The 144,179-nt window shown below is 34.9% G+C and overlaps 5 protein-coding genes across 5 annotated transcripts; 1 reads left to right on the top strand and 4 right to left on the bottom strand.

Annotated features, from left to right (window-relative positions):
* Nucleotides 1–1,806: 1,806 nt before the first annotated feature.
* Nucleotides 1,807–5,558, bottom strand: LOC124363972 (dachshund homolog 1-like). The gene is made up of 3 exons (XM_046819242.1): nt 5,382–5,558; nt 3,253–3,601; nt 1,807–2,038 (listed from the first exon to the last, which is right to left on the bottom strand). The coding sequence occupies exons 1-3, from the start codon at nt 5,449–5,451 to the stop codon at nt 2,023–2,025; spliced, it is 435 nt and encodes a 144-aa protein (XP_046675198.1). The 5' UTR covers nt 5,452–5,558; the 3' UTR covers nt 1,807–2,022.
* A 12,683-nt stretch (nt 5,559–18,241) lies between these two features.
* On the bottom strand, nt 18,242–23,685 carry LOC124363763 (fibroin heavy chain-like). Its single transcript, XM_046819026.1, has 3 exons — nt 23,631–23,685; nt 23,333–23,378; nt 18,242–19,631 (listed from the first exon to the last, which is right to left on the bottom strand). The coding sequence occupies exons 1-3, from the start codon at nt 23,683–23,685 to the stop codon at nt 18,242–18,244; spliced, it is 1,491 nt and encodes a 496-aa protein (XP_046674982.1).
* Nucleotides 23,686–38,769: 15,084 nt separating this feature from the next.
* LOC124363296 (fibroin heavy chain-like) lies at nt 38,770–48,594 on the bottom strand. Its single transcript, XM_046818521.1, has 2 exons — nt 48,439–48,594; nt 38,770–41,574 (listed from the first exon to the last, which is right to left on the bottom strand). Exons 1-2 carry the CDS (start codon nt 48,506–48,508, stop codon nt 38,849–38,851), a joined length of 2,796 nt encoding a protein of 931 aa, XP_046674477.1. The 5' UTR covers nt 48,509–48,594; the 3' UTR covers nt 38,770–38,848.
* Nucleotides 48,595–60,388: 11,794 nt separating this feature from the next.
* Nucleotides 60,389–71,857, top strand: LOC124363764 (fibroin heavy chain-like). Its single transcript, XM_046819027.1, has 4 exons — nt 60,389–60,522; nt 64,532–67,533; nt 68,321–68,463; nt 71,708–71,857. The coding sequence occupies exons 1-4, from the start codon at nt 60,389–60,391 to the stop codon at nt 71,855–71,857; spliced, it is 3,429 nt and encodes a 1,142-aa protein (XP_046674983.1).
* A 1,312-nt stretch (nt 71,858–73,169) lies between these two features.
* Nucleotides 73,170–77,586, bottom strand: LOC124363973. The gene is made up of 3 exons (XM_046819243.1): nt 77,415–77,586; nt 74,775–75,002; nt 73,170–73,468 (listed from the first exon to the last, which is right to left on the bottom strand). The coding sequence occupies exons 1-3, from the start codon at nt 77,502–77,504 to the stop codon at nt 73,358–73,360; spliced, it is 429 nt and encodes a 142-aa protein (XP_046675199.1). The 5' UTR covers nt 77,505–77,586; the 3' UTR covers nt 73,170–73,357.
* Nucleotides 77,587–144,179: the final 66,593 nt, after the last annotated feature.

The raw sequence follows: 144,179 nt of genomic DNA on the forward strand, positions 1-144,179 counted from the left end.
AAGAAGTAAGAACAATATAAAAATACGTACTAGTCTATGCATAAGAATCCTGTTCCAGACCTCTCCTCCCTCAACTATAAGGATAAAGCCCATTCTAGACTAGATATCGTGTCAAGAGCGCTAGCATTAAAATATTGTCCACTGACCTAAATTAAACCACATTATTCACAGTTGAAATTCAATTTTATGTGTCGAAAAGAAACTTACTTGACGCAATAAAAAAATATGAACCACACAGGAACGTACAACAATATATCTCTTTCATAGACTAATTAAAAATTATGTACTAAAATATGTTAACTGCTTCCACAATAACAAAAATATAGGCTACCTATAAAATCTTCAACAAATGACAATTTAAAGAAATTCTAACTTGAAGTAGTACAATTCTTAAATAATTTAATAAAATACTATAACTATAACTATAACCAAGGAACAAAAAAGGAAAATATAATTTTAATTTGACATCATAAAAGTTACTCAAAGCCAATACCACACTAATTTTGTAGGTGGAGCCAAATTTCCGAGGATACATATATTAGATAATTAATTCTTGTAGTTGTACATTACAAACATTTTCTCCTTATCCCAGTTCCTCTAAATATAGTGAGTAATCATTCATAAACAACGATGGAAACTTTCAGATTTTGAACTTGACATTGTAGTGATGATACATCCGATAGTTGAATATTGATAGGCACGCTGCATTGGCCGTTATGTTCAATGAATGTGCAATACATATTATTATACTATATACGTTTATAAGAAATTGCACCCTTTATGAAAATACGAATCATAAGTACAGGTATTTAACCTGCCTTGTCAGCAAAGTAATTCAACTACATATTTTAGTTCGTAATTAATTTAATTCTATCTTAAAGTTGCATCTTTTTGTATCACTTTTTAGTATATTTTTAGTTTATTTTTCTGGTACCACCTTACAAAATTGTGTGATATTTATTGACTTTTGAGTAACTTTCATTTTGTAAAATTAAAATTGTGTTTTACTTTTTAGTTCATCGATTTGAGTAAAATATTGGAGTCGGTTTATTTTTATTTTTAAAATTGAATTTTTTTATAATTTTTAGTTACTAATGTTGTGTATTTTCTAATGTAATTAGGAATACAGATGAAGATGTTCAGGGATGATAAACACAACATTTGATAGCTTCATTTAGTGATATGTTATTTTGTAGGAGAACATGCCCATTCTCAACGGGGCGTTAATTTAATCAAGGTTAAGAACCTTGACTGCGCATAACGTAGCTATGGGTTGATTCAACGTGAATATTGAGTTTAGCTCCAGTTCACCTTCCTCTTAGTGCAGCGTCTGGAATCTGAAGCTGTCACAGACTTGACTCCTGGAATCTGGAGTCATGTTCAAAAATTCAAAAGATCCAAAAAAAGTCAGCAACGTAGAAGCTCAAAAAGAACTCTTACAAGTATATAATGTATTAATTCTTGTTTTCAAAATACTTTTTTCTTTTTGTAAATTATAATTTACAAATACTATTTAAATATAAATTGTACAGAATTAGTTTTAGAAATCTATGTTACATTACTACTTTATTTTATTTATTTCAATTGCCCTAAATATTTGTTTAGGCCATTAATTTAAACATAGTTTCCGAATTATCATGTGTATTATAGTGATTTAAGATAAACTTTAAGATACTCTTCAGCATTGAAAGTAATTAATTCTGGCGTTCTTTATTACTGTTTAATTATTTCCTTCAAACGTAGAAGTGATTAAATAATACAAACATGCAAGGTGTATAGTGGAATTTGTAAATAAAGTAAACATAAATTATTTCATAGTGGCATTTATTTTACAGGCTAAATTGTATTAGCCTTATCACTTTATTATTAAGTAGTATTTATATTATTAGTTAATAAATTATATAATAAATAATTATTAAATAATAAATTACTTATTTATACATAGATATTTGTACTCATGCGAACACAACAATAACTTATGAATGAGTTGATAAATAAGGTGCTGGAGAGATGAAATCATGTTTAGTAGTCGTAGAACCTAGAACAATTAACAATAATATTATTAACATTAACAATATTTACATTTAGATTAACGTTATTAATTAACATTTGAATTAAGAGTAAACTATGGTATTAATAGTTATTAAGAGTAAAAATAAGAGAATTAGAGAGTAAACAAACAATTACACCCCTGTTTAATAACAAATATCTAATGAGTATTTAGTATTTTTGTAAAACGAATATTTACTTTGTTGAAAATGAGTATTTATTCTTATAAACGGTCGGCCATAAAAATGTACAATATCAAATTAACCTAATTAGATATAAAATTATTCTTGATTAAGTTATTAAAGTATTATTTCAGATATGTTTTAATTTAACTATATTTATTTGCCATCTGCGTTTGAAATAATACATTGCTTGGCGCTACAACATTTTGAAGAGGAGCGGCAAAACTGAACGAATGTTTTTATGTGCAAATGGTATTAAATAATGGATGATAATAGATTTTTTATTCAGGTGGCCGATAAGGAAGTAGAACATAATTTGCAAAAATATGTTCGGAACACAAAGAACGCCAAAAACTCAATGGGATAATATATATAACAAAAGAGTCCTTACGACTCTCAAAGGGTTGCAACACGATTTCTTAAACGATTGCAACGATTTTTATCTTTCAATTGGATGGTTGATCGGAATAAAGGCTACCAGCTCTAGAGCAGAAGTTGTTGCTCGGAGATGGAAAAGTAAAATTTAACCGGAAAACAAGCGTGCTAGAGACACTTAGTACCCAGAGTATTTTTACGAAATTCATCCAAGCCTTACTTTAGAATTTGTTGTTAAGAGCTGCAGTGGCGGCCATGTTGATTTTAGCACCACAAGAACAATGATGGCTCATGAAGCTTAACTGCCTTATTGATACTCGTGCAAGTATGGGGAATTTCATTTTAAAGATATGATAAATACGCGACCACCCGCTTTTGTACTTTCACATTTTTAATAGTTATTCAAAAACATTCTCAAACATATTTGTTTTTCATGATTTAAATATTAAAAAAGTATACAAAAATTTTGGATATGTATTAATAAGATCAACTTCCATGACTTTCCGATCAAAAAAACGCCGCAAAAGTGCATGAAGTGTAAAATTGTTCTTATGGGGGAAAAGTCGTTTTACTACAGCCTTTACATTTATTTTCAAAAATTCATGCAGCCTTCTTTCTCTGACTAAAATGTACTTGGTACACTCACGCTCCATTGCCGGGTTTGGCGAAGGCCCCGCTGTTGGATTGGGCCTGACTTTGGCTGTTGCTGATACTGGCGGAGAAGGGCCCCAAGCCGAGGTTTGAAGAGTGACTTTGCGACTGCGACTGGGCCTGCGCCTGCGCCTGGGCCTGGCTGAGGCCTCCGCCCCCGTGGCTACCCGTGTTGGCGTTGGTGTTGGCGGAGGATGATGCTGAGCTGCCTGCTCCGCTGCCACCCCTGTTGGGTCGGTACCCATCGTACCCTCCATACCCTCCTCCGTACCTCTGGTTCTTCCCCTTGCGCTGAGCTACGTTTAGGCCCCCTAGCTCACCTAGCGATGCTGACCGTTCCTCCCCTGGTTGACAGAAATATCATATTATAGAAACAAGAATTTTCAGACACCAAAAAAGTCCAATCCTTAAAATTAACGCTCAATAAACTTAGCAAAGGTCAAACAACTTCCCATGTAAAGGTTGATGAAAAGTAAAGTAATTTATACCTTGTAAACAGTGGAAGAAAAATGAATTTAAACAATCATAACACAGTAGGTTGGGAGTGCCGATGGCCGAGCGGTCTAAGGCGTTGGACTTTGAGTCTGAGTTAAAGATAACGTAGGTACGAATCGTGTCTGTGACCCTTGCGCTTTTTATCAGTACCATCGACCTTGTACTGTATCGACTCTCCCCCTTATTCTGTTTGATAAGATCCTAGCACAGGCCAGTGGCTCATGAGGACGGACAGAGTAAGGCTTAAAAGGGGATCGGCTTCTCCTTTTTAATAATGAAAAAGGTGTATTTTATTTAGTAATAGTTAAGTTAATTCCTGAAATTCAAATAAAGTTCATGAATGAAAAACAAATTACATGTTATCACGAAATAGATATGTGAATAACTATTTTACCAGAAATGGCGTGGTCATAGTATGGAACTTGATGTCGAGGATTTTACAGTGAATCTTCAAGGACCTCTAACAAGACGAAGGATATATAGTCAAATTAGATAATAAGTATCTGTGTCTTAGTGTGAAACTAGAACAATGTCCCTCAGCTATTGAACAACACAAACATTGTATATGGCAGTCGAAAATACTTATGTTAATGAAATGATTTTGAGTCTTCGGAAACTATGATTTTATGAGACATTGCCCTCAACTTCACAACGATATTCAAAATACACGATTTTGCGGCTGATATTTTACAACGGTACTTTCAAATAAAATGCCCTTTAAACTCAAAGTTCCGGCTAAGATTTTGAAAGGGTCACGTCTACGAATAAGCACGTAATAAATTTAAAAAAGAAATTGAGGAGGTCAAAATGAGAGGGTATCAGAAGGGTTAAAAATCTGAAACGTTAATTAATGATTTTCTAAAACGTTTCTTAGCTTGATACATTTAAAATGAACCGTCATTCTCGTAAATAACTGTTAAATATGTGTTAGGTAACCATATACAGACCCTAAAATTTACAACTTTCTGTCTATATAATAGTGATACAACTAATATTTATTTACATGACGGTCAATTATAAGTGTGTTGAGCTAAAAATATTTAATTTTTAAATAATTATTGTTTTATATTCTTTAACCCTATCGATGCTTTACTTTTTTGACCTTCGCCAAAACTAGCGATTATCAATTTCGAGCATAATTTTGTGTGCTTATTACACGTGCAGTATTACACGTATCATAGAAAATCTGAACACATAATACATTTACAAAATAATAAAGTATGTTAACTACTACGTCCACATAAACATCTAAAATTTTAGAATAAATTATTGATTTAAAGAATAAAACTGTCAAACGGTAAAAGTGGATTTATAAATGTAGTTTTGAAAAAATATTTTAATTTGATACTTTATTTAAAGTTGTGTTGCTAGTGGTGGTTTATTTTAAAAGGTAATTGAATAACGATAGCAAGTGTACACAATTATGTATTTTTTAGATAATTACCAGAATCATATGAATCAAAATAAATTTTAAAGTAACTATATTTGGTTGGCACTTTATAAATTGCATGTAATTTTTGCTACTAAGATAAAAGTTGCTATAGAAAATGTATGATTTATAAAAATTTCAATAAACATCAACGGTCCTAAAACGAATCCCTGTGGTGGCACTAAGTTCAGGTTACTTACTCTGTGGCAGAGGGGTGGCTAATACCGCTGCGACCGCCCCCAGAACGAGAAGACCTACACAAGTACACATCTTGTTGTGTTATCCTCTCCTTGCCGCCCCCACCTTATATATCCTGCTCCTCCAGGAAACCCAGGACAAGGTTGAGTGCAAGGAGAAACAGTACTGAGACCGATCTGCCATCTTCCTTGGCTAATTGGTCCCGATACCGTGGAGCGGAGGTCGCAAAAAGCGTTAACAATCGGATACTACTCACTTCCCGAGTGGAAGAGGAAACGTCTGGGCTTTGTTTGGGTTGGGAGTCACTCATGCCGCAAGTCTGGGACATTATCAATGGTCAGTTTTTGATGGTGTCATTGGATTTATTCAAATTACGGTTTTGCAGCAATACAATCTGAGTGGAAGAAAGACAAGTTCTTGATTCAACACTAAAACACGTTTTTTTTCGACTAGTCTTATGCGAGCAAATGTGATCTAAGTACTATATAATTAGATTTTGTGCCTGTAAAATAATGCATACTATTCAAAAGGTGAATAATAAAAGTACTGTTGCATTTTTGTATCCTACCAAAAACAATGACTTAAATCCAGAAAATCTACACTTAACTAAAAAGTGAAAGAGGCGTTGTTAAATATATTACATTTAAAACAGTTAGTGTAATACCAAACATGTCACAGTTGAGAGGTATCAGTTGTTTGTTGCTCTTGGCTTGTGCAAGACTATCTTTAGAGTGGTCGTGTTCGCTTATGCGTTGACGGATTTTGTTGAAATAAGTACCATGGGAATTTTTATAAAAAATTTTAAAATAGTTGGTATCTTTTGAAATTGTTACAACATATGTAAAACAGCTGATGTAAGTAATAAGACAAAAAGTTTGTTGGTCCCGGCTTGTGCAAGCGTACCTTTAAAATGGTCTTGTTCGTTTATACGTTGACGGATTTCGTTGAAATAAGTACCATTGGAATCTGTATAAAAAGTTTTAAAATAGTTGGTATCTTGTGAAATTGTTACAACGTATGTAAAACAGCTGATGTAAGTAAAAAGACAAAAAGTTTGTTGCTCCCGGCTTGTGCAAGCGTACTTTTAAAGTGGTCTTGTTTGTTTATACTTTGACGGATTTCGTTGAAACAAGTACAGTTGGAATTGTAATGAAATCGGTCAATTGGTAATAACTGGTGTACATTTTTTACAACAATAAGGGTTTTTTATTTTATTTTTTTTAATTTTAATAGACGCTACTCCTCTTCAAATTTATGTGCCAAATTTAATTTTCTTAGCTTAAATAGTTCTATAGAATAGATTGTAGTTTTATTAATTTTGTTATAAAAAATACAAAATGGCGGCCTGCGGCTAAACGAAACTTTTTTCGATCTATATTTATAGGAAATGTTTTGCTTGAAATGAAGAATAATATCACCCACAGAAGTTTGTGATACCCTTTTGAGAACACTCTGTACAACATATATAATTTGATTGAATTTCAATAATAATGACAAAAATACTTGCTCTAATGGTACTCAACCCCGGATCTCTCATTTGCCGGGTGAGCATGCTACCAATAGTGGTATAGTTGACACCCCTACGTTTTGTCGTTCTATTATTTTGAACTTTGCCGTACACACATACAGTTTTAGATCTAAAGTTACATACAATCAGAAGATCGAATATGACAGAACAACTTTTACCATGCACTTTTAATGATTTTATACCTGAAGACTAGATAGTTCAAAGTACTAGGTGCCAAAACACAAACTTTATAGGAGCAATAAAAACCACACCAATTCTTAAAATCTGCAAATATATTTTACAGTATGCAACTCCTGTTTTAAGTATGCAATCAGTTAGATAGTTATATAAACCTATTTTATTTCATAGCTTAACAAAAAACATTATGCATTGGGCCGAAAGATATAAGTCCAACATGTTAGTCAAAGTTAACAGAACTTAGTGCTATGAAACATTTTACTTATCAAACAACTTAGTTGCTGGGACAATTTAGTAGGAAAGGTCACGTAGGTCTCTTATCACTGCTAGACCTCTTGGACTTACATCGTATATAAACTAAACAATTTGGTTCCCCCCTACGAAGGTTCTGCAAGTTCATGGAACGTCTTAGACTCCATAAGTACTCTGTGAAATCGTCCCTTTTCTGTCTGGAATATTTCTTAATTTTTAACAGTTGAATTTTGAGCCGGCTTGAATAAACGTTTGATATTGTGTTTTTTCACACTCTGCCTATTTTATCAGTATTTTCTTGGATTTGAAAAAGATATCAGGTATAAAATATAGAATAAAGAAAGTAAAATTTAATTTTAAAAATATGTCAGCATGTAATAAAGAGAACGTAACTGGCTGTACTTCGGCCAACTTTGATACAGCTTTGCCAAACTTCATTCACTTTTAAAACCTGATATGTATTACTGAATCTGCCAGTTTTGGTTTAATATCAATTGCCGGGATGAAGACGGCTCTCCACAGGGATATTTTTATGTGCACTTTTGTACAAATAGGTCGTACTAAGGTTTTATCCAGGTGTATTAAGCACAAATTTTAAATAAAAAGGAGGAAAATAAATTAAACAAAGAATACAGCTTTATAATATCAAAAAGCAGTAATAAAGAAACTACATTTATCGCTGATTGGTTAAGCCAATCACCGCACAGGTTTCATTTACCTTTACAGGTAGATGTGCATTACCGTGTTTGCCAGTTTCGATTTAAAGTCCATTGGCTGATATTGGATACTCCCCAAAAATACATAAAGATTTCAATTCTGTTAGGAATGTTTTGGAACAATATGATACGGAAAACCTATATAATAGTCCATCAACTTACTAAGTCTAAGAAAAAAGATCCTGTATTTAATTTTGTTAAATAGAAAAGAATACTGTTTACTAAAATATAAGAAATTTACGGCTTGAAAAGCAATTAATTTTGCATAAAATAATTTAGTTATCAGACGTATCATTGAATTGGAATTATTATAGTCGAATAAAACTTAATTTGAATACTATTTATAATATAAAGGTTTTGAGTATTTTATATTGAGAGAGGCGCACAATTAACCAAACTACTAACTTGACTTCTATTTAAAGTTAAATAAAAATACAAAATAATCCTCCAATGCACAATTTGGTTATGTATGTTCAATAATACTTAATATGTTGAAAAATACAAATTATAAGATATATAGCACAAAATGAAAAAAGAAAATTGTAAACAATTAATTTTAATACTGATTGTTAAATGATGTAGTGATTAAGTTGTATCAATTCTATCTCTGCATTAAAAATAAAGTTAAATATATTTTTGGTCAATGTTCTCAGTTAATGATAAGATATCTTTGTTTTATAACTTTTTATCTATATATATAAAAATGAATGTTTGTATGTTTGTCCTTTATGGAATCGTGAACTATTGGACCGATCATGATGAAAATTTGTACGTATATGTTATTTTTCCTCGGAGAAGGTTTATAAGCTATGCCCATCCCTTTCCCGATTCAGGATTCCGTCCCCACAGAAATACCCATAAGAGAAATGCATTGCAGCAAACATATGTTAACGTCTTTTCAAATTTTTAATCAGCTGTTCTTTGTAAACATATAATTACACTTATAGTTTTTAAAGCATAGAGTAAGCTTAAGAGAAACGACAAATTTTGTTGTTAAACTGTTTCTGCAATCACTGTTTAAACATAGGACTTTACTATCCAGATAATACAATTCAAATTTGACGTAAAAATTCACCTTTAACTGCAATATTTATTTAATATAAAACCATGCTCATACTTGATCAGAAGAGCAATGCAGATATCATAATTACTATCTTACGTTGGCTACAAATATAAAGAATGTTATAAAATCAACCTTAGTTGTTTTTTTTGACAGAAGTATGGTTCTCAAAACTCCGTGTGTACATATTCTCTCGATCGAGACAACAAAGCAAGCTCAATCGTGGCATCGGAGATATAACTAATTTAATCTAAAATTTATTATAGTAAAAAAAAAATTTACTAAGTAATATAAGGACTTCGGTTCTTAAGATTTTGCGTGCGAAGCCCGTGGGTAACAGCTAGATAGAGGCAGGAATATGGTAAGTATACCTTCATAATACGCCCAAGAGGCTCACGATGGAACGACTATCAATTATCTCAGCAATGTTTAGAATGTGATAGAAAAAGAATAAGTGAATATAGTGTACTGTTTTCAACGGGAAATTGCGTGCGAAGCCGCGGGCAACTTTTTGCAAAAAATTATTGAAATGCGCAGCAAAGCGCGCCGGGCCCGCTAGTTGTTTATATAAATAAAGTTCATTACAATTGAAGCTACGAAATTGAAAAAAGTGGACACAGTGACGCGGGTTGGCTAGAGGCGAGAGCAGGTTATTACCCCACCCCTCCTGTACTTTAATTATTTAAAAATTGACATTTGCTAGGCGATAGCGAAGGCTATCATTTACCGGAATGAATAAATTCCATTTCTGTCAGTCTGCCTGTCTGGACGAGATCTCGAGAAGTAACTAACACAAGGATTTAAATGTACCACGAAGTTTCCCGTCTATTTAGTAAATATATCACTTTATTTCTCCATACGCGTTCTATTATGATGCAAGCCCATCCTGAGATTTGGCTGAGAATCACTGAAGCCTCGGTAGTCAGAAAAAACTGTCAGACGGGAGGATATACATCTTTTTCTCTATAACTTTCTGTATCTCTGTCCGTGGGACATCTCAAGAATGACATGAGCTACAGACCTCAGAGAGAATGAAATTTTGTACACAACCTCAGCGGAGCCTGTACACTTTGCTTGCTATACTATTACCTTGTATGTATAGTAAGTTTGTCAAATTAATTTATACAATTACGTATTTTTTTACGAAAAGTATTTTTTTCACAAGCTTCAGACTAGAGGTTTGTCTCAGCCAACTCTTACTGTCATAATATTTACCTTTTTATTATTTATTATATAATATATATTAATAACGATTGAAAAAATTTAAAAAAGTATTTATTACAATAAGGACTTATTGATTTTTTTTTAATTCAAAAGAAGATAGTATGTGTAATATATTTTGACAATAAATATTTTTGTAACCCTTAAGTAATGAAGGACGTACAATTAGATTTGTAACAGTCCAGAAGATTTCTGATTGTAATATATCAAGTGCCTGGCATGACACTATCTCCAACTCAAGTGCTGTGCCTGCAGCAGCCTGTACATGACGGGCTGTGGGTTTGTGGAAGTGATACACATCATACTTTGGAGTTTCCCAACTCAAGTCTGCGGTAAACAATTGTTTCATAGTACTTTTTAGTTTTTCATAATTAGGATGAAAGTGGTTGCTTGATGTACTCTATCTAGTTTTTACAAGCTATACGAAGCCAATCGAGTTTGAAAATACGATATTAAACACCAAAAGACAGTTTTACTCTGTGTGGCGAAGAACTGATTTTGTCACAGGAAACAAAACTAGAACTTTGTAGGCTTTATTTTATTTATATTACATCATAACAACTTAATACAGTCATAATGTCAAGTTTACGTATAAAAAGCAGATAATGTTTGGCCTACTTGAACTGAAATAATTACAAAATTTGATGTATAGTATACAAAAAACTTACATTGTGCATCAGATGATTTTGTATATCCTTTTTTTTAACAAACAAGAACGTAGCCAGGAAAACATTTAGGGGGTCAAAATTTGTAAAAAAAACAACGATTTATATTGTATATCAAAAAAATAATGCAGACGTACAAGGAATCTGCAATCACGTGCTGGAGTTATATAGATGGGACTACAATACATGTGGAACTTTCTAAAATGTTTTATTGCACAAGTATGACCAAAATATGTGCCTTAAGAGGCACATAAATTTAGGTCTGAGGACCTTCTACACCGTGCACACACATCAAAAGCAAATCCAAAGTAATCGCACCCTTACTATATCACATAAATTTTGGATTTCGCTCTCCAGTAAGAGTTAAAAAGGTAATCCCTGAGAATTTATTTTTCAAATAATAACATGAGTTTATTTTTTAATTAGGGAGAATTTTCCCTAAGTAATCTAATTTTGTCTGCATTTCGAGTGTTTATGGATCTACTTCAGTCACGATCCATTGAAGCCTCCAAGTTTGTACTCTTTTTAAAATTAGAGTTTAGAGTTTACAAATAGAAGTTAGTAAATTTATCAAAGTACTTGTCTTAAAAAATATAGATCAAGAAGAAATATTAATAAGTGTCTTTAATAGATTTAATACGATAACGCTATTAAATTATTTTAATCAAATACGGGCAAATCCAAATATTTTTATACAAGAGCTTCGTACAAAACTTATATAAGGAAGCAAGCATTTTGACATTAAAAATAATGAATTTTTTATAGATTTGTTCAATATAAATTTTTGCAAAGTGAAAAATATAGGATTTTTCTCCATGCATAATTTTTTACAACTTGAACCATAGGGGTAACATCCTTATATCGTCTCAATTATCATTTTCCCCCAAGTGTAATGTGAGGGATTGTTGACCACATCTCTATAAAAATGTAAACTTTAAAATTAATTGAATTCGGAAAAAAAAATATTTCATTTATGTATAATTTGACTTGTAAGCTTTTAAGGCAGATAATTTAAATACACATTTAATTTTATGTACTGTTTAATTTGTATTGAACTGATATTATTTTATACATTTCTATAATCCTTAGATTTTTTAAACCCTTTAAACTGTGACAAAAAACTGGTATTTTCAAATATAACTCTTGCAATAAACTGAAATATTACAATTTAAATCGAACGTCCTTCCCTTCAGTACCATGGTAAATGCCATCAACTTAATTTTCAGAATATGAAAAGACTAAAATTTTTATTTTAGGTTATAGCTCATATGTTGTAAAATGTATGTATGCTGGAACTCGACAGCTTACGTATTCATTTTACAGCTCAGGACAAAACATTTTATTGTGACCATAAATAAGTATAAGTAAAAAAAATGTTCTACTTATGCTCAGAGTAAGTTATAGTTAATTAAAAAATATAACACAGCAATAACATGTAAGAGACTTTACAAAAATTATACATTTCCTGTTACCCCTCTGGATATTAAGTACTGGATTTTTTAAGGGTCATTTTTATACATATCTGTAATCTATAAATATAATATTTTTACTTTAAAACGATTTAAAAATATGATTTTTTGTATGTTTTAGAAAGTGTTGTTTACAGTCTTATTAGTACGTTTTTATTTGCTAGATGTTACATTCCTAGTGTTTTATACATGAGGTATGTGAGGTAGGAATCTCTTCAGTAGCACATGCTAAACTAAGATATAATTTCAATTCATATGATCCTTATAATGAACCCATACAATTACTATAAAAAATTAAAGATGTCTTTATTATATAGGTGAAGTAGGATTTAAATTTCTCTATTCTATTTAACCTCTGTCAATGATTTGTTAAGTAATCTTCACTAACAAAGTTCCTAGATGGTCATTAAATTCAGGCCATTGTCCCTTGGATCCAAACTTGTTTGTTATGTATGAATCCTAGGTTAACACATAAGCAATCAAATATCCAAGTTAAATTTTGGACAGAATCCATGAATACGATATATTCGCTTGACATTGACTTCAAACCTAAGGCGTCGCCACAGTTATCATAGTGTTGTAGAATCAAGTCTTGATTTTGGAAGGTCAAGATGCAAGGTTTTGTAGCATACTTCAGTGTAACTACAATAAAAATGTCATAAGTTCTAAATAGAAACATTTTGTTTGGCCATAAATCAGTAAAGGAAAATAAAATTATGAAGATGTTTCATTTACAGAATTGTAAATCTTGAGGCAGTGTTGTGGATTTTAAATTTTCTATCTAGCGTCTAATGACGATTTCCCACCACATTTAACATTCGTATAGAAGAAGCTTTATAACGGAAGGTATAAAGTATTTCCCCCAAAACACATAATCTTCTAATGTTTATGTATGTTTATGGTCGTTTGCACTATAAAGTAAAGTAAAAATGTTTTATTTTACCAAAACGCGGTGTTAGGGCTAAGAAGCCCTCTCTAAAACGTAATGTGGGGACAAAGATGACTTCCGAACCACCACCAACGCCCGAGCCGGCGGGCTGCTTGCAAGAATATGATTGCTAGCGGTCACCCATCCAAGCAGCAGCCAAGCTCGACATTGCTGATGATCCGGTTATCTTGCGATATATATACCCTTTCTCACTCCAGGATAGGTAAATAAGCCATTGATGAAAAATATTTTGTTTAACTTAGATTGAGGGTCTCATTATTAACTTGTAAACAGTGAAAATTATTAAATTTCATTTTCCATGGGTTAAATTTCTTGGCGTCAAGCTTACATAAATATTAAAAGTCTAAAATGTGACATTTCATTGAAAATTATAGACAAAGTATGACTAGGAATTTACACCACACTAGGGTTTCACTAGTCTCGTAGCAGGCTTTGCTAAGGCAAAATTGTAAAATTTGAAATCTTTAGATCATTTCATTCTCGAGATGTCCTGCGGACAACCGTCCGTAATACAGATGCATACGGACAATCATACAGTGAATAAAACTTTACATTCCCCCCATAGACAAAAGAATTGTGACAGCCTACTCAGTGATTTCCTTCAATGACGCTCAGCCAGGTTCCATAGTTGGACATGCACTATAAAACTCATTCTTGCCAATATAATTTCATGTTTTTCTTCTCATTTGGTTTTATGCAAAGTTTAAAGTCTACAGGCGAAACCTTTTTTGATATATCTTGCCACATAATACATTTACATTGTTGTCCATTAGGTTAGGCTTCAGAGAAGTTTTCAAATAATAATTATGAATCATTTGACCAACAACAGTGTCACATTCTGGTGAGCTAGGAGGGTACTATAACGCAAGAATGCACTTAAATAAAATCTTATCACCTAATTTTATCATTGACTATCCACTCTAATATTTCCTTTTTACAGCATAAAAACATCACATGTTAAAATCTCAAATGATTGTACTCTTTTCGTTTTCCTGCTATTTTCACATTACCGCAACCCATAAGAACAATGTAAAGATATTCGGTAACGCTCAGCCAAATCCCATATAGTGCCCCATCCTAGAACTCAGTATTGCCTGCATAGGAATGAATCTTTATGTAAAATGTCCAAGTCCATGCATAAGTTTTTTTCTTTGCATGCAGTAATTTATTTATAACGTTATGTAGTAGTCAATTTTGCCAATTATTGTAACTCTTTCATATATATTTATTTATATGCCTTTTTGGACTTGTTATTCATTTATTTATTATTATGTATTTGTCTTTTTTTATTTATGTATATTATGTTTTATCTTTTTGGCTTTTTTGGTAATTATAGATCTTTTTCATTTGTTATTCATTCTTAGATTTTTGCATCGTTACTTTATTAGCATTGTTATTCATTTAAAAATTTATGTATTTCTTTTTTTACACTTGTTATTCATTTATAGTTATACTGCACTGTTATTTATATATGGATAGTTTATTTGCATTGATATTTATTTCTAGATTGTTTGTTTTATTTTTTATGTATGTGTGTTTTCATTCTTATTTTAACCATAGAACGTGTCACATCATACTGTGTACATGTCAAGTAACTTTCCCATTTATTATATATTATTATCGTTATATTCATTATAATTTACACATATTTTATATATTGCTAATTATGTCTAGGAATATAAAGTCCAGTTGCATGTTTGGCTTGGCCCTATGAAGTTAAGCACTGTAGTAATTAGCTACCTTGTAGTATGTTTATAATAACAAATTGGTCTTTGACCGTTGGAAGGAAATAAAATAAGTTAGTTTTCCAAATATCGTGCGATTATAGAGACAGATAGTCAAAAATAGGACCAGCCCCACGAATTTAGTAAAGTAGTAAAAATATTTAACTACTTTTTGGGTTTTTTGTCTGTAACGTAATGAGAAACAAACAGTGCTCGTGGCGACAGAAGACGAAACGACAACCTGTGTAAAGTTCAAGGTCAGGGAAGAAGCAATTCAATTACTGCCCAAGTACATGGGAGCTGTGTGTGGAGAGCAAAAAACGATGGCGTCAGTCATCATTACAGGACGAGAGCTGTCATTAATAGACAGGACCACTAATGACAACAGCGCTGCTCGTCTAGAGACTAGTGGCCATTGTGTTTTCCTGAACTTGAGGTAAAGAAGAAATTGAAAGAGTTCTCAGAAAATAAAAATTTAAGGGGAGTAAAGCTCGATGGGTTGTACTTGTGTAGCTAAAAACAAATCTAGACGCTTAACCAAGCGTTGCTGTTTAAACACTAGTAATGGTCTTCATTTGCAAATTTAGTAGTATACAGAGATTTTACAAAGAAAAACACTGAACAGGCCAGCTAGTAAAACCTTTACTGCTCGGTTATTATTTGTTGCATCAAAACATATTTAGAATTAAAATCTCCCTCTAAAGGCAACGCACTTTTCACTACTCACACTTTTTTCATAAAATCTCCCCTCTTTTGAGTAATTATTGTTTGAAAATTTTATATGCCCGCCATTTTTTAAGCCTGTCATGATATTTTTCTGAAAATATTTTTCAAACGAGACTAAACTAGAGGATTTTCCCTTGTCTCAATTGTGTACCTGATGAGAAAATGAGAATTTCTCTTCATCTACATCTACACTATATTTGTGTATTTTGAAGTGTAGGTGTATCTGATGTCGAAACGATATAAAGGTTCGTTTTGAGCTTCTTCGTCGCGGGATTTATTTGGGTCTCTTCAGACGAACATGACTCCAGATTCCAGGAGTCAAGTCTTTGACAGCGTCAGATTCCAGACGCTGCACTAAGAGGAAGGTGAACTGGAGTTAAACTCAACATTCACATTGAATATAAATTAGATACTTGCTATGTAAGGGTTAACAAATTATTGTGCTAGCTACCTTCACTCTTTACTTTAACTCTTGGCAGTATTTATTGAGTGTCACACACGATTGATGAGTATAGAAAAGTCAGGAGGGCGTATATAGATAAATAGTATGTAAAGTTGGTTTTGATCCTAATAAGTTATTCAACTTACTGTATGTACACACTCGTCGATATATTTCTAAATCTAAACTGAAAAGCCAGTAAGTAATTGAATTGATATGCAAACTGTCAGATTATGACTGTTTGGTTACTCATAATATTGAAACTGTTATTGAAAACAGTGTTACTCATTAGTAATAACATACTTATTATTTCATTAAATAATACAGTTACTAGAATAAAAGAAACGAAATATAAACAAGAAACTAAAAAATAATTTTATTCCATAAAACGAATTAATTGAAAGTCGATATTGAGCAATGTTGAAAGATGCCGCCAAATATAAAGAAACAGTCTATTGTACAATTAATTCCAAGTTTAACCTCATCGCTAATCTTTTAAATATCAAGTGTAGTTTTTAGAAACTTTTCATCAAAGCAGTAACTATTTAAATGCTACTATTTGTAAATAATACAATAATTTTCCAAATTTCTTTGGACGAGGCCCCTCGAAACCAAAGGTTTCAGGTTTCATCATCAGGCACCTCCATTCGTCGAGTTGCCTGATGATAAAACCTTTTTTTCAAAGGGCCTCGTCCAAAAAAATTGGAAAAGTATTGTATTATTTACATTTAGTACTATTTATAACTTTTTTCCAATTGCTCCAAGAGTCTTCAGTAACGATTTTTATAGTTGAATATTGATTGGTACACCGCTTTAGCCATCATATACTGAATGGAATGCACACATTCTCTTTTATCCTAATTGTTTATGTAAATGTATAAGTATCGTCTGCAAAAGTATTGATCATAAATATAGGTATTTAATCTACATTGCCAGTGAAATAATTCAATAACTTTTTTGAAATAATTACGTCTGCCTTTAAATTTAATCCAATTTATTTTGTATCACCTCACTATTTTTTAGTATATTTTAAGTTTGGCACCAATTTTAAAGAAGGTTTGGTATAGGCTTTGAGTTGCTTTCTTTTTCCCAAGTGATTTTATTTTTTAGTTAGGTACTTCATTATATTAGTGGTTTTTGAATTCGGTATATTTTTACTTTAAAAAATGTAATATTTTTTATCTTAAATAAAAATTCATTCTAAGTGCTATTTTTTTGTATTTTCGTATGTAATTCACATTACAAAATCCTAAAGCAGCGTTATCTGAGGACCTGTTGTAGACTGGGAAATTTGAGACGGCAGCTCTGAGGTTCCTTAGACCGATTCCACGAATTCCAATATCAGTTCCAGGATGGGTTCCTCGCTGGCATTGCGTGGTATTTCTGAGGATAAATTTTAGTAGGTACAAGAAAACCACATGGCGATCATTTGTTTTGTTTTATTTCTCCATATAATTGTATATGTAGAGTGTCAAAAGAGATTTTCTGGACAGATACTTATTCGATCTTTGACAAAATAATGTAGGACCAATCTGGGACAGACCTCTATTTTTTTAAAAAAAGATTCATCATCGGTCCAGTAGTTTCAGAAACTTTTTACACATGCACAATAAACAAACATCATCCAGCTGCTTACGAAGCTAAATAGGCTATGACATTAATTAGGCAGACAAAATAAAGTAGATGTACTTAATAATTTTTGTTATTCAGGTAAAAATGTGAACAATTTATATTCATAATAAAAAAATTCAAAACATATATAAATCTTTATATCTTAAAAATAAAAAACAGCTCTATCATCTATTCCATCAAACTGCATCCTAATCTTTTAAAAAAAGAGCAACAGAATTTTAAAATTCCCAAATGTGCCACCCAATATTTGTCCACATCTCCAAAAATGAATATTTGTCCTGTGTTGTCCAAATCTGATGCCACATTACTTGTAAAGGTCCCAGAAGTTTGGTCTGTTAAAACTACCTATATTCCCAAATGATCCTGCATTAGCCCCGGCCACTGAGCCAGCACCTAAACCTCCTGCGCTTCCAAATGATCCTGCATTAGCCCCGGCCAGTGAGCCAGCACCAAAACCTCCTGCACTTCCAAATGATCCTGCATTAGCCCCGGCCACTGAGCCAGCACCAAAACCTCCTGCGCTTCCAAATGATCCTGCATTAGCCCCGGCCACTGAGCCAGCACCAAAACCTCCTGCGCTTCCAAATGATCCTGCATTAGCCCCGGCCAATGAGCCAGCACCTAAACCTCCTGCAATTCCAAAAGACCCTGCATTGGCCCCGGCCACTGAGCCAGCACCTAAACCTCCTGCAATTCCAAAAGACCCTGCATTAGCGCCGGCCACTGAGCCAGCACCTAAACCTCCTGCACTTCCAAATGATCCTGCATTAGCCCCGGCCACTGAGCCAGCACCAAAACCTCCTGCATTTCCAAATGATCCTGCATTTGCCCCGGCCACTGAGCCAGCACCAAAACCTCCTGCATTTCCAAATGATCCTGCATTTGCCCCGGCCACTGAGCCAGCACCTAAACCTCCTGCATTTCCAAATGATCCTGCATTAGCCCCGGCCACTGAGCCAGCACCTAAACCTCCTGCACTTCCAAATGATCCTGCATTAGCACCGGCTACTGAGCCAGCTCCGGAACCTCCTGCATTTCCAAATGATCCTGCATTAGCACCGGCTACTGAACCTGCTCCGGAACCTCCTGCACTTCCAAATGATCCTGCATTAGCACCGGCTACTGAGCCAGCTCCGGAACCTCCTGCATTTCCATATGATCCTGCATTAGCACCGGCTACTGAACCTGCTCCGGCACCTCCTGCACTTCCATATGATCCTGCATTAGCACCGGCTACTGAACCAGCTCCGGAACCTCCTGCATTTCCATATGATCCTGCATTAGCACCGGCTACTGAACCAGCTCCGGAACCTCCTGCACTTCCATATGATCCTGCATTAGCACCGGCTACTGAACCAGCTCCGGAACCTCCTGCACTTCCATATGATCCTGCATTAGCACCGGCCACTGAGCCAGCTCCGGAACCTCCTGCACTTCCATATGATCCTGCATTAGCACCGGCTACTGAACCAGCTCCGGAACCTCCTGCACTTCCATATGATCCTGCATTAGCACCGGCTACTGAACCAGCTCCTGAACCTCCTGCACTTCCATATGATCCTGCATTAGCACTGGCCACTGAATCAGCTCCTGAACCTCCTGCACTTCCATATGATCCTGCATTAGCCCCGGCCACTGAATCAATTGCTTTTTCTGGTCCTGTAAAATGTTGGGGGAATGCTTCTTGAATTATTCTGAAAAATAGAAAACAAAGTTGCTTTGTTATATATCAAACTAAAACTGCAGGTTGCAATAATTAGTTTACATTTACAAAGTTGTACATGGGTGATTTACTTATACAAATAAATTTCAAGAGCCACACAATTAGAGTAAAGAAAAATGGATGTATTTTATGTATTTAAAATTTTAGACTTTATATGTCATTGGCATTACAAACGTTAAAAATTAACAATTTTGCATGCCATACGCTTTTTATTTAATAACAGTTATTTGCCATATCAAACGCAATTAAATTTAATGTTTCACTTTATCTGTCGCATTTGTTTTCGCAACTATATCAACTAACAAGTAAATATGGAATTACGTTTTAACTTAAATTTTATTTTTATGTATCTTATAATTATAATTAATTTAAGTAATATTTCATTATTTGTGAAAATAAATTTTGAAACTATTTTCTAACATTTGGAAAAACGTTCCGATAAAAACCTTTTTCATAATTATCAAAACATTCATTTCATTCATTATGTCATTCCTATTTTTGTGTTTTCAAAAATACAACTTTATGTGTTTATATTTTGCATATAAATTTTAAAAAGTATTATAAATTTTTATTACATCCTTTTTTCTTTTATTCCGGGTTAAAAATGAATAGCAGATCGCTGCTCACAGTATTTCACAATCCACCTCTAATTTAAAACGATTTGAGAAAGATTAAGATTGAAACGATTAAGAAAGTCTTATCAATTGCGTACCTTTAAGTAATACGTCTAATAAGTTATTAAATACTATTTCCAGCTTACTCGGAAGAAAGTTAGATTTCACATTTAGCTGTAATCTTCACTGTCAAACCGAAGATAACGCATTAGTTTTGACGTTTAATATACACCTTTAATACCAATGGTACGACGATGCTCATTGTTGGCAATATACTTACTGGTAACACATTTAAATATTTAGAAACATCTATGGGTAAAAATTGTTGTAGATATACAAATTTGTTTATAAAATCATATACTTTATCTAGTTTCAGTCTGGAATTATGATTAAAATATTCACTTACATATTTTTAAGGTTAGGTTAGATTAGTTAGGTTATTCGACGTTTTCGCGTCTCTGTCGAATTGAACGGCCGACATAATGAACACTTAATAGTGATCAAAAAACGAGTTAGAAAAGTTGTTTTAATTGCTCAAAATTTTTTTTACTTCTATTTATATGTTTCTAGGAAGAATCCAAGATAAACATTTTTCACGAATGTTTAATGAATGGCCGCCATCTTGAAATCTTGTTTCGGTTGGGACTATCTAACGAACTTATTCACGCAACGTTTAAGTACCGTCTTATTAACAAGTTTAGTTTTAATCTGCTATAAATCACGGCAATTTATATTGTTTATCATTATTTCCACGAAGTGCTGTACAGCCTACTATTTAAAACTTTATATGGCCGTTATTTGCTGGACATGGGGACATGGAACTCAATATTTGGATTTTTTTAGGTTTTTATTTTTTTGCAAATTATTATAGTTTGATTTGTTACAAAAAAAATGATACCACTCCCAAATTTCTATGACAACTATAACCCTTATAGAAAAATTAAACAAAATATCTTGTCACACTAAGCTTATCACGCTTAGGCCTAACGAGCTACTTGGTGAAGGTAAACTCACCAGCTCATTCTTTACACCAAAGTTTTGTAGACTTTTTATACATACAAAGACTCAACTTATGTTGTGTATTTAGTTTTGTGTGTTGGCTACATTGCCAGAGTTAGTATTTTGACATCTGCTGTTGATTATTGTGCTTTCTGCAAATACAGTTAGACTCAACAGTTTGTTTGTTTCGGTGATTAGTATTTGTGAGCATATTGTATTTTTCATCTTTATTGTTTAAATTTCTTAGTGAATTTACAATGGGGAGGTCTAATAGGATATTTAAGAAGAGAAAGTTTACTGGTAATCGGTTTACAAACAGAAAGGCTGCTTCTACAAGTGAGCCTAACCTTAGTTCTAGTCCTAGGCCTAGCACAGTACAAAGTGATTCTGAGCCTTGTGCTCACTCAGATTCTTTTGTAAAATAAATATAGAACCTGAAATGCCTCAAGATAAGCCTAGCCCTTCCATCAATGTAATAGTTGATTTGGAAATCCTGAATGAGAATTTGAAATCCTCTGTTTTGTGTAAAAGTTGTGGTGAAGGAAGTGTTTCATTGAAAGAGGTGCCGAACAGAAGAATGGGATGTGCTTCAATGCTCTCATTTTACTGTGACAGATGTGACTGTAAAAATAGTTTTATGACAAGTCCCAAAAGTGAATCAGGTCAGTATGAAATAAACATTAAACTTGTATATGCATTTAGGTCAATTGGAAAAGGTCATGATGACGCACTTATGTTTTGCACTCTGATGGACATTCCAGGACCACCTACTAAGTTTTTAAAGTATAGTAATATAATTGCACCAGCAGTAAAGAAAGCTGCTGAGGACTGTAAGATAACTGCTGTAGAGGAGGTAAAGGAAAAAACAGAAAGCTCTGATCTAAGTGTAGCTGTTGACGGGACATGGCACAAAAGAGGGTTTACGTCATTGAATGAAATCGTAACCTGTACTTCAATTTGAAACAGGCAAGGTCATTGATGTTCATGTCTTATCTAAATATTGCCAAGGCTGTAAGGCAGCTAAAACTGATGTGTTGAAGGAAAAACATGAGCTTTGCTGTGAGCTGAACTATGAAGGTACTAGTGGAGGCATGGAGGTTGACGGTGCCCGTGCAATATTCAACCGATCCGTGATGACAAGAGGTGTAAGATATCTGACTTACTTAGGGGACGGTGACTCTAAGGGTCATGCAGCTGTCAATGAATCAAAGCCTTATGGAGATATAAATATAGAAAAGACTGAGTGTATAGGACATGTTTCCAAAAGGATGGGGTCGCGACTTCGAAAGCTGTGTAAGACAACGGGAACATTGAGTGATGGTAAAGCAGGTGGAAAAGGTAGGCTTACTGGCCCTGAAATAGATACCATTCAGTCCCTACTATGGTAATGCCATAAAAAACAACAGGGATGACTTACTTGAAATGAAAAAGGCCATATGGGCAATTTTCTACCATAAAATGTCAACAGATGCTAACCCTAAGCATACTTTATGCCCCGAAGGAGAACTTTCATAGCTGACTTAAAAATTTTGGAAAAATGCTAATGGCTGCTGAGGTCTTTTTAGTAACAAAATCATTCCAGTGATGTGCAAATATCTCTGTATCAAGTTAACCCTGGATTTTTAAAACTTACGTTTTACCTAATCACGTACATGTACATGAATTTTCATATTTTAATAATTTTGGGTTGTGTGTGCTATGATAGAGAAAATTCCCTGAAAAACGCCGGAAATTTCGTCACGAGTGATTGAAACATACAAATTTCTATGCCTTACTTTTAACTTTATGATTGTTTACTTTGCTTTTTGTTTTTTTTTTTTCTTTGAAGCAATGTCTCTCAATGTTTCCTGTTGCAAGTAAATTCATAGATTTCTAAAATTTTTATACATATTTCAAGAATATGTTAAAAATATTTCTCAACTCAGCGATTTAAATTAACCTAAACAATAACATATTTTTAAGGTAACTTATAAGTTTTGTTTTTTAATTGGGACAGGGGACGGAATCATTTTGGTTTTATAAAGATGTATTAGGTTTGCATTTAAAGCAATCAACTTACGTTGAAAGGTCGTCTTCCTCTAGTGGTCTAGCATCAATGCTACAGTCTGAAAAATTCAATTCACAGATTAATTAAATAATCAACACCCTACTCTACTGTCCTTATAACTTAATATTTTAGTTGAGTAAAACTGATGAATTATTGGTCAATATTTTGGACTGGACCATTTTCCACAGTAAGACTGTTATCATCAACACATAAAAGGCCTGCAATGCGAAAAATTCTGAGGCCACCATAAAAGAAACTTGAAATAGAAATATTGAATAACGGAAAATGACGATAGTTAGAAACCACTTACCTTTCAAGATGAAGAGACCGAGCAGACTCAACAGAAGGTGTAGATGGAATCTCATGATGGAGGGCTCCTGAAACTGACTCGGCCCAGAGTCTAGTCTGGAGTCCACTAATATACAAGTAGGCCTACGCTATCTGTTCCATATCAACCACATTAGTGGCGAGTTAATGAGCTCGTTTTTCTCAAAAAGCCGTACTATTTTTAAGTGTTTCGGTAATTTTATTTTTATCATAAAATTAGCTAATGTAACCTAATCTTGTGTTCATGGAATAAAAGAATCTGAAATTAATATTGTTGACAATAGATTTAATTTACCATGTAAGCATTCAGTTGTAGTTTATATTTTATAGATTAATTGATTGCTAACTGTAGAAATTTAATAGTTGTTAATTGTGAATTTTCATTGAATACAGCTTTGGAACTTTGATAAACAATATCATTCGTAGAAAATTTTTATATTTTTAACTGATATTTTTGCGAACACTCACACAGTATTACGCGGCGTAAATAGCAACAGGTTTAATGGCGCGCACTACAGTATAATCTTTAACCTAGATTTTAGTTATGTAATTAGTTTAGTCATTTACCGGAAGAAGAGATCAGATTGCCGACCTCGAAACGTAGTGTTACTGATTAAATTGTATCCCAGAACAATAGCAACATGTGTTCAATAATTAACAACCAAATCATTGCTTTTGTGTTTGTTCTTATTGACTTGATTGTAATTATTAAAATTAAAACTTGTGTTGGGTTTTTATTCTTAGTTTGTAGTTCCATTTCCTAAGACGTACAAATTAACCACAAAAGGAAACACCAATAATATTGAAGTCATGAAAAAAGGAATATGGGCAGAGAATTTTCATTCATCTTCAAATGATAAATCCAATTGCAAATTATCGTGTTCTATGGACAACGATAATTGTTGCAAGTACAATAATACAAAAACGTTTCCATAAAATGTTAGTATTGCACTTTACAATGGATGTAGAATACATCATGAATTCACACGCGCGGGCGGCGCGCGCTCGCGCGCGCACACACACACACACACACACACACACACACACACACACACACACACACACACACACACACACACACACACACACACACACACACACCACACACACCACACACACACACACACACATAAATTAATTCCTTAGTGAATAACATATTAATTCATCTAAGGAACAGTAATATATTTTCGCAATTAATAGTAGTTTAAATGTCTCACTTAAATTAAACACTTAAAAGCTTACGGATTTTAAATAGAAGCAATAAGTTTTACATTATGGTATTTAAATAGTTTGGGGTTTAAAAAATTGCGTTGTAATAGATAGAAAAAACGATGTCTATTTTGATGTGTGGTAAATTTAATAAAAATTGTATAGATTATATTTTAAAATGTGTTTAAAGGTTTTATCTATCTCCCAGTTCTTCAAAAAATACTATACTGTTTTACGGACTGTTTTAGATTGTTCATGAATGAAAGACAGAACTTTCTTAAAAGTCGAAACCAGGAATGGATTTCAAGATAGTGAAGGTCCACAAATTTTACAAGAAGTATGTTGTTTATAAAAATGTTGGAATTTGAATCCAGTTTAGGCTGCTTGGCCTGTGCACTGAAAGGAAGACAAGTTTCAATCTCTTTTGAACTATCAACAATAGGTTTATGGAGATTTTGTTTCAAAATAGTCTGACATTAAAAGGTAACACATTTAGATGAAATTCCAATACTATGATAGTTGTCCCACATCTCAAAATTATGCAAAAGAATTTATGATTATTATTTCAAGCAGACCCTCGAAAGAAAAACCATTGCTAAGCAAAATGTTGAAGACACTCAATTGATCAATTTAACAGCTCTTGTTTGTAAAAAATAAAACGATGACAAGCCCTTGTAGGTCGGTAAGTGGGTGGTTATTGTAGCTCGTAAAAGTGGAAGTCACGGTCGATAAACTGACGAGAACGAGTTGGGAATTTGCTTTGAGCGGCTGAAGAAGGCATAGAAGGCATTTGGTAATAGATCTTGGCAATGCCATTTGCTTCTAAAAGGAATCTGAGTCATTTGTTGATGGAACAATTTTCTTGATGATTATTAAAAACCCTAAAGGCCTTCTAGGAGTCGTGCCGTTGTCCATCTGTCTGTCTGTCCTCCGTCTACGCGATAACTCTTGATAAAGAAATCTTAAGATGCATGAATCTTGGTACAGAGCTCTTTGAGCTATGGATGAGTTTTACTGTCTCAAGGTTAGAAATAAAATGTCAAACAGTCCATCTTGTATGTGGACTACCTCTTTCGGTATGCTCTGTCGGATCCTTTGGTACTCTAGATCCTTCGATGATAAATCGGTCTTTTGTTATCTAACAGTAGGAGGCGTTTAGTTGTGCTCGCGACCTTGACCTGTGAGGGTGGTGGCGAGGGGAAGAATTACGTGCGTTTCTGCAAAGGACTTGCTTATCTTTCCCGGTCGCTGGAGATTACTGACCGATGTTTTTATGCATGACTGTACAACTTTAGCCTACTCCTGTCGCTCGCACAAATATGGAGCCTCTCACTGTAGTGCAGTGATCCTTCCTTATCTTGGAGATATTATTGTAAACAAGACGATAAATAATCCGATTAGCTGTTGATATGAGAACTTCCAAGAGAAGATAACATCAACTTCTTTCTATCTTTCTTGATTTTACGGGTATTATTTGGAATTATTCATTTTGTTATGAAAACATACTGAGTACTGACAGATGCTGAGTAACCTTAATCTTCCAGTACGCACTAGGGCGTCTGTCGCAGTCAACTTGTTAATTTGCTGATTACTCTATATTAGTTTAGATTACTACTTATTGATAACAACATTAGTATAAAAAGTATAAATGTCCCATCCAATTCCGCGGAGATGAAAGCCGGTAAAAATGGTAAGAGGTTGAAAACATGACATGGCTTTGGAATATGAAATGAAGCAATTATGCAGGAAAGATATACAAACAAATCTTAAGATTTTTGACCTCGTTTTTGTAGAGTGATCTTCAGCCAAAAGAAGTTTAAGTTGAATCTGGCAAAGCCAATAATACTATCCAAGGAGGCCGAGCTCTGACGTGATTGGCTGACGCTCAGCAAGGCAGCGGACCAATCGGGGTATAATAACGATTTGTATATCTATATCTGTTACCGGTACTGGTTTAAAAAATATGGTATTTTGAAAGTTTTGTATGTTTGAAGAATTTGCATCTGTCAACATTCTATTACATAACTTCTGTATTGGAGCCTATTACTCACTAGGTTGGAAATGTTCTCTTCTGGCGTACTGTTGCTTGGAATTTATCAGCAACATCCAGTGCTCTATATAATACTCCACCAACTTAATTCTGCCTTATCAGTTTAGAAATTTTAGATTTAAACTTGAATTTTGAGTTTAGCTTCAGTTAACCTTCCTTTTAATGCAGCTTCTTGTATCTGACGCTGTCTCAGACTTGACTCCTGGAATCTGGAGTCATGTCGTCTGAAGAGATCTAAAGAAAGTCGACGACGAAGGAGCTCAAAAGGAAACGTTTACATCGTTTCAACATCAGAGACACCTATAAGTAGGTGATGTGGTAGTCCCATTGTCTCATCAGTTACAGTCTTGTGTACCTGATGAGACAATGAGACTTCCACTGGAAGGTAAACTGAAGCTAAACTCAAAATTCAATATAATCAACCCTTTCCCACCATAGCATCGTTAATTCAAAGTCAAGTCAAAGTCAAAGTCAAGTCTTTTATTGCCGTTGATAATAATACAATTATGTGGCAAAGGTCATACCGAATAAATCTAAAATTTTTACATTCGTTCACAATACCACAATCAGACATACAATCGTTACATTCATCCATACCACTTACTCGCCAATTCTCTCCACCGACAACGCCAGTGTCAGTCTTCTAGATTGGAGGTCTCCCAATTATAATTCAAAAACTCGTCGACGCTATAGAATGCTTTAGATGCTGAAAAGTGCTTCAGACGAGTTTTTAACGCCTTGGGCGTTTGTACGTTTTTTCATGGAATCAGGCAAACTGTTGATGAAACGGACACCTGCCTGCGAGGGCAGGTGTTCATAAACCACCGTTCTGTGTCGCCCAGTACGGTAGTTGTCTCTGCCTCTCGTTTCATATTCATGCACGTCACGGCCCCTAGTCATGGCACATTTTGACTTACAGAATAAAACTGCCTCCAAGATATAGAGACATGGCAGAGTCAACAGCTGCAATTTTTTGAAAGCAGGTCTGCACGACTCTCTGAAGTTCATGTTGGCGATTGTTCTGATCGCTTTCTTTTGAAGCCTGAAAACTCTCAAAATTTGATTGTTTGAACAAGCTCCCCACAAAATCACTCCGTAGGAAAGATGTGGGTAAATCAGGCCGTTAATACGCCGCCATCAGCACCTGACTTGGGCAGTATTTGGCTAAAGATCTTAAAACATAAACGCCAGATGCTAATTTTGAACAAACTGAATCAATGTGAACATTCCATGTCAAACCTCGATCAAGGTATATACCAAGGAATTTGGAGGAGTAAACTTCTTCTAATGTGGAGTCTCTCCCAGCATGACGGAAGGTCCACACCCAACGTCCATTGACCGCAGGGCGAAATTCAGAAAATTAGATTTTGTGGAATTTGTTGTCAGGTTGAGGCTATGAAAGTGTTGGACGCAGTTGTTAAGGTCAAACAAAAGCTTTTTGTTCCAAAACTTCTTTTGTGATTTTTCGTTAAAACAGAGAGCCGTGTCATCAGCATACTGCACGAGATTCCCGTACAGAAGTGATGACTCGATGTCATTGACATAGACCAGAAAAAAGGATTGGACTGAGGATGGAGCCTTGGGGAACTCCATATCTCAAATCCAATGGACTTGAAAGGTGATTTGTAATTTGGACAGTCTGTGTTCTACGACTTAGAAATGATTTAATCCATAGCAGGGGCACACCTCGAATGCCATGAGATTCAAGTTTGTCAGGAAGTGTATTATGGTCAACACAGTCGAATGCTTTGGATAAGTCGAGAAACACACTTATGGTGGGATTCCGACACTCTAACCCCTCAACAACCATTTCGACCAGACTCACCACAGCGTCTACCGTCGATTTTCCCGTTCTGAAGCCAAATTGGTCTTCAGAGAGCTGGTTGTGTTTGCTAAGAAAACAAAGCATTCTTGTCAAAAATAGTTTTTTTCGAAAATCTTGCTCACAGTTGGCAAAATAGAGACAGGCCGATAATTGTTAAGGGAGCATGGGTCATCTTTTTTGAAATGGGGTGTACTTTAGCATTTTTCAGGAGGGAGGGGAAAACTCCTTTTTGAAAAGACAGATTTACCAATTGAGTCAGAGGGCTCACAATATGCTTGGCACATTTTTTCAAAATCCACATGGACAATAAATTTAGATCGGTTGATTATTTGGCCGGGAGCTGCTGAATAATTTTTTTCCAACTCTTCCTCAAGTACAGGTGCCAGTATCATTGATTCTACTGGACTCCGTCTTCGAGTGTGAGTAACCTTGGGCTCTGACGGTCGGAGGACCTCCGCCTACAAGCAACAGACGCAAACAAATCTATTAAACTCGTGGGCGATTCTCAGCTTCATCCTGCACCAAAGGTAATCTCCAATTTTAAATATTTGATCTGTTTGTGAGCTTTATATTTTATTGTTAATTAATGTCCCCAAATACAATTTTAGAAACCATTTTTAGAAGAAAGAATTTTTTTTTTATAAACATGCATCATGATTTCGCGGCTTGGATCACTTTTTCGAGAGTAAATTCTTTTTGTAGTTTTCAGGGAAAAATAAATTTTTAGAAAATTTTTCATTTGAATCTGGATTCTATAAATTTCGGAAAGGAATTTTAGTTTTATGCTCATGAAAACCAATATTCCCTTTCGATGATCCAAGTATTTACTTGTCTTTTTTTTGGAACAACTTTATATTTTAATTGTTTTTTGTAGGACAGCAAAGGATTTAGATGGAAATTTAGGCAATTATTGAATGTCCTGGAACTGTCTGATTCTACCAGTTTAGGCTTTGAACTTTAGAAAATGCCATTGGTTCTTTAAAAAGAGAGGCGTTATAGGAGAGCAATGTTTGCTAGGTCCTTATGTCCCTCTTATTGTTTTTAGTTATTTTGGGCTCCCTCATCGATTTGTTTGTCCTGTAGATTAATCAGGCATTACCTCTTGGCCATAAATGATCCGCGATTTGCTGTGTGTTTGAAATCACGGACACTTCCGAACATTTGGGAGATTTGAAATTTACATTGTCGATAAGCATATTGTGTTGTTGGCGGTCACTGTCTCGTTTGGAGTTTTTGACCAGCAATCTCCAAGCCCAAAAGCATTGTAAGCAATATCGACAAAGCGGTTTTAGGCTCGAAGGATGAGTTTGGTTCATCGCACCGATCTATAAAATCACCCCATCAGAACGAAGTGTCAGCTTGACTGGGATAGTCCAATTCTGTCAGCAATGCTTCAAATTTTGACATGAAAACATCTTTCTCTTCCTTTGTAACCCGTTGGGAGACCTATAAACGCCAACGACGATTAATTTTTTATTGACTTATTTTTGTGTAAATTTTGACTCCAACTGCTTCAAAATCTCTTTTTTCCACTGCTTTCCCTATGTACTGGAAAAAGGTTGAACGTGTAAAATTTGCCTTCATAAAAATGGCGACAAGGCCCCCTACCTTTGGAGAGTTTGTCCATGCAGAATGCGTTGGTCAAAGTGAAATTTGGAATTTTGCAGGAGGGGCAATGTTTTCTGTCGGTGAAACCGTTTTCGGGTCAAAACACACCAAACGGAGGGATATCTGTTATTTATTCGTCCTCACAAATGAGTTGCAAGTTTCCTCCAGTTTTGTTTCTCCGCTGATTTGGTGTCGTTTTTGGTGAAGTCAGTCGGAACTGAATTGTTTTTGATTAAGAAATTTTTGAAGATGGTATGTTTGGTTTATGATGGAGAGGTGTCTGTCAATTTAGATAGTCTGTTGTAGGCAAGTGGAGGTCCCTAAAAAAAACAGTTTGGTGTGCAAATACTACTAATGTTTGGCATTCATGGCAGTTGGTGTTTTGTGGAGGCGCAGCTTGTCCCGGACCTCCCGGTGTAGAAGGTACTTCTGACCACACGCCTCCGCGTACGCAGTGAGTAGCTGGAGACCATATGACCGCCGATGGGCAAAAACAGAGAATTTCTATGTGGGTAGCAGCAGGCGTCGGCAAGATGGGGGGAAGAGACGGTCCACTGCTGGGGCAGATCCACTAGAGTGGGTGGTGGTTGAACACGTCTCCAAGTCCTTGTACCGGCGAGAACAAACCCGAGAGTAACGAAAAGGCCGCCCACGATCATCCTATCGCCAGTTAGTTTTTTCTTCTTGCCCCGCAATTGAAAGGATGATGAACCGTGTCCTCGTGAAATACCTACGTGCCGATGTCAATTGAAGGTATTATGAACACGGATTGTTGTGTCGGATTGCCAGTTCCTTCCAATTGGTAGGCATTCACGAGAGCCCTTAATTGGATGAAACTGGTTTTATTATGCTTGATATAAATATATGACTCATCCATTTTGCACATTGTATATCATTCATATTAAATGAGAGTGAGTAACTAATTTTGAACTACTCAACTTAGTTTAGTTTACTATTAGTTGATAAGGGCTGCAACTTAGTGTTTGTTATTTAATTAGTTGTTTTAAAATTTACAAACCTTTGATTACAGTGGTTTGTCATTCAGTGATTTGTGGTAAAGAAACAATAACCCCCCCCCCCACCCCCCCCCCCCCCCACCCCCCCCCCCCCCCACCCCCCCCCCCCCCCACCCCCCCCCCCCCCCACCCCCCCCCCCCCCCACCCCCCCCATTGACAAAGAGTAAATTATTTTGAGACTCCAGTTCTGAGTTTCTTAGAGAGGTTTCTAGCTCAAAATGATAATACCTACAACATGAACAAAAATAATACATTACTATTGATCGTTTCACTATATTTAGAACGTTTAAATAATTTAACTGGCTATTTTAAATTCAAAGGGATTATTAAGGGGGCTGGCCCAGTAAAAAAAAATTTTCTTTGCAATTTTTTTTATATTTTTTTAATTTTTTCCTTGTTTATTTACAATTAATTTAATGTAAATATCATGGGCATACGATTTTTTTTTGCTGAGTTACAGGTAAAATTGTAAATGTATGTCAGACAAGACTTTGTTTTGATTCTATTTTCCAGTCATTCATATGTAGGCACATTTACCCGTTACCAACAAGCAGTTGCTTCAAACAGTCTTGGGACTTTTAAACATAAAAACACTATCCCCAAAGCCATCATGCTGGATATAAAACCAATATTTGTAGACCTAACAATGCCAAACCTCCTCCAAGATGTCTTATGGGAAAAACACAGAACTCCAACGAAAGTTTCAGCAGTATTTTGTGGTCACTGTGTCCTAAAAAAGGATTTGCAGGAAGGGATATTGTGGAAATAGCTGCTCATTAAGCTTCCCTGATATTTAATGAAGGGAATAATGCAAAGTCAAAAGTGCTAGACCACTTGAAAATCAAACCCGGAAAACACTTCAACAGCTGCATGGAGACTTTTGACGTTCGACGAGTGCGCGACGCAAATAAAAGAACTATGTTTGGCAAGTCTGGAAGAAAGGAGAGCAAGGAGAAGGCTTAGAATAGAAAAAGGAAAGTCAAGACAAGGAAAAGGAAGGTGTTTCTTATGCTGCTGGAGCATTTTTAGAGTACCATTTTAGTAAATTTATCAATAAAATATGTTTGTTTGCGATTTCCCGAAACATTGTTTTTTTCCTATTATTTACATCATAACTCCAAAAGTATTGGAGCAATCTTCACCACATTTTCACCAGATCTTCATTTTAGCTGTGTAAATGGCTTGAACTAAAATTAAAATGGTGAGTAAAGTATTTTCTTATATTCCAAGCCTATTACCTTCTAAAAACTCAAGTTTTTTGGTAAAACTACTTTAAAATTCAGTAATTTTGTTTTATTTGTACATTTTTTGATATATTTTTAGTTCAGGCCAAGAAACTATTGCCTAGGAACAAGATACATTTTATTTTGTGAAATTATCTTATAAGGTAGATTATTTATCATGTTAAAACCATTAGACTAAAAGACTTTTTTTGCAAAAAAAAACAAAAATTAAAAAAAATAACAAATTTTATATTTAAAAATTTTGTTTTTTCTTAAGTGTGTATAAAAAGTCTATTTTGACTTAACCTGAAAGTTTCAAACAAATTGGGCAATATTTGACTGAGTACAAAATTGTTTTCCAAAACCATGCAAAAGTGATTGCGATACTGGGCCAGCCCCCTTAGCATTGCAATTCTTCGAACCAGTTTACCTACTAGCAAACTGGGCACATGGGAATTTCCATTTTAATGGTGTGAATTGCGTGCAAACGGTTGTGTTTTAAAATAAATAATTAAAATTGCTGTTTAAATATAAAGGGCTGTATAGACATGGACAGTATTTGTACGACATTTGAAACCCTTATTATTGTGATTTATGAAATTATGGAAGTTGTATTTTGTATTTTAATTCTACTCATAATCTACCTTTATCTCACATAATATATTCATGCAAAATTAAATGTTATTAACGATAAGTTTTTATGACCATGCTGATGATACCAAATTTATATCGATTTATACAGAGTGTCCCGTAACTCTCTGGACACAGGTATACCACGTTAATGCTTATTTCAAGACAAAAATATTTCACCATATGAAACATGGGTCTCTGATAAGCTGCCATTTATTTAGTTTTTGTATTGTTGGCTAATCGCTGAGAACACTAATGGAGGCTACAGTAAATTTGGTCTAAATCAGTTATTTATTCATTATTCGATTTAAAAAATATTGGTGTTATTATATTTGTGATAATATCCTCTTAAAACTGTTATTCATGTAATTCTAGAAAAAAACTGCTTGGTTTTTAAGATATTCAAGTTTAAAGGTATTAATGGCAGCCATTTTGAAAGTAATAAAGGTAATGCCATGATAATGTTTTAGGTAATTGGCCTTGTTATCAAAAATATTTGAACCAAATTTGGTATAATTTGACTTATTCGCTTTTAAAATATTAAAATTATTTTATAAAAACCATACAGACAGACAGATGGGAAACTAAGCATCAGAGACCCATGTTCATATGGGGAAATATGTCTGTCTTGACCTGAGAAAAACGTGGTATACCTTTGTCCAGAGAGTTACGGGACACCCTATATATTGCGAAAAATTAATCAAGGTTATATAATAATTTTTCAAACCATTTTAAACCCGTTGTTTGTACACTGGGAGTCCAAACAGAATTTTTAACAAAAACTTTAAATTAAAAATTAAGCGATAAGAACGATTAATTGTTTCATTTCCAACCATCTCGTTCTTTTACCTTCTTAGTCTTTAACCTTTCCGTCATTAAACTTATTATTAAACCAATTTATCACTTCTATACTATTTAATACGAGTATTAGTGTATTTAACAAATAATAAAACCAAAATAAATTATTTACATAAATTGAAAAATTATAAATCACATACCTGGCAGCAGAGAGACACGTTTATCACTGATAAGGTGAGTGGCTTGATAATAGTCTGGTCCATTCGAAAAACAGCTGTGCCTAATACAGCTCCTTGGCCTTGAACAGATCTTATCTGTCCTTTGTTTCTGGGTTTGTTTATAATTTCGCGTGTCTAGCAACAGGCCTCGGGTCTCAATTGAAACATTGTTAGGAGCAAGTCTTCACAATAATTGACCAGTTTAGTAAATTTATTTTGAGTTCAACATAACTATCAGTTGAAATGCTGTAGATGGAGTATATATTGGTCACTGTTAAATTACATGAAAAACATAAAACCAATATTTAATACTTTTTTTATTGTTTCGTGAGGCCTTTCGATATCAAGGATATCTTCTTCAGACACATCACAAAAATTATGTTTTATGTTTTTCATGTAATATAACTATCAGTTGTTTATCAGAGATAAAAATTTTCAAATCTACTGTAATATCTTGAAAGAATAATACGAGTAGTAGTATTATTTTTTCTCAATGGTAATACAGAAAACACATTCAAAATACATTTACATCATTGCAGTAATGAATGATACAACATTTTGGGTTTAATAACAATTATTGGTATTAATATTCGATCCATCCCCTTTTCGAAAACGTGTTTTAGACAATTCTGTACATTTATGAGAACTCTTCCAGCTACAATTATTTTTGCAAGACCTTGAAAGTTAGTGACATCATAAGTCAGTTGACAGATGTCAATCAGTCAACCACCGCCGAGGCTACGGTAGGCAGAGCTGCTTGTGGTAGGAAATTCCAACATCATCAACAGAATGAAGAGTTTACTCTTTATTAAAAAGGGAGTCTAACTCGATATTTTTTCAAAAAATATAATTTTTATTTCTTTTTGTTTATTATGCATTGGAATCTTTTCTTTTACATGGTGATTATGTTGGTTATGTGTGGCGTGAGTGTATAAGTGTATGAGAGGTTCCAAGCCTCCAATATAATGTTTTTTGTTTTGGATAAATTAAGTTTATATTGTTGTTATTGTTTATTACTCATCCATTATTACATTATAATATCTACTGTTGTTATCTGGTTGTCATCTTATTGTCAAATACTTGCTTTGTTGTAGCTATGATGTATTTGTTTTTTCTTATATTACGAATATACATAAGTTGCATTTAATGTTGTAATTACGTTGTTTTTCCATACGAAGATTTTACATTACTTATTATGTTGGTGAGTACATATTCATGCTGCTCGCGACTCGATCTCCACACACAGGCTATGCCCATGTGGAGATCATTTCCTGTTTTTGCATATATGTTGAGATCTTTGTATCTATGAGGAAATAAATAAATATTCATATTCATATTACTTTTTGTTTTATGTCAATTGAAAGTTATAAAAATGGGTATGTCATAGTATTTTTTTGGTTCTGGACAATGGCACCTGGTGCAAACGTAACCAATCTGTATTAGACCAAACACAGTATGACCATAAAAATAATTTCAACAACTCAAAAAAGATTATGACTGAAATTAAGCCTGTACTTCTGGACTTGACATACAACCAGCTTTTGGAAAAGTGTCTAAAGGCAAAACACAGAATCTGAAGAGTTGATGAATAATTTATATGGTCTGTGAACCCTAAAAAGGGCCTTTATGACATTACCTTCTCTGAATATTATGGTGTTTTTACTACAGTTTGTTCATTTAAAGATAAGTAGAGTAAATTGATGAAACACATAGGTTTGAGTGTAGAAAACATCTGGAGAATTTGATAAAAAATCTGGAGCGAATTAAAACTGAAAAAGTTGAAAAGGCATCTGATGGCCTCGAAAAGAAAATCAGACAGACCAGGACGCTTTAAAAAAGGAAGCTTGAGGATCTATTTTATAAACATGAGGATCCAGATTACTATGAATACTGTCCTAGAAATTACTAAACAGTTACGTAGCTTTACTTTTGTTTCTTTTGTGATTTCCGAAACTTTTGTTTTAAATATTTTGATGCCACTTATTCTCAGCTCTGGAAAATCCTACAGTAGTGAAATTTTTACTACAAATCTTTTGTAATGTAAGCTAGTCATAGACATAGGGTTTTACAAAACACTTTAATTGTAAGTGTTTTAAAATAATTTTTGGACAATTTATTTACACAATATAAAATTATAATGATTAAAATTACAATATAATGTCTTTGTTTATAAAAATGTCTGTTTGATTTTGTTTATCTTGTGTGTGTGTGTGTGTGTGTGTGTGTGTGTGTGTGTGTGTGTGTGTGTGTGTGTGTGTGTGTGTGTGTGTGTGTGTGTGCGCGCGCGCGTGTGTGTGTAAATAATAGTCGAAAGAATTAATAGAAACTATCAGAGTCCTAGGTTGATTAGTTATAGAGATAAATGGCATAAAGTTAACATTACGGAAGATAAGGTGTCAGACTCCTCTTAAAATGGCGACCCAGTGATGAAATTGCTGTCAGACGGGCAAGGTAGGGGCAGCGTGTTGATTGATGAAGACCTTGACAGTCGGTGACATCATCATGTCATCTGATAGATGTAACCATCATTCAACCACGGCAGGCAGGGTCGCTTGTGGCAGGAACACCAACATCATTAACAAAGAGTGGACTTAATTGTTATGATAAAATGTATATAGGTCAAATCATATTATTACAGTAATAATTCATAATATATACAATAAAACATTTATATTTGTTAGTCCGTGAATCTAATTTTAAGGCACCCCAAATTTTTACTTTAAATCTCTAAAATTATTCATGGAATTATCAAGTATATTTTTAAATGCTTTTTGTCTTCAGAAGAGGACTGTGGCTCAAAACGTGTAAATTACACGAATTAGCTCAACGTGAAGTCGGATGTCTAGGATGTGCTTCAGGACTAGAAACGTATTAAAATCAGTCTGAGGAAATCAGTACTGTTGAAGCCGTTGCAGCCTATTATATATTATTTTGAGTCTATGAACTAAACTTCATTTTGATCAGTAAATTGTTAATTATTGCAGTTCATAATAGTTTAGGTAAACAATCATCACCAAACACACGGTATATTGATGTGTAATCTGTTTTGACGAGAATTGTATCTATTGATTTTAACGAAGTTGTTCTAAATTATTATTGCCTTGGATTAAACATACAGTCATTTAACCATTATTTTTTTCATTATTCGTTTCAGTTTGGAAATTCTCGATAAAAATAAATTACAAAAATAATATTTCTAACCAATGAATGAACCAGAAACACCCCTCAAATTTAATAACATAGCCTAGACTGCTTGCTAATGAAGTGGTATTGCTGTAATATTAATAACATACATAATAAAGTTGCACCAACCTAATAAATCAAATGTAAGTAGATAGAAGATTGGTTTAATATTATATTTTTATATCTGAGGCTTAATGTTTCTCAGCCGTATTTAGAGTTTCAATAATTTGCATATTATAATAGTTTACAACCTACGAAATAATCTAAAGGTTAGAATTATAATATTAAAAATATGATTACTATTGATATTATGTAAAGTGGGTTCTTGAGTTAAAAAGTCATTATAGGGTTGGTTACAAACCTCATTACTACCAAGAGAACGTATAAAATAAACTATTTAAAATTGCGTTGTAGATTTACAATATCAACAAACACACTGCGCGAGAGGACTGTCAGAGATAAGAGTTATCGATTATTTATCTCGATGGACGCAGCGATAATACGTAACTTGAGATATCCGTCCTCCCTAACACATTGTATTCTGCCCCCTGAATATCGATAATGTGGGCGTTCCTTGCCAAATACTCCACAGAAGCTAGTTGTGTCCCCTGTCACGTCTGACTCACTGACTCATCATACACTCTCATCAGTGAGTCAACCTCCGCGAGCAGATCTGCTTGTACATGAGTAACAACGACTCAGGACTTTTCAGAGGGCGAATTGCTTCAGAAATACAAAACATTATACTATAATACAGTTAAAAATAATTCAGTGAACGATTAAAACAATTTATCAAAGAATGATTTGTCTCAAATTTGAAAAAAATGAATAATCTACTTGTAAAAGTAAAAAAATAATATTTTTTTATTATGATTGTAAATATCTGTAACGATTTTAGTACATTATACGTAATTTGCTGAGTTAACTGTTCTGTTGACAAACAAATTTACTTTCTTCACTTTATATGAGGAACTAAATGTTTGTTTGAACATTAATGCTATTCAGTTCGAATACTGAAGCTATTAACATACCACAGTGACCAGACACAGTAAGCCATGGTAAATAATGATTTTTCGAAGTTATTAAACATAATAAGTGGCAGTGTTATATTCGTGTTAAATGGCACTTTAATAGTATCAATTGTTTTAATAGTTTGGATGTACGAGTAAATATTCTGGCTTAGCAAGATAAGATGTCGAAACAACAGAGGAGTTCAATTAAGTAGTGTATTATCTCTTGCTGTGGCCGTTTTTATTGTCATTACTTTTCATATCCTTAGCAAACAAATTCTTACTTCAAGATCAAATTTTTTATAATTAAAATATAAAGAAAACATTAGGCAGATAATCAATGTAAACAACTTTTAAGAAAACTATTACTGTAATAAATAACATTTAGTCAAATTTACAATGTGAGCAAGGCAGTCGAAAGGAATCATCATCAGTCATCAGGAAAAATCAGGACGTCATCTCCAGAACTTGAGGAGGAGGCTTGACTGGAGCTTGATGCTCCAGACCCTCCGCCAGCACGATTGCCACTTCCAGAGCTTGCAGAAGATGTGGCGGAGGACTGACTACCAGAGTAGCTACCTGCTTTATTTCCTGAGTATGAATTAGAAGAAGAACTACTCTGTGATGAACTGTGGCTTCCAGCACCTCCTCCTCCGTAAGCACCAGATCCCGAAGAAGCATTGGATGAACTTTGAGATCCCGAATAAGATCCTGATCCTCCGTGTGATCCAGAACCAGCTGAGGAAGCACTTTGAGCAGAACTTCCTGAGTATCCAGAGCCTCCTTTGGAGCCAGCACCAGAAGAAGCTCCTGAATTACTCGAAGATCCACTTCCCCCATACGATGATCCTTTACTTCCTGATCCAAATACATCGTCAACTGCGGCTGCGTAGCCCCCACTTCCAGCACTACTTCCAGCTTGAGATAAAGCCCCAGATCCACCACTGGAATAGCCTGCACTAGGCCTTGGACTATATGATCCTCCGCCACTGACTCCACTTCCAGCACTACTTCCAGCCTGTGAAGAAGCTCCTGATATGGCACCGGAATTACCAGAACTAGGCTTGGGACTGTATGATCCTCCATTACCACCAGTATACCCACCACTTCCAGCACCACTTCCAGCGCTACTTCCAGCACTACTTCCAGCTTGAGAAGCTGCTCCGGAACCTGAGCCTCCACTCGAATAACCTGTGCTTGGTCTTGGGCTGTATGATCCTGAACTTCCTCCACCATATCCACCACTTCCAGCACTACTTCCAGCACTGCTTCCAGCTTGAGAAGCTGCTCCGGATCCTCCACTCGAATAACCTGTGCTTGGTCTTGGGCTGTATGATCCTGAATTACCTCCACCATATCCACCACTTCCAGCACTACTTCCAGCTTGAGAGGCTGCTCCGGAACCTGATCCTACACTCGAATAACCTGTGCTTGGTCTTGGGCTGTATGATCCTGAATTTCCTCCACCGTTTCCACCACTTCCAGCACTACTTCCAGCTTGAGAAGAAGCTCCAGATCCTGATCCAGCTCCAGCTCCTGAGTATCCTGAGCTGGGTCTAGTGCTGTAAGAACCTCCATAACCGGCTCCTTGTCCTGCACCAGAGTAACCTGTACTTGGCCTTGGATTGTATGTTCCTTTATTACCACCACTATATCCTCCAGCTCCAGAACTACTTCCAGCACTGCTTCCAGCTTGGGAAGCTGCTCCGGATCCTGATCCTCCACCTGAATACCCTGTGCTTGGCCTTGGACTATATGATCCTGCGTTCCCTCCACTATAACCTCCACTTCCAGCCTGAGATGAAGCTCCAGATCCTGCCCCTGCTCCTGGGTATCCTGAAACAGGCCTAGGCGCGTATGATCCTGGATATCCTGCACTTCCTGCTCCTGCAGAAGAACCACTGTTAGCTGAAGATGAGGACCCAGATCCGCTATTTCCACGAAGAGGTTCTACTGTTTGAACTGCAGGACCGACAGGATAATTTGGTCTACTACTGTATCCTCCACCACCACTATTTGATTGTGCATTAGAACCTGAACCTGCAGCTGAAGAAGATCCAGGGTAACTTCCTCCACTTACAGGATACCTTGAGCTGCCTTTACTACCATAGCTTCCGCCTCCTCCACCATAATAATTTCCACCAGGATATCCACTTGTTGCAGCCCCACCCCCTGCTTGGGCAGCTGCATTAGATCCTGCACCAGAATTTGCCCCAGGATATGCTGAGCCACCTTTACCTCCATAATTTCCACCTCCTGCACCTGCACTTGATCCACTGCCCGCTTGGGAGGCAGATCCCGCTCCTGCTCCAGGAGCATATCCTGGATACCTTCCTCCTCCATACGTATTGCCTTGGTTAGGGTAACCACTATAACCTCCTCCGCCTCCAGCACTTCCTGCATTTGCACTACTTGCAGCATTTGATTGTGAAGCTGACCCAGCTGACGCCCCCGAGTTTCCCCCACTCAGGTATCCTCCTCCAACTCCAGCGTTACTAGCAGCGTTACTATTTGATCCAGACGAGGCCCCAGACAGTCCGACACCTCCACTTGTCCCCGTTCCTCCATATCCCCCACTTCCTCCATAGCCTCCTGAATTTCCTTTACTACCCCCATAGCTATTTTGATAGTAATTTCCTTCTCCCAGGCCTCCAAACTGAGGTCTGGCAGGAACTTCTTTTATGATCACTATAACATCAGGTTTCTTTGGTGGACCATAATAACCTCCTCCAGGAGGGCCCTCGTAGCCTACGCTGTTGGGGGAACATCCTCCAGGACATCCTCCTAAACTTCCGGCTCCGGCAGAACTTTGTGCCTGAGATGAGCTTCCCGCTCCACTGTATCCTCCCGAGCTAGCCCCGGAGTTGGAGCCGGCGTAGCTCCCAGAACCGCCCCCGTAGGATCCACTTCCTGCGGAACTCTGGGACTGAGAAATACTGTTGCTGCCATCCCCTGAGGCCTTTGCAGAGCTGCTGGAAGACGCTTGAGAGTAGCTGCCAGACAATCCAAACAGATTGCCGAGGTTAGCACCGAGACTCCCGCTGGAACTCTGCGACTGTGAATTCGAGTAAGAAGAAGCTGGAGCTAGATGACGCAAGGGATCCACAGCAGCGTGAAGCAATCCCTTTATCAAACCTCCGACTTTCCGAGGATGTTCTGAAACAAAAGTATCGCCCACATTAGAAGTTACAACGCAACAGTTGGAGTATAACTAGTTTATTTTATGAGCATTTGCTGCTGAAAGCTGGAAGTAGGAAATTCCAAAGTTGCGGATCATGAAGAGGTGCGCGCGCAGAAGACTGCAAGGTCAAGGTCTACCTTCTACCTGAGGTCGCCGGAGTCGTGCCGGAACTGGGACTTCGAGATCCTAATACCTGTCATCTCCAACCGCCTGCGGCGATCGCCTCATACCTTTTACCCACTCATTATTATTGTTTCGGAGAAATTCAGTGTTTATACTACCACTGTGTGCGTAGAGAAATCCATAATCCATAATAGCAGGTTTAGTAACCTATATACAGACCTACTAAACCTATATAACTTAGATCCTAAAAGTGCAATATACTCGTGAATTAAATTACATCGTCATCTAGTCAGCACGAGAAATGTGATGAAGAGCTCGACAGTAAATTTGATTGTCGTTAATATTTTATAGTACTATCAATATTAATAAAAGGTGTTGTTAGTATATCATGTTGTAACTGATCTCAAGGCACTTTATTATAATGGGTTCAATTTATACGATGTCGGGATACTATAACATGCTTTACAGAATAATATTAAGAAACAAATATTAAAAAAAAAAATGTTCCATTGCTTATACTTCTGTCTGTATGTAGAGAGAATCTCGTAAATTATATAAATAGTGTTATTTTGACTCAATGGAATTTATCTTGTGCTAAACCTTATGAATGGTATACATAAAAAAAAACATTAAAAGACTTTGGTGTCAAATCCACTAAAATTTTAAAAGAAGAACTCAAGATACACAAACAATAATCTTAAACAGACACACAAAACTTGGATTCTGATTCACAATTAATACAAAAATAACTAAAAATTAACTCTTATTGTTAAATTACTAAAAATGTACAATACTCGACTAGCAGTAGAAGAATTTCAAAAATTAGTTTTCTCAATTATTTGGCATTGGAAGATAAAAAGTAAAGTTAAAACTTGTCACTTTGGAGTTACTTTTTTGTGTTCTTAGAATGTTTCACTTCTATTTAGACGCTTTTGGCGTAGTTAGAAAAAAAATGTAGTAGTACAGAATAATTTTGTTTTGTCTCAAAAGATTTCTATTATTCGTGTCTACAGAGTTATGGTGTGCCATTTATAATAAATAGCTTTATTGTTATTTACCTTTAATTTTATAGTTGCCGTCATATGACCAAGAAATAAATTTTCAAGTGGGATAGCCTATTAAAGTTAAAGTTGTTTTTGGCGTATTCGGGATTTACGTAGTCTTTAAAGAGACTTCAACGCACTGTTAAAATGTGTCTCTTAACCTCAAATTTGAACAGTTCAACATCAAATCCTGTGTCTGTGGAAACTATTGCCGCAGTACCTGGTTTTGGGTGGTTTGTAAAGAGACTTCAACGCACTGTTAAAATGTGTCTCTTAACCTCAAATTTGAACAGTTCAACATCAAATCCTATGTCTGTGGAAACTATTGCCGCAGTACCTGGTTTTGGGTGGTTTGTAAAGAGACTTCAACGCACTGTTAAAATGTGTCTCTTAACCTCAAATTTGAACAGTTCAACATCAAATCCTGTGTCTGTGGAAACTATTGCCGCAGTACCTGGTTTTGGGTGGTTTGTAAAGAGACTTCAACGCACTGTTAAAATGTGTCTCTTAACCTCAAATTTGAACAGTTCAACATCAAATCCTGTGTCTGTGGAAACTATTGCCGCAGTACCTGGTTTTGGGTGGTTTGTAAAGAGACTTCAACGCACTGTTAAAATGTGTCTCTTAACCTCAAATTTGAACAGTTCAACATAAAATCCAGTATCTGTGGGTATCTGTGGAAGCTATTGCCAAAGTACCTGGTTGTGGGAGTTTGTAAAAAGACTTCCACGCAAAGTTAAAATGTGTCTCTATAGGTTTTGTGTCTTGTAAAATTATAGATAGGTTAAATCTAAGGTAACTAACGCGTTAGTCAGATCCAAATTTAAAATTGAGGAAGGGACATTTATTATCAGTACTTAGGCAGTGACCCAGGACAGTGTAAGAATTATGTCAGTGTGATCGTGATAGAGTGTGACATGCCACGACAAGATCGCCAGCTGATTGGCTACCCGGTATTCTGTAGAGTTCCTAGGCCGAGCCAACACGTATCCTGGGCCTGCTGTTCCAGGAACTCTGGCCCTCGCACACCCGTCACGATCCACCAGAGTCGTGGACTCGAGGCAAGGATGGAATCGCCAACATATTAGGCGTCTTACGGCGGAATTAGACATCGATTGTCCACCAGAATTTGAACTTAAATGTCCTACATAAATTGTATCAATTATAGAATCTCTTACAGTAATTTGACCGGCTGTAGTAAAATGGCCTTGGGTTTTCCCCCATAAGAACAATGTTAAACCTCATGAGGTTTTACGCTCTTTTTTTAGTCGTAGACGTATGGGAGGTGTCTCAATTTTAAATGTGTTTTAGTTTTTGTCGATATTTCTGTGTGATATTAAAAAAATCCAAAACTTCACTGTAAAAAAAAAACACTCAAGGTCACTTTACAAAAGCAGTATTTTAACATACGATTATTACATCCGAGAACGTTTGTCTTGCTATCCAGTAATGTGGAAAAAGAGTGAGATACTAAATTGATAAAATTGGAAAAATATTTGTAATTTAAGATATTTCTGGGCGTAAATATGGATTGTTGTCCTAACCCTTAAACGGCAAGAATTTAAAATGTAGCCTAGGATATGTCGAGTAGACCTCAACATTATCTCTGCTACGGATCTTCAACTATTTAATAAATGACAAGAGAAACGCATAGTATTCTAAGGTATCATTCTCACATTACTGTCGACTCCCCCCCTCCACCCCCTTCACATTAATAACCTTTCTACTATAGTACACAAATACCTAATACAAACTATGGACTCATGGACAGAGGGAAAGAAGCTATAGTATATTATGTACATTTTTGATAAAATTCGTTCAAAACTAACCCATCCTTTCCGATTTCAATTTAAAAAAAAATCATAAATAAATAAAGAAAATTTAAATGCAGGGATGCACAATTTTTATTGACATTGATATTGGCACATTTCGAGTTGATAAAAGGGAGGAGGTTTACGTCTTTAATTATATTTATTTTTCAAGAAATATGTTTTTCAATTTGCTAATTTTCTCATTCACTTAATAGTAGTTTTCATCACTAAGAGAAAAAGACGTTTTCAGTGTGCAATCGTGTTTTACGAACGAGATAAAGCCGAGGTCCCTCCATGTGGAGAATTATGAGTTTTATCACATGGGAAGAATAGAAAATGTTTGAATTTAACCATATAATAACTCAACATAGTAATACTATCAAGTTGATGTATAAAAATCTGCATTTTTTGCATTTACTTCTACTAAAACAATAACAAATTTTGAGGTTGCTACACTGAAAAACTTAATTTTGCGCCAGCTAATGTTACAAATCTTTGTTGTAAGGGAACGAAAAACACATTATGGGTAAGTTTAAATATAAAAAAGCTGTTATTTGTGCAGAATGATAAAAAATAAATAAGGCACATATATAAAACCTTCGACAATTTCATAGCGAAATAATTCTCAAAATCAATTTTTAACAACCAATATTGAAGTAATTCTAAAATTTTAGGTTAAACACATTTAGTTGAGTTATTCTAAGAGTTTAGTTGTTTAGATCCCAAAACTACAGAACTAAATTCGATGAACACTGCAACAACTCATGTACAACATAACGACCAAGAACAAGCCAAAAAGGATTGCTTGGTTTGGCTAGGGTCAAAAAACGACCCCATCTCGCTATTGGGAACGAGGTGTGTCACGTCTATCATCAATATCAAACAACTTCTTCCGCTTTACAGTTCATGCTGCTTCAGATACAGCTGGAGACACTGGCTTGCAACACACAATACTTTATAGTGACAGTTTCTTCTTAATCGTCTAACAAAAATTAAAATATTTTTAATGTGTTATGAATGCCTAACAAAAGGGAAAAGAAACTGTAACAAAATTCGGAACGTTTCGAAATCTAAAATCTCATCTCTTCTTCAGGTGGCTAAAAACCTCACACGTAAAAAGAAGGATCAACCGTCCCTATACTTATTTCTGTAACAATTTGTGTTAGTTAAATGTATTTAAATAACAATTAAATGATAAAATTAGTGTTTATGCCGAATAATGATAAAAAGTACGTTTTAAATGCCATAATTAATGTAATATACTCTTTATAAAGCTTACTAATGGAAGGTAGTTGGACGATGTATAGCTTTCATCATTTAGAATAATTCACTGTGATTAATGCTTTTTAATTAATTACATGTAGCCTACATTGTCGACATTTAATTAAAGAAAGATACGGCTTTGGATGATGCCTAACTTCATACAAATACCAAAACCATTTCATACACTACTTTGGTTACAGTGTTATTAATGAAAGATATGTTTGTGAATAATATATAACATCCTTTAGTTCAGAATTCATTATGAAACATGCTTAATGTTTGTAATTAATGAACTTCCATTCAGACATCTTATTAATGGAAGATACGGGGTTATATTATGTTTAACTTCACACACGTCAGATTTTATTATGTATGGCCTGTAGCGTTTGTTTTTGACGAAGTGGACGTCAAAACTTATTTCCTAGCACAGGACCTTAACTACTTACATTACACCAAGTCTTAGTTTATGGCAAACTCTCAGACGACTCTTTTATCACAGTCTTATTACACCATATGATGGCCAAGAAAATAATCATTTGCATGTAACCTCGCTAGATACGTTCTCGTGGACAATGCCATCAACGACGGTCTAGTGCTTGAATTAATTGGAACGGAAGCAATTCAGAGAAATGAGTCTATTTTAACTTCATAAATTTGCCTAATTTTTATGTTTTAATTCTAAAGTTCAGCATAAAAGTGTACACATAAACTTTTTATAAATATTGTAATTCACTGTGGGATTTTGTGTATATATCAACACGGTATGAGCCAGCTCCTGAATAGCATTTTATTTTTTTTAAATAAAACATCTTACCTGTTAAAAAGGGAAATAATATTAGCCTATGAGAGCTTTGAAACCACCAAAGACGATGGTAGCTATTTCGCAGAATCAAAGTTACTTTTTCTTGGCTGCGAAAGTGGACAATGGAAAAACTCTACTTCTTTAAACTTTTTTATAATAATAGAGCATGTTTCTATACTAAAAGTACTTCTCTATTTGCAAACATATTGTTGAATTGTTTATGTTTCATCAACCCCATCAGCGTTCCCTAACCTCAGAGGTTCTTGCTAACCTCAACAAGGGTGTGCCGCCCCCTGTCTGCTTTGACTGGAGAGGCTGGTTCAGAGCTGGCCTCCCATTCTTCCGGGGAGACACGACTTTGAGATGTAGTGCCCTAATTCTTCCTCATGGATCTCGATAGGAGGCGGCCCCTAACTCCTACCTTTACCATCCTGAATATCCTGTCACTCCGGAAGCAGCACAAAGGTTCTTACAGGACTAAATGTAATTTATAAGCTTCTTGTCCTAAGAGAGAAAAAACCCATCAGCGATTTATGAATGAATCAGGAATCAACGAATTTTGTTTTGAATAATTGTATATTTATGGTGAAAATATAATGAATGTTTAAATAAATGCATTACGTATTAACCATTCCTAACACTATTTTTTGGGTTTTAACATACTGTAGACTCGGTGTTTAGCGGGTTTGGCTTAAGGGTCAGTCGCAGTAACATGACTTTCAGTGTTCCCCATAGAAACAATGGTCTCCAGATTTTAAGTCCTTATTTTTTAGACGTAGCATTATGGGAGGTGTTTAATTATAAAGATATATCATTAATTCCCATCCAAAGGCTTTTTGTTTTGTCTATGGGTTATTCAGAAATAACTCAAATTGTTGGAGTACTTCAATGTTTTAATTATTCAAAAAGTGTACAGCGAAAAATAAAAAATCGTTTGGATGCATATTAATTATATCATTTAAATGAGATATTTACATAAGGCTACGATTAAAAATAACTGAATGAAGTTAAACACTGCTCTTATGCTGGAAACTCAAGGTCATTTTACTACAAGACGCTAAGCGTGCTGCTTTTAAATGCAAACCCAATTTGCATGATTACCCAGTTATATAAATAAGTTAATTAAAGTACAGATAACAAATTACCTACGTTTTATTATGCACTTATTCTATATTAAAACTAAAAAAATTAAAAACTATGTTTTTGCATTTACATACGGCAAAACATTGACTATTCATAGGATACTTACCCTAAAATTAGTTATTTACCTAAAACAATGTAAACATTCTGCTTATGGAGTTTTAAAGGACAATAGATTTTCAATTATGGCTGTAAAGTTTTAAATATAGTTGAAAAACAATGAAAAATAGTTTATGAAATCTTACAACAGTCAGACATTTTTACAGGCTAAAAATGTTAAGTGCACACTAATGTACACAATTTGCATAGCCTTTACTAACACTTAACACAAACTCACGTTACCGGAACTTGTAAAATGACACGAATAATTTTCAACTGTCCACCAATTGGAGTCGACCATGATCAGAAATTTGCGCGTGTAACAATTTTAATTTTGTTCAACACGAGTCTCCGGGTATCGGATGCATAATACCTATCAAAACTATACAATTTTTAAGAAACGCAAGATTTCTGGAGTATTTTTTTGAAATCAAAGTACTTGGCCCAAACCCCTAACACCTCATCCCTATTGGGGCGACTACGATAATGCCTATAATAATTATAAGCTTATATTCCACTGAAACCTTATTTAGCATGAAAGGACTCTCTCCTACTGACCATGAGAGTGAGCGTGAGAAGCGACGACCAGCGAAGCCACCAGCCACAGTCTTACGTTGAGAGTCCGCATCTCACAGCACGAGTACTTGCGCACCAGTCGGCACTGTCTGAGGTACCGCCACGGCGCGCAGCAAGACCACACGCTTGTAATTACCTTTACCTGTCCGTGACGTCACGGCGTGACAAGTGACGTAGCGGCTCCACGGGGATCCCGGAGTCTTCTCTGAATAGTTCATTAATTTTATGTACAAATTGCGACCTGAAAGTCCCGACTTGTCTATTTTGAACGGCTCCGCTCCCCACAAGTCGTGTTCGTCCCGGCCGTCCTCCACGCGGGATTGCCGGGTCGTTAATTTTACACCTCGGTGATGATTTCAATCGGAAAACACGTGAATTCCGTTAGAGATAAATCACGTGATTAAATGCAAGTAGTGTTTCTATTCTACTTACTCAACTGACATCTTGGTGAGTAATGGTCGATTGACACTGTTACAATTGGTTATCTTCTTACTGTTTTCATACAATATTCGAACGATTTTTGTTTTAGGGGATGGATGTAAAATAATGGTTTGTAATCATCATCCATTAGTTTGAGTAAAATGTAAGTAGGTCTCATTTTACCAGTCAAAGTTAGGGCTTCAGCCCTCTGTAACACTTAACCTGGGGACCAACGACTTAAAGGTGACTTCCGAACCACCACCTGGGCGGGCTGCTTGCAAGGACAGGATCGCTCAGCGTTCACCCATCCAAGCAGCAGCCACGCTCGACGTTGCTAGATTCGGTTATCTTGCGATAACCGCTGTATTCGTTACACTTTGCTCGTGGCAAGGTTCATATTCAACTCAAAAATCAGTAATAGAAAGAAACCAAAACCTAACACACGAGAGTATAGTACTAACACATTCTGTCTGACAATATTTTGAAACTAGATTTACTTGCATACTATATTTACAAGAATTGAAAAAGGAGATTTAGGGCCTCTTAGGTATTTCTGTCTTAGGTTCCCACTCTGATGAAAGTCCACAAAATAACTCAGCGAGAAGAGAAAAATTACCACTAATATAAACGGTCTTTTTTACTATAAACAGTAAAAATGTTGGTTTAAGCCACAAATTATTGTTAAAAAAACATATTCAAATTAAATTTACTTATTTAATACCTTTGAGCTTTTGCCGCTGGTGCGAAGTAGACTTTATAACTCAGTAGAGGACTATATTTACTTTAGACTATTAGCCTCAGTGAGATCCATCCATCTTGAAACTGGTTCGGAACAGAAACTGCCAAAAATACACAACCGCTTTCACAGGTGGTGAAGAGGGAAGCGGGCGGTATTGTTATTGGCTGATGTATAACCAATCACTGACCGGTATGACCAATCAGGCATCTTTATGATAGGCTGCCATCACAATGGTAATTTAATGCTGCCTTCTTTGTTTCCCCACAGCAAGGCCAACGTATCTCAAGATGTTAATTGATTTTGCAATGTTTTGACACGTTAATGGCCGAACAACTTATAGTCAATATAGTCAATAGTCAATTTTTTATTGCGGAGACAAAATACATTTGTATAGCAAACGTCAAATAGGTTAAAATTTGGACATACATACCACATCGAGCTCTCATTCAGACATACATTTGATCACTCATTCCACGTTCATCCATCGCCAATAATTCCCACTTCGTTCTAGAGTCAGTCTTGTTATTGTGTGGTCTCCCAGTCATACTCCAGAAACTCTTTTATATTGTAAAATGCATTTGACGCTAAACAGCGTTTTAAACGAGTTTTTAACGCCTTGAGCGTCGAGGCTTTTCTTAATTCATTAGGCAATCTGTTAATAAAATGAACCCCTGCCTGTGAAGGCAAGCGTTCATAAACCACCGTCCTGTGTCTCCCAGTTCGGTAGTTGTCTCTGCCTCTAGTCCCGTACGAGTGAATGTCTCGGCCCGTAATCAAGGCACATTTAGACATACAATACAACGTTGTTTGTAAAATGTAGAGGCTAGGCAGAGTTAACTACCGAACTGGGAGACACAGGACGGTGGTTTATGAACGCTTGCCTTCACAGGCAGGGGTTCATTTTCACTTATGATAGTCCCGACACATGCCGCGTAAAATCTAAGCACTAAGATTAGTTTACTTTTAGTTTAAACAATATTATTTCATATATAAAACTGTAATAAATGCGTTAGTACGAAATACGTAATAAATTATTGATTAGTAATTAATACATGATTGATCGATAATACAATTAATAGAGATCGTGTCTAAAACATCGTAGTGCACTCATTTTTTGCACCTAATGAGACAATGAGAATACATCTTACCTAGATTACAAAATAGTTTGTAGACTCTGATTCGAAATGATGTAATTCTTTCATTTTCAGCTTCTTCGTCACCGTTTTTATCTCTTCAGACGAGTTTCCACTCACTGTACTAAGAAAAAAATGAACTGGAGCTAAACTCAATATTCACAGTTCCCCAGAACACAGTAGAGAGTTTCAGACCTATATCACTTTTCTTAATTGTATTTAAATTTTATTTATGGAGTTTAATCCTTTATCCTGCCGCAGCATGGGTTGGCAAATGCCCAATACATTTTTTTAGTGAAATGACTGTAAATGGTAATTTTTTCTGCAAACATAATTTTGTTAACTTTCTATTGGCAGCGAGTCTATCGCTTTCGTATTTTAATGTGGTGGGAGGGAAGAGTAAATGGCTTATTGCAAAGGATAAAAATGTCAGTTTGACAAATCACTATGCTGTTGTCTAAGAACTCTATTTAGATAGACTTCGGCCGACAAATAATTTATTTACTGAATTCCTTAATGTTTACTACGTAGAAGCCCAAACGTGGAATTTAATCTGTTAAAAACGTGCAGAAAAGTCGTTGAATGTTTACCAAATTAGTGTGGAAGGTTATACTTTGAAATTATTTTATGGCTGGTTAATAAAATTTAAATATAATTTATTTAACTTCTACTCCAATCTTTATTTTTCTAAGTCCTTTTCATAATTGGTACTATGACTAAAGAAAACTCACTTTTTCGTTTTTTTTTGCGTTTTTAGTTTGAATTTTCTGCACAACTGAAGTTATTAATTTTTTGCGGAATATACTTACTTATTAAATCTATGATATTCCTTGTAGGAATCCATAAATTATAACCTCTCCAAGATTAGATTACTTTTTAAATTCTAGTGTTTATCATGTTTATATAATGTATTCGAGCAACCAGATCGAATGTATACTGCCTTCTAAATCAACAGTAGATCTGGAAATTCTCAACCTTGTATATCAGTGAATGACCACGTCCAGCTTAATTAATTGCTATAGATTAAATCTAATTAAAAAACACAATTTGCATAACACGACTGATTTGCACAAGAAGCGGAATGGGGTTTTCAAATTGATTATATTAGCAAAGCAACCATGGGAATGTGGCTTTCTGTATAGTCGTTATTGTTTTCTAGTGAATTAAATATTCGTCCATAACACTAAAACTCATTCTTATCTATTCCATTCAATACTATCTTTTCATTCTTGGGTAGTATATGTATTTTTGTCGATTTATAATTCATCGGATCTATTATTGTTGGCTGAATGTTAGCGAAGGCTACCATTTGTGGGGCTGGAAAAATTTCATTTCTGTCTGTACATCTTTTTGCATGTAGAGTTTGCATGAAGCTTCATTATTATAGACAACGCTGAGTTCGTTAAATGTATAATAAATTTATGAGTATAAAGCGTATTATACACTTTGAAAAATATAATTTTTTGAGTCATAAATCATCAAAAACACGTTACTAATACAATCAAAACTTTAACTCACATACATACTGCAAAACATTTACATTGTTATCTTCAGTAGTTTTTATTTCAAACTTTTTTTTTCTTTTTGACGTGACAACGTCTTAAATTAGGTTGCGGCTCGGAGTCACTCATGAAAAAGTGTAACGCCCGGTAACGTTACGATGCCCGTCCAGTGGGTCCGCCGCACGGGATCCGCATGGGATAAAGCAGATAACTGTGGGTCCGCCGCACGGGATAAAGCAGATAACTATGTTTATTCGTGAAAATGTGGAGTGCTTAGATTCGTCATTTACAACAACTACAACAATAAAGGTAAATAATTGTACACTGATATTTCATTATCGTAAACTATGATTGATTGATTAATTGTTAGATTGACACAAAAGTTGAGAAACTGAGTTTATAGGTTATGTCATACTATTGACAAATGTTGATAGTGTTAAGTAAATTATTAGTTTAAATCACTCTGCAATCAATCGTAATTCAGTCGATTGAGAAGAAACAGCGCGTATTGCTAGTCAAACATTTAAAATAACAAATTATAACCTCTAACCTGTCATAACAGTGCGACTAAACAAACGAACTAAACCGACCAATCACCACGCGCGGAGTTAGAATTTAACTGTGTTTAGCAAGAATTTCAAATTCCAATTTTAGTAAATGTTTTATTCAACTTTACCATTTACAATAACAAATTTTAATTAATTTCAAATTATGTACAATGTTTTAGTAAACAAAATATATTTCTATAGTTAAAATTTGTGCAATTCTTATTTTCATTCAATTCCTTGTTCCTATTGTGCAATTTAATAATATTCATATAAATAAATATTCTACCGAGAAAAAGACGTTGTCACGTAAAATCTTCGCCCGTAAAACCGACTTTACAGGCAACCATAATTTTTTTTTAATAAAAAGGAGAGACCGATCTCCTTCCAAGCCTTATTCTGTCCGTCCTCATGGGCCACTGGCCTGTGCGAGGATCTTATCAAACAGAATAAGGGGGAGAGTCGATACAGTACAAGGTTGATGGTACTGATAAAAAGTACAACGGTCACAGACAGGATCTGAACCTGCTCTATCTCTAACTCAGACCTAAAGTCCAACGACTTAGACCGCTCGGCCATCGGCACTCCCACAACTGGTTACACAACTGCTTAAATTTCTTACTGTCAATGTCTATAATTTCAGTAAAGTGATAATCAAATGTGTTTTACTAAATCATTTCCCGAAGAGAATTGTTGGATGAGCCGAATCCTATCCTCGAGGGACTGTCGTCATTAATACTTACACGATACGTGTCGTCTGTCTATTCACACGATACCTGGAATACGAACTGAATTATTGACTTGACATTTTGTACAAACTTAATTTCCATTCAAGGGACATCGATCGAGTTGGTTGATGTCATTCCGTGGAATTTGTCTTACCGCTAGCAAACATTTTTACATTCATCTTATGGCTAATCGTTAGGGTAATGAAAAACAGAAGAATAAATAAACCTGTAAACTAAACTCTTGTAATCATATAATATTTTAACATAGGACATAGTAACACAGGTTGCCCAACTAGGTTTTCTAAAAACGTACAACACAATCTTAATGTCTACACTGTTTCTATTTAAACACTGCAATGAAACCCAACTTAATAAGCAAAAATGTGAATGTATCATGAAGCAGGGTATCTCGAGAAAGAATACATCTGTAGATTTTTGACTTTGTATGAAACTTTTAGATAGTCAAAATTGAGTTCCATGGTGGTACATGTCCACCCACGTGATTTGGCTGAGCGTAATTGAAACCTATCATTCAGCAGGGCGGTACAAATTCTTTTACGAAGGATGTAAAAGTTTCTCTTCTGTATAATGTCTGTCTGTCGGGTATTAAAAAAATATTATTCTAATTTCATTCCCACTAGTAGGTATTATATTTACAAAACAAGCACATAAAAAACAATTGCAAGAAGGAACACATTAAAAAGAAAATTATGTAATCAACAGATTATTTTCAAACGTTTCTTATGCAAGATCTGGGACGATAAAAAAGATAAAGCCGCAGGACCAAGTACCAGGAAGTGGATACTGTAAATGGTGTATCTTCGTTGAGAAATTTGTGACAGCTTCCAATCTACTAGAGATTATTAATGGGAAAACAGATAAGCCTGCAAGAGGACAAAATAAAACCTGAACAACATTGTTCCTACTTCCTTTTGGATGTGGGGATATCAAGTGATGGAGATCTAGACAACCTGATAAGATTAGATACGTAGACTGTGTATAAACCATACTGATTTGTTCAATTTGAGTACATCTTGTATCTTATGGTATTTTATAACTATGGAAAATAATTTACTTTTAAAATATGAAATTGGGACATTTCTGGTCACTGTTTTTTTTCTACTTCTATGGTACTGTGACATTTTAATCGCACCTTATTTTTTCAGTTCTTTGTAAAAGGTTTGTTACTGACGATGGCTTATTTGAAAAGATAATAGGATACCGGACAGTTGTCATCGTTATATATTACATAATGTATAATGTTTTGAGGATTGAAATCCATTCTCTTCGACAGGTAAGAAGGCAATTAGTGTACATACATGGACTTCTACTAAAAGAGAAAGAAAATGAATCAAACATACCCGAAGACTGCTTGGAGTCTAAACGAGAGAAAAGGAGAAAATATATTTCAATCCTCGAAACGTTGTGTTGTAGATTTTGTAACATATAACGATGGTAAATGTTCGAATGTCTATTATTTTTTAGGACTGATTTTGAATTAACTAACAGACTAAGTTAAAGTTGCATTAGCTTCAAATTACGAAATTTTTCTGATATTGGCCTGTCTTCAGGATCGATAGTTAATTATGATAGTCATGAACTTGTACTCGTATATCTTATTACTAATTTTACAAAGAAAACTTAATTTTTTACTTTACTTTAAACGCTTTATCAAGTGTAAAACCATTGGGTTTTCTCTGTACTATGTAAAATGTATTTTAGATTCCAAAAATTGTTTTCTAAAGTTGCAAAATATGAATATTTTATGGTAAAAATTAAGTTTTACTAAATCAAACCACGATTTTCTTGAAATCGATAGTGGTGTCTATCAACCAAAGATGAAGTGGCGATGGTAGGAAGGGTTGATTCAGTTGAATATTGAGTTTAGCTCCAGTTTACCTCCCTTTTATGGCAGCGTCTGGTATCTGACGCTGTCTCAGACTTGACCCCCGGAATCTGGACAAGTCTGAGACAGCGTCAGATACCAGACGCTGCTATAAAAGGGAGGTGAACTGGAGCTAAACTCAAAATTCAACTGAATCAACCCTTCCTACCATAGCAACGTTATGTGTAGAAAATTCGGATGATCCACTGTGCTTAGAGATCATGTCTATCACATCGTAGTGCACTCAATTGTGTACCTGATGAGACAATGAGACTACCACTTCACCTATACAAAGGTGTCTCTGATGTCAAAACGATGTAAATGTTACGTTTTGAACTTTTTCGTCGTCAACTTTCTTTGGAACTCTTCAGACGAACATTCCAAGAGTCAAGTTTAAGACAGCGTCAGATACCAGACGCTGCCATTAAAGGAAAAACGGGAGCTAAACACAAAATTCAACTAAAGATGGTTGGCAAGAAAAATAAAATTTCATTTTTTTTCACCCTCATGTTCACCATGTATAGTACCTGTACCACTTTTACAGGATTACCAAAATTTAATTCTGATGGAATTGTTTCCAATATCACCAAAGGTATACACTTTACACATGCCTACATTTAATTCCAATGACTCAAGTCTCCCTAAGGAAATGAAGGACTGTCAATGGTCAAATTCAAAGTCAAAAGTGTTTTATTTTACCAGGTGAAGTCAGGCATAAGAAGCCCTCTCTGACACTACTGGGGACCAACGGCTTAAAGGTGACTTCCGAACCACCACCAATGACCGGGCAGGCGGGCTGCTTGCAAGGACAGGATCGCTCAGCGGTCACCCATCCAAGCAGCAGCCACGCTCGACGTTGCTTTATTCGGTTATCTCTCGATAACCGCTGTACCCGCTACACTGCGCCAATGGTGTAGTACATTGGGATTAGATCCTAAATTATTACTAAGGTGCAAAATTGATTCGTATTAGAATCCCTGAGGGTACCCAACCAACACGTAATGTTCCTATGATTTCTTGTGGTCAAGTATTCCTGGGAGGATCCCACGTCAAAGTTTTCGGAGGCGATTCTTGTTCGGTGAACCATCCTCACTCTTCGCAGTCGCAGGTCACAACTCCTCACCGGTCGACCTTCAATGATCGGTATTGTTGAGCAAGAGGAGGAGGAAAACTGCATATAATCTACCACGAGCCGGGCTCTGTTTTAATTATCTGTTAAAAATATGATTGAGTATTGTGGCGCGGTAACCTCCCAAGGTCATTGCAAAGTTGTCTTACTGACGTCTCCCAAACACAGACAACCTTAATCTTTTGTTATACGATCTTGTGTCAGACAACTTGCATCTTATAATAGTGTTAGCTTGACTTTAGACGCGATAAAAATGTAAACAAGGACATTCAAATACTTACATAATTCATAACATAACAGTTTGTTCAGAACAATAATAAATATTAATGAACTAATAATAATTATAACGGTAACTTTGATGAAACCGTAACAGTAAAATAGGATGCTTTACACTTTTATGTTTTCACTATGAAATACTTAAACTCGTGACCTGTGCTTACTTAAGTTACAAGCTAAGTATACATTTATACTATAAGCCCCTACTTTACTATTTAGAATGAGCAGTTACTACTAAATAACTAGTAAAGATATAAAGTAGTAAGCCCAAGAAATAGAAAGTCACAAGATATAAATAACAATTTTACTATAGAAGCAAAATTGCAACGAATAAACGTAAAAGATGGAGAAAACTAACTAACATGGCCATATGCATTAGTTTACGCATTCGTTCATGTTGATATTAACCAAGATTAGACTAGTGCCCTTGATCATGATTTGCGAGATATTTTAACAGTGTTTAGCTAAATTGATCGTTCTATTTCTGTGGAAGAAAAATTGGAAAAATAGTTTAATAAAAACCCAGAAACCCTCAAGTTTCATAGGATGAACCTACTGTTCACTATACCTTGATTTCTTATTTTTCTAAAATGTGTCAAAGTAAAGACTACAGAAGAGCAATAAAAACTAGAAGTTTGGACTTGTACCAAAGGAACCTTTTAGAGATTTCTATAATTGCAAATCATATAACTGTTTGGGTCTTTTTCGTTTAAGGGCCAGCACCTTACAAACATACTATACCTGTCTGACAGTGCATTTAATCCTTTTTTTGTGTGTTATTAGTTCGTAGGGCAGTAGTCCAGGTACTACTTCTAGTATAAACTCGTCTTATCTTATCAGTGATAAACGCGCGACGCTTATCTTTTGCCTGTAATGAAACCTGCGTTAGTTATGTCTGAGTTTTGTGTGAGTAAGCAGTCATTGCGTTGTTGATCTGGGCTTGGACTTTGCAAGCTCGAGTTATTTTTTTTTTCTAAAAGAGCAAGCAGCGCAAAGCGCTGCGCAGCGGGCAGGCACCGCGTGATTTGAGTTTTGAATAGGCAAGCTAAGGTCTTTTGTGCTGGCCCTTAAACGAAAAAGACCCAAACAGTTATATGATTTGCAATTATAGAAATCTCTAAAAGGTTCCTTTGGTACAAGTCCAAACTTCTAGTTTTTATTGCTCTTCTGTAGTCTTTACTTTGACACATTTTAGAAAAATAAGAAATCAAGGTATAGTGAACAGTAGGTTCATCCTATGAAACTTGAGGGTTTCTGGGTTTTTTTAACAACTGTTTATTTAACATACCCCAAGGGAAAGAATACAAAAGCCCAACAACTACAAGTTTGGAATCAACGTATCATATACAGGGTGTAAATTAAGTTCTGATACGCCTGGATATGTTCCAAACGGATTGCAATATCGATGTAAAACCTTCACCGTACCCATTAAAATACTTTTATGAACTATTTAAAAGACAAAATATTTCCCCCACTTTTTCAAAGGGTGTGGTTGAGGGGGGATCACTTGAAATGTTCAAATTGCAACCCCTATATTGTGACATGCCATTTGAAAGGTCAATTCAAAAGAACACAATTACATGAACAAATCATCTCTACGACGATCCTAGCAAAAGTTATGGGAAAACAACCTGTTACGTCAAAGGGTGTAAATTAAGTCCTGATACGCCTGGATATATTTCGAAAGGATTGAGATATCGATGTAAAATCTTCACCAGACTTATTAAATTACTTATTTGGATATTTTGAGGCTAACAAACATTTAGCCCCTCTTTTCAATGAAGGATAGAAGAGAGTAACTTTGAATTTTCAAATTTCAACTCCTATCTTGTGTCATGTCATATGAAAGATCGGTCAGATTCCGTTATATGCCCCCAACAATTAAACTTTTTCAATGAACTTAGAACGTTATAAAACGATGTAGTTGAGTAACAGAACTAACATTCCATCAATCAACAAGCATATCCAGGTATTGCGGTCGGTATTATTGTCGCTGTTATCTTATCTTTCTCGAGAATCCCGATTACGGCAGGCCGCGCGGCATCACAACGCTTCACTTTAACTCTGTTACCCATTTAAAGCTATACTTCAAGACATGCAGTTTTTCGGCCACCTCAGTAAGAACTCTCAGTAAAACTTGTTGTGTTCTTTTTGGTGTTGGTATTAAATTACTCATCGATTATTGAGTTTTTTCTTCACATACTAGCTTTTATCTTAGCTAGTAACCAATTGTAATTCATTATAATAAAAAAAAAAAAAAAAATGAAAAATTAGCGTTGGGGGCATATAACGGAATCTGGCCCAAAGTTCTATTCTATAGAAACACAATGACACTAAGAAGACACCTGCGCGCCGTTTCTGGCAAAAGTTATGGATATATAACGCAAAAAATAATAATCTGTAGGTACAATGCCAATGTCTTGCGCATATCAACTCAATGCACACGTGATATCTTTTAGTAAGACTTTAAAAGGCCCAGTTTATTTCTTTAAGTAGTAGCCTATCTATTGTTTCTGGTGTGCAAAGTTTTGGTAAGAGGTAACTTTTTTGTATATGGAGCATTTGTATATGGAAATTTGAAAATTTCAAGTGACTCCTTTGTACTTCCCTTTGTATATTTTATATTCTTCAGAAAGTTCATAAAAGTATTTTAATAGCTATGGTGGAGTTTTTACATCGCTATCGCAATCCGTTTGGAATATATCCAGACGTATCATGAATTAATTTACACCCTGTATATCAAAGAAAATATCGATCTCTTATCGATATAAAATTTCGCAAAGGAAAGAATAGCTACCGAGGCCAACAACTAAAAGTTTGGAATAAACGCATAATTTATATTTAAGGAAATATCGATCCCTTATTGATATAAAATGCTGCAAAGCAAAGAATACAGAAGCCCTACAACGCATTATCATATAAGGAAAGATGCCTCTGACTGCCCTGTTATCTCAACCTCCTGTTTATCAAAATCCCATTTGGTGGTGATGACTTTTAGTCCAGCATTTGTTCGTCGACTAAATCTATGAACCCACTTACTAGGTCTCATAAACAGTGTTATAAACATAAGATGTATTAATTCCAAATTTTCACCTTGGTAATTAATTTCTATCTGTACTTCACGCGATGAGATTATTTTTAATACACCCATTAATATAGATCCGGTCATATAAAATAAAAACCACTGATGCTCGAAAGCGGAAAGGAAATCATCTACTATATTCATAAATCTCGTTAAACATCAATATCTTGTTGCTTACTACACATATAGCACAAGTAAAGTCATCCTTAAATGAAATAGCCATTAGTTACGATGAAGAATACTGATTTACATACACTTACAATGTCACCAGGTTTTGAGGTTAGGTTATGGATGTTGAGAGCCTCAGTGTACGTTAATGGATTTTTCCCTAACTTGAAATGTATCCGAGCTCAGCTACAAGGGAAGCGACGATTTGATTGATAGGCTATGGGATTAAACAAATCCAAGGTGAATCAAAATCCAATAAGGATACATTCTACTTCGATTAATAATGAACGGGAGCAGCGAGATAAAGGGTTGATGTCGTCACCGCATGGACACTAATGGCCGGAGGACGGATATAAGGAGTTTCCTGTACGGTAGTGTAGGGTTACTTCACCACCCGCAGGAACATGTGGGCGTTCCTGGCATTTCTTTTGGTGACTGGCGCCTTCCCAGCCTCAGCAGGTGAGTCCAGTAGTACCAACCCTACAGTATTAGAGTAAACTTTCATAGCTCAGGTTTAAAATTAACTACAGTGCTTTGCCCAAGATTCAATTTTGTCTGTGTTCTTTTTTTATATAAATAATAAACGTTTGATAATTGCATTTTATGAAGGAAGAGAAATATTAAAACATAATAGTCTTATGGTTTTAACTTAAACTAAATAATAAGGACATCTACAAAATAAATGTAAAGAAGTTACTCATAAAAATTTAACATTCGGTGTATAGTATCCTAATATTTACATGTGTATCTTAAATTGAAAATAATTATTACTGCCCTTTTCTTGTACGTAAAATACTTCAGGTCAGTATTAGAATTTAAACCTTCTACCTTAAATTACAGTGAGCCTATCTTTATATAATTAAAAAATATCCCGTGAAATAGGGCGTGTAAAGTTCTTAAATAATATTTTGATTGAATTTGTACGTTGACTCCATTTGATATAACTGGAAATACGAGAGGAAATTTTTTTTAGAATACTGGTTGTTTTATTGCACAATGTATTGTATACTTATTGTATTACATAACAAAACTATAACTGTTGGGTTTTTTAGTAGTACAAAATTGGAAAGTTAAAAAAACGTAGATTTGAATGTATGCAATGTATTGAAATGGTATTATACGGTCACAGTTATATTCTTGTAAAGGGTGTTAAAAAGATATTCTGCCTTGATTTTAGGCGCAAGAAAGAAAACTCAAATATGCAATATTGTTTCCAAGGATCTCATTTATTGTATGTATAATTAAATATTCACGCTCACTAAAACAAACTGAACAACAAATTGTAGAAAGAAATCTAATTTACAATACCTCTTATGATGGATTTTTTTGACAGTACCTGTTTTTATTTACAGATAATAGAGTCACAATTTCGCCAACGAAGACACACGATGGCGATAATGGCAGACAGTAAGTATTGAAACAATACTAAAAAGGACAAATTTAACACTAATTAATAAATTTAAATGTTGCATCAGTATCGCAAACTCTGACCGCTAAATCGTATAAACAACATCGTTACCTGTTTTCTGCGATAAGCAGCTTGCTGGCCCATTACACCTTCATTCCAGGTACCAGGAATCAGTTATCTGTCCCATCTGTTTATCTCCCTCTCTCCCTTAATCTTCCTGGACCCTAGATCTTTTCTATCGTAGCAGTGTACTATTTCATGTTTTGCATTCGTTCTTTAAGAAATTAACAACAAATATTTTTATACTCAATACATCAAGTAATCAGTAGTGCTGGCTTCATAAAATACTGAAGTACCAATAAATATACTCTAGTCTTGTTATATATTAATTTTGTGAGGTTGAACGTAGAAATGTAAAATTTATAAACAAAAACTTCAAGTTTAGCAAAACAATGTGGGGTAGCAAAATTGGTTTCTAAAATGTTACAAATAAAACACGAATCAAAACTTATATATAACCATTGTTTTCCCAAATTGTTATTGGCCGTCAACTTTAAAGCGCAAGAGTTGTCGAAATGTGTAATAAAACTTGTCACTTATTACGTAATTTTAATGTGAATTAGAAAACTGTAATATTGTGTCTGTATTGGTAAACACTTGAATTAAAACAGTGCAGTGTTGAGTAATATACAGTTATATTGCAAAAATAGTATATTCACAATTTCTAGCCAATTCAAACTAAAATTTATATTAAGATAGTACATACAGATAAGTTACAATACATTACTCGGATAAGCTCTCAACCAATGAAAGTCTCTCAACCAATAGCAAGTTTCAAAATGATTACTATCCACATTGTACAAAATCATGACGAAATCCAATTTTAAACTTCCGGTACCTTTATATAGTTTTCTGTAGATTACATAACCATTACTTATGTATCTGACGATCGTTTTTAAGTTTATAAGGCTAGAAAAATATAATCTGAGAAAAGATATCATTATTTGTGTGGATAAACACAAGATTGATCGGTCAGATTCCGTTATATGCCTCCAACGCTTGAACTTTTTCAATGAACTTAGAACGTTATAAAACGATGTAGTTTAGTAACAGAACTTACATTATGCCCCCAACGCTAATTTTTCATTTACGGATTATTATAATGAATTACAATTGGTTACTAGCTAAGAAAAAAGGGTACTTACGTATTATATCGACCACACCCCTACATTTCTCCAAACACAACAACTCAACAAAAACAAACATCACCAAACAAAAACTAAACTCTTTATTTAAAAAAACACACAAAACTTGTTTTTATTCGTGATCACACTCCGCCACCCAAAATGCGAGTGTCTCCGGCACCGAAGGTGCTGCCGAAGCCCGCGCTGATGTCAACGAAAGAAAAACATCCCTCGAGATAGCACCTATCAGTAAAACATCAAATTCTAGAGGGGCTGATCAGAAATATAAATTGAATTGTGATGGAAAGGCAATTATGTACTGTGGAGAAAACTTAAATAATCATGTGATGCCGCGCGGCCTGCCGTAATCGGGATTCTCGAGAAAGATAAGATAACAGCGACAACACTACCGATCGCAATACCTGGAAATGCTTGTTGATTGATGGAATGTTAGTTCTATTACTCCACTACATCGTTTTATAACGTTCTAAATTCATAGAAAAAAGTTTAAGCCTTGGGGGCATATAACGGAATCTGACCGATTGATCAATGCCAAATATTAATCTTGATTAATTTAAACCTATACTTTTCGTGGTGAGATTAATTTCACTACACCCATTAAGATTCATTACGTTTCGCTACATTCAATAAAATCATTTACTTAGCGATATTTTTTTTCATTTTGACCTCAACCAATGAAAAGAAATTTCTTTTGTCGATTTCAGAAGAAGCCAAATTGTGAGAGTATATTGTGCAAATTGGCTTTTGGATACTAGACCAAGTTTTCCATCTTGAAAACTATACTTAAAAGAGGTCCAATCATGTGTTTGAACGAAAATGGTTTTAAATTGTTTAAAGCTACTAAAAAATGCAGTTTTTTTAAATCTAATTTTATTTTTTTAAAGTTTGTTATTGACGATGGAAGGTTTGAAAGAATAACAGGATTTTAGACATTTGCGATCACTGTAGGTTATAAAAGGTATAACGCAACGTTTCGAATATTGGAATCTATCCTCTTCGTCAGGTGGGGGAGGTATTAATATATACAAAAATAAAGAACAGAAATAAGTAAAGAAGGGAAAGAAAAAGGTTCAAACATACCCAAAAGCTGCTTGGAGTCCAGTGATCATCGTACTTGTGATTTGTGCTCGGGACTTGCATCCTTTGCAGTGACAACGCCTGGACTGGACTCCAAGCAGCTTTTGGATATGTATGTAATGTAACATTCTGTTCCATTAACTCAATTTAAAAAATTTTATTTTATATTTTTTAAATTTAGATTTTATATGTGTATCCATTTTAATTTCAATTTTTAAATGTTATATTGATGTAAATACCAAATGCAACAAAAGCCTTTACTAAAAACTAAAAATAATCTTGAGACATAAAAATAGCTTGTGCAGTCATTTTACATAGAATTTAAGATAATTCTAAGAATAAAAATGCAGTATCTTATTATATAAATTTGTGAATGTGCACATTAAATTTATGAATAAATCTTTATGTTAAATTTATATAAAACGACTACAATATAATTTAATTGACTCTGAAGGATGCTAGATATAAAAATATTATTTTTAAATAAAATTGTAATTCGCTGTAAGCCAATAAGCTTTAAATACATTGTAATATTGAGTTACAAATATATAAGTAATGGGTGTATTATTTCTTGTGGATATGTTAGTAGTTAGGTCTCTGAGTGATAGCACTGTTGTGTAGTTGCAGTGGACTACAAATCTTTCCAGTGGACTACATCTTACTCAAATAAAAATAGAAGAATCATTACATCATTCATTGTTGTAATACGAAATGATCTATTGTAGTAACAAAATATTATATTTATGTAATATACTCAATTACCTCTTTTGCTTTATAGGCTTCCAAATGTATCAAGAATAAAGCCATTCGGAATCGGATTTGGGTTTGGCCTGGGATCAGGAGGAATCAGTGCCAACTTTGGAGCATCTGCAGGCTCTTACGGAATATCTGCATCCGGGGGAATTGGAAGTAAACCAGGGATCGCTTCTAGTTACGGTGGTGTTCTCACTGGTTCTCAGTCTTCTGCTGGATCCGTAAGCGGAGGAGGTGGAGGAGGTGTCGTGTATGGTGGAGGCAGCTCCCAGTCTCATTCTGGATATGCAACAGGAACAGGAAGTGCAAGTGCCGGATACGGTGGCTCTTTAGGTGGATCCGTTGGAGCCGTCAACGGAGGAGGAGGAGGTGGTGGCTATGGCGGAGGATCTTCTGGAGCTCATTTATCAGTTGGGTCTCCAGGATCCCAATCATCCGCAAATTCTGGAGGCTTTTGGGTTAATGGAGGATTAGCAAATAATCCTGGGGGATACGGAGGTTCCTCAGTAGGACAACAACCAACCTCAGGATCTACAGGCTATACAGGGGGTACAGGAAGTGGATTTGGTGGTTATGTAGGAACTGCAGGTGGTGCTCAAGGAGGAGCTTCAAGCGGAGCTCAATCATCAGCGGGATATGGAAATGTGGGGCCATTAGCTGGATCCGGATCGGGGGCTGGAAATTATGCTACAAATGGAGGAATTACAGGACAATTAGGAGGAAATTTTGGAGGCCCATCAGCTGGGCAGCAGCCAACGAATGGATATGTCAGTAATATAGCAGGAGGAGGATACGGTAGTGTTTCAACCGGTTCTCAGATATCACCTGGATCTTCAGTTTTGAGCGGAACTGGTGGTGGGAACTACGGAGGATCTGTAAATGGAGGTTATGGAGGGGCCATAGCTGGAAGTCAGTCTGGATCCACTGGAGCCGGAATAAGTGGTCAACTGCCATCTGGCGCTTTGAGTGGGGGATACGGAGGTTTTTCAACTGGAGTGCAAACATCCCCAGGATCGATACAAGTTGGTGTAGGATATGGAGGAACTTCTGGTCCCCAACAAGCGGTAGGATCGGCAACACTAGGAGCCTCTGGATATGGTGGATCTTCATCAGGATATCAGATACCATCTGGATCTGTAGGATCAGTAATTAGTGGGGGATTAGGGGGAAAGCCAAGTATAACGTCTAGTCTCATTTCGGGTTCCACATCTAATCGCCCTCACCCGGGAGGAATTTGGTTTCAAGGAGGAATACATAAACCAGGAGGAACGTCTGCATATGGTGGAATTTCAACAGGTGGTTCGACAGGGGGAAATGTTGGATCTGGTGGCTCGTTATCAGGAGGATCTGCAGGTGTTGCGTATGGAGGATCGTTATCTGGATCTCAGTCATCGAGTGGGTCTACTGCATTAGGTGTTGGAGGAGGAAATAACGGCGCGGGATATGGAACAGCATCAGCTGGGTCCCAATCATCAGCTGGGTGGGGTATTGGTTACGGATCACAACAGCCTGCATCCGAACCTTCTGGTGGAGCGGCTGTCTCGAATATTGGTTACGGATCGCAACAGCCTGCATCGCAACCATCTGGTGGAGCTGTTGTATCGAACATCGGTTACGGATCACAACAGCCTGCATCTCAGCCATCTAGTGGATCTACTCTATCGAATATTGGTTACGGATCACAACAGCCTGCATCACAACCATCTGGTGGATCTGTTGTATCGAATATTGGTTACGGATCCCAACAGCCTGCATCCCAACCTTCTGGCGGAGCTGTTGTATCGAATATTGGTTACGGATCACAACAGCCTGCATCTCAGCCATCTGGTGGATCTGCTGTATTGAATATTGGTTACGGATCCCAACAGCCTGCATCCCAACCAACAGGTGGATCTGTTGTATCGAATATTGGTTACGGATCCCAACAGCCTGCATCCCAACCTTCTGGCGGAGCTGTTGTATCGAATATTGGTTACGGATCACAACATCCTACATCGCAACCATCTGGTGGAACTGTGGTATCGAATATTGGTTACGGATCACAACAGCCTGCATCTCAACCATCTGGTGGAGCTGTTGTATCGAACATCGGTTACGGATCACAACAGCCTACATCCCAACCTTCTGGTGGAGCTGTTGTATCGAACATCGGTTACGGATCACAACAGCCTACATCCCAACCTTCTAGTGGAGCTGTTGTATCGAACATCGGTTACGGATCACAACAGCCTACATCCCAACCTTCTGGTGGAGCTGTTGTATCGAACATCGGTTACGGATCACAACAGCCTGCATCCCAACCTTCTGGTGGAGCTGTTGTATCGAATATTGGATACGGATCACAACAGCCTACATCGCAAACATCTGGTGGAGCTGCTGTCTCGAATATTGGTTACGGATCACAACAGCCTGCATCCCAACCTTCTGGTGGAGCTGTTGTATCAAACATCGGTTACGGATCACAACAGCCTGCATCCCAACCTTCTGGTGGAGCTGTTGTATCGAATATTGGATACGGATCACAACAGCCTACATCGCAACCATCTGGTGGAGCTGCGGTATCGAATATTGGTTACGGATCACAACAGCCTGCATCTCAACTATCTGGTGGAGTTTCTGTATTGAATATTGGTTACGGATCACAACAGCCAGTATCTCAACCATCTGGTGGAACTGTTGTATCGAATATTGGTTACGGTTCACAAGTTGCATCTCAACCATCTGGTGGAGTGTCTGTATTGAATATTGGTTACGGATCACAACAGGCTGGATCTCATCCATCGGGTGGATCTGCTTATTCATCAAGCGGAGCTTCTGCATTCGGCGGTGGAGGAGGAAATACTGCAGCAGGATGTGGATCAGCAGTGGCTTCATCTCAGGCATCAAGTGGAGCCGTGGCAACAGGTGGTTCACCTTACAGTGGATATTTCGCCGGATCTCAGGCGTCTTCTGGGTCTGTTGGCCTCGGTTATGGAGGTGGATTAGCGAGTGCAGTGTCCTCGGCAGGGTCCCAAGCATTGGCAGCTGGTAACAAATACGGACAATATCCATTCTGGAGACAAGCAGTTTATTCCGTAGCGCCCCAACCGCTAGCAGTCTGGAAGAGATATCAAACTTATCCTTTCTGGGTATAACTTGTTTATGTCTCACATAGATTGTAAATGACACGATAAATGAAAAAAATGTTTGATGATCATGCCTTTAATTTTAAATCTTTTTCTAGTAAAGCTATAAAACTGTCACAAACCACATCATAAAACCCTATTTTAATAGTGATGATAAATAATTCTTTCAATATTGTCTTATGGCACCCCACAATGAGGATTGCGATGTAATCTTAGCTGACCTTCAACAATGATTTTACATGTATATATTATCAGTCTTATAAAAGTATGATTGACACAACTCTTCTTTCTGTATTTCTTGCCTACCCGTTAGGCAAGAAATACTGTCATCACAGCCAATATAATCACCACATAGAGTAATCTTCGTAGTTACTGTCCGGTCAGGCAAAACTAGAGATCAAAATGGTGGAAATGATTGCGGTGGTTTTGACATTATTCTCATCACCTTTGAAATTAAGTTTAAGACATTTGATGACTCGAAAGTTCTATGATAATATTATATTTATTATGAGGTAACGGTGGTTACAGAATGTAGCAATGAAATCATTCATAACAATCGACTCTTGCTCCACTTCCCAAGTGAGTTTGTCTGTGGAAGGAAACACTTAAATCAATAACACTCACTGGACCGTACGAACAAAGACAATGTTTCGGAGTGAATAGTTATTGTCTTCAGGGTCGATGTGTAGCGGGAGTCCCCATTCCAGGACCTTCGCCTGAACAGGAAGCGGTCAGAGGTCCTCGGGAACTCCTGGAATACCCAGATGAGTTCTTAACCTTGCAGTTGCCACCTGCGGTTGGAAGGAATGTAGTTATTGCTAGTATTTGTAAGGTGAGATTTAGATTGGATTTTGTTCTGTGAACAGGTCTACCAATCGTAACGAATTTAATTGCTGGGTTGAAAAAAATTGATTTTATAGCTGCTTTGTATTATTGCAGGTTTCTTTAGACTTTGACATCAATGGGTTTATACTGTTGGGTTGCCTCAGAAATGAAACTTGTTTTATCTTCTAAAATTATTATTTGTATATTTAAGGGGAAAATGCTATCAAGTGCATTTTTACAGCAGAGAGAAATCAGTGAGGTCGAAAAATGTTACATAGATGAATTGTCGTGATTTTGTTTTATTTTCGAAACAAAGAACCTACAGCTTATTGATAAGGGGGTAAAGATGGGACCATTAGTTCTTTGTTTATTAGGACCATTAGTTCATTAAATTGAGGCCTTTTACTAAATTGAGTTCACATTGTGAGGCCTTTGACTGTATTAGTTAATCTGTCATTCCGCACAGGAGTTTTCCCCTCGCTCCTAAAAATCTCAAAAGTAATCTCTATCTTCAAAAAAGACGATCCCACACTCATCAATAGTTATCGGCCTGTCTCGATTTTGTCTGTAATAAGCAAAATATTCGAAAAGCTTTTTTTATTACGAATGCTTCAGTTTCTTAACAAATACAATCAGCTCTCAAATGAATAATTTGGATTCAGAAAGGGCAAATAAACGATAGACGCAATTGTGAGTCTTGTTGAGACGATTGTAGAGGGGCTAGAGAGTCGAAATCACACGTTAAGTGTGTTTCTCGATCTATCTAAAGCATTCGATTGTGTTGACCATCTTACGCTGCTTGACAAATTGGGGTCCCATGGCATTCGAGGCGTGCCGCTCTTGTGGCTTAGTTCATTTTTAAGCCACAGATCTCAAGTTGTCCAAATTTCAAACCATGTTTCTAATTCAATGAAAAGTATTTATGGAGTCCCTCAAGGATCAATTCTCAGCCCTATTCTGTTCCTGCTCTATGTCAATGACAGAATCATCACTACCACACGGAAGAATCGTGAAGTATGCGGATGATACGACTCTATGTTTTAATGAAACAACAAAATCAGTTTTAGAACAAAACACCTTTGTTGCAGTAAACAGTTGTGTGCAGCACTTTCATAGCCTCAATCTAAAAACAAATTCTTCAAAATCCAATGTTATAAATTTTTCTTTGCGCTCGACAGACTGCGAATATGGCCCGGCCATCGTGTTGGATGAGGCCATATTAGAAGAGGTCTGTTCCTCGAAATTCCTTGGAATTTACCTTGATCAAGGTTTGACATGGAATTTTCATATCGATTACGTTTGCTCCAAATTAGCCTCAGGCATTTATGTGCTGAGGTCTCTAGCTAAATACTGCCCTATTCAGGTTATGATGACGGCTTATTATGGCTTGATCTATCCACATCTCACCTATGGACTAGTGCTGTGGGGTGCATGTGCAAGTAACCAATTATTAAGAGCGTTCAAGCTTCAAAAACGAGCGATACGCATCATTGCAAAATTAAAATTAAGAGAGTCGTGCAGGCCAGTTTTCAAAAGATTGCAACTGTTGGTTCTGCCAAGCCTCTACATTTTAGAAACAACGTCATATTGTATGCTTAAATGCACCTTGACCAACGGACGGGATGTTCACTCGTATGAGACAAGAGGCAGAGAAAACTACCGAACCAGGAGACACAGGACGGTAGTTCATGAACGTTTGCCCTCACAGGCAGGAGTTCATCTCATCAACAGCTTGCCAGATGAAATTAAAAATTCACCTACGCATAAAAAATTTAAAATTCGTTTGAAACGCTGTTTAGTGTCCAACGCTTTTTATAGCGTGAACGAGTTTATGACATATAACTGGGAGACCGCACAATCTGAAGACTTGCTCTCGAATTGAGGTGGGTAAAAAATTGGCGATGAATGGAGCAGAGTGAGTGTCAAAATGCATGTATGAATGAGAGTTCGATGTAGCATGTGTGTCAAAATTATTAGATACTTGACGTTTGCTATACAAATGTACTCTATTTGTCTCCGCAATAAATACTTGACTATTGACTATTAACGGTGGATAATTTTAAAGATAACAGGATTTAGGTCATCGTCATGTGTTACAAAAAATGCAACACTGTGTTACGAGACACAGTACCCTTCTGCATGTGTAAATCCTGAAATTAAATTGAGTACGTAAAAAAAATTAATCAAAAAAATATGGTGATCAGGAGCAGGAGAAAGGGCAAACAAAATATTATCATCGAAGTCATTATAGCCTGAAACTAAGTGGAATGACGTGTATATGCCCTTATAATGATAAGGTACATGGGTTGAAAATACATGCAAAGTACTAAATAAACAATAAATAACGACGAAGACACTAAAGCCATACATTTTAATAGAAAGATTGTACTGCAAATGTGCACCTGAGAACTGATAGTATACAAAACAAGAGTCAACCGGCGTTGTATAACCACAAAACTTATTTTTGTGTGTGAAATCAATGAAGCAAATTTCCCGAGATAAATAAATCGATCGTCAGATTACGAAACGGAGACTAAAAGTCGATTTGTATATGGTTTGGTTGTATCTGATTTAACTCTAACTCCGTGTCTAACGGTTGGTGTATCAAGCTATAAAAATTTTGATTCGAAACAAATTGTTATTATTTACACCATTATGACGCCCTCCCACTTGCTTCTATCAAAAATATAGGCTGTTGCCAATCGATTTCTCTCTTGGAGAAATAAGGCTATCGATGTTAGCCTTAGAGGCTTAGAGGCAAAATGCAAATCGCTCTTGGACTATTCATAAAATGAAGATTCGTGGAGCAATTGGAAAATTTAAAAATTTATTGCAACTAATGAGGTTTTAACTTAAAGAACTTAAATTGCCTTCTTGGACTGCAACGCAAAAGTTCGGAGAAACCTGAACAAAATAACTCTATATAATACACTGTAACGAAATTGTCATAATCTGAGACCACAAGGGCTGTTTTAATAATGAAAGTTTAGTCTATTGCAAATGACTGTGATAAGAAAATGATTAATTTTCGACCACGCACTCAGGTTTAAAATCCGTGGTGTCCATCCGCATGCAACAGTATTAAAATGGAACATCCAAATGTGACAGGAATGCTGAGTAGAGGGACTCGCGCGAGTGAAGAACTTTAGCGTTATGAAGCACGTCTGCGCAGGAATGCCAGCAGAATCTCCCGGATGTGGAGACCATGGACTTGGACAATCAGAGCCTGTTATGGCCGGGCAAATGGCCAGGTAAGAGAGGAATATCAAGCGGACTTCACAGCTCCGCCTGGGATCAGAGTCCTCGGCCCTGCTGTCAGCTCTGGCATAGAATCAGACCCAACGAAATTGGAAGTTGATGTTGAACATCTGTTTGAAAATCTCAGAGCTAACACTTTGTAGTCTTTTTGTTTAGTTTTGATAAATATCCAAAAGAGATTTCAAAAATGATCCGCTGCGACAACTTTGGGAGTACCGATTGCCGTCTACCTTCTAAAGACTTTGAGTTTAAGTTAGAGATAACGCAGGTTCAAATACGGTCTGAGACCGAAGCAGTTTTATCTATACCTTCGACCTTGTACTGAAGTTGAAGTTAATGTCTGTTGGAAAATCTCAGAGCTAACATTTTGTAGTCTTTTTCTTTAGTTTTGATAAATAATCCAAAAGAGATTTCAAAAATGATCCGCTGCGACTCCTTTGGGAGTGCCGATTGCCTAGTCTACCTTCTAAGGACTTTGAGTTTAAGTTAGAGATAACGCAGGTTTAAATACGGTCTGAGACCGAAGCACTTTTATCTGTACCTTCGACCTTGTACTAAAGTTGAAGTTAATGCCTGTTGGAAAATCTCAGTGCTAACATTTTGTAGACTTTTTCTTTAGTTTTGATAAAGAATCCAAAAGAGATTTCAAAGATAGCCTAATCACTGCGTCTCCTTTGTTAGTGACAATGGTCGAGTGGTCTTTCGACCGATTGGACTTTGGGTCTGAGTTAGAGATAATAAAGGTTCAAATCCTGTCTGAGACCAAAGCACTTTTTATCTGTACCTTCGACCTTGTACTGTATCGATTCTCCTTTATTATGTTTGATAATATCCTCGCATAGGCCAGTGGCCCATGAGGACGGGCAGAATAAGCTTAAATGGGATCGGCCTCTCTTAAAAAAATATTGCCTGAATCTTCACGAAAGGCTTCAATGAATACCATTATTGGTATAATATAAACGATAAAATATTTTTCAACAAGTAGTTACACTCAACAAACCATTAGATCAATTATTCTACTTTGTAGACGTAATACACTCTGACGATCTAAACAGGTACTATTAGCTTCTTATGTATAGAAAGGGCACCATGTAATAGACTATTCACTAGAATGACACCATAATTCCTTGTTTAAAGTTTGTTATTGACGATGGATAGTTTGAAAGGATAACAGGATTTCGAACATTTTCCATCGTTATAGCTGTTTGTTATTTTTTATGTATTAATACCTCTCCCACCTGACGAAGAGAATAGATTCCAATCCTATAAACGTTGTGTTATACCTTTTATAACCTCGTATAACGATGGAAATGTCCGAAATCCTGTTATCCTTTCAACACCATAATGATTATCTTTACTGAAATAACATTTTTTTTCTGTCTTTAACAACATAACAGAGTTGTAATAGTATTATAACTAATGCTAGTAACCATAAGGTTACACAGAACATTGGTGTAAAAATAAAAACATTTATTTAGGTCAAATTATTGGGTTCACAGTATGAATACATACTACTACAGTTTAAAAATACGTAGTATTTCATTCACAATCATCAACTGATAATACTGAATAATTGAATGAAATAATTCGAAATTCTTCATTAAAGATGTTTGGACAGAGTACGGGTCCAAGTAGTACTCCACCTATGCGGACTCAAGTTGATCATTTCTCCCGCTTGTAGACGGTGCATGGACCCTTGCCACCTCATCGTACTCTGGCGGCAGTTCGAGCCAGTAACGGCAGTTAGTGTCTGGCTGTAAAATTGAAAGTTCGTTTTTATTATAAGTATATATAAATGAAACAACATTTGAAATGTGACATGGCCGGTGACTATAGTATTCCACACTTCACAATTGTGTTTTTTTTTAGACCTAAAACAAGTTGTACGTATACACTCTATATAAAAGTTATTGACAAAATTCAAAAATATGTAATTTACGAATTAAATTAATTATTCATTGTTTTCCAGAACTGAACAATGAATTAGAATACAAATGTTTTCTACATCAATGTTTTTTACAATTTCCACAAAAGGTCTCCTGATTGGAGCTGTGAGAAAGAGAACTTATCTTTTGAAAATACGTGTGTAAAATGTCCTCTTAGAGTCCAAAATGATTTTATGCGAACGTAAAATGGTAAGAGAGCCTCATATGCTCCAACAATCATACTCCGCAATAAACTATACATATCGATCAACCCTTATACTCCAATATCTCAACATTTACGATTAATCACGTGCCACTCCTGGACATCCGTGCACATAGTTGCTTATGTGTAAGGGACACATCGGGTTTTGCAGAACCCAGTTTAGCCTAAGTTCGATTTGAAGGTATAACTCCAGCAGATATGAACCCTGTTGGAGGAATGTAATAGTGCTATTTAGTAAAGGAAAGAAAAATAACGAATATTGGAGTTTACAACTGTTTTCCATAAGTAGGAATTGCAACTCTATAAGTAATCTATCTATATTACACCAAATACGTAAATACTAAATGACAATTCCTCTCTTTCATATCCAACTTAAGTAACTGCTAGCTGTTTCCCGTGGCTTCGCAAGCTTTTCGTAAGCGTTGCCCGTGTATGTGCGCTTCTGGCTCAAGTAAATTATGTTTCAAACGCCGATGTAGAGTTTGCTTTGTTGCCACGAAAACCTGTGTATGTTTATAACCATTGTACACGTACATGTGTTTTATTATAAATTGGTCTAACACTCAAGCTTTAAGTTCAACCAGAAATAAAGTTAGCGCCTTCAAATAGTTTTTTGCTATTAAATATACGTAACTGTCTCGTAATTGCAGTTTATGGTGTGCAGGCGCTTTGAAAACTTTTATATTTTGCATCGCCGCTTGGTGGCGAGTTACATCAATATACATAGCATAGAAACCTTCTTCGTGGAAAAATACATATACATAAAAATTTTCGTAATGATCGGTAAAATAGTTTACGATTCTATAAAGGACATACAGAAAAACATTAATTTATATGTATAGATTAAAGTCTAGTAACGTATATCAACGTTAAATAAATGAAGAAATGGAGGGATCGTGCAAACTTGGGTACCTTAACTGTTGGCTCTGCGTGATCCTGGAGGACGGCAGTGTGGTAGATGACGGTTGTAGGAGTTTGGTCCGCCTTGTACCTGCAGGATAGCGTGGCCAGCAGGACAAGGGCCAGAAAGACAAAGGCCAGCCACAGATCTGCGGCCTTCAGTGCCACCGAGAGGGCCAACAATGAGCTGAACCCTATCACGAAACAGAACCCTTTGATGAAGGAGATCAAGAATCTGAGCTGAAAAATAAGATACAGCTCATTAATTGTCAAAACATTTCTTACAACTTAAAAAAAATGTTTTATGTATTAGTATTGTAATAGTGACTCTAGAACATTATGGGAATTCCAGTGAGAAAAGTGATTTTAGTATGGTATATAGATCATAGCTGCTATATAGCAACATTGGTCTGACCATTTCAATGTTTGTCCATTACCACTTGTCTTTACTATACTATTCGCCCTCAACAGTCTCTCCTAAGTCTCGCAAACCCTCTGGCAGACTCTGCATCAAAGCCAACATCCATTACACCAGACTGAACAATCAATATTAGACTGAACGTTCTGTCTCAAATTTTATAGTCAAATGATTTCATCTGTTCCTGCCAACTAGCCTTGTCTTATCCAAACTCTGATGTTCTGGTTCTGTAAAATTTACTTAACAGACACATCCACCTTTTAAGTTAGAGGATCCCCTGGAGACCATACCAGGTTTATTGAGTCACTCATTAATGTTGAACAACTAACGTTTCCTTTCATCAATGTCGAGCCAGTATCGCATAAAATGGCCGGAAACGTGTCCAAGTACAGCAGCGGCATACTATTCATTGTATTACTAGCCGAACTTCTCTTTGAGGCATGGAAACAGGCATGGTTGTGTCCAAGTTGCCTTCACTTGCACAGACCCTAAGTGTGTATTTTGAACCCTTTTGATACATCCTAACTGTGACTTCCACCAGACTTGCCTCGGCTACTAGACTACAAAGGTAGTTGGTAGGCTGCACCATTTAGAGTTCAAAGTAAATTTTTAAATCCAACAATGGACAGCTCTTTCGTGTAGAGCCTAGCAACCACAATCTCATAATAAAAATTTCAAAAGTCAAAATTTTCCGTGTAAAAATCAACAGCATTACCAAAAACTATGAATTTTGGCACCACAACATGCGCCGACTCTGTACAGTCAACACAGAAACCCCAGAACAGCGCGGTGGACAGATCAAAGTTGCGCAAAGTGGTGGCGGCCGTCTTCAATCTGTCTGGGAAGGGTGGCGTGGGTATGAGTGAGTTAAGACGGTATGTTGGGCAGCAAGGCGCGAAATCTCCGGACAGTCGGAAGGCATCCAGGTCGGCGTTGGACTCGGATGGTCTCGAAAAAACTCTGGAGGCAAGGAGGCGGCGGGGAAAGAGTAGGCAAAAGATGACCAGGAGGCGCAGCAGGAGTAAGGGCCACAGCCACACACTGGAGGCTCGGCGCAGGAGACGATCTGGTTCTCGCCGAAGGGGGCGGAGGAGGACCTTCGCGGACTTTCTAGGTGTGAAGAAGCAGGGAAGGCTCCAAAAACCGTCCCGCAGGAAAAGATCCACAGGGCCGCCCTGTAAATTGATGGTTGCCCTGAGAAGACTCTTTGTTGACCACCGCCCAAGTAAAAAGTCTATTAGACCTTCACGCCGCCGTGTCCGCCGCATGGAAACACCAGAAACTATACAGAACTCTATTGAAACTAGTAAACCCCCTTCCGAACAGATTGAGTAACTATTACACTATAATTTATTAAAAACAAGAACTTTCTATAATAAAATGGTTTTTTGTCCGGAGTTAATAATGGTATAGGGTGATATCCCACAGTATAGCTCTAAACTATTCTCAAGGTTTTCGGAAATGTAGAGTTGAATAAATTCAACTGAATTCAGTCTATTTCAGATTACACGTACAGTCGCATACCTTCTGCGGAAGTCAATAGTTTACTATTTTGTTTTAGTACAGAAAAGGTATTGGTAGTTTCTTGTATAATGGTTTATCTCATTCTAATCTCGTAATTGCTAGCGGTGGGGATGTGTTCAGGCAATAAATTACGCAAGTGTTGCAATAACAACAAATTTAGGTGTCTTGTGTTTTGAGGAATACACCATATGTTATTCTGTTCATAGATTAAATCATAGATATGAACATACTAGTTGGTATAATGGATTATTTTGTACCAAACTTAAGTCTAAATTTCGCTTATTTCTTCTACCAGAGCAGGAATCTACCTTATAAAAAACTATGAATTCATTAAATATACAAATAAAATGAATGCAAGGGTTGCTGTCCTCTTATTGATTGGTGGGATTTTACATGAGAAATAAAAAAAACATAATCAGAGCACAGTTTATGTAACAAAAGTTGTGTAATTTTTAAAATGTATTCCAGTTTGTTTTTTCCCATAAAACTTCTAGAAACTACACTAAGTACATTATATGGTATACAATGGCAATACTTTCTATAGGTTTTACACAACCAAAAGTTTTGAAAATATAAGCACTCTGTGTGTTTAAATGTACACTAAAGTTGTATGAAAACAATATTTCTTTCACCTTTCTACTTTGAAGAAAATTAAAATAGTACTGTTTATATTTGAACATTTGTAAAACAATGTTATCTCATTTGCCTACCAAAATGTGGGGTAAATCTCGCTGCTGGTTCACACTTCTTCTGTACGACCGCAATCCGTAACCGTGATCATCGATCTCCGTCCGCCACATGGTTTCTGCCACAACACAAGAACTCCGGACACAGTACGGACAGTTTCGCTCTCATTCCGACTGAAGTTGGACCTCAAGTAGAGTTTTATCTAGCTATTTTTAGCTATCGCGTCAGATAAATCTCTTGTCGCCACTTATCGCTTTTAACATTGACTACCTTGAACAGAGGCGTTTATTGTTTCTTTACCACAAATCACTGAAGAAAACCACTGTAATCAAAGGTTTGTAAATTTTAACAACTAATAAAAACAACACTAAGTGCAGCCTTATCAACTAATAGTAACTAACTAATTGAGTAGTTCAAATTAGTTACTCACTCTCATTAATATGAATGAAAAATGTGCAAATGAGTCATATACAGGGTGTATATTATGTCTGGGAAACACCCAAATATATCCTTTAATAATTTAAATAAAAATTTGAAACCTCTTACAATCGTGATAGAGATTGGGCATCTACTTTTTGGAACAATGTTTTGTTATGTCACACCAACGGGGGACGTCCTGCCGAGGGTATCGTGAATATTCTTAATAGAAGCCTATACCTTGTGATACATAATTTTAAAGGTAATAGCTTACTGAATTGAATGCCACAAACCGCATCTCAAAGAATTATTCTATCAGAAAATAGAGCATTTTTAGTATTGAAAATTTACTGATGTTCAACAATGTAATTTTAACATGGTTCTTGCCACAAAATGTGTTACACTAATTTTTTAGCATGCATTTTTTTAAATGTTCAATTAAAATAAAATAAACAATTTATTTTTAAGCTGGTTTCATTAGTACAAATTTACCAGTTTTTATTACAATGAATAAAACTTATGAGTCACTTTCTCTGATTACTTATGAATCTGTACTTGGTGTTTTCCAGTCAGCAGGAAGGTTTAAAGAGACAAAGGTCACTAGCCTATGAGAAACATTATTGTGTTATTAATCATCTGGTCTACAGGTTTCAGTTTGTTGAGCATGGAGCTTTCACTAGACAGGTCTAAGCTTGGGAATTACAAATGGACAAAGGTCATATCATTCCTGTCGAGTTAATCAGTGTCTCTCTGAAGCATTGCTGTCAACAAGTTATCTAATTACAGTAGTTCAGTTTTTATTTGGCATTTTAATGGAATTGTCTGAAAGAGAACGAATTACTCTGTTGATGATGCGAGGATATGGCGATCGTCAAAGGATCTTATCGGGAAGTTTGTAATTTGTTTAATGACACTTTCCCAGAAAGGAATCCCATAAGTGTTTCAACAATATCAAAAACTATTGAGCGTTTTGAAATGACAGGGAGTGTAACGTAATCGGCCAAAGTCGGGTAGGATACAATCTGCAACAGATGAAGAACATGCACTAGATGTTTTGCAAACATTTATTGAAGACCCACATACATCGCTCAGAAAAGCTGCACAGCAACATGATATGCACCCTATGTCTGTGAGTAAGATTTTGAAAATTAATAAATACAAACCATTTAAAGTTCATTTAGTCCAACAGTTAAGTGAGGATGATTACGACAGAAGAGTTGAGTTTTGTGAACTTGTGATGCGCAAATGTGATGACAATAGAGATTTTCTGACCAACATACTATTTTCTGATGAGGCAACTTTTTTCCTAATGGCAATGTTAACAGGCACAATTGCCGTTACTGGGCTAGTGAAAACCCACATTGGATTACTGAGTCCCATTCACAGCAACCACAAAAACTGAACGTATGGTGTGGAATTTTAGGTAACAAAATTGTTGAGACCTTTTTTCATCAATGGAAATTTAAATGCCGAACTTTACTACATTATGCTCCAAAATGAAATAATCCCAGCTATTCAAATTGCATCAGGAGAATACTTTGATAATGTACGGTTTCAGCAGGATGGTGCTCCACCCCATTATGGGAGACAGGTAAGAGAGTATTTGGATTTAAGGTTTCCTCATAAATGGATTGGCCGAAGAGGAGAAATCGAATGGCCTCCAAGATCTCCGGATTTGTCACCAATCGATTATTTCCTATGGGGTCATTTAAAATCCAATGTTTATAGAAGAAAGCCTCATAATTTGGAAGACCTAAGAAACAGGATTATAGAGGAGATTGCTTTGATAACTGAAGAAATGTTAGGCAACTTTGTCGAATCATTTTACACAAGATTGGCTCATTGTCAAACCGTAGAAGGAACACAGTTCGAACAATTGCTTTGACACCAAATGCAGGTAAAAACGTTTTGTTGTAAGACTTTTCTAACAGCATACATTATTTTTTATTTGTAATAAGAAATCAATAACATAAGTATTTCCATAATTGTACTGTAATAAAAACTGGCAAATTTGTGCTAATAGAACCAGCTTAAAATGAAATTTTTGTTTTATTTAATTGAACATTTAAAAAAATGCTAAAAAATTAGTGTAACACATTTTGTGGCAAGAACCATGTTAAAATTACATTTGTTGAACATCAGTAAATTTTCAATACTAAAAATGCTCTATTTTCTGATAGAATAATTCCCTTGAGATGCGGTTTGTGGCATTCAATTCAGTAAGCTATTACCTTTAAAATTATGTATCACAAGGTATAGGCTTCCATTAAGAATATTCACGATACCCTCGGCAGGACGTCCCCCCGTTGGTGTGACATAACAAAACATTGTTCCAAAAAGTAGATGCCCAATCTCTATCACGATTGTAAGAGGTTTCAAATTTATATTTAAATTATTAAAGGATATATTTGGGTGTTTCCAGACATAATATACACCCTGTATTTATCAGCTAATAAAACAGTTTCATCCAATTAAGGCTCGTGAATGCCTACATTGAAGAACTGGCAATCCGACACAACATCCGTGTCATAAACTTCAATGACATCGGCCGTAGGTATTTCACGAGACACGGTCAGCATCTTTCAATGCAGGGGCAAGAAACTACTGGCGAGGATGATCGTGGGCGGCCTCGTACTCTCGGGTTCTGCCGGTACAAGACTTGAGACGTGTTCACCACCACCACTCCTAGTGACTGCCCCAGCAGTGACCGTCTCTCTCTCCCCCCATCTTGCCGACGCCTGCCTGCTACCCACAAGAAATTCTGTTTTGCCCCTCGGCGGTCATCTGGTCTCCAGCTACTCACGTACGCGGAGGTGGTCAGAGTACCTTCTACACCGGGAGGTCCGGGACAGCCTGCGCCTCCACAAACACAACTGCATGATGCAAACATTAGTAGTATTTCACACCAAACTGTTTTTTTTTAGGGACTCCACTTGCCTACAACAGACTAAATTGACAGACACCTCTCCATCAAAACAAACAACCACTTCAAAATTTCTTAATCAAAACAATTCAGTCCCGACTGCTTCACCAAAACGCCCAATCAGCGAGAAACAAACTGGAGGAACTGCAACTCATTTGTGAGGACGAAAAAACAGATATCCTCGTTGTTGACCGAAAACGGTTTCACCGACAGAAACATTGCCCTCTGCAAAATTCCAAATTTCACTTTGACCAACGCATTCTGCAGACAACTCTCCAAAGGAGGGGGTGTCGCCATTTTTATGAAGGCAAAATTTTAAGTTCAACCTTTTTCCAGTCAAGGAAGCAGTGGAAAAAGATTTTGAAGCAGTTGGAGTCAAAATTTACACAAAAAAGTCAAAATTAATCGTCGTTGGCGTTTATAGGTCTCTCCCAACGGGAAAGAAGATGTTTTCATGTCAAAATTTGAAGCATTGCTGACAGAATTGACTACCCAGCAACTGAACTTCGTTCTGATGGGTGATTTTAAGATCGGTGCGATGAACCAAACTCATCCATCGACTAAACGCTTTGTCGATATGCTACAATGCTTTGGCTTGGAGTTGCTGGTCAAAACTCCAACGAGAGTGACGCCAACAACACAATCTGCTATCGACAATGTAATTTCAAATCTCCCAAATGTCGAAGTGTCCCGTGATCAACACAGCAATCGCGGATCATTATGGCCAAGAGGCTATAATTACAGGACAACAAATCGAGAGGGAGCCCAAAATTAATAAAACAATAAGAGACATAAGGCCTAGCAACATTGCTCTCCTAAACGCCTCTCTTTTTAAAGAACAATGGCCATTTTCTAAATTCAAGCCAAACTGTAGAACAGCAGTTCCAGGCATTCAATAATTGCCTAAATTTTCCATCTAAATCTTTGCTGTCCTACAAAAACAATTAAAATATGTCAAAAAAAAGACAAGAAATACTTGGATCACGAAAGGAATATTGGTTTCAAGAGATAAACTAAAATTCCTTTCCGAAATTTATAGATCAGATTCAAATGAAAATTTCAAAATTTATTACCGAAACTACAAAAGAATTTACCGAAAAGTGATCCAAGCCGCGAAATCATATGATGTTTAAAAAAAAAATTCTTTCTTCTAAAAATGTTTCTAAAACTGTTTGGGACATTATTAACAATAAAAATAAAGCTCACAAACAGATCAAAATTAAAATTGGAGATACCTTGGTGCAGGATGAAGCTGAGATCGCCCACGAGTTTAATAGATTTTTTTGCGTCTGTTGCTTGTAGGCGAGGTCCTCGACCGTCAGAGCCCCAGGTTTACTCACACTCGAAGACGGAGTCCAGTAAATCAATGATACTGGCACCTGTACTTGAGGAAGAGTTGGAAAAAAATTATTCAGCAGCTCCCGGCCAAATAAATCAAACCGATCTAAATTTATTGTCCATGTGGATTTTGAAAAAATGTGCCAAGCATATTGTGAGCCCTCTGACTCAATTGGTAAATCTGTCTTTTCAAACAGGAGTTTTCCCCCCTCCCTCCTGAAAAATGCTAAAGTACACCCCATTTTCAAAAAGATGACCCATGCTCCCTTAACAATTATCGGCCTGTCTCTATTTTTGCCAACTGTGAGCAAGATTTTCGAAAAACTATTTTTGACAAGAATGCTTTGTTTTCTTAGCAAACACAACCAGCTCTCTGAAGACCAATTTGGCTTCAGAACGGGAAAATCGACGGTAGACGCTGTGGTGGAGTCTGGTCGAAATGGTGTTGTTGAGGGGTTAGAGTGTCGGAATCCCACCATAAGTGTGTTTCTCGACTTATCCAAAGCATTCGACTGTGTTGACCATAATACACTTCCTGACAAACTTGAATCTCATGGCATTCGAGGTGTGCCCCTGCTATGGATTAAATCATTTCTAAGTCGTAGAACACAGACTGTCCAAATTACAAATCACCTTTCAAGTCCATTGGATTTGAGATATGGAGTTCCCCAAGGCTCCATCCTCAGTCCAATCCTTTTTCTGGTCTATGTCAATGACATCGAGTCATCACTTCTGTACGGGAATCTCGTGCAGTATGCTGATGACACGGCTCTCTGTTTTAACGAAAAATCAAAAGAAGTTTTGGAACAAAAAGCTTTTTGTTGACCTTAACAACTGCGTCCAACACTTTCATAGCCTCAACCTGACAACAAATTCCACAAAATCTAATTTTCTGAATTTCGCCCTGCGGTCAATGGACGTTGGGTGTGGACCTTCCGTCATGCTGGGAGACTCCACATTAGAAGAAGTTTTACTCCCTCCAAATTCCTTGGTATAATACCTTGATCGAGGTTTGACATGGAATGTTCACATTGATTCAGTTTGTTCAAAATTAGCATCTGGCGTTTATGTTTTAAGATCTTTAGCCAAATACTGCCCAAGTCAGGTGCTGATGGCGGCGTATTACGGCCCTGATTTACCCACATCTTTCCTACGGAGTGATTTTTGTGGGGAGCTTGTTCAAACAATCAAATTTTGAGAGTTTTCAGGCTTCAAAAGAAAGCGATCAGAACAATCGCCAACATGAACTTTCAGAGAGTCGTGCAGACCTGCTTTCAAAAAATTGCAGCTGTTGACTCTGCCATGTCTCTATATCTTGGAGGCAGTTTTATTCTGTAAGTCAAAATGTGCCATGACTAGGGGCCGTGACGTGCATGAATATGAAACGAGAGGCAGAGACAACTACCGTACTGGGCGACACCAGAACGGTGGTTTATGAACACCTGCCCTCGCAGGCAGGTGTCCGTTTCATCAACAGTTTGCCTGATTCCATGAAAAAACGTACAAACGCCCAAGGCGTTAAAAACTCGTCTGAAGCACTTTTCAGCATCTAAAGCATTCTATAGCGTCGACGAGTTTTTTGAATTATAATTGGGAGAAACCTCCAATCTAGAAGACTGACACTGGCGTTGTCGGTGGAGAGAATTGGCGAGTAAGTGGTATGGATGAATGTAACGATTGTATGTCTGATTGTGGTATTGTGAACGAATGTAAAAATTTTAGATTTATTCGGTATGACCTTTGCCACATAATTGTATTATTATCAACGGCAATAAAAGACTTGACTTTGACTTTGACTTGACTTTGAATTAACGATGCTATGGTGGGAAGGGTTGATTATATTGAATTTTGAGTTTAGCTTCAGTTTACCTTCCAGTGGAAGTCTCATTGTCTCATCAGGTACACAAGACTGTAACTGATGAGACAATGGGACTACCACATCACCTACTTATAGGTGTCTCTGATGTTGAAACGATGTAAACGTTTCCTTTTGAGCTCCTTCGTCGTCGACTTTCTTTAGATCTCTTCAGACGACATGACTCCAGATTCCAGGAGTCAAGTCTGAGACAGCGTCAGATACAAGAAGCTGCATTAAAAGGAAGGTTAACTGAAGCTAAACTCAAAATTCAAGTTTAAATCTAAAATTTCTAAACTGATAAGGCAGAATTAAGTTGGTGGAGTATTATATAGAGCACTGGATGTTGCTGATAAATTCCAAGCAACAGTACGCCAGAAGAGAACATTTCCAACCTAGTGAGTAATAGGCTCCAATACAGAAGTTATGTAATAGAATGTTGACAGATGCAAATTCTTCAAACATACACAACTTTCAAAATACCATATTTTTAAACCAGTACCGGTAACAGATATAGATATACAAATCGTATTATACCCCGATTGGTCCGCTGCCTTGCTGAGCGTCAGCCAATCACGTCAGAGCTCGGCCTCCTTGGATAGTATTATTGGCTTTGCCAGATTCAACTTAAACTTCTTTTGGGCTGAAGATCACTCTACAAAACGAGGTCAAAAATCTTAAGATTTGTTTGTATATCTTTCCTGCATAATTGCTTCATTTCATATTCCAAAGCCATGTCATGTTTTCAACCTCTTACCATTTTTACCGGCTTTCATCTCCGCGGAATTGGATGGGACATTTATACTTTTTATACTAATGTTGTTATCAATAAGTAGTAATCTAAACTAATATAGAGTAATCAGCAAATTAACAAGTTGACTGCGACAGACGCCCTAGTGCGTACTGGAAGATTAAGGTTACTCAGCATCTGTCAGTACTCAGTATGTTTTCATAACAAAATGAATAATTCCAAATAATACCCGTAAAATCAAGAAAGGTAGAAAGAAGTTGATGTTATCTTCTCTTGGAAGTTCTCATATCAACAGCTAATCGGATTATTTATCGTCTTGTTTACAATAATATCTCCAAGATAAGGAAGGATCACTGCACTACAGTGAGAGGCTCCATATTTGTGCGAGCGACAGGAGTAGGCTAAAGTTGTACAGTCATGCATAAAAACATCGGTCAGTAATCTCCAGCGACCGGGAAAGATAAGCAAGTCCTTTGCAGAAACGCACGTAATTCTTCCCCTCGCCACCACCCTCACAGGTCAAGGTCGCGAGCACAACTAAACGCCTCCTACTGTAGATAACAAAAGACCGATTTATCATCGAAGGATCTAGAGTACCAAAGGATCCGACAGAGCATACCGAAAGAGGTAGTCCACATACAAGATGGACTGTTTGACATTTTATTTCTAACCTTGAGACAGTAAAACTCATCCATAGCTCAAAAAGAGCTCTGTACCAAGATTCATGCATCTTAAGATTTCTTTATCAAGAGTTATCGCGTAGACGGAGGACAGACAGACAGATGGACAACGGCACGACTCCTAGAAGGCCTTTAGGGTTTTTAATAATCATCAAGAAAAATTGTTCCATCAACAAATGACTCAGATTCCTTTTTAGAAGCAAATGGCATTGCCAAGATCTATTACCAAATGCCTTCTATGCCTTCTTCAGCCGCTCAAAGCAAATTCCCAACTCGTTCTCGTCAGTTTATCGACCGTGACTTCCACTTTTACGAGCTACAATAACCACCCACTTACCGACCTACAAGGGCTTGTCATCGTTTTATTTTTTACAAACAAGAGCTGTTAAATTGATCAATTGAGTGTCTTCAACATTTTGCTTAGCAATGGTTTTTCTTTCGAGGGTCTGCTTGAAATAATAATCATAAATTCTTTTGCATAATTTTGAGATGTGGGTCAACTATCATAGTATTGGAATTTCATCTAAATGTGTTACCTTTTCAATGTCAGACTATTTTGAAACAAAATCTCCAAAAACCTATTGTTGATCGTTCAAAAGAGATTGCAATTTATCTTCCGTTCAGTGCACAGGCCAAGCAGCCTAAACTGGATTCAAAATCCAACATTTTTATAAACAACGTACTCTTGTAAAATTTGTGGACCTTCACTATCTTGAAATCCATTCCTGGTTTCGACTTTTAAGAAAGTTCTGTCTTTCATTCTTGAACAATCTAAAACAGTCCGTAAAAACAGTATAGTATTTATTGAAGAACTGGGAGATAGATAAAACCTTTAAACACATTTTTCAAGTATAATCTATACAATTTTTATTTAAATTTACCACACATCAAAATAGACATCGTTTTTCTATCTATTACAACGCAATTTTTTAAACCCCAAACTATTTAAATGCCATAATGTAAAAACTTATTGCTTCTATTTAAAATCCGTAAGCTTTTAAGTGTTTAATTTAAGTGAGATATTTTGTATTTAAACTACCATTAATTGCGAAAATATATTAACGTTTCTTAGATGAATTAATATGTTATTCACTAAGGAATTAATTTATGTGTGTGTGTGTGTGTGGTGTGTGTGTGTGTGTGTGTGTGTGTGTGTGTGTGTGTGTGTGTGTGTGTGTGTGTGTGTGTGTGTGTGTGTGTGTGTGTGTGTGTGTGTGTGTGTGCGCGCGCGAGCGCGCGCGCGCGGTTGTGAATTCATGATGTATTCTACATCCATTGTAAAGTGCAATACTAACATTTTATGGAAACGTTTTTGTATTATTGTACTTGCAACAATTATCGTTGTCCATAGAACACGATAATTTGCAATTGGATTTATCATTTGAAGATGAATGAAAATTCTCTGCCCATATTCCTTTTTTCATGACTTCAATATTATTGGTGTTTCCTTTTGTGGTTAATTGTACGGTCTTAGGAAATGGAACTACAAACTAAGAATAAAAACCCAACACAAGTTTTAATTTTAATAATTACAATCAAGTCAGTAAGAACAAACATAAAAGCAATGATTTGGTTGTTAATTATTGAACACAGGTTGCTATTGTTCTGGGATACAATTTCAATCAGTAAACACTACGTTTCGAGGTCGGCAATCTGATCTCTTCTTCCGGTAAATGACTAAACTAATTACATAACTAAAATCTAGGTTAAAGATTATACTGTAGTGCGCCATTAAACCTGTTGCTATTACGCCGCGTAATACTGTGTGAGTGTTCGCAAAAATATCAGTTAAAAATATAACATTTTCTAGCAATGATATTGTTTATCAAAGTTTCCAAAGCTGTATTCAATGAAAATTCACAATTAACAACTATTAAATTTCTACAGTTAGCAATCAATTAATCTATAAAAATATAAACTACAACTAAATGCTTACATGGTAAATTAAATCTATTGTCAACGATATTAATATCAGATTCTTTTATTCCATGAACACAAGATTAGGTTACATTAGCTAATTTTATGATAAAAATAAAATTACCGAAACACTTAAAAATAGTACGGCTTTTTGAGAAAAACGAGCTCATTAACTCGCTACTAATGTGGTTGATATGGAACAGATAATGTACTTGTATATTAGTGGACTCCAGACTAGACTCTGGGCCGAGTCAGTTTCAGGAGCCCTCCATCATGAGATTCCATCTACACCTTCTGTTGAGCCTGCTCGCTCTCTTCCTCTTGAAAGGTAAGTGTTTTCCTACTATCATCACTTTATGCTATCCAATATTTTTAGAAAATGTCTTTTATGGAGTGTGTTGCTCTCTGACGTTTTTCGCATTGCAGGCCTTTTAGGTGTTGGTAACATTCTTACGATGGAAGATGGTTAAGTCCAAAACTTTGACCAGTAATTTTTCAGTTTTACTCAAATGAAATGTTATGTTATGAGGACAATAGAGTAGGGTGTTGATTATTTAATTTATATGTTACCTGAATTTTTCAGATTGCAGCATTGATGCTAGACCACTAGAGGAAGACGATCTTTCTACGTAAGTTGATTGATTTAAATGGAAACATAATACATTTTTATATAAACAAAGTAATTTTGTACTCTGTCCCTCAATTAAAAAACAAAGCTTATAAGTTACCTTAAGAAAATATGTTATTGCTTAGTTAATTTAAATCGCTGAGTTGAGAAATATTTTTAACATATTATTCTTGAAATATGTTTAATGATTTTAGAAATCTATGGATTTACTTGCAACAGGAAACATTGAGAGACATTGCTTCAAAGAAAAAAAAACCAAAAAAATTAAAGTAAACAATCATAAAGTTAAAAGTAAATCGTAGGAATTTGTATGTTTCAATCACTCGTGACGAAATTTCCGGCATTTTGCAGGGAATTTTCTCTATCATAGCACCCACAACCCAAAACTATTAAAATATGAAAATTCATGTACATGTACGTGATTAGGTAAAACGTAATTTTTAAAAATCCAGAGTTAACTTGGTACAGAGATATTTTGCACATCACTGGAATGATTTTGTTACTAAAAAGGCCTCAGCAGCCATTAGCATTTTTCCAAAATTTTTAAGTCAGCTATTTCCAATTCAAGATAAAAAATTAAACGGATAACAAACTATAGATAAATATAACGACAGTTATCCTTTTTCTTTATTGGTTTCAAAGTTCAAGATTGCGAAGTTCAATGTTTGGAGGATGAATTGTTATATCTCACTTGCATGCATCATAGAAACAGAGGTTTCAGAACTCCAGGACATTTAGAATAATATTTGTTTCTTCATATCCCTTAATGTCCATCAAATAACGGCCATATAAAGTTTTAAATAGTAGGCTGTACAGCACTTCGTGGAAATAATGATAAACAATATATAAATTGCCGTGATTTATAGCAGATTAAAACTAAACTTGTTTAATAAGACGGTACTTAAACGTTTGCGTGAATAAGTTCGTTAGGTAGTCCCAACCGAAACAAGATTTCAAGATGGCGGCCCAATCATTTAAACATTCGTGAAAAATGTTTTATCTTGGATTCTTCCTAGAAACATATAAATAGAAGTAAAAAAAAAATTTGAGCAATTAAAACAACTTTTCTAACTCGTTTTTTTGATCACTATTAAGTGTTCATTATGTCGGCCGTTTCAATTCGACAGAGACGCGAAAACGTCGAATAACCTAAACTAATCTAACCTAACCTTAAAAAATATGTAAGTGAATATTTTAATCATAATTCCAGATTGAAAACTAGATAAAGTATATGATGATTTTAGAAACAAATTTGTATATCTACAACAATTTTTACCCATCCCCCCCCCCCCACCCCCCCCCCCCCCCACCCCCCCCCCCCCCCACCCCCCCCCCCCCCCACCCCCCCCCCCCCCCACCCCCCCCCCCCCCCACCCCCCACCCAAAATGCGAAGTTGACTCCCGGCCCATCACCGAAGGTGCTGCCAAAGCCCGCGCTGATGTCGACGAAAGAAAAACATCCCTCGAGATTAGTACCTATCAGTAAAATATAAAATTCTAGAGAGGCTGATCAGAAATATAAATTGAATTGTAATGGAAAAGGCAATTATGTACCGTGCAAATCATGTGATGCCGCGCGGCCTGCCGTAATCGAAATTCTCGAGAAAGATAAGGTAACAGCGGACGACAGTACGATCACAATACCGGGAAATGCTTGTAAGTTTGTAATTTTGTAATTAAACAGTTGTTTTTTCGTTCTATCACGTTTGTTTCTATAAATTTATATTTTGTGTTCTTCATACTGGTGGGGGGTCGGGTATAATCCTAAAGTACCAATTATTTTGCATTTAATAATCCAGATACCAGACACAGCAATAAAAGGATATTGAACTGGAGCTAAACTCAAAGTTAAAAGTATTCTTAAGAGAATTAAATTTTTGTTTCAACTTGTTTACTTCAGACGATTCAATGTATAACCATACCGTACTGTATATTTTATCAATGCATTCATAACAGTACATTTATACAGAGATAAACACATCTGTTATAGCGATTAAAGTAGTGAGTAGGTACTTATCTATAGAGGTCGGCGACTCTGTAATGAGTCCAGGACACCGTATTTTATCTTCCTGGTTTTGATATTTTGTGGCTAAATATAGCCGAAGGTCGTCATGCGAGAGTGGAGACGGGAACGAGTGAGTGGCCTTGGGGGAGGTGTGTGAGAGAGTATCGGTGGGAATAACTGAACTGAAAATAACTGGTTAGTTCGGTTTCAATTTAACCGATTATTCGGTTATTTTTGCTGCAAACTATCTAATTTTGTATCAGACTAATAGATTTAGTTGGTTGTAATCATGTTCAAGAATATAATAGCCTTCTGATTCTGTAAAACTTAGTCTTCCAATTGAGTTGTTTGAAACTGCTAGTCGATTATTTATAGGTAGTTTACCATAATTATATACAAAACGAGCATTGGTTGTATTGAAATAGTCAAAGTTGTACCTAAAATGTTATGTAATGAATCCAATTTGGACTACATAGTGTGCATAGTCAAACTAGAAACCTCTAAACAGTTTATTACATTTATTGTCCGAGCGGCGGTTTTTGTCCCAAACAAGAATGGACATTGTTGTTAGGGTTCTGGTTCGATTACTGAAACGATCGCCCAACGATCCTCTTGTAACTAATATTTTGGTCGTTGGGCCAAACGATCACTGGATTAATGGAACCGTTTCCTGTTGCTGAGCCTCATTCTATCTCTCCGTCCAAGGCACCAAACATGTGATCATTTGATATTCTGTGTTATCACCATATTCGTCACACCCTGACATTATTGGTCATTGCGTAATTGACGGTTAATTTACGTAGCCTACCGTAATGGATCTTAATATTAAACATAATAAAATCATTGGTGTTTTAAATTCATAATAATTATTTACTTACATTTTTGTTTTCCTTATTTAAATGATTTAAAAATTACAACACTATATTATTAAATGTTTAGTTAAAATGTAGATGCCTAATTATTATTTTAAAGTACTTCTTTAAAAGTACTTTATTATTTAAAGTTCATTCGTAATCCTATATAAAAATTCTCGTAAATTTCCAATTCTCTTCTAGTAGAATTTCCAGACATTTTTTATGACATAGTCAGTTTAGTGTATTACGTATATCGATGGTTGTTTCGGGAATTATGGGGTTTCAATCCAATAGGTCATAATGTATTATTGTAAATTTTAATTTAATTTAAAATATAAAACCGTTATTTATTTAAGTATAATGTATAAATAAATATACTGTGAATCAACAACAGAAAATTGTAATTGAGACTCAACAATACTAATTAGGCATAGGAATTCTTACTAATTTTATGGTATTTGTTTTATTTTGATTAGGCGAAAACTAAATAACAGATAAGACAGTAATCTGGGTTGTATTAGAAGGAATTAGTCGGTTATTCATTCGATTTAATAATAATTGAGCTATTGCACGTATATGAATGATTGTTTTAGTCAGGTTATATAAAAACCGTTCGGTTATCTCATCACTAAACAGCTGACCTGATACGAATGTCACATGACTTCCGCAGGCGATGCACTGCACTGCACTCTACAGGGATGCACCACAACTGTGAACTACGTCACGATTTCGAGGAACTGAGCTCCTCCTACAGAGATAGATATAAAATTAAGTTAAAAACTTTGTGCGCAAAACAGGGATCGTACACAATGGTAATGGCATTACGAAATTACGTACTTATACAGTTGCAGTTTACAAGTAAAGTTAACACAATCGATTGAAAAATTGCCCCCATCGAAGTCTTGGACCATGTAGTTGGAAGAAAAAAACTTGGTTGCAAAAACAAGAAAAAATAAGATTATTTAATTTGGCCGACCATAAATTAAAACCGTTGTCATCCACTTCATGAAGGAGATTCCTAAATTTCGTACACACATAACTGAATTTTTATTTTTTCAGTTTATTGCACGTTGAGTTTAAAAGTAGATTTACCTTAATTAATATCTGTATTACTTACAGCTGTTATATGAAAATACTGTTAGAAAAATAGTCGTGAAACCAAATTAAAAACGTGCAAAATTATGATAGAAAACAAATTTTTTAAAATCCATACTTTATGTTTTATACATTGAGTATAAACATAAAAAATGTAGGTTTACCTTACCTGATCTTTATACTGAATATAAAATCTAGGTCACGATGTTCGATTACGGTAATCACCGAAAAGCCACTGAACCATGTCAATGACATTTTCTAGATAATGTATTGTTTGGTCCAACGTAAAGTATAAGTTAGTTTTTATACTCAAGTAATCAACTTAAATATTTTATTGCGGTTTGTTATAAAGAGATGAATTCACTTCTAGACCCTGTTAAATGTAATTAAACTGTTCTGTATTTACATCGTTTAATCAAACCATTTGTTTGATTTAATCACAATTTCCTATTTGTTTACATTTTTAGTCGTGAAGACGTGGAGTACACTTGGAAGTAACATCTCTTCTTATATCAACCTTTTCTGCAACCGCTGTTTAGAGTAGAGTAAGAAAATATCCAGATAAGCAACTATTTTGACTGGAAGATTTAAAGGAGAAATTGTTCTGTTACCACGTATTCCAATGGTGCAGTCAGATACCACAATATCATTTAATTTCCTGTTCTATTAGCATTCGCGATGACCAAGACCAGAAATGTTCGTTCGCGGCTTAGATTTAGAAAATCCAGCAGTCTAAAAGTGTAGTCTTGTGGACCGTGTCGTACTCATCTTTCGCGGGCCCGGAAAAAATAAAACGCCACCTCATGCCCTTCGCCCTGTAGAAAATGACGAAAATGAGATTCCTCTTACTCTCGGAAATTATGCTGTTAAAGACTTGACTCCACGAATCTGGAGTTATGTTTGTCTGAAGAGATAAAAAAAAGGTCGGTGACGAAGAAGCTCAAAATACTATTTTCCATTGTTTCGACATCAGAGATATATATAGTGTAATCTGGGTGAAGACGTATTCTAATTGTCTCAACAGGTACACAATTATTGAGTGCACTACTACGTTTTAGACACGATCTCTAAGCACGGTGGGGCAACCGTTTTATCCAAATACAACACGTAGATATGGGGGAAGGGTTGATTCATAGTGAATGTTGAGTTTTAGCTCCGGTTTGGATCTCTTCAGACAAACGTCACTCCAGAGATTACAGGAGTCAAGTCTGTGACAGCGTCAGATTGCAAGTAAAAGAAAGGTGACAGGAGGGTGGCCGGTCTGGTTTCCCTCCTCAAGCCCTGGACTGTTCTCCTATGGACCACTCCTGGAGAAGGTCACCTTGCGAGGCCGACCGACACCAGGTCGCGGTTGCTTTTCGATCTGGACCCGCCTGCATCGCGATTAATGTCCATGTCACTGCCCGACCGTGTCGGCATTTCATTAAATATATTATACCGACATGCTCGCTCAGCTGTGATGGAATTTCATACCATGGTACGATTTCACGCATACCATTACAGCACGATTTTAGTAACTCATTTAGTAATAATTTTCTACAGGAGGAGTTTTCCGGACATCTCACCTGAAGAATATATCAGATTTCAGATCTCGAAACTTATTGATACTGATCATTTTTTAAACACTGAACGATGGAAAATGTCCGGAAAACCCTGTTTCCTTCACAACCCTTCCATCGTGAAAAACAAACTTCAAAAGTAGAATTCTACAGGAGTATTCAAAATTTGCACCCAATACAGTAAAACATTATCAAAACGTTGTGGCCGGGTCAGAGACATGCCAGTCGGTCAAATTGAAATTTCTGAAAAGAATTACGACGATTTAGTACTAACTTTTACAGAAGTATCAAAATGTGCACACCTGACACAGTTAAACGTTTATTGACGAAAACGAAATGGCCATGCCAGGGCAATTCCCGCGCGGGCATGTTGGAATTGCATGCCATAATAGAAATTCATGAAAACAATTATGCCACGATTTAACACTAAGTTCACTGATTTGTACAGCAGTATACGAATTGGTACCAAAAACACTACAAACAATAAATTATTAATAACTTATTAGTATATGAGTTTATTTGGAAATTATAGCCTACTTTAAATTGTAGTTTACGTTATGCTGTAAAATCAAGAAACTGATATTAGTTGTAAACCAATTTTATTATTAAATAATAAACAATAATTATAACAGGTCTATAGAAAAGTGATGTAATTTATACTAATCTCCGTATTTTAATCATACCTGTTTTTTCAAATTATATAATGGAATAATTTAGCTGCACCCACTACACGATGTGAGGTTTGTATGATTGCATGATGACTTGTTTATTTTAACCTAGATTATAGTTTTGTGGTCAGTTTTCACCTGAGGAGGAGATCAGATTTCAGATCTAGAAACGTAGTAGCCTATTACTAATATTTTGTTTCACTGAACGATGACACATGTCCGGAAAAAATCAATCATAATTTTCTATTAATAATAATAATTCTTCATTGCAGTTAAAACAATTAACAAAATTGCATTGCAAGCGCCATTTCAACATGTTGATTTAAAAATCTATAAACTAAAACCTATCTTATCATAGGCACAGTCAATTCCACATACTCATTGTGTGAACCTAACAATATATTGTATTTTGCATGTTTAGGAATCAATTCAGAAAAGGATAAAATAAAAATAATAATAATAAAATGCTAATTTTTCATTCCCAGCGGCCCATCGTAAACTCACCAACGGAGTAAAATGCCTTTGACAACAAAAAGTGTCTTAGTCGAGATTTGAATTGTTTGGGTTCATTAATTCGTTTGAGATCTCCAGGGAGCTTATTGACACCCATTTGAGATGGCAAGTGTTCGAACATAGCCGTTCTATGCTGTTCATTTAAAACTTAAAAATAATGAAATTTTGCATACAATGAATACAAGAAGCACTTGTAATATTTTTGTTCCGAAACCTAATTTAACTTTTTATACTAAAACATTTAACTTCTTAGCACCATGGCTATTTAATAAACTGAGTGATGATATTAAATTACAAACAATCTATAGATTATTTGTTAAACTAGTCAGGGTGTGGTTGCTAATTCAGGAGAATCCTGAGACTTTATTGTCTATTGTGCAATGACATTTACATAAATAAATTGACAAAATAGGTTTTTGTTTTAAGGAGACATTGTTAGGTAACAATGGTAGGCATCCATACAGGTTTCATGTGTACCTATGTATGTATGCGGTATGTTTGTATATGTATGTATCTGTATAAGTGTGTGTGTGCGAGTGTGCGTGTAAAATATGATTGATTTAGGCATTTTGTTAAGAAGAGAAAGTATTTTGTTTTTTGTATGTTGTACTTGATTATTGTAATTAGTTCTATTTTTAGTAAATACAAAAAGGTTATAACGCTTTGTTTTGTTTTTAGGCTATGTAATTAGTTCAGTTTGTAGATTAGTACATTGAAATGTATAAGGTTTGGCATAGAAGCACATCTTTTGTTTTTAATTTTTGTTTGTTATATCACAGTAGAGTTGTTAATAAATTATAAACTAATGCTCCTGAAACTCATTAAATTTTAATAGTTATGATTATTATGATGGAACCCCTAGATGGGCTAATTAGTAGCCTTAGGGGCCCTATTATTTTCCTTTTGAGGTCAGCCTGGGTCTTAGAATATGTACAATTTTACTATTCCATTGTTTTGAGATTTAAAAATGCTAAATATGTTTTGTAAAGTATGACTTCATGAGGAGAATAAAGATATTTATTTATTTATTTCTGAAGTTGTTTCCTGCCTCTGGTCTCGTACTGATGGACGTCCCTGTCCTGAACCAGTTCACATTTTGAATCGGCAGTACAGGGTGACGTCGAGATTATAGAGGCTGGGTAAGGTTAGAAATCCAAGCTCCCTGAAGGAAATTACACGACTCTCTGGGTTTTAATTTAGAAATTATTCGAACAGCTTTCTTTTGTGTTCTAAATACTATGTCAAATTTAGAACAGCTGCCCCATAGTCTCAAACCGTACGTCAAATGTGGATGTACTATGCCAAAGTAAACTGCTGGCATAGTAGTGAATGTTTATCATTCACAATACATCTATCGTCAAAAGTAAACTTCAAACAAAAGACCCATTTTTTATTTAATTTCATTATGGTATCAGAATTGATTTATTTTCTTTAAAACAAACAACAAGTAACCTGTTTAGATAAATGCCATCTAAACTAAAGGAAGGATATTATAAGAAAATAATTTAACTACAACACCCTTAACTATCTAACTCACAAAGTCTGTTAATTTGAATATTTCTTTGAGTTATCTGAATTGGTTTATGTAAAAGAGCAGTAAAAGATAATAAATTAATTATTGCAATGGTATGAAATTCATGAATAATTTATGTTATTTCTCATGGGACACTGAATATTATTATTACTTCCAATTCAAAAAGTAATCCTAAATATTTTCTTTATTCTTGGAATTTTTTATATTTCCCTTATTAAAATCTGCTTGGTTAAAAATCTATAAAATATTAAATACTAGCTGTTTCCCGCGGCTTCGCACGCTTTTCGTAAGCTTTGCCCGTGTAAGATCATTTCTGGTTCAAGTAAATTATATTTCCATCGCCAATGTAGAGTTTGCCTTGATGTCATGATAATGAAAATCTACCAAAAGTGTATTGTACAAGTACATGTCCTTTATTATAAAGTGGTCTAACACTCAACCTTTAAGTTCAACCAGAAACTTATTTTAAAGACAAATATACATCATAACTTAGCGCCTTCAAATAGTATTTGGCAGTTAAATATACGTAACTGCCTTGCAATTGCAGTTTATAGTGTGCAGGCGATTTGAAAACTTTTATCTTTTGCAGCGCCGTCTGGTGGTGAGTTTCAATGGGCGTAGCATATAAACCTTTTAAGCGGAAAATACATAAACATACAAATTTTCATAATGATCGGCCAGTTCACGATTCCATAAAGGACAAAGACACAAACATTCATTTATATATATAACGTGAGTAGATAGTAATATGGGGTTTCCTGGCGCACTTTCGGAGCCGACCGAAAAGCAATGTAAAATACTGTTCAATGTACCATAAAGGAAGCTGAGAAATAACACAGCAAATCTCAATGAAAAATTAACCGAATCTACAGTCGTTCGTCTCCAAAAGCGATCCAGGATCGGCACATTACTATCTACTCTGAGGAATGAAAAAATTAACCAAATCTATAGCTGTTTGCTTCTACTTTCTTAAGCTGTGCTTTGTAAAATGTTGTCAAATCTGCTACGAATAAAGGAAAAATCTTCGAAATCTTAATAAAATTTAATCAATTTAAAACATTTTTACTAAAAACATACTGTACTTTAATAAAAAACTTTTCTACTAAATAAACAACATGAACTCACCAAGCTCTCTTCAGTTTCTAGCATTAAAACAGTGCAACAAAGATGAATTCAGTGAATTGCCGGTTTATTCTCAACAACAGTTGATACCGTCTTTAAATGAAACAGAATTAAAAGAACTTGTAGAGTCTTTTGCAGAAAGAACGAAAACTGCACACGTGTACACACAAAAAACGAAAAAAATAGGGATTACATATTTAATATAATTACGAAAGATATTGAAAAGAAAGTAAAAAATAAACAAACAGAGAGTTTTTCATCGTTTTTTTATGACATTTTTCCCATATTATACGTCCTTTCAAGATAATCAAGACTTAATTGATGAATTTCTTAGGAATTTTTGTAAGTATCAAGATTTATCAACACAATTCATTAAAGAGCATTATAGAATTTTTCTTATAGAATATAGCCACATTTTGTGTGAAACAAAAGGTATTACTGTAGATAATATTCCATGTGATTCCTATGAAGAAAGACACCAACTATGGTTATCAAAACAGTACTATGACGTTGGGGAGGGACTGCAAGTTTTAGATTTAAAGACTTTATTCTACAAAGTTAATTGTTATAATTTCTTTATCTTTAATAGTCTTCTTTCCAGTAACAACCAAGTGTAATTTTTCATTTTTGTTTAATTCTTTAATCTTTTTCTCATCCAAAACAGTCAAAAAATCTGTTCGGCAAGTGTACTTTACAATCTTCCAAACTCGGCAATTATTGTAAAACCCGAATTTATCTTTCATTTTCTCCTCCAAATTCAAGATTCTATGTTTCTTCCTTTCTTCCAATTCATTTAAACTTCTTATACTCTTTAAACTTACATTCTCCAATATCATTTAACTCTTTCAAGAACTACATTTAAATAGAAAAAATTTAAAGACGGAAAAAAATGAAATTTGCTAACAATCACTCGAGAAGTCGGGGAGAATGTGAGTAAAACCGCATTCTTTTCAAGAGGTTCTTCGTTTAATTTCTCCAAATGTACTATAAAATCATCGAGGATTTCTGGTTCAAAATCATAAACAAATTCAACATCCAGATAATGAAAAAATACAGGTAATATCTTTTCATAATAAACGTGTGTATCGATACCTACAAACCTAATGTATTCTTTGAAAAGGAAAATAATTTTGTCAATGGTTCCAAGAGATAAGTAAAAATTTTTATTCTGTTTTCTAAATTCTCTGTAACAAATTTTGTTTGCTTCTTGTCTCCATATTGCAATTTTGTAAGCAGGTTATTCAAATGTGTTAATTTATTTCGAAATTTCTTAGGTTTAGGTCTTTCTAACAAAATTAAATTACAACCTCTACAAACTAAAATATCTTTTATCGATAATTTCTCCTCTATTAGAACACTTGTAACAGTTGGCATTATACTCTTCCATTTAAACAAAAAGATTTTTTTATAAATGGAGATTATGGAACTAAGTCTGCCGAGATATAAATTTTTCAGCGCAAATGTTTGTGTTTACATTTCTACAACAGAGATAAATAGAAATAATTTCATTCTATTGTACAACTATTTAGGATATTATGTGTACGATTACAAAGATTATTCCGGAAGAAATCGAGATTTTTCATCAGCGAAAGAGTATATATTTTTGAAGTTTTAGAAGGAATGAAAGAGAATAATATGAACATCATCAATTATTGTAAAAGACAAAATGAATGATTGTGTCTTTGGTGTAGTGTTGTTAGTGTGCGTGTTTGCGCTATGGGGAATCACATCACATTCAACTTCTACGGTGTCTATTGTTTAGAGACTTGGCCCTGCACTGCTTACTGTCCAACCAAAGTTAATGGCTAGGAGCTGTAATTCGGGTCTTAGGACTCTGGAATTTTTTTGTTCCCAAGTCTCATTTTTTCTTTGGTAACTACTGTGTAGAAGTTGATGGAGAGATACAATTAGGGAATTTGTGTCGGGTGTTTTGTAAGTGTAATGTTGTATTAATGAATGATGTGAATGATGAATGTAATGAACGAATTAAGGAAGAGAAGGAATGTACGAATTAAGGAAGAGAAGGAATTAAGGAATGAAGTGGAAAGGTGAGGAAGCAAATGGCGCGCCAACCACAGTTGTCATTACTCGGCTTGTTCTATAGTCATTACACTATGGCCACTCGTGTAAAGACTTGTCCCCAACCACTGAACGACAACCATGTCTTCCTCAATAAAAAGCGCGCCTGAAGCTCTGGGATTTGAACCCAGAACCTCATGCTTTGAAGGCAAGCGTCTTACCAACTGAGCTACGGAGAGTCTCGAAAGATATAAGCTATATCTCTGCTATATAAGTTGTTCTCACTTTTACAATTAGGATTGCTAGTTTACAAGTTTATTAATAATTTTATATTTCAAAAACCACTCAACCGATTTTAATGAAATTTGGTACACATATAGTAAATACTTAACTCTTTCGACTTAACTTATCCATAAGGGTGAAATCATCCCCTATTTCTTAATATTCATAAAAAAATAAAAAAAATTATCAGAAAAATCTGAAAACTTCAAAAACAAGCGAGTTCAACTTTAAAATTTCATGAAAATAACAAAATTTTAAAAAAAACTACCCCAATCATCCCTTATCTTAAAACTCTTATATCTCGAGAACTATTGGAGCTTTTTTGCTGAAATTTGGTATATAGGATCAGTAAATATTAAAGTATTTTTTAAAATCATAACTTCCGGTCCAACCCTTAAGATGACCTTGGAATAGTTTTTTTGTTAATATCATCCCCATTTTTTAAGATATTCTTTTGAAATTAAAAATGAATACTTATATCAATGTCTTTAACAATTCTGTAAAGTTTTAAAATTATCCGATGAATAATAGTGAAAATAACGTGATTTTTACTGAATTTCTCTAATATCGTTCTTAATCACATCATAGGCTAAAAATTTCTCAGAGACAACAACAACATAACAAATCGCGTTTGTAACAGCTTTTTGAAAATCCATATTGATAATTATATCGTTCTTTGAACCAGAAATATTTGTCAAACTCTTTGTTGTATCAATGACATAAATAGGTCTATTCGCTAAAAATTCTTTAGGATTGTAATACATTTCCTTATTATTACAGTAAACTTTCTTAAAATCTTGATACATCTGATACATGATTCTGAAAAGACCTCCGGAAATGTTTAAATTTTGTAATTCATCTGGATAATAAGAACCGTTCAATTTTACTCTGATATTTTTTACATCCAAACTATCAAACTTTGAAGGATTTCTTTCTTGATTATTCTGTCTATCTGTTTGAAAACCTATAATAACGAACTTGGGATTGAAGATATTTCTATAAATATTTGTAATATCGAACGAATAAGTTGTTCCGGAAATACCTTTTTGTTCAATACATTGCCAATCTAGAAAATTAAACATAATGTTTTGACTTTTTGTAATTTCATCAATCAACCTTATTTTACTCGTGATTTTATAATCAATCATTGGAACTCTAATAAAAAAATCTGTAATTGTTATTTTTCCATCAACAGGCATAACATTTCCAGTTGCAGTCTTCAGAATCACATCATCGTCTTCTGCTCTTATAAAACTTAGATAAAATCCTCCTTTATAGATCGGAATAGTAACATTTTCAAAAAATCCTAATCCAAAATGAGATAAATTTCCAGCTGCTTCAAAAACACCAAATTTAAAATCTGATTCAAAGCCATTAGAAGTTTGAGAAATAACATCACTTTTTGAATACGAAATAGTTCCTTTAATTGTGCTTAATTGGCCACAGTTTTTCGACTTCTTCTATCAATTTATTGTGTTTTCTTACTTCAATCTTAGAAAATAAAAACGGTATAAAAATTATCGATTAATCTAACATTATCAGTTCCAAGATATGCTTGACCATCTTGTTTTGTTAAAGTTCCAGAAATATAAAACTGGAAGTTAGACGAGCAAAAGTTATCTCCAAAATCAATATTAAACTCAGTTCTTTTATTCGGTTCATTCAAATGTTGTTTACTAATTGGATAGAAATTTTTAAAACTCCGCCCTTTCAATATCACTAGCATATTTTCTGTAGTCCGCCATTTAATAAGAGAAAATTTAGAAATTTTAAACATCATGTATCAATTTTTTCATCGATCTAATGTACGTTTTTATAAGAAAAGATATAAATTTTAGTAAAATAATTAAAAAGATTAGAGTCATTTTTTAATGATCTACTTCGTCATATTCAGGATTCTCTTCCTTTAAATTTTGCGATCTCGGTCACATATTTCAATAAAATTTGCACAGGATAGTAACCGCTATCTATAATATTGTTCCAATCAACTGTATCTTTATTTTCATCCAAAAAACTTTATACTCAAGTGTTGATAGAGACAAAGAACAGACATATGATCTTTTAATTGATAATGTATATTTTCTTGAATGAACTCTGATGATAAAGTTTGATATTTTGCAATGTTATACCAATTCAATTTGTTTTACGTATAATCTCATCATATCTTCGGATAATTCATATTTTTGAGAAATGTCATCCCAATGTTCTTTTTTCAAATCTCTTTCGTGTTGCATTATAAAAAGATCGAAAGCACTGTAATGTCCCGCCATCTCTATTTATTAAGAAAAAATTTCAAAATCAAGTTTTTATAAATTGGCTCTTTTTAGCGTTACATTCAGCACATTTTCCAGATATTCTCTTAACTCCGTTAATGTTTGCATAGTATTTTATATCGTTTGTGGCAGTTTTTCTCTTTACATCTCACACAATATATGAGCGCCATTTATATAAGGAAAAATTAGTCATCGTAACCACCTACTCCATTAAATCTGTTGTCGATGTTTTCAAAAGTTTTATCGACATCTTCTTTAAATTTATTAAAGTTTTCTTCTAGTTTATTTACTTTATCGAGATATTAAAGAGTATCGATCTTCTATTCTTGTAAGTAATTCATTATTATGTGTTATTTGCTCATTTAAACGTGTACCAAAATTTTCAAAAATGTTTTATTTTCTCATTGAAATGTGTATCAAAATCTTCCAGAATTTTTGTTAATTACTTCACCAACTAATACATTAACACTATTTTTATATGTATTAAAGTTTTCTTCTAGTTTATTTACTTTATCAAGTAATTCACCAACATCGTCTACTGATCTTTTACTTCTCGCTTCAAGTTTTTCATAGACTTCTGTTGTAAAATCTTTAACATGCTGTTTATGATTCTCATAATTTTGTTTTAGTTCATTAAACATTTTAATAGGATCTTCTAATTGAATCATTACAACAACATCAAATGGATTAATTCCTTTACTAACACCGCTAATTCTTTTTCCTTTAAAATCTAAGGCATTTTTAACATTCGGATCATGTAAATCAACAATATCGATGTTTTCTGATAATTTTAGAGGTTTTAAAATTTGTTCTTTAACAACAACATCATGTTTGTCAATACCAGGTCGAACACCGACAATTCTTTTTTTATTAGCCAAACTAACATAATTCTTTTCAACTTTGATGCGCTTCATGTAATATTTCATCAGCTTTTTCGATGTGAGACATTAAATTGGTAAATAATTTTTTTACACCATCATCAACTTCTTTTTCCAATGTTTTTATTTTATCAGCAACTTCATTTGAACTCATGAAATTTGCAAGTTTGTTATCATATTCTGCTTTAAAATCTTCAATCTCGGCAGCAAACATATCTGAATCTGGAAGGTTTTGTTAATACATTTTCTAACTTGTTATCAAACTCATTTCTCAAACTATCAAAATTCAAACTATTATCTACATTTTGAATAATTTGTGTTCCAAATACGTCAAAAATATTTTGTGAATCCATATTTATTAAGCAATAATTTGTTAACAACTTCTTTAAAATCTTTACCATTACTCAGTTCATTCAACACAAAAACACATAAATGACCACAAATTGGGGGATCTTTATAGTCTTGAATCTGAGAATCATTGTAGTAGACGCTTGATTTTTTCAAATATTTAATCAATTCTATAGGTGGTTTGTCCTCAATTCTTCCATACGAATCAAAATAACATGCATTCTTATCATTTTTATAATAACAAATCCAATGCATTCCACTTCCCATAATCGAGTCTAAATTCACAATTCCACATTCAAATTTCTTAACTTTTTCAGGTAATGTATCTCTCATGAAGATTCCTGTAAAATGTTTAATATTTTTGCAGATTTCTTCCAATTCCCCGAATGTTAAAGGTTTAAATTTTTTTTTCAATGTTTGATTTCACGTAATTCAAAGTTTTTTTCATCTAATCCAGATCCTGTAACATCTTCCAACTCTTTATCTAACCAATTTAAAATGTTTCGAACAATAGGAATCACATCCTTTTTAACGATTGGAGCAGCTTTACGAACATAAGGAACAACATTTTTAACAACTGGAATATTTTCTCCAAAATCTAATAAATCTTTCAAAAGTCCACCATTTTTGAGTTCTTTCAACTGATTATAAGAAAATTCTATTCTGGTTCCTTTATTGTTTGTCTTATGTTTTTCGAGTTTATTGTATTGTCTATTTGTTAAAAATATCTTATCATCGCCATTTTTTAGTTGATCTATTTTAAATTGAATACTAACGGGTATTTTCTTCTTAAAAGCGGATTTATATTTTTTCTTTCTGATTTTTGCTGAAGTTTACGTTCACCTCCATTTATATAGTTAAAATTTCAAGTTCTCTTCGATTCCCATTCCTAGTTTTCTCTTCAAAAACATTGCTCCAGCTGTTGGAAGCGCAACAAATCTTTCACCTAAACTAGCATCTTTTGATAAAAATCTATCCATTGCCTTATCTTGCAAAACTTTATCTGCGATATGTCTGGAATTTGTGTCTCTATGTTTTGCATAAAAAATATCGTGTTCCATAGCAGCTTGATCTAATTTATTTATACCAGGATCTCCTCTTTTTTAGTCTTTTTTCGAGTTTTGTGCCAGACCCCAGATACTGATAAGTTGGTACGTGTAATTCAAAAGGTAAATTGTTTGATAAAATCATTCAAAAGTCCACTACCCTCAATCATAGATGAACTTATTGCCGGCAAAACTCGTTTTAAATATTTAATTCCATCAGGTTTTTCAATCAATTTCATCAAGTTTGTTCGAAATAAAATCTTTAATCGCTTTCTTTTCGTTCAAAAAATTGTTGTTTCCAGCCTTTTCTTGAGCATAAATATAATTAATAATTCCATCGAGTTTTGTCAAATCGTCGATATATCTGTATTCAATCTTATTATCACTGTATTTTCTCACACCTGATCCTTCGATTCTTTTTTCCCAAATTGGTTTAATCAAATTGAGATATTTTTTACCTTTACTTGACTTTGGTTTCTTAGTTGATGGATCATTATTTTTTGTAAATTGAATCAGATTTCCATAAAATTTCAGTATACTTTTTCAAGTCTTCTTCAGAATATAAACCGTCTTTTGGAACATCAGTGCCTGTTAATAATCTCCATAAAACCTTGAGTTCCTTCATATGTTTTTTCATTAATAATGATATCATTATGCTCAAAATTCACGGGCAAATTTCCAATCATAAAACTTTTCTTTTTTCTGTCCCAATACAAAACCAAATTTATCATCCTTTGCTCTAGGAAGAAATTTTTTACCAATTTCACCAATTATTATATCCGTTGTTCCAGGACTTATTTGTTCAACTATGGTAGAGTCTTCAATGATTCGAGGTCTAAATGGTGTTGAAGATGGTAATTTTGGCAATTCAAACTCAGATTCTGGTATCGAAATATCAGCAAATTGTCGTACAACTGGAACCAAATTCATCAAATTTTGATTATCGCTTAAAACATTTTCAATTTTGCCCTCAACATTTTTTATTGCAGATGTTACAGGTTGATTAATTTTTTGAATAAATTCTTGTTCTTTTTCATCAATTCGAATCTGTTCTTTAAATTCTTTGATTAATTTCTTTTCTATTTGATCAAGTTTTTTTGCTTCTTCTGAAGTTACGTTCGCCATTTATTTAGGAAAATTTTGAAACGTAAACGTGGAACGTGGAAACGTGAACACGAAACGAGAACACGAAACGTGAACACGGAACGTAAAACGTGAACGTGGAACGTGGAACGTGGAAACGTGGAACACGAAACGTGAAAACGAGAACACGAAACGTGAACACGGAAACGTAAACGTGGAACGTGAACGTGGAACGTAAAAACGAGAACACGAAACGTAAACGTGAACGTAAAATCATGAAAACAACTAGATTATCACACGTTTATATTGGAAAATTTATTCAAATATTTGCCATTTTTAGGCTTCAAAGTTAGATTAATAGTTAAAAATCCATAGTCTTCTTTCCAAATTTTATCACACAATTCATTAAAGTGGTTTAAAACTCATATCAGATCCCACATAATTGTTGTAAATCTTTCTCGAATAGTGATCGTCTTGCTTAAAAACACACAACATATTCAAATTATTTCTAATAACTTGTTTATCAACCTTTGAAAAGCATTGAGAAAGATAAATACAAGAGATATTTTTGTGACGAGACATTACGAAATATTCCTTGATAACGTCTTGATTTTCCAAAATACAATCATCAAAAACGATTAAAGAATTCGGTTTACATTCGCTTAACGGAACTATGTCCTCGGAAGCATTATAAAAATATGATATTTTCTTACTTAAGTTCTTCTCAATATTTTCAAATCTTTCTTGTAATTTTTTATAGGCGTCTTGTTCTAAAGATTTACTAAAAACATACAAATTGGAATAAGGAATCAACCTATTGTAGATAAAATTCAATAATAAAGTTGTTTTTCCACATCCACTTGAACCAACAATTAACAAATCTGATTGGTTGATCTTTCTTATTTTCTTCAAACGTTTGAAGTTTTATCTGATCTTTTTGCTTTAAAAATTTCTCCATTTAAATAGAAGATTTTCATCTTGAAGCAACGCTTGCGAAAATGAAGCTGTTCAAGTTGACTTCAGAAAGCTCTAAATTAGTTTTAAACTTGGAACATCCTATACACTTAGAGGAAGAATCAAATTATTTTATCGGTTTAAGCGGTTTTTATTCTGACAATTTTGTAATAAATATTAGTGAAAGTTCTCCTTATTGTATAGGATTTAGTGAGAAGAACATAACAAAATATTATGGTTTAAACAAAGGATATTATACTTTCGATCAAATTAAAAATTCCCTTAAAAATTATCTGAAAACATTCAAACAATCAGATAAATCTTTAAACTTTGACGAAAACAAGTTTGAAATGCAAAAAAAATTATCTCTCTAATAAAATTCAAATAAAATCACCAGTAAGAATAATGTTTTCAGCAATTATTGTAGATTTGTTAGGGTTTGTTCAAGAAACTATTGAGCCAAATCAGGTATATTTAGGAAATAAAACGCCAAAATTTAGACCGTTTGATGTAATTGAAGTGCACTGCAATCTCGTTGAACCTAGTTTTGAAAATCATACCGAACATTTACACAAAGAATCTGAAATTTTGTACACTTTTTTCCCAAATGTTGCTTATGGATCAAAAATCAGTGAAAAAAACCGAATGAAATCGATTATATTCCAATTAGAAAAAATATTAAAAGAATTCAAAAAATCGTTCTGACTATTCAAGACTCTGAAGGAAATCTATTAAATAATGAGAGTAAAACAACAATATATTTAAGATTGCAAGTAACTAGTTAAATTTCTTTCTATCTAAAATGGAGTCAGTTGTAGACCTACTCAATAATCAACTTAGATTTAAAAGCAAACATATCTTTACAATTGTTGACGAAAATAATGAATTTTGGTTTAAGGCTAAAGATGTTGCAGAAATATTGGAATTTAAAAATACGAGACAAGCTATCATAGATCATGTTAAAGAAAAATACAAAAAAAGCTTTGAAAACATAGATTCTGACAAGGGTATCGAATCGCGACTCTTACAAAAATTACATCCAGACACTATTTTCATCAATGAACCAGGCATATATTCTTTAATACTGAAATCTAAAATGAAGATTGCAGAAACGTTTCAAAAATTGGGTTTTAGAAGAAGTTTTACCGAGTATTAGAAAATATGGCGAGTACAAACTTGAAAACGAAAATAAGCAGTTAAAAGATAAAATAAAACAGTTACAAATTAAAGATGAAATGAAATCATTGAAAATAGAGAATCAAGAATTGCGAATGGAATTAATGAAGAGAGATATGGTATGTAAAGATTTTGATAAGAAAAAACACCATGTTTTTTGTGTTAGTTAAGAAGAATCACATGTGGGAATGGCCTTATTACGTTATCAGAGCTCAGAAACGAGAAATACCAAACCGATTAAAACATCTAAAAATAAATTATCCTGAATTAGAGATTTTGTTCATTGATGACGAACCAAATTCTATCAATCTCTACAACCAAATGAAAGAATCTTTGAATATTTTATACAACGGAAATCATTTTACTACAAAATATGGCAGAATCTCGACTGATTTATAGAATATCTAAATTACACGATGAAAATGTTTCTAAATTTTACTAAAAACTCTCGATTTATTATATTTTGTTTGTAAATGTTTAGCATAACTAGGTAACCATCGTAGAATTTTTTTTTCATATTCACAAGGCATTTCGTTTTTATAATAACTTTCGCTGAAAATTTTTTTAGCACAATCTTTGCAAAAAGCATCTTTTCTATCTTTACTATACTGCCAGTTATTAAATTCAGAAATATTTTTAATTTCTTTACAAAAGTAACACTTTTTCTCTTCTAAAGTTAATTTGTTCATTTTATCATATAATTCCTTACAATAACAGTCTTTTCTATTCTCTTCTTGACACTTTGTACATTTCTTTTGAGACTCCATTTTATATAGAAAAAATTATTACACGATGAAAATGTTAAACTCTTAACTTATGATATTTGGTTTGTAAATGTTTTTGATAATTATTTAACCATTTTATAGTTCTTCCACATTCACATTGAGTATCTTCATAATATAATCTATGGTGATTCTTCTTTACACAATCTTTACAATATGAGTCTTTCTTATCTCTACTATAGTGATCACTATTAAACTCTGAAATTTTTTTAGTTTCTTTACATTTAAGACATTCTTTATCTTCCAAAGTTAATTTTTCTATTTTATCATATAATTCTTTATGATATTCCCTTTCACAATCTTTGCAATTATAATGCATTCCATCTTTCCTATTTTTATCTTTATAAAATTCATTTAAATCTTTAAATTCTTTGCACTTTGTACATTTCTTTTGATGCGCCATTTATATATAGAAAATTTATATTACAGTTTTGACTTCTTCAATTCATATTCATAAAACTTTCCGGTTATTTCTTCATTATTTAAATCTTTTATACTATAAGTTACAGGATCTGTGTTATTAATTTGATAAATCACAAAGATTTCTCTTGACCAATTGTTCTTATATTTGTTCGAAAATGTTTGTTTTTTACTAACAATTCTTACATGATCATTGACTTTAAATTTAGTTTTCGTGTGAATTTCAGGTGGAACATACTTGAAAACGGTCTCTAATAACTCCTTTTCTGCATCCTTATCTACGTCTTTCGGTTTCATTTTGATTGTGCTGTGAACTGTATCGTTATAATTGTTTACGATTTTTTGAAGAATATCGATCCATTTTAAAGTTTTTATTAATCTCAAAAATTACTTTCATTCTCTCATTTTGAGTTCTGTTATATCTCTCTACAATACTTGATTTCTCTTCGTTTTCAGTATGATAAATCTTAATGTTGTATTTCCTCAAAACATCGTTCAATTCTTTATTTTTAAACTCTAAACCCTTATCTGTATGAAGTAGGTTAGGAGGTTTGTGATTGATCCTTATGGCATCTTTTACTATATCTTCGAAAGCTTTTGAAATATCCTTGTCGTTTTTTCTTTTGATAGCTCTTGACCAAGCATATTTTGAGAAAGTATCAATAACATTTAACATATACTTAAATCCATCATTTTGATCTGAATAGTTAGACATTATAACTAAATCTGCTGCCCATAAATCGTCAATTCCTAATGTTATAATTTTTCTCTTTTTTAAACTTCTTTCGTACCGGTGCATGAATTTCTCTAGCTTCAATCTCTATCTCATCTTTAGTCTTCAATTCTTGCTTAACAGGTTTTGGATTTGGATTCTTTATAAACTTACTCTTGTTTGTCTTACATTTTTGAACATTTTGCAGCAATTCTATACAATCCATTTTGAGTTTGAACAATTTTAGAATCTATATTTTTCGTTTTCTTTTTACACTTGTGACAGTGAATTAAATCATCTTCCATTTACATATCAAAGTTTCCAAGTTTATTTAATTCGTCTAATATATCAGATTTTGCTTCATAGCCATACGGTACTGTATCGATCTTATTTTCTAGGACAATTCTCTTATCATCTTTAGCGTTCAGTGCCAGCTTGTTTATGGTAACAGTGTACAACTCATGTTTATAACTTTTGATGACTGTCATCTCCCTAAATTCTTCTTTATCTTCGAACAAACATCTCTTCAAGTTTTCGATATTTATTGTTTTATTTACAACGCTTCTCTTAATTCCTTTACACCTAACTGGGTTTTTATCTAGATATTTGTACGAGTACATCTTAGACCTTAAACCACAAAATTCTTCTAAAACTTCGCTATTTAACTCATCTTTGAATTTCCCTATTACCTTCTTATTTTTAGTAGTGAAACATTCGTGATCTTTTGGATAATCACTTGTATCAAAGTCATCTATATTTTCTTTAATAATTTTAAAAGGATCTCGTTTCAATTCTAGAAAATAACTGTCTGTATCCATGTAACACAGATTCAAATCTGGATCAAACTTCTTTAATTTATTGTAATAAAACTCGTACATTAGCAATTTTGAGAGGTCGAGAACTGAAAATCCTATGTAAATCGGTTTGTTAAATTTAACCTTTTGTTTGTACATGTGACTCGCTATACAGTTGTCGTCAAAGATGTTAAAGCATTTGAAATTTGTTTTCTTAGCTTGTTTCATTGAAAATTCTTCATTTCCAAGCTTAATATCACATCTGTTTCTCACATTTTCCATAGATTTTCCAAACACTGAGTTGTTCATCAGCTTATAAAAGTCCTTTTCAAAGTCGCTTGTAGCTTTGGTTCTCATGTTTGTGTTAAAATCAATGTATTCTTTCATAAAAGGCTTCTGATCGAATGCAATAACTCTATTCACATGTTTCAAAATCATACCTTGTTCCAAATAGAACTTCAAATTTCTCGAATGAACAACGTATTCAGTTTTATCCAGTAGAGTTGTGCAAAGTTTGTTTTTAAAATGTTCTGGAGCAAGAGGTAAATCCTTGTGATGTTCGTGTAAATTCGTTGGATATCCAAGATCAACTTCGAGAATATAGCCATAATCTTCGTCGCCAGTGAGTTCCAAAATTGTTTCTTTCCATTCTGCAGTTGTGTAAGTTTTTTGGATCCATCCACTTGATATCACTAAACGGCAGTTTTTGCATTAGGCCATACCCATAAAGGTTATTAGCATCAACGTATAACAAATAGTTTTCGGGCTTTGTCTTATCAAAATCTTTTAAATATTTGTTATTTGCTTTCACATATCGTTTAATACACTGAGAAATGCCTCCACGAATACCTTTTTCAATCATTAAATACATATCGTAATCGTGTATCAGTTGAAGCTCAATTTTCGTTAATTTTAACATAGCATCCCATGCGAGACTTGGAGCTGTTAGATAATGTGCCGGATCAAGTTTATAGCAATTCAAACAAATATTCCTAAAATTTTCAAAGATATCAGCGAGCAATAGAACATCTTGAATGTTATAGAGATCAGAGTAATTTCCTAGATTTTTCTCTTTTAATTTGTTCCAAACATTTAAGTAGTGTTGAAAATCTTTCTCAGATATGCTCTCATCTGTCAAAAGTGAATAGAAATCTTGAATTCTCAATTCTTCTGTGTAATCAAGTTTTTCAATACTGTCGATAAATTCATAGGGAAATATTCCTTTTCCAGATAGAATTTTAAAAATCTCGTCGTCGTCATTTGGCTGTCTTTCTATTATCTCATTCAGTCCATCTTGTATAAAATGATTTGTATGTTTGAAGTCTTCTCTCTTTAGATTTTTAGCTAACTTTTCTATAGACGAGGCCATGAATCTGAACGTGTCTACAAACGAAAACTTGATGAATTTTCTTGGCTTATCACCTTCGAATTCATAGCCATATCCAGAATTTACAGAATAATTTATATATTTTTCATCGGTGTTTGCAATCAAATCAACATTACCGTACTGTTTAGCCAATTCTTTTATGTACAAATGAGTATCGTAATTTGACATATTGTGGCAGAAAACGGGAATATTCTGAGGAAATTTCAAATTTAGATTGCAACATGCATGAGCTGCGCCTCGAAACTTGCCGGTTAAATGACAATGATCTCTCACTTTATTATAACTCTTATCTTTCCAACTATCAGGAGTAAAACCATACTGAATTGACCCAACATCATAAGCAGGACCATTCACAGATATGACAAACGTTTGAATTTTGATACGAAATTTCTTCTTCTTCTGTTCAATTTCATAGGTTTCATGTTCTTAGAATTATATTTTTTCGCTATGTATTTCGATAATTTATTGAGTTCTTCAAACAATTTTGTTGGGACGTTTTTCAAATCTTCTTCATTTTTGGCACGATAACATATCGGTTTGTACATGCGATTGGTAACATTCGACACTAAATATAGAGTAAAACCATAAGGAATGTGCCTCTGAATCTTGGTTGTAGTCGATCTTTGTGGATTGTTCTTGCATGTCGGAATTTTTTCTAATATGCTCTCAAAGTCCATATAAATTACGTACGGATGGTTAAATTTCTTTTGATAATTAGTAAATTTAGTTGTTTGACCTGGAAATGGCATAATTGGCTTACAAACTTCATGATTTTTACAAATTTCTAAGTGATCTGTTAAATCTCCAGATTTGTAAAAATGGCTTAAACATCTTCTACACAAAAATTTTCTTTCTTTATGTTTAGACAACTGCGAAGAAACAAGCTTATTTAAATCGGTTATCAAAAACATAATGAGATTTATCATCTTGTTTAACATACAATAAATCAATGTTTGTTTCAGCGTCATATTTTTCAGAAATTTGTAACGGAACAATGTTAATATTTTCATCAAAAACTGTAGACATTGATAGACATTGTTGGATACTTATACTTGGAATTGTAGCTTCGTTTTTTCAAATATTTGTATATCTTTCAGAGACATTGGATACTCAAAACCTGAAAATATTTCGTCATTCACAAATTTTTCGTATTGCTTTACACGTTCACAGTCTCTTTCTGGTTTTTCAATAGCACATCTTATTGAGTAAATAAAGCAAAAATCATCTCTATTTTTTATATTTATACAAGCTTTTTTATCTTTGATATTCTTTGGTAAATCGATGTATGATCCTGCATTCATCATTTCGTGTTTGTTAAGGCTCAAAACTAGTTGTTTACAACTTTTAAATGTCCATCCGGAACCTTTATTTGGATTATTCGTTTGTTCTCGATGTGTTAATTTATTAAATTGCTTAGTAATAAAGTCGTTTACGTCAAAGATTTCGTCTGCTTTGATAGTAAAATACATTAGACATGTTTGCGGTTCACCATTCACTAAAGTTCGTTCGTATTCACATTCCAAAGAGAGATAGCCCTTCATATTTTTAACATTTTCTTGAAATTTCTCGATTAAACTTTTAATTTCTGACCGCATAATTGAAAGATATTTGTAAATTGACATGGAATTGTCGTTCAAGTTTGTTAAAATGTATTGCTTGAAAAGACCGTGTATTGAGGATAAAACTTCTACATCAATGATATTTTCGGATTTTACTTTAAGAGTTTTATCAATTTCTTCGATCATTTCAGACTTGGTTTTATCGTTAGTACCGATAGCCAACTTTTCAGCTATTGAATGAAGTTTTTCATCATTAAATAGGTCGAGATTTTTTCTTTTCAACTTTGAAATTTCTCTTTAATTCACGTAATTTCTCAATATTAAACATGTTTTCGTGATCGGCAATTTTATTTTCTCTAGCCCATTGTCTTAAATAATTTAGTTCATTATCGTAAATTTGCTTGTTTTTTTCGTGACTTTTAGAATTATAATGGCGATCATAGTTTTTTCTTAAAATTTCTTTTTTGCAGAACGGACATGATATTTTATCGCGCTCCATTTAGATAGAAAAATTTATTTAACTAAATGGTGCTTGTAAACCAACGATTGCGCCTCTCACGGCGTGATATCACTACGGATATGACGCAGGCGAAGCGATTATCGTGATGGTCGGTCTGTAGTAGCACACCTCGACTGTCATTGATACACACAGCGCAATCTTTCGGAAACTAAAATGTCTTGTAGAATAAAGTCTTAACTCTAAAACTTGCAGTCCCTCCCCACGTCATAGTACTGTTTTGATAACCATAGTTGGTGTCTTTCTTCATAGGAATCACATGGAATATTATCTACAGTAATACCTTTTGTTTCACACAAAATGTGGCTATATTCTATAAGAAAAATTCTATAATGCTCTTTAATGAATTGTGTTGATAAATCTTGATACTTACAAAAATTCCTAAGAAATTCATCAATTAAGTCTTGATTATCTTGAAAGGACGTATAATATGGGAAAAATGTCATAAAAAAACGATGAAAACTCTCTGTTTGTTTATTTTTTACTTTCTTTTCAATATCTTTCGTAATTATATTAAATATGTAATCCCTTATTTTTTTCGTTTTTTGTGTGTACACGTGTGCAGTTTTCGTTCTTTCTGCAAAAGACTCTACAAGTTCTTTTAATTCTGTTTCATTTAAAGACGGTATCAACTGTTGTTGAGAATAAACCGGCAATTCACTGAATTCATCTTTGTTGCACTGTTTTAATGCTAGAAACTGAAGAGAGCTTGGTGAGTTCATGTTGTTTATTTAGTAGAAAAGTTTTTTATTAAAGTACAGTATGTTTTTAGTAAAAATGTTTTAAATTGATTAAATTTTATTAAGATTTCGAAGATTTTTCCTTTATTCGTAGCAGATTTGACAACATTTTACAAAGCACAGCTTAAGAAAGTAGAAGCAAACAGCTATAGATTTGGTTTAATTTTTCATTCCTCAGAGTAGATAGTAATGTGCCGATCCTGGATCGCTTTTGGAGACGAACGACTGTAGATTCGGTTAATTTTTCATTGAGATTTGCTGTGTTATTTCTCAGCTTCCTTTATGGTACATTGAACAGTATTTTACATTGCTTTTCGGTCGGCTCCGAAAGTGCGCCAGGAACCCCATATTACTATCTACTAACGTGCTTGAATAGCAGTGTAATGGAGATAGCAAATAAAATGTTAATATCTAAACTTTATACCAGACTGTGCCAGTGACGAATTTAAAACATCTAAAGCACTGTAAATACTATTTAACGACTGTAATAAAACCGATCTTAATAAACAAACCTGTGAATGTTTTCACATAACGTATTCCATAATAGCAATAACGACTTCCTTGACAATGTGAAGTGGCATTTTAACAGTGGCTTATGGAAAAAACAGAGAAATGATCACTAACACGTCTCAACGAATTACTATTTCCCAGACTACACTCAGAAGCAACATCAAGAATTACATAACGCATAACCTTATAAGTGGTTTTGGCATGATGCATGATCTTAATAATGAATTCCCCCCCCCCCCTATACCGAAAGTAGATAGGGTTTCCCCGTGGCAATAATAGACTTCTCAGTCCTACGTATGTGTGTATGTTTTCTCCATCGGGACATCAAGGCAAACTCAACTGTGCAGTGACAATATTTTAGACCGAAAGTAGATAGCCGTAATCAGACGTTTCTTGATCGAAGTATATTTTTGAGAGCTACATACGTATAGAGTTTTGAAATCGAGGCAACATGGCAAAATAAACAGTGGCACCTTAGGTGAATTTAAATGAACCGGAAGTAGACACCTTTGATGTGAAGTAGGCTTCTCAGACTACGTATGTGTTTGGACATTCTCCTGTTGACATCTTCTCAACTCAGAGTTGAGATATTTTTGCGTAATCAGTTCATTTTCCAGTTCAATATATTTGCCTGTTAAAGCAGTTAGCCTACTTAAAATTTTAAATACAAATCGATATGAGTGTGTTTATCTGAGTGTCTTGGACGAGCAGTGAACATTTCCTCTTCATAAGCTGTGGTGTGAGTTGAGGTTTGGTTTTTTATTTTAAACGGAGTTTACAGATGATGACTTGGTGATAGTGGTAGTTACAGATGGCGACTTGATGAGAGTGTTAGTTACAGATGGCGACTTGATGAGAGTGTTAGTTACAGATGGCGACTTGACGAGAGTGCTAGTTACAGATGGCGACTTGGTGATAGTGCTAGTTACAGATTGTGTCTTGATAGGAGTTCTAGTTACAGATGGTGACTTGATGAGAGTGTTAGTTACAGATGGCGACTTGACGAGAGTGCTAGTTACAGATGGCGACTTGGTGATAGTGCTAGTTACAGATTGTGACTTGATGGGAGTTCTAGTTACAGATGGTGACTTGATGAGAGTTCTAGTTACAGATGGAGACTAGACGAGAGTGCTAGTTACAGATGGCGACTTGGTGATGGTGCTAGTTACAGATTGTGACTTGATGGGAGTTCTAGTTACAGATGGTGACTTGATGAGAGTTCTAGTTACAGATGGCGAACTAGATAGGAGTTCTAGTTACAGATGGCGACTTGACGAAAGTGCTAGTTACAGATGGCGACTTGGTGATAGTGCTAGTTACAGATTGTGACTTGATGAGAGTTCTAGTTACAGATGGTAACTTGATGAGAGTGTTAGTTACAAATGGCGACTAGACGAGAGTGCTAGTTACAGATGGCGACTAGATGGGAGTTCTAGTTATAGATGGTGACTTGACGAGAGTGCTAGTTACAGATGGTGACTTGATGAGAGTGCTAGTAACAGATGGCGACTTGATGACAGAGCTAGTTAGAGATGACGACTTGATGAGAGTGCTAGTTACAGATGGTGGCTTGATGAGTATTAGTTACAGATGGTAACTTGGTGAGAGTGCATTACAAATGGAGAGTTGGTGAGAGTGCTAGTTACAGATGGCGACTTGATGGGAGTGCTAGTTACAGAATGATGGCAACTTGATGAGAGTGCTAGTTACAGATGGCGACTAGATGGGAGTTCTAGTTATAGATGGTGACTTGACGAGAGTGCTAGTTACAGATGGTGACTTGATGAGAGTGCTAGTAACAGATGGCGACTTGATGACAGAGCTAGTTAGAGATGACGACTTGATGAGAGTGCTAGTTACAGATGGTGGCTTGATGAGTATTAGTTACAGATGGTAACTTGGTGAGAGTGCATTACAAATGGTGAGTTGGTGAGAGTGCTAGTTACAGATGGCGACTTGATGGGAGTGCTAGTTACAGAATGATGGCAACTTGATGAGAGTGCTAGTTACAGATGGTGACTTGGAGGGAGTGCTAGTTACAGATGGTAGTGACTTGGTCAGAGTGCTAGTAAGAGATGGTGACTTGGTGACATTCTCTGTATAATCCGCCATAGAGCCCACAAAATAAAGGAACAGACAGTTTTCTCTTAAATCTTTGTTTCAAGCTTGAATTTACACTTTTTCAGCTTCCTCAATGGCTGTGTTAAATTTTGTATTTATCTTTTTTTATTTAGAATTTATTTTCGATGAATGAGCATATATCCACTTCTTTTATTTCTCCAATTTCATTTGTCACAAAAACCCGACAGTGCACTTTTTCCAACGACAAGAATCCGATACTCCTGTCACTGTCACTGGCCAAAGTGGATGTCCTTTAGCTTTGGCAAAAACCCAATCATTGATAGCAAATTTACATTTAGCCTTACTCATAAATACATAATTTTCTTTAAATTTATAAGTGCATTATACAATGAAATGGTCCAAACAAACCTTTGAATCGGTAATATGAACTGGTTACTTATCATTAAAATTATTATTATTCAGGAATACTTACCTTCCTGAATGATTCAATTACTAATTAATTGTATATAAACAGCCAAATAAACGTTGAACTAAGAAAGAATTTATAAAAACATAAAGATTAATATACAATATTTCGGATTTTTTTAAATTTGAACATATTTTTATAATCTGTTTAAAATAATTTGTTTATATTTATTAGAAGTGAATACAAGGTAACTTTTACAAGGTTTCAATAGTAAATATTTTATTAAATACTAGCATTTACCCATGGCTTCGCACGCAATTTCGTAGGTTTTGCACCTGTATGATCAGCACTTTTGGTTCGAGTGAATTATATTTCCGACACCAATGTTGTTTGCTATTTTCCCACGATCAAGAAAGTGAAGGAAACAGGATTTTTCCGGACATTTGCCATCGTTAAGTGAAACAAGAAAACAGTAACACTACGTTTCGAGATCTGCAATCTGATCTCTTCTTCAGGTAAAGAACTAACCTAATACATAATTACAAACTAGGTTAAAATAAACAAATCTTACTAAAGCGTTGTGGCACGCCTGAGTCAGGAATCACAACCTACATGTTGTATGTCAATTTCACTAACACTAAAGACATGCACTTAATAAAAAAACTATACAAAACACTAATCATTAAACAAAACTACGGAATACAGGTCACAATATGTCTTCACTCGTCTACTAACCATCTACGACTGACCAGAGGGGGTAGCCAATGGTAATCGAGACGGCCGGCTAAAACAAGATGGCGGAAATACAAGGGAAGGGGAACAGGAATGGGCCCTTTCGTTATTATTGGTTCATGCGAGATGAACTTCTTAAAACCATATTGTGACTCCGCATTGGTTTATTGCAAATATCCGATCCGTTTGATACTTTTGGTATTCTCTTTAGTTCATTTTTTAGAATTGGCAACCAAAGCGGCCTAATCTCGACTGATGGTTGACTGATTGGTTGGTCTGCCAATTTAATGTATGTTGCCTCAATTAATTTCCTTTTGAAGAAATGTGGTTCCCGATGTATTATGTGGGCTTCATCCCAATTCATATGATGGTCTTCGGACCAACAATGGTGTGCAATTTTTGACTTTTCTGTGAAACCCTTTCTCGTGTTTTCTTTGTGTTCTTTTATCCTTATGTTTAGTGGTCTTTTTGTCTCGCCTATGTATTCCCTATTGCAGCTACATTTTATACTGTAAACACAGTTTTTGGAATCCTGTGTGCCATTTTTTGGTTTTGTTTTTACGAGACTTTGTCTAAGAGTGTTGTGTGTTTTAAACGCGGTTCTAATGTTGTACTTTCTACCTACTCTTCTAATTTTCTCCGATAATCCCGGCACATAAGGGATTGACATAAACGCAAATTTATCACAATTCTGTTTTTCTGACTCAGGAATGATTCTTCTGGTTCGTTTGCACTTATTAATTACTAATTGAGGGTATCCATTGCTTCTGAGATCCGATTCAATTTTCTTAAATTCTTCTTTTAGTCCATCTTTATCTGAGCACAAGCTCTTTGCTCTATCAAACAACGAGTAGGCTACTCCTTCTTTGACAGATTTTTGATGGTTGGATTGATAATTTAAATATTTTCCTGTGTGTGTAATCTTTCGAAAAACAGTTGTCTTAAGGACATCCCTATCTCTTAATACACACACATCCAAAAAGGGAAGCTTGTTTTGGACTTCCACTTCCATTGTGAGGCGGATGGAAGGAGAAATACTATTAATGTGATTCAAAAAATTATTTAATTCAATGTCTCCATGAGAAAAAATAACAAAGGTATCATCCACATACCTCCACCAAATCTTCGGTTTGAACTGAGCTGAAGCCAAAGCTTTTCGCTCGAATTCCTCCATAAAGATATTGGCGAAAATAGGAGACAGTGGAGAACCCATTGCCATCCCCTCATCTTGACGGTAAATTTTACCCTCTAACTCAAAATAATTGCATTGAGTGCATAGTTCTAACAGTTCCATAATTACTGGCACGGGAAGTTTAGTTCTATCCTTTAATGTTTGGTCTTCTTTGAGACGTGATTTAATAATTCCGAGAGTTTCTGGAACTGGTACATTTGTAAATAGACTTTCGACATCAAAACTTACCAGTTTGTCAGTTTCAGTCAACTTTAGGGATTTTGACTTCTCTACGAAATCCCTGGAATTTTTTATGAAAGAGTCAGTTTTTCCTACCAATGGTGTTAAGATGTCCAAGAGGACTTTAGACAATTCCCTGCAAGGTGAATCACGAGAACTAATGATGGGCCGGAGAGGGATGGTAGGTTTGTGGATTTTGGGAAGGCCATACATATGGGGGATTTTGGAGTGGTGAGGAGTTAATTTAGATCTAAATTTATCTGAAAAAAATTCTTTATGTTTTCTTAAGGTGTTTGCTACTTTGCGTTCAAATGAATCAGTCGGGTCTTTATTTAAAACTGTATATTTGCCAGTATTTAAAGTTTCCGCAATCTTTTCTTTATCCATTATACGCTACTGTGGTACTTGACTCAGTAGCGTATAAAGAAAAGATTGCGGAAACTTTAAATACTGGCAAATATACAGTTTTAAATAAAGACCCGACTGATTCATTTGAACGCAAAGTAGCAAACACCTTAAGAAAACATAAAGAATTTTTTTCAGATAAATTTAGATCTAAATTAACTCCTCACCACTCCAAAATCCCCCATATGTATGGCCTTCCCAAAATCCACAAACCTACCATCCCTCTCCGGCCCATCATTAGTTCTCGTGATTCACCTTGCAGGGAATTGTCTAAAGTCCTCTTGGACATCTTAACACCATTGGTAGGAAAAACTGACTCTTTCATAAAAAATTCCAGGGATTTCGTAGAGAAGTCAAAATCCCTAAAGTTGACTGAAACTGACAAACTGGTAAGTTTTGATGTCGAAAGTCTATTTACAAATGTACCAGTTCCAGAAACTCTCGGAATTATTAAATCACGTCTCAAAGAAGACCAAACATTAAAGGATAGAACTAAACTTCCCGTGCCAGTAATTATGGAACTGTTAGAACTATGCACTCAATGCAATTATTTTGAGTTAGAGGGTAAAATTTACCGTCAAGATGAGGGGATGGCAATGGGTTCTCCACTGTCTCCTATTTTCGCCAATATCTTTATGGAGGAATTCGAGCGAAAAGCTTTGGCTTCAGCTCAGTTCAAACCGAAGATTTGGTGGAGGTATGTGGATGATACCTTTGTTATTTTTTCTCATGGAGACATTGAATTAAATAATTTTTTGAATCACATTAATAGTATTTCTCCTTCCATCCGCCTCACAATGGAAGTGGAAGTCCAAAACAAGCTTCCCTTTTTGGATGTGTGTGTATTAAGAGATAGGGATGTCCTTAAGACAACTGTTTTTCGAAAGATTACACACACAGGAAAATATTTAAATTATCAATCCAACCATCAAAAATCTGTCAAAGAAGGAGTAGCCTACTCGTTGTTTGATAGAGCAAAGAGCTTGTGCTCAGATAAAGATGGACTAAAAGAAGAATTTAAGAAAATTGAATCGGATCTCAGAAGCAATGGATACCCTCAATTAGTAATTAATAAGTGCAAACGAACCAGAAGAATCATTCCTGAGTCAGAAAAACAGAATTGTGATAAATTTGCGTTTATGTCAATCCCTTATGTGCCGGGATTATCGGAGAAAATTAGAAGAGTAGGTAGAAAGTACAACATTAGAACCGCGTTTAAAACACACAACACTCTTAGACAAAGTCTCGTAAAAACAAAACCAAAAAAATGGCACACAGGATTCCAAAAACTGTGTTTACAGTATAAAATGTAGCTGCAATAGGGAATACATAGGCGAGACAAAAAGACCACTAAACATAAGGATAAAAGAACACAAAGAAAACACGAGAAAGGGTTTCACAGAAAAGTCAAAAATTGCACACCATTGTTGGTCCGAAGACCATCATATGAATTGGGATGAAGCCCACATAATACATCGGGAACCACATTTCTTCAAAAGGAAATTAATTGAGGCAACATACATTAAATTGGCAGACCAACCAATCAGTCAACCATCAGTCGAGATTAGGCCGCTTTGGTTGCCAATTCTAAAAAATGAACTAAAGAGAATACCAAAAGTATCAAACGGATCGGATATTTGCAATAAACCAATGCGGAGTCACAATATGGTTTTAAGAAGTTCATCTCGCATGAACCAATAATAACGAAAGGGCCCATTCCTGTTCCCCTTCCCTTGTATTTCCGCCATCTTGTTTTAGCCGGCCGTCTCGATTACCATTGGCTACCCCCTCTGGTCAGTCGTAGATGGTTAGTAGACGAGTGAAGACATATTGTGACCTGTATTCCGTAGTTTAGTTTAATGATTAGTGTTTTGTATAGTTTTTTTATTAAGTGCATGTCTTTAGTGTTAGTGAAATTGACATACAACATGTAGGTTGTGATTCCTGACTCAGGCGTGCCACAACGCTTTAGTAAGATTTGTTTATTTTAACCTAGTTTGTAATTATGTATTAGGTTAGTTCTTTACCTGAAGAAGAGATCAGATTGCAGATCTCGAAACGTAGTGTTACTGTTTTCTTGTTTCACTTAACGATGGCAAATGTCCGGAAAAATCCTGTTTCCTTCACAATCCTTCCATCGTCAAAAATAACCTTCAAACAAAGAATCAAGAAAGTATTTACAAAGTTTATATGTATGGTCATAATGTAACTTCTTTTTCCGATAAAGAAATATATATATATATATATATATATATATATATATATATAAAATAATAATAACTGACCATTTTATGTTTTAGAGCATTTTGTAAGGTAGATAAGTATTTACCTAACTGCTGAAATCTAAAACGGCGCGTTGAGAAATAATTGTTATTCCTTAGAGAATGTTACAATAAATGTAAACAAATTGAAAATAATAAACGATGTTTATACAGAACATTTCATTACATTAGACACGCTCTTTTAATTAATATTTCACATCTTTTGAGACCGAGATGGGATTGTCGCTAATTAAAGACCAGTGGGGCAAAGCTCGGAGAGATTTTCGAGGTTACAATATGCCTATATTCATATATGTATAACTTCAGTACAATCGGTTGAATAGTTTACGCAAAGCAGAACAAAGAAACGAAGACACTTGCGCATTTATAACATTACTAGGATGAGATATATGTTTACTAACTGAAGCTAATATTGAAAACATTAGCAAAAACAGATAACAAAAGTAATTATATGGTATGATATAATATTTAATAGTCATAAAATATTTAATGATATATGACTAAATAGACCTATTTGATATTATATAATCTTTAAGATTATATAGGGTCAGCTGCTTAGTAATAGTTCATGTAAATTGGCTAATATTACAAATTTATTCTCTTTTTTAGCAAACAGTAAACAGTATACTGTTTTATTATTTTAGCGAAGTACACGGTTTATTATTTAGCGAAGTACACTGTTTATAATTTAAGCGAGAAACACTGTTTATTATTTAGCGAAGTACACTGTTTATTATTTTAGCGAAGTACACGGTTTATTATTTAGCGAAGTACACTGTTTATAATTTAAGCGAGAAACACTGTTTATTATTTAGCGAAGTACACTGTTTATTATTTTAGCGAAGTACACGGTTTATTATTTAGCGAAGTACACTGTTTATAATTTAAGCGTAGTACACTATATTTATCATGTCTACACATAATTCGCCCTCCTCGGGATTTGAGCTCGTGATCTCTTAGTTAGAGAGCCGAGACTATAATCGTTAGTCTACGGAGTAGGCTGATATTTTCTCAAACAATAGCTACGTTCAGGTCAAACACTAATAACATAATTGTGGGCCAAAATCAGAATGTAGTTGTTGGTTAACTGACAAAAACCTGTTTGTTACTCTATGCAGTTAATGCACAGCTGTTCAAGCAAATATCTTGCATATACCAGCAAACTTAACTAATTGCGTAAAATAGTCTCAATGCAAAAGCAATCTTTATCAGAGTTTTATTACGATTTTTATTCTCGCTTGTGATGGAATTCTTGTTTTCTCATTTTTGTTAAGGAACATATTGACGAGTAAAACTTATTGCTGTAGGAAAAGTACTGTAGGAAAAACTGTAGTTCTAGGAAAAAGTTAATAATAATACTTCCTGGAAGTGGAAGTTGTCACTATTTAAAATTGAACGGATTCAGTATCCTTCATTGACATTCACTACTACGACATTTGTCTTGTGTAGTACTAAGCTATCTTGTTCTTTATTTACAAACAAAATCATAAATAAATAAAACCCACCTTGAGACGAAATGGACCATTCATTGGGCTTCACCCTTTTGGCTGCCGCCACTGACACTGACAGATTAGCAATGCGATATTCTCATATGTGGGTTTATCTCTCGATTATTGCTATCGCGTAAGCAGTCGTTATCATTATTAGTTTCGTATTCACACTATAATATCATACTGTATTACTACATGTTGATAACACAGTTAAGTAAAGCAGTAAGTGGAGGATTACTCCACCCGAGATAGACGCACAGTAGTTTGTCTATTCAGATGAGACTCACCAGTGCGCATGCGCTGTGTTGTGGTCTGTGACAGGTCGTCGCTAGTATATTCTATGATAATTAAAACCATTTGTGGGATTTCAAAGCAGAATATTATGACATATTATATATTTAAACATTCTTCCGTACTGAACCCTCTCATGTGTTGATATAGCCTACAATATACGAACTTATCTGAAAACAAATTAAAACGAACTGTAATACCCTCTCAATTTATATTCGTTGATAACGCTCTTATTCAGTGGCACTTAGTAAGCTTTTTGCAGTGCACTAATGGTTAAGTGTGTCACAGAGTAATCTTTTTGTTTAAAGTTTGTTAGTGACGATGGAAGGTTTGAAAGAATAACAGGATTTCGGAATATTTGCCGTCGCAATAAAACACAACAGTATAAAGCAACGTTTCGAAGATTGGAATCTATTCTCTTCGTCAGGTGGTGATTGTATTGATACATACGCAAATATAGAACAGAAAGAAGAAAAGAAGGAAACTAAAAGGGTTCAAACAGACTCGAAAGCTGCTTGGAGTCCAGTCCAGGCGTTGTCACTGCACAGGATGCAAGTCTCGTGCACAAGTCACGAGTACGAGGATAACAATCACATATCACACTAGCATAGGCGGAATACCTCATCTAGCACGCCTGGTCTGGACTCCAAGCAGCTTTCGAGTATGTTTGTATTCTTTCTTTCCCTTCTTTCAGTTAAAAAAAAACTTTGTATGTATTAATACCCGTATCACTTGACGAAGAGGATAAATTCCAATCCTAGAAACGTTGTTTTATACCTTTTGTAACATATAACGATGGTAAATGTCCAAAAATCCCGTTATCCTTTACAGAGTAAATTTAAAAAACCAGTAAAGATCTATATTAAAAGTGAGTACCAAAATTTGATTATCGCGCTCTATCGCGTTGTGGTTCCTCCCTATCTCACCGGAAACGGATGGTTCCAGTTCCGTTATCTACCAAATGGCGCCAAATTCAAATTTATCAATATTGCTCACATCTTATACATTCTACTTACATTGTGTATCTAGACATTAATCATCCACAGCGGCCAAATGTTTTCGATTAACTCTCGTTCAGCGCTTTATACTATAAATAGATAAGATAAGACACTACAGGAAACAGTTTATGCAACACAAACAGGTCGTCGTTTACACTGTATTAAAATAAAACATAAATAAACGCGTTATGACATTTTAACTAATATTTAATCACATTGCCAAGTGATTATGGCAATGCGCATAAATTACACTGACAACAATGCAAAACAGTAAGAAACCTAAAATTATGATTGACTGTATTTGTTTATTTCAGCTGATTCTTTGAAGTTGAAAGATAATCGCAATCAGCCAATCACAAACAAGATGCCCTGGCGAGGGCTTCTTTCAGTGTAGTACACAACTAGCGTCCACAACCCATAAAAGAAATGAATTAACCTTAAACAGTTGTGTATGCTTTATGTACTCTTTGCCACAGTTTGAAAAACATTGAAAATTATAGTTTTAAAGAAATTAGAATGAACACACGCTCTTCCAATAATGTAATCTTATTATTACCTAATTTTTCAAAGGAAATTTCTAGAAGGCAATTTTGTTATTCTGGTGTTAAGTTGTTCAATAGGTTTCTGTTAGAGTAGTACATTGCTGTTTGAGGGTAAACCAAAGTTTAAAATTAAAGCAAAACATTTTTGTAGTCGATTATTTTTAGGATAGGTTGTAATGACTCATTTCATACGCCCATCTCACATTCATTTCAATACTTAGGCCTAATTTTATTTAGAAATTTGTTAGTAATAATAATTAAGGAATAATTATTTATAAATTGTCTCAAATTTTAATACAAACAATAATAAATACAAAATTAAATATATCAAAATTAATCAAAATTCACCTTATTACATATAAAATTCAAAAGTTATAAAGTGAACTAAAGTCAGTGATACAGTGTGCAGGGATGATTGTTGAAGAGAGAGGAGAGAGGGATCTGCAAGAAGTGAAGCAAGATTATTATTATAAAGAAACTGGTTACATTTATTCAGCAGTATTTGAAAGGTTACTTTATTAAATTCTTATTATCACTGAAGTACAAAGAAGCAGAAGACAGACATTGGGTGAGAAAATTCCTTTTAAGTTTAATAGTGATTCATTAGAAGAACATAAAACCCAGGAACATTAGATTTGGCTAATAATTCAAAATTAATATAATTAAAATGTAACAACAATTATTTTTTAAAATTACAATATCTTTTATAAAAAAAAATACCCAATATTTCTATTTCATTAAGCCAGCACGACCACCCTGCCCTAAAAATTAAGAATTGTATTTAAAAATTTACCATTATTGTATCCTCCATCTTGTTTCAAAATTCAAACTTGTATGTCAATTAATTTATCATCATTAAAGTTCACATTTATATCATACTGAGTTATTTGTTATTTCTAACTATAATCAGAATACAAATTAAGTTTAACCATTTATTTAAAGTAATAATAGTAATAGGATATTACAAGGTAGTAATCGAAAGTAAATTATTGTTATTATTATTGTTACTTTTATATATTAATTTTATTTAAGCATTGTATTAATCTTCTCGTTGTTGCATTTATCTTGTTGGTGTTGTATTTATCCTATTATTGTTGAACTTTTCTTGTTATTCACTCATTTTGTTATTGATTTCCTTGTTATTGCTTTGTTATTGTCACTCAGTTATTCTTTATCTGTTATTGTTGTTCCAGTTTTGTTAAATTATTTATAATTGTTTGTTTCGTTTGATTTGCAAATGTTATTCAAATATAGTATAGCATAGCCTCCACACAAGACCAGAGACATTTTAAGCTTTTAAGAATTGTGCCAACAATATTTTTTGCCACACGTGCTTTACAGCACTTGGTAACATTTGTACTGTACTGTGCTTTGTATTTTTTTCGAAATAAAGATGATTTGAACTGTGAACTGTGAAATGAATCATGGTAGAATTACTATGTGACCTAACGTTCCTGGTTTAAAATGTATTTATATATACATATTAAAATTTTCTAACAGCCGCTTGTTTTTAAATGTAAATGCAAATATATAGATAGATACGGAGTCCACGTGTACTCATTTAATATACACCCCGTAAGACATTCATGCTATAAATCCTTACAATACGTTTATACTTGGCCGTAAATTTTATTGCAGAACCGGCATAAATGAATTTGATTCAATCGAATTAAAACATCGAGACTGGCTTCACGTATTGTTCAGAAGTGTTGAAAATATTGCTAGAACGTTCTTATTAACTGAGCGTTAGCGAAGCCTATTACTGGAGAGACTGAAAACATTTCTGCAGAAAGTGCTGTCCTACAGACTTGGAATTGTGCATGCTCCATTTCTATACAGGCAAGTTATAGAAGCTATCGAGTTCCATAATATTGCATGTAATTCCATAGGATTTGGCATGAGCGTTAGTGCACATTTTCATGGTCTTATGATGGCTTCGAGAAAATATGAGAATAAATAACCGATTTCTACTTCCACGTGAACAATACTTGCACAATCCCTGAAGACCTGAACGTCTCTTTTGAATCTAGAGGTTCTTCTGTAGAAGAGTCGCGAGACTTGACTAACAACCCTGCAATCTTATAAATGTTTCGACTGCCAAAAGGGCAATAAATCAATCCTATAGCCATCTTTTATGTGCAATGGCCCGAAACTATTCGATAAATTACCATATGAGTTGAAAATTGCCGTTAACAATCAGTTTTTTAATGGAAAATCGCAAGAAGTTTTACTGTCAACAAGGTATTATTTATTCCTTTTCTACTAAAATTACTTGTAAAAATATAGAGTAAAGAATTAATAAATAAAACTAATTAAAATTAAATTTTAAATAATCAAGTGTTAAATTTTAAGTTTTATTAAGTAATTTATTTTTTATTACTATTATTTTATTATTTCATTTGAATTATTTTCGTGTATAAAATTTACTTTAATTTCATTTAAAATGCTAACCAAGTTTTATTTTTAGTTATGTAGTTAATTTTTAACATAGAAACTTATTTTATGATATGTAAAGTAAAAATAGTTATGGGTAAATAAATAAAAGTATTTTAGAGTAAAAGGTACAAGTTGTTAGTTTTAGTTGTAAGTTTAAGTGTAAGTTGGTGTTGCTTTAGATCAACAGTAGAGATATCAGCCTTATCAGCTGTGCCTGATGTGGACGCCCCAGAGAGCAGCCTGGCTGAAACAATCGAACTCTTATCTGGACGCAGATAAGATACTTGGAATTTAGGTACTCTCACTGGCCACACTACTTGTAAATCTCGTCAGTCTTTCCAGAGATTGTATCTTGATAATCACTTTACATATTGCTGTTGGAATAAATTCAATTCTTCTTCTTATAGCTCAGGATCCACACAAATTATCGATGTCCATGTTTCCGAGGCGGAGGTATCTAGACTGAGAGAAATCTACATGGTCGTTTGAGTACACAAACTTAAATGTCAATGGTCCTTCGTTCTTTCGTAGACCACTTAACAACCGCTTACCACTTTCTTATCACGACTGGGGATCAAGTATCTTCAATGAGATGTGCCGCTTACGTGTCTTGTTGTATCTGTCAAAACACGCGGACATGCGTGGGTGGGACTCGTGTGGGTAAATTAGGCGCTGAAAAATCTCCAATCGTAAAAGTAATTTACCTGACTTTCAAATCTGTCGGATAAAAGGAATTGAAAATTCGGAAACCTGTAATGTTGTGGTAAGCAAAGGTAAACAACATTAATTTCAGAACCGGTCCCAGCGTCTCCAGCCAAGCCCTAAACACTAATACACATACACGCACTCACGTCACGTGTTTGCGAGACTTGTTTGTGTGGTTGCTGAAGTTATAAATTCGAACAGCTGACGACGTCCACGCGTGAAGGGAACATCGGAGTTGAAATGGCGACGTAATTTAGGATTGGATTGTAAACGATAACATCAGCATATAACAGGGTTGCCAAAGCACTTTTTCTATATCTATGCATATTCATGATTTTGGTTCCCTTGTGGTTATGTAATGACAGATTTGACGTCAAATTATAAAATTAGATTTTTCTGCAAAATTTACCTATAAATCCAGAGTGTGTTTTTCCATCTGTAGGGTAATTTTATTGACTACTAGCTGTTGCCTACTATTTCGCACGCAATTTTCACAATTTAAGTGCCTTTTCTATTTTGTAAAAGTATTTATGACGTAATATGATGGAGTTTCCCCAACATATGTAGGCATACATAACATATTATTATATAATGTTTTAAACGTGTCAAAAGGTGTCTATATCCACTAGGATGACAATTTGAATTAACTTACGTTGCCGTAGTTCAATTTGTCTTATTGCCTTGACCAAAAAAGGGTGTTCACAAAAGGGCGTCACAAACTTCTGTGCGTTATACAACACAAAATTTCAAAAAAAAATTTCTTATCAACATTGGTCAAGAAATGTCTCTTTGTATAGTATAAAGCTACATATATCAAACTTTGCATATTAGTAGGAATACATAATAGGAAAATAAAAATGGTGTAATTTGCTTTACTATAAACACAATAGCGCCTGTTGAAAAGTTTTAAATTCAAAAAAAAAAAAAAAAAAAAAAAAAAACACACACACACAGTATAGGTATAAAACTTCCACATGATACCAACAATTTGTTAATATTTATATTAATGTCAACGATACGTTCCGCAACGAAATCCGTCAACACATAAGCGAGCACGGTAAAGTAATTCTGTGTTTAATACTTACGAGAAAGATTGTCGTTGATGGGGACGAGTCGTCGATTTCATCTTTGCAATTTGTCTTTACTCTGTTAGGTACAATCCTTACAGGACCAGTGGCTTATGTGGGTGCTCAGAATACGAGTAAAACGGATTAGTCTCTCCTTGAAAAAAAACGTAGACTCAATTAGGGCAAAAAGAACCATATAGAAACCTCATCATCCATCACAGGGTCTTTCCTTTCCTAATTTTGTTTACGCTCTTCTTCGTCCACAAAACCCAAAAGAGTTACGTAATTAAGATGTAGCTTTGTGAGGGGACACGAACTCTGAATCCTAGGTTTATTTGTGAGGTTCTACGAGGGGTGAAGGGTGTGGTATTGACCACTTATAAATTTAATTATTAGTGGTTGGCAGTACGTTTGGTTTTACACCTAGGTTGGAAAATTTGTATGTTGGAGTTTAAACGACTTAGAAGAAAGTCCGTAGTGTGCAGATTGCGTTTCCATGTTTTTATCTACGGATTATAAAATGTACATTAAGTTCACGACTGGGAGTCAGGACCTCACTATCCCGGTATGTTAAGGTTGAGCTTGCAACAGTATAGCAAACTCTGACTGCTAAATCGCATGAACATCATCGTTTTCTGTTCTGCGATAAGCAGCTCGCTAGCACATTCCATCTCACTCAAGTACCGGGAATTAGTTATCTTTCCCATCTGTTTATCTCTCTCTCTCTCTCTCCCTCGATCTTCCTGAACCCTAGATCTGGCAGTTTCTAAAGTAGCAGTGTACTATTTCATGTTTTGCATTCGTTTTCTTAGAAATCCGTAACAAATATTTTATACTCAATTCATCAATTAATGTCTTCATAAAATCTGAAGTTTACAGTATTTATGTACCAATAGATATACACCATTTTATCTGGTTGAACGTACAAATGTAACATTTGTAAACAAAGACTTCAAGTTTGGCGAAGTAATAAGAACCAGTAAAATGTTGTAAAACCTAATTTTTAGAACTTTAAAAATAAAACACGAACACAAACTTAGATATAGCCCACTCTTTTCTCAAATTATGAATGGCCGTCAACTTTAAAGATTAAGAGCTGTCGAAAAGTATGAGTATAAAAAAACTTTTACATTATTACGTAATATTAATGTATTCAAAAAACTGTAATATTGTGTGTGTATCGGTAAATAATTGAATTAAAACGGTGCAGTGTTCAATAATGTGCAGTAGTATTGCGGAAATAGTGGTGAAATATCATCATTTCTGGCACATTCAAACTGAAATTTGTGGTAAGACAAAATACACACGGATAAGTTACAATACATTACTCTGATAGGTTCTCTACGAATACAAATTCTCAACCATTAGCAAATTTCAAAATGGTTAGTATCCAGAGAGTCAGCCGAGTTGTACACAGGGCTTAGGGAAGGTTGAGTGACAAAAGCCTCTCCCGGGCTACAGTCACGCCCTTGCACCTACTTCCACGAAACCTTTCAAGTGGACCGGTTATGCAGATCTAATTAACTTATTCGACCGTAGCTTTCCGTTAAGCGATTTTCGTTGTACCGTTCGTTTACAAACACACAAATAAGGTAATGCATTATGTGGCAAGATATCTTCAAGATGTCATGTGGCTGAGCGTCTTTGAAGGCCACACAGTTTGCCTTTTTCCTACCAAGGGCGAATATGTTTACATTGGTCTTATGGGTAACCAACGATAAAATTGCAGAATAAATTGAATCCAGTCATTTGATATTTCAACATGTGACTTTTATTCGAAGAGTAAATAGAAAAGGATGGAAAGTCAAAGTGGACAAAATTTCATTACAGCACCCTCATGCGTTGTAGTACACTCCTTAGTTCCAGGACTTTTATTACTTGAAAACTGCAATAGAACTTAATTTAATTAACAAAAATGGCAATGCTTATCAAGAGAAAGATCAGTTGACTTTCAATTTTGCTTGCAACTTCATTTCTCCACAGACTAGAATGAGTTCTATTATAGTGCATGTCCAAACGTGGAATTTGGCTGAGCGTCATTGAAGACTCAGTAAGCTGCCGGAGGGGATTTAACATTTTCTTTACGATTGTCCGTCTTTTTGTCTGTCCGCAGAGCATCTCGAGAATGAAATGAGCTTTAAATATGAAAGTTTGCATGCAACCCCAGCGAAACCTGTACACGACAACGTCGAGTTTGGGAGCTAATCAAATGCAAGAGTAGTGAATGACGTACGATGTGTGACAGGTGGCAGGTAGTCGTCAAACTGATGAACACACGTCTGTTCTCAGCTTCTGCGTCTGGTGTCGTTTAAGCTTGAACTTTGAAACTTGTTTAAAACTTGCTGTATAATTCGTATATCTAGTCTTTGCCAGCTAGAGATGTGTCTTATCTTGTTTCCAAAAACAAGATAAGACACCTCTCTTATCTTGGTTCAACCTTATACCTGGATAGGTATAATTTTTCCACAGTAGATGTAGTGGTTCAATTTTAATTTTAAACATGGCATAATAACAGTTCACACGATTTAGATATTGCAATACGTTAGTTAAAATAAATTATACTAGATATATTAAAATCTATTGTTAATCTGTAACACTGAAAAAAACCACAAACAGAACAGAGTATTGTAAATTAAACATGCTGAACTAGTTTGTTTAACTTTCAATGCTCCTACCACTTGATGAAATGGTCCAGGTTTTTCCTGGAAGTCGTCAGTTCTTCTGGCGGTAAATTTGACGATTAGGCAACAGAATACGACCTATGCTAAAACCTTGTGATATGTGCCCGAGACGGTGTTAACATAAACTAAATGTTAATTTTGTATTCAAAAACCAATCAATGGAATTAATTATAAATTAGGTGATTTACATCCCAGCAAAGTGTTACTAGTTTTTCTTATAACGCAAATTTAATTAATTCTACAAGGTTAACGTTTCTAATTTCCCTAAAATTCAAATCTAGAGACCTGTTCGATTCGCTCTCGATAATTAATGGCGAAAACAAGAGGACTACGGCAAGCAGGCAAACAAAAAGGAGGAATTTTACCAAACCGATTGTTTAGATATTCTCCAACGTGTTTTACACCCGGGACCGAAGTAATCTAGACATCCCATCTGAACCATGCAGATATCGAAGTTCTCAGCTATCAGTCTGGTTATCTGTAACGATAACAGGCTATTAAAATCACAATGGAGGCATGAGTACAACTGAGGGTCTCTATTATGATTTACAAATTAGATGACGAACCAGGACAAATTTTAACATCTTTGTTATTTTTATTTGATTTTGTGTAAGTGTAGCTCTTCATTAATCGATTAAAAATAATTAAAAACCCGACAGGTCCTTCATAAAATGATGTCGTTGCATGACTGTCTGCGACATAACTCTTCGATAGAAAAGTTCCTAGAGATTTGAAACTTGCTACAAAGGTTCCTCTTGATCCAACGCAGAACAATACGAGTTTGGGGTCAAGGTCAAAAGGCAAGGTATCACTTTGACATTCCGTTACGTGCTATCGGGTTCTTCGATTCTTCGAAGTATGTGTTTGACACTGCCACAATCGTGCGGAACGCGTCGCACGAACATACCTCACTGATTGCGCTACGCCAAAGAGAACACCAGTTGAAATAAATTATACCAGCAACCCCAGCACCAGACCCAACATAGTTGACACAAGTGTAAATCAAATCTAAAATTCACTTTAGTCAAGGACGTAGCCAGCGAGGGGATCCAAGGGGTCCGGGCCCCTTCGAAATTTTTAATTGATGCTGATGATAAGAAATACCATTTTATGACATCAACCCGTAAGATAGATGTGGGTGTTAGAAGATGAAATGAATCTGAAAATGGTAAATAATAGTTTAAAGTAATTTACAACATTTCCATGAATATTTGCCTTTGTGAAGACTACAAAGCTAAAAGTTCAAAAGATCACTAAGTTGACAATCCAATAGTTTTGTTAGAAATTATACAATAACTCAGTATCAGGATTATAACACTACATGATAATAATTCATCTGCCATTACTGCACAAACTTTAGGGTTTGCGTAGAAAAACTGGATATCAAGAGAGATAAAATATCCACCAAATTCCCATTATCATGATAATTGTTATTTTCGATTAATAATCATGTAAAATACCACTTGCCATGCATTTCAATGATTTTGCTAACTATTAAAATATTTAGCTGGGAGCTAAAGAATGTCAAAATACCATAATAACCATACAGTTGTAGTTCGGACCACAGTTGCAAAGGGTTCGGACCCCTAAATTTTCAATTTTTACTTTTTTAGTAAACGATTATTATTATTATTTAAATAATTCAGCATTACTGGCATGTACTACTGAAAGATCGTTCTCAAAAAAGAAACGGATCAAGAACTTTTTAAGGGACAAAATGGGGGCCTTACTCTCTGTCCACTCCGGGAAAATATCAGTTATCTGGACCCTCAAAGTTTTTCCTGGCTACGTTCTTGACTTAAATGCTTTGTCAGTCTTTCATTACGACCGAAATTCTAGAATGTAAATGGTCCGTGTCACTGAAGACAATTTAAAGCGTCATAGCAAGTTTGTTCACACACTCTAGCAGTAAAAGAAGGAAACGCTCTAAAAGACGATTTACAATGTTTAAATCGACCCCAGTAAGTAAAACTATTTCGCCCAGATTTTTTCCTCATGCGCACTACAGTTCTGGTTGACATCGATCCCCTGTGCCATATCGACTGCTAGCAGACAGCACTCGCAGGTCAGCGGGGAGCAGCAGTATCGGATGGCGGGTGCCGATATCGATGGATGCCGGAGTCGGCGGACTGAAGGCTCAGACGGCGGGAAGCCTATAGCCCCGCGGAGGCGAGGTAAGGCTTCTGTCACTCGATACATGTACAGAAGGCCGTGTTTCCACTATTATATATGCACCTATCTGCGATGTCCGCTAGCCTACGTCAGAAGCAGAACTCAGACCAAAGCGTTGAAAGTTGGAAATCCTCAATTAAATAGATCTCTTCTACGTCTACATGGATTTGATGCTTGAGAATGTGACAAAGATTTTAACTTTTCTACACAAACTAAATCCAACTTTCTAGTAATAAAGCCACTAAGGTAACAATTGTCTATTAAAACTAAACGCTGACCAAATTAAACTTCGCATTATCTACCTTTAATTGTAATTTTGGTCCTATACGCTTGGAACTTGGCACATAACTTTTTATTCGTTCAAGGAAGATTCCCATTTGATTGATGTAATCCCTTGTCATCGTTTGGAATTATACTTAAAAATACATTATATGTAGGAAATACACTTTTAAGACAAAATTCTGATTGTATAACAAAGTGAGGGTTAATTTACTTGTTTCAAAAGAAAGTTAAAAGAGTTTTTGGTAGGGTTAAATTTATATTCTTTAGAAGAATTTGAGCACTTTCCCTTAAAGCTTTAATATTAATTTTTGTAATAGTAAGTGTATATACTGTTTAATACTTGTTATGTATCTGTTTAAACATTAAATTATAATTTTTACATTACAAATATATATTGACTACTTTTTTCATTAAATTTACACTATTCGATGTACAAAATGTGCAAATGAATGAATAAAGATTATTTTGATTTGATTAATGACTTTTAACTCCTAGAGAGCAGAATGCACCTCAACAATCCAAGGATGCACTGAGACGATAATGATTTTTGTTCTTTGAAGAGTTGCTGTACTGAAGAGACCTTGCCTTTTCAAAACATTACCGGAAGTTAAGGTGCCAGATTTGCAGTAAAAATCTAGTAAACTACTGGGTTTGGGTATTGAATCGCGTAACTCAAAACATTACCGGAAGTTAAGGTGCCAGATTTTGTAGTAAAAATCTAGTAAACTACTGGGTTTTGGGGTATTGAATCGCGTAACTCAAAACATTACCGGAAGTTAAGGTGCCAGATTTGCAGTAAAAACCTAGTAAAACTACTGGGTTTGGATATTGAATCGCGTAAACTCAAAACAATACAGGAAGTTAAGGTGCCAGATTTGCAGTAAAAACCTAGTAAACTACTGGGTTTGGGTATTGAATCGCGTAACTCAAAACATTAACCGGAAGTTAAGGTGCCAGATTTGCAGTAAAAACCTAGTAAACTACTGGGTTTGGGTATTGAATCGCGTAAACTCAAAACATTACCGGAAGTTAAGGTGCCAGATTTGCAGTTAAAAACCTAGTAAAACTACTGGGTTTGGGTATTGAATCGCGTAACTCAAAACATTAACCCGAAGTTAAGGTGCCAGATTTGCAGTAAAAACCTAGTAAACCTACTGGGTTTGGGTATTGAATCGCGTAACTCAAAACATTACCGGAAAGTTAAGGTGCCAGATTTGCAAGTAAAAACCTAGTAAACTACTGGGTTTGGGTATTGAATCGCGTAACTCAAAAACATTACCGGAAGTTAAGGTGCCAGATTTTGCAGTAAAAACCTAGTAAACTACTGGGTTTGGGTATTGAATCGCGTAACTCAAAACATTACCGGAAGTTAAGGTGCCAGATTTGCAGTAAAAACCTAGTTAAAACTACTGGGTTTGGGTATTGAATCGCGTAACTCAAAAACATTACCGGAAGTTAAGGTGCCAGATTTGCAGTAAAAATCTAGTAAACTACTGGGTTTGGGTATTGAATCGCGTAACTCAAAACATTACCGGAAGTTAAGGTGCCAGATTTGCAGTAAAAACCTAGTAAACTACTGGGTTTGGGTATTGAATCGCGTAACTCAAAAACATTTCCGGAAGTTTAAGGTGCCAGATTTGCAGTAAAAACCTAGTAAACTACTGGGTTTGGGTATTGAATCGCGTAACTCAAAAACATTACCCGAAGTTAAGGTGCCAGATTTGCCAGTAAAAACCTAGTAACACTACTGGGTTTGGGTATTGAATCGCGTAACTCAAAACATTACCGGAAGTTAAGGTGCCAGATTTGCAGTAAAAATCTAGTAAAAACTACTGGGTTTGGGTATTGAAATCGCGTAACTCAAAACATTTACCGGAAGTTAAGGTGCCAGATTTGCAGTAAAAACCTAGTAAACTACTGGGTTTGGGTATTGAATCGCGTAACTTCAAAACATTACCCCGAAGTTAAGGTGCCAGATTTGCAGTAAAAAACCTAGTAAACTACTGGGTTTGGGTATTGAATCGCGTAACTCAAAACATTACCGGAAGTTAAGGTGCCAGATTTGCAGTAAAAATCTAGTAAACTACTGGGTTTGGGTATTGAATCGCGTAACTCAAAACATTTAACCGGAAGTTAAGGTGCCAGATTTGGCAGTAAAAATCTAGTAAACTACTGGGTTTGGGTATTGAATCGCGTAACTCAAAACATTACCGGAAGTTAAAGGTGCCAGATTTGTAGTAAAAATCTAGTTAAAAACTACTGGGTTTGGGTATTGAATCGCGTAACTCAAAACATTACCGGAAGTTAAGGTGCCAGATTTGCAGTAAAAATCTAGTAACAACTACTGGGTTTGGGTATTGAATCGTGTAACTCAAAACATTACCGGAAGTTAAGGTGCCAGATTTGCAGTTAAAAAATCTAGTAAACTACTGGGTTTGGGTATTGAATCGCGTAACTCAAAACATTACCGGAAGTTAAGGTGCCAGATTTGCAGTAAAAATCTAGTAAACTACTGGGTTTGGGTATTGAATCGTGTAACTCAAAACATTACCGGAAGTTAAGGTGCCAGATTTGCAGTAAACATCTAGTAAACTACTGGGTTTGGGTATTGAATCGTGTAACTCAAAACATTACCGGAAGTTAAGGTGCCAGATTTGCAGTAAAAATCTAGTAAACTACTGGGTTTGGGTATTGAATCGTGTAACTCAAAACAATACGGGAAGTTATAAGGTGCCAGATTTGCAGTTAAAAAACCTAGTAAACTACTAGGTTTTGGGTATTGAATCGCGTAACTCGCATCTTAGATGAGTTCTTTCTAGAAGTCTCAAACACACGTTCGTGTTGCTGTCTCAGTCGTTTTGACTCTTCCGACCTCACCCGGTCGAGTTCCGTAAACGCTTTGAAAACAGCGCGTCATGTTTACAGCGTGTGAACAACACAGCGCGCATTGACGGGCAGACCAAGGTCACGTGACGGGGTCAAGGCTGTGTCAGTCGATATCCGATATCTCTCGGCACCACTCTGCGGTGTGGCACTGCCCCGGGTCACCGGAAACTGCTGCATTGGCCTACTTGAACATCAACAAAAATACTCACTATCAAGGTTTTTTTTAAGTGTACAGCTTTTAAAACTCGTCCAGATACTGTACGGCAATATTGCGGTCTCGAATAAAATGTCTAGGAATTTTTATGATTTTTTCGTTTTTTTGTTTGTTTTTGTTTTATTTTGCTAAATCGTAATATTGCTTATTGTACCCATTACACGAGTTACCAAGTCCTGTCAGAACCGATGAAGAAATTAAGGTAATTCTGATTTATAGTTTTATTCGTAGGCTACTGAATCGGTAAACATTCAAATTATTGGTGTCATCATTTTCAGGTATTTCATAATACCAGTCTACTGAAAGGCACTCAGAAAAACCTTGTCCAAGTTTGGTTTTAGTAAAAAAAAGACGAAATAGTCAATTAATTATTGTTGTCACTCTCATCTCTGCATTTTCAGGATTTTATGGTTTTTGCCAATTATGACTGCCATATAATAATGTCAAAAAATAAATCTTATCAGATTTCAACATTACGAGTAACTAGTTAGATTACACAAAATAAGTAGAGCTAAGTTTAACTAATTGCAACACTACAAATCAATCTTGGAATGATGAATATACTTGAATTGGAAATTTAATAAAATAAAACATATTTAGGCCTATCTGAAATATAATGGTGGAGGACGAGTACGGAATATTCAATATTCTTTTTTTCTGTGCGCTTCAGTTCTGCTTTAAAAAACACTCTGCTGCTAAACATACCAATTAGACAATAAATAACTTAAATTAAATTAGACCACTCCACTTTGTTCGTTACTATTCACTTAATTAAGTCAGATTTACAGATACAAGGATTAAGATGTATAACTGGGTACCATAACTTGGCGACAATAATTATTTATCACTCGAGTAGCAATAATCGAACTCATAATTTCTGTAGTAGCAGTTGAGTAGTAGCTAGCGTGAGCCAGGTCTACCTGATGAAGGTCTACTTATCTCAGAGGCCACCTCTTATCTTATCTAAGGCATTAGGTCTACTTCGACAGTCGTCATTGGTTTTTCAGCTGACAACACTTTGTAAATGTTTGAATGTAAAGTGTAAAAGCTAGAATATGTTGTAGAAACAAGTAAAAATCATTAATTTTTGCGCAAACTTCTTGAAATTTCCAAAAACGTTCTTCATAAATTAAATAATTCAATGAAAGCCTAAAGTGGGTGCAGAACCAGATACTAGACTGTCTTTCTTCGAAGAAAATACTGGTGGATTTATGGGTTCATTTGTTCCTTCAGTTTTTTTCTACGTGTTCACTCTAGAACTATGTGTTTATTATTAATACTGTCAGTATTTTAAGGAATGACAGTATAATCTCGGTTGTGTCTTGATAACGTTTAACGAACATTATTTCTGCAGGAAAACCATCAATAAAATCAATAAAACGTCAGTGTTGGATCAATATCATCAGTGCAGAACTATTCACATGGTGGGCAGTAGATAATTTTCTGGAAACATAAGAACTAAAAGAAAACCAACAAACACTCCTGAAGAGAATAATGATAATCGTGATCAAATTCGTTTAATAGGTTGGTCGTAGGTGGTTGGTCGGCGAATGCTTAGTTCAGCTTTAATAATTAGTGTTGTGTTTAGTGTTAAGCTATTAAGTGCATGTTTTAGAGATAATGATTGCAGACACACAAAATGGTGGTTGTGATTTCTGACTTATGCGTGTCACAATGCTCTGGCATGGTTTGTTTATTTTAACCTAGTTTGTAACTATGCGTTAAATTAGTTATTTACCTGAAGAAGATATCGGATTGCAGATCTCGAAACGTGGTGGTAATTATTTTTTGTATCACTAAACAATGGCAAATGTCCGGAAAACATCCTGTTTCCTTCACAATCTTTCCATCGTCAAAAAAAAACTTCAAACACTAGAAATGGAGTTGCTTAAAAAGAGGCCAGCAATGATCATATCTGGTCTTATTTATGACACCATACAATTCACTTTTGAATTCTAAAAACTTTTGGAATTCAGAGCAAGGCCTCCAGAAGCAAACAAAATATTGTACTCTACTTTGCACATAAACATAGTAAACTTTGAAGATGATTTTTGCTGACTATGGTTGTCTCTATGGCCAGACCAAATCAGCCTCTCCACGATAATAACCCAAGATGACGTGCAGAATGTGAAGGGCTGAAAACTACTATGTCGTAAAAGTTCTATAACAGTAGTACTTCCGCTAGAAGTAGCATATTTGAATAAAGCCATAATTATTTGTCTAGAAATAATTATGTGTCCACTGTTAAAGTTCTTCAGCTTTTACAGGTTTTGAGCAGAAAATACTGACGTAAAAGATTATTTAGAAAAGAAAAGGACCCATTACCGAACCTTGTGAAATACCCGAAATAACCGTCCTGTATTGTATAGGAAGGTACTGACAGAAAATATGCACAAATTGAGTTTATTACATTTTGCTGAGTTGACACAATATTTTGCTGAGTTACCATTGTGTAATCTAAAACTGGCTTTGGAAGTGGAAAACATTGGCCAACGAATCATTGTATCAGAGAAAATGTTTACGTTTTCAAATGTGTTATCGTAGTATGAGTGTTAGCATTATATCTTACAGACTGAATTTTGCCATATATTTAACCTATAACCGAAAATAAAATGTTTGAGTTTGAATTCTTCTTATGTGAAAGGTTTAGTTTTAAACAATTTTAAAGTGATAAAACCTTAATTTCGAAATCTATTTAGAGAGGAAATTTATTCGGTTCAGTATTTCCATACTTGTTTGTAATTTTGTCTGTTCCTCTCTCTTACGTAAGCGATTCCTGTGTATTCCAAAGACTAATGCTACTTCAGTTGTGATCACGTGGCGACCTGGAAGACGAGTTTGTAACGTCAATTTCAAGGTGTGTTGCCAATCCAGAAGTGTTGCCAACTTAGGTAAAAAAACGAAGGACACCGTCAATTTTGTTGCCCAACCCCTTAGATTTACATTTTGAAAAGAAAATATTTATGGGAAATAATTTAAGGATGTGACGAGAAAAATATAAGCAACAGTAATAGTCCAAGTATGCTAAGTTCATACTATTCTTTACCGGTTTCTTGAGGTAAATGGGAACTTGCGGTGTAAATAAGTGGGACAAAATTGATCCCAATATTGTTTGCTTTTATCCAGGTTATAATATTGTCGTAGAAAGTCTGATGATCCTATCTCGTCAATGATAAATTGTTTAACTTTAGGGACATTTTCTCAGGAATTATATAAGATATCATAACTTTTCTACTTTTTAATGGCAACTAAATAAACAAATGATTTAACAAATTTAGAAAAAAAGCATAGGAACAAGACATGGGCCGGTTTTGTTGCCCGTTGAAAAGCCCTAAAACTGGCAAAGTCAAACAATCACCAACAGAGATGAGTTTTAGATGGAATAAATAAAGTCGGCATGTGGATAAATTAATTTTGTCGTATTTCTAGTTTATTACTATATACAATTCATTGAGAAATATCATCAATTATGGATGTTATGTCGTTTGCGGTAAAACGCAACGCCGACCTCACCTTGTGTAGCGCAATTCACCACCCCCCCCCCCCCCCACCCCCCCCCCCCCCCACCCCCCCCCCCCCCCACCCCCCCCCCCCCCCACCCCCCCCCCCCCCCACCCCCCCCCCCCCCCACATGTTGCCATGGCCGATTTTTCCTTTCGTTGATATTTCAGACATCTTTATTTTCCTTGATTCTCTTTTTTATCTTCCTTTTTGTTTTGGCCAATGTATTTTAAATTACAGTTGTCACAATGAATTTGGTAAATTCCAGATTTTTTTTATCATCATTTATTTTATTCTTTGGAATTTCTAATATATTTTTAGTTTAATTTTGGAATTTGAGGATACATTAATATTGGCATGATTTCTAAATTTTTAGTACTTTCTGTTTGTAAATTGTAGTAAGAAACAGATCTATTTTCAGGTTGTTTACATTTAGTCTGATAGAGAGCTGTTCTAGAATCATTTTCTTCTTTATCATGTTATAATAATTAAGTTTTCAAGAGAGTACATGTCGTTGCAAGTATAGTTCAGAGGAAAGGTTTAAATTTTAATATTATTTAAAGGTTACTGGTAATAACCATTTAGTATTCAACAGTCAGAATAATTTTATATATCAAGATATAAAGCTTTTAACAAAGATTTTTGGGTGAAACATAGTTAAGTTACAGTGTGAACTTTGAGACTGTACCAACAGCAATAGGTCGTGGTACAAAGACATTTTCAGGAAGTTTTTAGTTCCGTGTATTTAGCCTCGTTTATAATAGAGAAAAGTACATTTTATTTTGAGTTAAATTATCATCTTTATTTTATTTGAGTTTGATAAGAAAGTTAAATATTTAGTTTGATTTTATTTTTGAAACAAGAAGTTAACTTTCATTTATTTTGTTTTACTTCAAAGAAGAAAACCTTTTCTTGGGTAAAAATTTACGACAAAATTGGTTGCGTAAACTTTTTTGGAATTACAATTAAATATCTGACAATTACAAGGATTGTTATTTTAAGTCCAAATTAATGAGCTAGTAGTTAATACAATGATTAGAGGAAGTCTTCTGCTGTTTATCTACCCTTAACAAATATAACTAATTAATTTTTAAATTAGATTATTGAGTGCAGTTAAACTAATCAAAAAAGTATGTAAAGATATTGTGTGAAACATGGATCTCTCTACAGTAACATACTTATGATAACCTAATCTAAACCTAGCTAAATCTAATTACATAGTAACAAGTAGTAGGTAGGGACAGAGTGGCCTTCGAATAATACCAAAGTACTACCAGAAGCTCTTTCGGCGATAACTATGAAGGTTTCAACGTAATTTGAATAAATGCTAATCATCAGATATTCTTACTCAATTCAACCCGTCGCGTCGATTATTTTTCGTTGATCTACAACTAAATTTGTAAACTCTCATTCTGCAGCTAGTCTCGTTACTTTTTAGCTCCCACTTGGTGTGAGTAGAGCTGGAACGACATACCTCGTTTGTTTTGTGTTCTTTAAAGAAAGTCTTAATTTAAAACTAATCGTTCACTATCCGAAGGGTTAAGTTCCGATGACACAAATTTCTATTAACTCGGCTTCTCCAAAGACAATTCTATCATAGACACCTCCATTTTATTTATTATTTATTTATACATCATTTATTCATTAGTGGTTCTGCTAAGTTATAAAATTTGTCAGCAGAGTCGAACACACAATGTAAAAAGCTATACAATCTAAATCAGTTTTTATGTGTTTAAATTATTTTATTTATTGTCCCTATTTAAAGTCTATGGCACTGGATGGGCTTAAAATAACAATCACAAAAGTGGCTAGTAAAGATAACAACCGCAACCAAAAATACTGACGTAACGTCAACAATAAAACTAACGATAAATAGATCTATGCCAAACAATAACAATAATTCAACAAGAAGAACAGCAGTGAGAACATAAAAGAACATTATAACAAATTAAATAAATACTAACGGAAATACTGTAGAGTACAAATATACGAACATCTCTATAAATTTTAACAATAGTAACAACAATATGTTTAATTCCTTTAACGTCAACAATAAAACTAACGATAAATAGATCTATGCAAAACAATAACAATAGTTCAACAAGAAGAACAACAGTGAGAACATAATAGAAAAATTATAATAAATTAAGTAAATACTAACGGAAATAGAGTACAAATATACGAACATTTCTATAAATTTTAACAATAGTAATAACAATATGTTTAATTCCTTTTTAGACAAGTCTGTAGTGTTTCGTGGGTTAAAGTGAAAAATATTTTCAGTGGTATTGTAGTGTATGGAGTGAGTTTCTAGCTACATATTCTCTTTTATTACACATTTTTAGCTTCCAACACTTTCTATGTCTGTTAGCATATTAAATATTTTAGATTTAAATCGTAAAGGATTCATAGAGGTATCGTCAATACAATCAGGAATCTTATTATACAGGTATGGCACGATATAATTCGGTAGACGCTCTCCATAAATGTATATTGGCGACCAATTCCCTACTAGGTGTCGACCCACTGGGTGACCATCTATCTGAGGGAGAGTCCAAACTAAGAACAGCCGTCACAAATGAGTTAATGTGATTCACTTAAGTACAGTTTCGCCTGTACTTGATGTGACATTGTGAACTCTATTTAATCAACGCAAAGCAGTCCATCGGAATTTATTTTAACGGAATAAAACGGGACGGAAGTTCGCCGTGTTCCGGAGTCACGTTTCCGTGTGAATGCCGTAGAAGAAGACGAAATCCCGAGCGGTGCGCACCGTTCCACGTCGGTTCCAGTAACGGCGTTATCCCGGCGTGAGCTGCAAGGTCGAGTTCAAGACCGGAGGAGGAGGGTGAGGACGTTCACTCGA

This window comes from Homalodisca vitripennis, chromosome 5, assembly GCF_021130785.1.
Source record: "Homalodisca vitripennis isolate AUS2020 chromosome 5, UT_GWSS_2.1, whole genome shotgun sequence".
In the NCBI taxonomy this organism is placed as follows: domain Eukaryota; kingdom Metazoa; phylum Arthropoda; class Insecta; order Hemiptera; family Cicadellidae; genus Homalodisca; species Homalodisca vitripennis.

What these genes read in the sequence shown, in the direction of transcription:
- LOC124363972 (XM_046819242.1), bottom strand. Translation starts at nt 5,451, where the DNA reads ATGTGTACTTGTGTAGGTCTTCTCGTTCTGGGGGCGGTCGCAGCGGTA. An exon ending in AGCCACCCCTCTGCCACAGA is followed by an intron (nt 3,602 to 5,381) that starts GTAAGTAACCTG and finishes TCTGTCAACCAG; the next exon opens with GGGAGGAACGGTCAGCATCG.
- LOC124363763 (XM_046819026.1), bottom strand. Translation starts at nt 23,685, where the DNA reads ATGAGATTCCATCTACACCTTCTGTTGAGTCTGCTCGGTCTCTTCATC. An exon ending in CGGTCTCTTCATCTTGAAAG is followed by an intron (nt 23,379 to 23,630) that starts GTAAGTGGTTTC and finishes TGAATTTTTCAG; the next exon opens with ACTGTAGCATTGATGCTAGA. An exon ending in GAGGAAGACGACCTTTCAAC is followed by an intron (nt 19,632 to 23,332) that starts GTAAGTTGATTG and finishes TCTATTTTTCAG; the next exon opens with AATAATTCAAGAAGCATTCC.
- LOC124363296 (XM_046818521.1), bottom strand. Translation starts at nt 48,508, where the DNA reads ATGCGGACTCTCAACGTAAGACTGTGGCTGGTGGCTTCGCTGGTCGTC. An exon ending in TTCTCACGCTCACTCTCATG is followed by an intron (nt 41,575 to 48,438) that starts GTCAGTAGGAGA and finishes CTTTTGTTTCAG; the next exon opens with AACATCCTCGGAAAGTCGGA.
- LOC124363764 (XM_046819027.1), top strand. Translation starts at nt 60,389, where the DNA reads ATGGACACTAATGGCCGGAGGACGGATATAAGGAGTTTCCTGTACGGT. An exon ending in CGCCTTCCCAGCCTCAGCAG is followed by an intron (nt 60,523 to 64,531) that starts GTGAGTCCAGTA and finishes TTTGCTTTATAG; the next exon opens with GCTTCCAAATGTATCAAGAA. An exon ending in GTCCCAAGCATTGGCAGCTG is followed by an intron (nt 67,534 to 68,320) that starts GTAACAAATACG and finishes GTCGATGTGTAG; the next exon opens with CGGGAGTCCCCATTCCAGGA.
- LOC124363973 (XM_046819243.1), bottom strand. Translation starts at nt 77,504, where the DNA reads ATGTGGCGGACGGAGATCGATGATCACGGTTACGGATTGCGGTCGTAC. An exon ending in GAGATTTACCCCACATTTTG is followed by an intron (nt 75,003 to 77,414) that starts GTAGGCAAATGA and finishes CTTATTTTTCAG; the next exon opens with CTCAGATTCTTGATCTCCTT. An exon ending in ACGCAGAGCCAACAGTTAAG is followed by an intron (nt 73,469 to 74,774) that starts GTACCCAAGTTT and finishes TCAATTTTACAG; the next exon opens with CCAGACACTAACTGCCGTTA.